Source organism: Hordeum vulgare, chromosome 1H, assembly GCF_904849725.1.
Source record: "Hordeum vulgare subsp. vulgare chromosome 1H, MorexV3_pseudomolecules_assembly, whole genome shotgun sequence".
Classification (NCBI taxonomy): domain Eukaryota; kingdom Viridiplantae; phylum Streptophyta; class Magnoliopsida; order Poales; family Poaceae; genus Hordeum; species Hordeum vulgare.
The window spans coordinates 36,683,872-36,828,050 of record NC_058518.1 but is presented as its reverse complement, the minus strand read 5'-3'; the positions used below and the strand labels follow the sequence as shown (position 1 = coordinate 36,828,050).

Genomic DNA, 144,179 nt, shown 5'->3' with positions numbered 1-144,179 from the left:
AACCCACACACATACACACATGCACACACTAGTGCATATGCTCTCATGCACACATACACACAAACACCCACATACACATGCATCAACTACACCACACACATACACCAAACATGTGCATATCCACAGTACTCACCACATACACCACAAGCTAAATTAAAAGGGGTTGAAACCCACTGGTTTTGATACACCCAAGATACTTGCTGCCCAAGAGATGCAAAGCATAGTGAAGCAACAATTCAAAACAGCAAAAAAAATAAAAGGGGGTGCACTGGGGTCGAACCTAGGACCTCTCTGGTGCATACAACACAGCACACCACACCACTGGGCTAGCCACATCCACTTCGACAAGGAAGGGGAAACATGCAGGCTAAGCTCTCCTGTCGAGCCACTGTATCATGAAAATAAAGAAATAAAAAGGAGCGCCTTCGGGGATTCGAACCCACGACCAACATGCGCCAAAACCACCTACACACCACTCTGATAGGCTGCGGAACTTAACAGAGGGTGGAAGTAACTCTTTTGAGTATCCCCTCCGATCCTTCTACAGATCGACGGCGACCGGAACAGGGGTAGGTTACCGACGTTGCTACGAGCAAAATTGAATGAAGGGAACTCGCTGGGAGGAAGAGGGATCATCAGGGGATCCATTCCCGTGCCAACCGCAGCAGGAGGAGGCCCGCTACGGCGGCGCACCAGAGCACCTCAACACGGCGGCGATGGCGACAGAAACGGCGACGCTGCGCGTCTGTGGAGACTCTACGAGAGGGAAGAGGAAGGAGGGGATGATCTGTTCACCCTGGCGTGCTCGGGGAAGGCTCGCTACGGCGTAGAGGAAGAAGAGGAAGCAGTCCCCGCGACGACCCGCATCTTGCTCCGGTGACGATGACGTGGAGGAGACACCAGGAAGGAGGAGCAGCCCCGCTAGCGTCGGAAATGGAACGGGGGAAGATCCCCCATCCTCGCGGACACCTCGGGCTTGACACAGACGGGCCGGCGACGAGGGGAGGAACGACGGGATCGTCGGCGGCGACCTCTCTGAACTCTCTGCTCTCTGGATCTTACCTTCAGAGGAAGAGGGAGAGAGATGGGAACGAGGGGTGGCAGCGGCGAGGAGAAACCCTAGACCCACTACCGAAGGGGAAGGCACTAAATAGGGCGGATGGGACGGCCTCGACGTCCGTGAGGGGGACGACGCATACACTCTCTCTCTCTCGGGACTGACGGAAAGCAGGCGAGGACGACAACGCCGTCAGGAAGAAGAGAGGGATGGGGGGTTTGGGCTTCTGCGCGAGGGGAAATGAAGATGGGCCAGAGGAAGAGAGGAAGCCCATCCAGTGGCGCCAAATAACGAGAGAAAAAACCCAAAGGGTTTTTCTATTAAAACAAAAACCACAGCACAATAAATCACCTAGGAAAATATAGGGCTCAAAAATAATAATAAAAGGAACCCTGGTCATAAGGGAATTATGACCCAATTAAATAAAATACAGAGATGATTTTTGGAGCAAATAAAATAATTACAAAACAGAATTAATTTAATCTGTTTTGTAAATAAATCCGCATCTAAGCAAAGTTTTGAAAACCCCTAGTCACATCTCCACATCCACAAGTAAAAGCACTAAATGATCTACATTTTTAAAACATGAATGGAGCAAGTAAAACATGAGCTCAAAAAGAATAAAGAAGAAGGGGCCTTTTGAAATCTAGTTTGGAAACTAACATAGTTGAAACCCAAGCTTGCAAACACCACATCATCACCGCATACCACATACACACATCACACCACACATATGGATCAACAACAACAACAACACAAGAAATGGCATGAATGCAATGAATGGTATGATGCAAGGGAGAAGACATGAAATGCCCACATGAAATGACAACTCTCATATAGCATGACCACATGGATCCAAACATGAAAGGTTTCTAAATATGGCAAGGTTACACTTGGGGCATTACACTAGCCCCCCCCCTCGTCTCCCCCTAAATTCGTCCCTGCGTATATCTTTACCTAATAATAAAGAGGCTATCGCTTCCGTCGGAAAACCCACCGAGGTGATTTTACAAAAAAAACCTTACTGTTTATGACATTAAACTCGTAGTATATATTAAATATTTTTTTAAATACTCATATCTTTTAAACCGTAACTCCAAATTTAACATATTATACATGGATTTTGATTAGAAAAATATGTAGAATTTAAATATGATATTATTTTATCTGTTAAACGTTTAATAAAAATACTATCTAGGGTGCAATCTTAATAAATAAGTCATTATTCGTCTTTCTTTCATACCGGTACTCATCCGGGTTGGGAATGAACACGTCGACAAAATCAGGATTAGAGATGAAACTGAAGGTCACTTGACTGATTCTTTGTATGTATTAAATCTACATGCAAGCCGTGTTAAAATAGAAGACCCGTGAAATTTTGAAATGCATTTTTGTAGGATAAGACCATCTTTATTTGTATCGTAACTATAAATTCTCAAATTATAGACATTTTTTATAAATTAAGAGCGTGTGCCGTGTGGTATTTCTTTCTCCCGTTGCAACGCATGGGCCCTTTTGCTAGTGTATAATAAGTTCTGCAAGACTGCAACACAAATAAAACATCACTTGTGTCCCAAAATATCAATAAAGGTGCCAACCTTACTAGCTTTGCTAGTTGTACAAGATACTAAAGGATAATGTAATAGGTAATATTTTTTATATTACAATATAAGAAGAAATAACTACTGAAAATGAAGGTACAAGTAGAAGTTGATGAAAGTGTTTTCTATTTTAGGAATAAATAACAACTGAAAATGAAAGTACAAGTAGAAGTTGTTGGAAGTGTTTTCTTATGCTAATATTTAAGGAATAAATAACAATGATACAATGACAACACACTATTACTAGGGCTAGGCAGGGGCGGAGACAGGGGGACGAGCAGGGTCCTGCCCCTCCCCCCCTCCAACAATCGACAAAACCTGAAGTATCTAGTGTATATTTCACTGATATGCGCAAGTGTGTATGTATTTGGCCCCTCTATCAGCGGCTATATCCAAATCCTAGATCCGCCACTGGCACTAGGTGCACTGAGAACAATTCTCTTGTTCCGTAATATAAGATCTTGTTACATCCAATATAGTATACATACTGAATGTTGTAAGATATTATATTATGGGACAGAGGGAGCAGTACTTTGTGTTTGGGTCACTCTTGAGCAGTATTATCATTGTATATCATTTTTAGAATATGCACTTTCTATGTTTTTAAATATAATTTTTTTAAAGTTTTTAATATGAACTACATATGGATATATATAGATATATTTAACCATGTTTGTTTTTGTATAGTCTTCATTGATATTTAACTTATAGTTAGAGACGGACTGAATATTGTCTTTGGTGGCCGAGCTCCATGGAGCTCGGCTTTGAAAAAAATTGAATTTCGTCAATTTTCATATTTCTATATTTCTAAAAATTCTAAAAAAACATACATATACATGAAGTCATAACACACGTGTATATAAATTTTCAGAGAAAAATAAGTTGAAATAAGGGTTGTGTAAAACAAGCAAAACCTAAGACTTTTTAACACATGCATGATACTATTTATCCTCTCAGACCATGAATTTATTTTGTTTTTGTATAGATCACATTTCAATAATTTTCCATCCTGTAATTTTACAAATATATACATAACATATTTATTTATTTACATGATTATTTTCGGATTTCTTAAAACCAGAAAATTTAAATTTTGGTTTGGTTCCAAATAAAAAGGTCTCCCAGGCCGAGAGCCAACCATCCGTTCTCGAGACGGAGATTAAGGATGACAATTTTAACCGTGGGTACGGATATTTGCGGGTATTCGACCCGTATGGGTAGGGTATGGGTACTTTTTTATACCCATGGGTAGTACCCATACCCTATCCGTGAAGTCGTGGGTAGGGCATGGATATCATTCTATACCCATGGGTATACCCGTACCCTACCCATTTATACTGACAGGTGGACCTGTGGAGTTTCACGTATGCAGCCCAACAGGAAATAGTAAGAAGCAGCCCACGAGGCCACATGATCTTCTCGTCTCCACACTCCACGCAATAGGTCATAGCTCGGTCAAAACATCTCCGTAATCCCCCCACCACCCAAATTTCCCCAATCTGCAATTACTCGGAAGTTGATGTGCTGGTTGATCGTGTCTACTATCTGCTGTAGCTGCATTTTGTGCTAGCTTTTGGCTGCTAGCTGTTGTTTGTGTTGGCTGATTGGTGCCATGGCACTAGTGGAAAACGGGCCTTTAGCCTGGACCCTTTAGTCCCGGCCTTTTTCTGGGTCGGGACTAAAGGCCCGGTCACGTCGCTCCAAATCGCAATGCCGCCCACGAGGCTTTGGTCCCGGCCCGTAAGGAGTCTCAAACCGGGACTAAAGGGCTACGCGGTGTGCAGTCCGCATGTGCGTCACCTTTAGTCCCGGTTTGTGTCTCAAACCGGGACTAAAGTCCTCTGCCTATATATAGCACAGCCCCCCTCTCCCCTCTTCCTTGCATTTTTCTTGGATGAAAGAGTGTGGGTGTGTGCTAGCTCTCCATTTTTTTTGATGCACTAGAGGTGTTTGTTGAAATGTGTGTTAGAGCGATGCCGCTTCAGTTCACCGAACACAACTACGATATGAGATGCCCGAGCCACGCTTAAACCTCTTCCTCTTTCACTACTAGGAAAAGGGCTATAGATGATATAGATACTAATGGCGCACCACACAAGCAGTGCGCCACTACTATATAGTAGTGGCGCACCATGTGAGGTGTGCCATTAGTGTGGTGGACAGTAATGGCGCACCACACACTCGGTGCGCCACTACTATATTATTTTTATTTTTATTTTTTTGCAAAACTACTAATGGCGCACCAGCAGCTGGTGCGCCATTAGTAAGCAGGGTTACTAATGGCGCATTTGTTAGTAGTGCGCCACTACTATAATTTTTTTTGGGTTTTTTTTGCAAACTACTAATGGCGCACCACAGCTAGTGCGCCATTAGTAACCAGTGTTACTAATGGCGCATCTGTTGGTGGTGCGCCACTACTATTTTTTTTTGCAGAAGTACTAATGGCGCACCAGAGGAGGTGCGCCATTAGTAACCAGGGTTACTAATGGCGCATATGTAGGTGGTGCGCCATTAGTAACCTGGGACCAGCTAGATATTTTGGACAGCCACCTACCACACTCACTTTCCCCACTTTCATTCTCTCCACCTCCTCCTCCAAGCTTGTCTCAGGTGCCTCCTCCTCCTCACCTCATTTGCATCATAGATTCACCCAAATTAAGTGGTTAAATTACCTTTTTTTGATAGGTAAGTAAGGGGAAAGCTTTTATGTTGTAGATCTACTTTTTTCTCCCTCCAACAACGTGCACATGCACTTTTTATGGCCTAGCTAGATCTACGTATGTTTGTTGTGTTGCATATGTTCGTGGTGTTGCATATATGTTTGTGTTTGCAGGTACCGGTATTTGAAATGCGATAGTTGCCAATATTTTCCCGGAATGTTGATTCATTTCCGTTTCGGCGAGAATTTGGCACTATGCATTCTTTTTTGTCCTATTTTTAGGCAAAGTCATGCCAATTTTTTTTTGGTTCTAAAATATCATTTTGCTCTACCCCGCAGGCGACCATGGTCCGCACGATGACCGAAGGCATCGTGAATAGGTTTTTGAGCTCCGCGAAGGCCGAGATGCTTCAAAAGAACGAGACGGAGATAAGATGTCCGTGTCGAAGATGCAAGCTGAAGAGCCTTATGGACCCGGATTCCGTAAAGGTGCGGGACCACCTGCTCTTGCGTGGTTTCATGGATGGCTATCGGTGGCAAGGTCATGAAGATGATTATGAAGTCGTCCATGGGGGCCGGGAAAGAAATGAGGAAGGGCATGAGCAAGACAACCGCGGTGAGGGCGGGCGAGAAGACGAAGAATATCCAGGACACAGTCATCATGTAGAAGATGCCGGACATGATGATGAGGAAGATGCCGGAGCAGACGAAGGGCATGATCATGAAGATGAAGATGCCGGAGCAGACGACGATGGATCATCGATGGCCTGGGTGCAGGACCCTCATATTCAAGAGCTGCTTCTCAAGCAGACGGATAACGCAAGAGCTGCCGCCCGAGAGAAAGCCAAGCTGGATCAACTGGAGATAGACGCGGTTACTCCATTGTATGAAGGATGCAGGCCCAAGGATACCCGCCTGAAAGTAAAGCTCATGGCTGTGGAGATGAAGGTAAAACACAAAATGACCGACGCATGCTTCGACGAGAACATGTCATTCTGGCACGAACGTCTTCCCAAGGGGAACAAGTGCCCGACCAGTTTCGAGGAGGCGAAGAAAATCGTGTGTCCTCTGGATTTACCGCACGTGAAATACCATGTGTGCATGAACAATTGCATCATTTATCGGGACGAGCACGCGGAGTCTACCATATGTCCGGTGTGCGGCGTCAGTCGATACAAGAAGAGGAAGAAAGCTCCTCGAAAAGTGGTGTGGTACTTTCCGATCACTCCTCGTCTGCAACAGTATTTCGCGGACCCTAAGGTAGCAAAGCTCCTGCGTTGGCACGCGGATAGGGAGGAGAAAAAGCGAGAAGATGACGGAAATGATCCGGAGATAAATAAAAAAGACAAGATGCTGAGTTACCCTAAGGATGCGAGCTAGTGGCAAGCGTTGAACTACGAATACCCAGAATTTGGCAGCCAGAGAAGCACACATAGCACCTGGCCTGTGTTTGTGTGGATGTACAACCTTCCCCCCTGGTTGTGCATGAAGAGGAAGTACATTCACATGAGTATGCTAATTGAAGGGCCGAAACAACCAGGGAACGACATCAATATATATCTGGGGCTGCTGAAAGAGGCGCTAGACACGCTGTGGAAAACGCCAGCCAATACGTGGGACGCCGCAGAGAAAGAATATTTCCCTATGAGAGCCGCACTGCTCACGACGGTGCACGACTATCTCGGTTACGGATATGTCGCGGGGCAGGTGGTACACGGATTTTTTGGATGCGTCAGGTGCATGGATGACACAATGTATCGCCAGCTAGATAGAGATCCCGGGTCTTCAAAAACCATGTTCATGGGACATCGAAGTTGGCTTCGCGATGATGACACATGGAGAAAATGCAAGGATCTGTTCGATGGTGAAACCGAACCCCGAAGACGCCCCCTTATGAGGAGCGGCGAGGAAATATACGAGCTATTGAAAAATTGGAAAGAGTGCCCACCGCCGGGAAAGGCGCCAGAGCCGGGAAAGAAGCGAAAGGCGCCAGAGCCGCTGCTGAAGGTATGGAAAACGAGGTCTGTTTTCTGGGACCTGCCGTACTGGAAGATCCTCCGTGTGCCTCACAGCCTTGATGTCATTCATATCACGAAGAACGTGTGCGAGAGTCTGCTTGGTACCCTGCTCAACATGCCAGAGAGGACCAAAGATGGACCGAAAGCAAGGGCAGACTTGAAATCAATGGGCATCAGGGAGGAGCTTCACTCTAATAATGATGATGATGAGGCGAAGCAGGACACGGAAAGTCGTCGCAAAGGCAAAAAGTCCAAGAAGATCGGAAATGACTTCCCTCCTGCGTGCTTCACTCTAAGTTAGGAGGAGATCGATCAATTTTTCACCTGCCTTGTAGGAGTAAAACTTCCTTACGGTTACGCGGGGAAGATAAGCGGATACCTAGACTCAACGAAGCAGAAGTTTAGCGGGATGAAGTCTCACGACTGTCACGTGATGATGACGCAGATACTTCCAGTTGCAATCCGTGGGATCATGGACGCGCACGTCCGTGAAACGCTATTTGGCCTATGCAACTTTTTTGACGTCATCTCTCGGAAGTCGGTTGGCGTGAGGCAACTCAGAAGGCTATAGGAAGAGATCGTGGTGATACTATGCAAGCTTGAGATGTACTTCCCGCCCGCATTCTTCGACGTTATGGTGCATCTGCTGGTCCATATCATGGAGGATATCATCCAACTCGGGCCGACGTTCCTGCACAGCATGATGCCGTTCGAAAGGATGAATGGTGTCATCAAAGGATACGTTCGCAACATGTCACGTCCAGAGGGAAGCATAGCTAGGGGCTTTCTGACCGAAGAGTGCATCTCCTACTGCACGAATTATCTAGGCATCGAGAACCCCGTTGGTCTGCCCGTCAACAGGCACCTCGGCAGGCTCGCAGGATGGGGTCACCGTGAGGGTCGCCGCGAAATGCATGTCGACTTCGAGGGTCGACTCGCCGACTTTGAAAGAGCAAACCTAGTCGCGCTACAACACATAGACGTGGTCGATCCTTGGGTCGTAGAGCACAAAACCTTTATTGAAAAGACGTACAATGACCGAGGCCAACAGAGGACGCACGGAGATATAATCAAACAGCACAACTCATGTTTCACGCGTTGGTTCAAGAAGAAGCTTCTGTCGTACCCTTTACATGAGGATTCTTCCGCGGAAGAACAACTCATATTCGCCTTGTCACAGGGCGCCGAGCACAACCTGATGACGTATGAGGCGTACGATACCAACGGCTACACATTCTACACCGAGGGAAAGGACATGAAGAGCGATGGTTATCAGAACTCCGGGGTAACGATGGAATCCTACACCGGTAACGACAAGGACAGATACTACGGAAGGATCGAGGAGATCTGTGAGCTGAGCTACGCTGGAGAGAAGGTCCCGATGTTCCATGTCAGATGGTGTTGGGGAACGTCGCATGGGAAACAAAAAATTTCCTACGCGCACGAAGACCTATCATGGTGATGTCCATCTACGCGAGGGGATTTCCGATCTACGTACCCTTGTAGATCGCATAGCAGAAGCGTTAGTGAACGCGGTTGATGTAGTGGAACGTCCTCACGTCCCTCGATCCGCCCCGCGAACCGTCCCGCGATCCGTCCCACGATCTGCTCCGATCTAGTGTCGAACGGACGACACCTCCGCGTTCAGCACACGTACAGCTCGACGATGATCTCGGCCTTCTTGATCCAGCAAGAGAGATGGAGAGGTAGATGAGTTCTCCGGCAGCGTGATGGTGCTCCGGAGGTTGGTGGTGATCTAATCACGGCAGGGATCCGCCTGACCTCCGCAGAAACGCGATCTAGAGGTAAAACCGTGGAGGTATGTGGTCGGGCTGCCTTGAAAAAGTTGTCTCAAATCAGCCTAATTGCTCCATATATATAGGAGGAGGGAGGGGAGGCTTGCCTTGAGGCTCAAGGAGCCCCAAGGGCTGCGCCACCAAGGGGAGGAGGAGTCCTCCTCCAATCCTAGTCCAACTAGGATTGGAAGGTGGAGTCCTTCTCTCTTTTCCCACCTTTCCTTTTTTTTCTTTCTCTTCTTTTGGTTTTTTTTCTTTCTCTTGCGCAAGACAGCCTTGGGCTGACCCCACCTACTTGGTGCGCCACCCCCAAGGTCCTTGGGCCCTCCCGGGTGGGTGGTCCCCCCTCCCGGTGAAGATCCGGAACCCATTCGTCATTCCCGGTACATTACCGGTAATGCCCAAAAACCTTCCGGTAACCAAATGAAGTCATCCTATATATCAATCTTTGTTTCCGGACCATTCTGGAAACCCTCGTGACGTCCGTGATCTCATCCGGGACTCCGAACAACATTCGGTAACCAACCATATAACTCAAATACGCATAAAACAACGTCGAACCTTAAGTGTGCAGACCCTGCGGGTTCGAGAACTATGTAGACATGACCCGAGTGACTCCTCGGTCAATATCCAATAGCGGGACCTGGATGCCCATATTGGATCCTACATATTCTACGAAGATCTTATCGTTTGAACCTCAGTGCCAAGGATTCATATAATCCCGTATGTCATTCCCTTTGTCCTTCGGTATGTTACTTGCCCGAGATTCGATCGTCAGTATCCGCATACCTATTTCAATCTCGTTTACCGGCAAGTCTCTTTACTCGTTCCGTAATACAAGATCCCGCAACTTACACTAAGTCACATTGCTTGCAAGGCTTGTGTGTGATGTTGTATTACCGAGTGGACCCCGAGATACCTCTCCGTCATACGGAGTGACAAATCCCAGTCTTGATCCATACTCACTAAACGAACACCTTCGGAGATACCCGTAGAGCATCTTTATAGTCACCCAGTTACGTTGCGACGTTTGATACACACAAACATTCCTCCGGTGTCAGTGAGTTATATGATCTCATGGTCATAGGAACGAATACTTGACACGCAGAAAACAGTAGCAACAAAATGACACGATCAACATGCTACGTCTATTAGTTTGGGTCTAGTCCATCACATGATTCTCCTAATGATGTCTTCCCGTTATCAAGTAACAACACTTGCCTATGGCCAGGAAACCTTGACCATCTTTGATCAACTAGCTAGTCAACTAGAGGCTTACTAGGGACAGTGTTTTGTCTATGTATCCACACAAGTATTGTGTTTCCAATCAATACAATTATAGCATGGATAATAAACGATTATCATGAACAAAGAAATATAATAATAACTAATTATTATTGCGTCTAGGGCATATTTCCAACAGTCTCCCACTTGCACTAGAGTCAATAATCTAGTTCACATCACCATGTGATTTCAACGAATCCAACACCCATATAGTTCTGGGGTCTGATCACGTCTTGCTCGTGAGAGAGGTTTTAGTCAACGGTTCTGAAACTTTCAGACCCGTGTGTTCTTTATAAATCTTTATGTCATCTTATAGATGTTGCTACTATGTGCTATTCGGAAATACTCCAAATATCTACTCTACTATACGAATCCGTTTCACTACTCATAGTTATTCGGATTAGTGTCAAAGCTTGCATCGACGTAACCCTTTACGACGAACTCTTTGACCACCTCCATAATCGAGAAAAATTCCTTAGTCCATCAGTTACTAAGGATAAATTTTGACCGCTGCTAGTGATTCAATCTTGGATCACTCTCTGTACCTCTCAACAGACTTTGAGTCAAGGCACACATCAGGTGCGGTACCCAGCATGGCATACTTCAGATTCTACGGCCAAGGCATAGAAGACGACCTTCGTCTATTCTCTTTATTATGTTGGGGTCGGGTTTCGAGTCTTACTCAAATTCACACCTCACAACGCAACCAAGAACTCCTTCTTTGCTGATCTATTTTGAACTCCTTCAAAAACTTGTCAAGGCATGGATCTTGTTGAAACTTCCATTAAGCGCTTTCGATCTATCTCCATAGATCTTTGATGCTCAATGTTCAAGTAGCGCAATCCAGGTACTCCTTTGAAAACTCCTTTCAAACAACCTTGTATGCTTTACACAAATTCTATATTACTTCTGATCCACAATATGTCAACCACATATACTTATCAGAAATTCTATAGTGCTCCCACTCACTTCTTTGGAAATACAAGTTTCTCATAAACCTTGTACAAACCGAAAATCTTTGATCATCGCATCAAAGTGTATATTCCAACTCCGAGATGCTTGCACCAGTCCATTGAAGGATCGCTGGAGCTTGCATACTTCTTAGTATCTTTAGGATCGACAAAACCTTCTGGTTGTATCACATACAATGTTTGCTCAAGGAAACCGTCGAGGAAACAATGTTTTGACATCCTATGTGCAATATTTCATAAATAATGCAACAACTACTAACATAATTCTAACAGACTTTTAGAATCGCTACGAGTGAGAAAGTCTCATCATAGTCAACTGTTTGATCTTGTCGGAACATCTTTGCAACAAGTCGAGCTTTTCTTAATAGTGACTTATCACCATCATCGTCTGTCTTCCTTTTAAAGATCCATCTTTACTCAACAGTCCTATGACCATCAAGTAGTTCTTCCAAAGTCTACACTTTGTTTTCATACATGGATCCTCTCTCGGATTTCATGGCATCCAGCCATTTGTCGGAATCCGGGCCCACCATTGCTTTCTCCATAACTCGTAGGTTCACTGTTGCTCAACAACATGACCTCCAAGACACGGTTACCGTACCACTCTGCAGTAGTACGTGACCTTGTCAACCTACGAGGCTTGCAGTAACTTGATCCGATGCTCGATGATCACCATCATCAGCTTTCACTTCAATTGGTATAGGCGCCACAGGAACAACTTCCTGCGCCCTGCTACACACTGGTTGAAGTGATGGTTCAATAACCTCATCAAGTTCTACCACCCTCCCACTCAATTCTTTCGAGAGAAACCTTTCCTCGAGAAAGGATCCGTTTTAGAAACAAACACTTTGCTTTCGGATCTGAGATAGGAGATGTACCCAACTGTTTTGGATATCCTATGAAGATGCATTTATCCGCTTTGGGTTTGAGCTTATTCGACTGAAACTTTTTCACACAAGTGTCGAAGCCCCAAACTTTCAAGAAACGACAGTTTAGATTTCTCTAAACCTCAGTCTATAATGTGTCATCTCAACGGAAATACGCGGTGCCCTATTTAAAGTGAATGTGGTTGTCTCTAATGCATAACCCATAAACGATAGTGGTAATTCGATAAGAGACGTCATAGCATGCACCATACCAAATAGTGCATGGCTATGACGTTCAGACACATCATCAGACTATGATGTTCCAGGTGGCATGAACTGCGAAACAATTTCCACATTGTCTTAACTGCGTACCAAAACTCGTAACTCAGATATTCATTTCTATGATCATATTGTAGACAGTTTATCCTCTTGTTACGACGAACTTCACTACTGAAACATAATTGAACCTTTCAATGTTTCAGACTTGTGATTCATTAAGTAAATACTCTTGTATCTTCTCAAATCGTCTTTGAAGTAAGAACATAATGATATCCACTGCGTTCCTCAGCACCCATTGGACTGCATACATCAAAATGTATCACTTCCAACAAGTTACTATCTTGTTTCATCTCAATGAAAACAAGGCCTTGCTCATGTGGTATGATTTGCATGTCACTAGTGATTCAAAATCAAGTGAGTATAAAGATCCATCAGCATGGGGCCTCTTCATGCAATTTACACCAACATGACTCAAGCGGCAGTGCCACAAGTAAGTGGTACTATCATCATTACCTCGTATCTTTTGGCACCAATATTATGAACATGTGTAACACTACGATCGAGATTCAATAAACCATTGAAGGTGATTTATTCAAGCAAAGGGTAACCATTATTCTCTTTAAATGAATAATCGTATTGCAATAAACACGATCCAATCATGTTCATGCTTAACGCAAGTACCAAATAACAATTATTTAGGTTTAACACCAATCCCGATGGTAGATGGAGTGTGCGACGTTTGATCATATCAACCTTGGAAACACTTCCAACACGTATCGTCACCTCGCCTTTAGCTAGTCTCCGTTTATGCCGTAGCTTTCATTTCGTGTTACTAATCACTTAGCAACCGAACCGGTATCCAATACCCTCGTGCTATTAGGAGTACTAGCAAAGTACACATCAACATCATGTATATCAAATATACTTCTTTCAACTTTTGCCAGCCTTCTTATCTACCAAGTATCTAGAGTTGCTCCACCTCAGTGACTGTTCCCCTCATTACAGAAGCACTTAGTCTCGGGTTTGGGTTTAATCTTGGGTCTCTTCATTAGTGCAGCAACTGTTTTGCCGTTTCACGAAGTATCCCTTCTAGCCCTTGCCTTTCTTGAAACTTAGTGGTTTTACTAACCATCAACTATTGATGCTCCTTCTTGATTTCTACTTTCGCAGTGTCAAACATCGCGAATCGCTCAAGGATCATTGTATCTATCCTTGATATGTTATAGTTCATCACGAAGCTCTCACAGCTTGGTGGCAGTGACTTTGGAGAACCATCACTATCTCATCTCGAAGATTAACTCCCACTTGATTCAAGCGATTGTCGTACTCAGACAATCTGAGCACACGCTCAACGATTGAGCTTTTATCCTTTACTTTGTGGACAAAGAATCTTGTCGGAGGTCTCGTACCTCTTAACAAGGGAACAAGCATGAAATCACAATTTCATCTCTTTAGAACATCACTTATGTTCCGTGACGTTTCAAAACATCTTCGGCGCCTTGCTTCTAAGCCATTAAGTATTTTGCACTGAACTATCGTGTAGTCATCAGAAACATGTATGTCGGATGTTCACATCATCCACAGACGATGCTCGAGGTGCAGCACACCGAGTGGTGCATTAAGGACATAAGCCTTCTGCGCAGCAACGAGGATAATCCTCTACAAAGTTTGCTACCATCAACTTTCAACTAAATTTTCTCTAGGAACATATAAAAACAGTAGAGCTATAGCGCAAGCTACATCATAATTCGCAAAGACCATTAGACTATGTTCATGACAATTAGTTCAATTAATCATATTACTTAAGAACTCCCACTCAAAAAGTACATCTCTCTAGTCATTTGAGTGGTACATGATCCAAATCCACTATCTCAAGTCCGATCATCACGTGAGTCGAGAATAGTTTCAGTGGTAAGCATCTCTATGCTAATCATATCAACTATACGATTCATGCTCGACCTTTCGGTCTCATGTGTTCCGAGGCCATGTCTGCACATGCTAGGCTCGTCAAGCTTAACCCGAGTGTTCCGCGTGTGCAACTGTTTTGCACCCGTTGTATGTGAACGTTGAGTCTATCACACCCGATCATCACGTGGTGTCTCGAAACGAAGAACTGTCGCAACGGTGCACAGTTGGGGAGAACACAATTTCGTCTTGAAATTTTAGTGAGAGATCACCTCATAATTCTACCGTCGTTCTAAGCAAGATAAGGTGCATAAAGGATTAACATCAGATGAAATTCATAAGTGACATGATATGGCCATCATCATGTGCTTCTTGATCTCCATCACCAAAGCTCCGGCACGATCTTCTTGTCACCGGCGTCACACCATGATCTCCATCAACGTGTCACCATCGGGGTTGTCGTGCTACTCATGCTATTACTACTAAAGCTACGTCCTAGCAATATAGTAAACGCATCTGCAAGCACAAATGTTAGTTTAAAGACAACCCTATGGCTCCTGCCGGTTGCCGTACCATCGACGTGCAAGTCGATATTAACTATTACAACATGATCATCTCATACATCCAATATATCACATCACATCGTTGGCCATATCACATCACCAGCATACCCTGCAAAAACAAGTTAGACGTCCTCTAATTGTTGTTGCATGTTACACGTGGTGACCATGGGTATCTAGTAGGATCGCATCTTACTTACGCAAACACCACAACGGAGATATATGAATTGCTATTTAACCTCATCCAAGGACCTCCTTGGTCAAATCTGATTCAACTAAAGTTGGAGAAACCGACACTTGCCAGTCATCTTTGAGCAAGGGAGTTACTCGTAGCGATGAAACCGGTCTCTCGTAAGCGTACGAGTAATGTTGGTCCAAGCCGCTTCAATCCAACAATACCGCGGAATCAAGAAAAGACTAAGGAGGGCAGCAAAACGCACATCACCGCCCACAAAAACTTTTGTGTTCTACTCACGAAGACATCTACGCATGAACCTAGCTCATGATGCCACTGTTGGGGAACATCGCATGGGAAACAAAAAAATTCCTACGCGCACAAACACCTATCATGGTGATGTCCATCTACGAGAGGGGATTTCCGATCTACGTACCCTTGTAGATCGCACAGCAGAAGCGTTAGTGAACGTGGTTGATGTAGTGGAACGTCCTCACGTCCCTCGATCTGCCCCGTGAACCGTCCCACGAACCGTCCCGCGATCCGTCCCACGATCCGCTCCGATCTAGTGCCGAACGAACGACACCTCCGCTTTCAGCACACGTACAACTCGACGATGATCTCGGCCTTCTTGATCCAGCAAGAGAGACGGAGAGGTAGATGAGTACCCCGGCAGCATGACGGCGCTCCAGAGGTTGGTGGTGATCTAATCTCGGCAGGGCTCCGCCTGAGCTCCGCAGAAACGCGATCTAGAGGTAAAACCGTGGAGGTATGTGGTCGGGCTGCCTTGAAAAAGTTGTCTCAAATCAACCCTAATTGCTCCATATATATAGGAGGAGGGAGGGGAGGCTTGCCTTGAGGCTCAAGGAGCCCCAAGGGCTGTGCCACCAAGGGGAGGAGGAGTCCTCCTCCAATCCTAGTCCAACTAGGATTGGAAAGTGGAGTCCTTCTCTCTTTTCCCACCTTTCCTTTTTTTTCTTTCTCTTATTTTTGTTTTTTTTCTTTCTCTTGCGCAAGACAGCCTTGGGCTGACCCCACCTACTTGGTGCACCACCCCCAAGGTCCTTGGGCCCTCTCGGGTGGGTGGTCCCCCCACCCGGTGAAGATCCGGAACCCATTCGTCATTCCCGGTACATTACCGGTAATGCCCGAAAACCTTCCGGTAACCAAATGAAGTCATCCTATATATCAATCTTCATTTCCAGACCATTCCGGAAACCCTCGTGACGTCCGTGATCTCATCCGGGACTCCGAACAACATTCGGTAACCAACCATATAACTCAAATACGCATAAAACAACGTCGAACCTTAAGTGTGCAGACCCTGCGGGTTCGAGAACTATGTAGACATGACCCGAGTGACTCCTCGGTCAATATCCAATAGCGGGACCTGGATGCCCATATTGGATCCTACATATTCTACGAAGATCTTATCGTTTGAACCTCGGTGCCAAGGATTCATATAATCCCGTATGTCATTCCCTTTGTCCTTCGGTATGTTACTTGCCCGAGATTCGATCGTCAGTATCCGCATACCTATTTCAATCTCGTTTACCGGCAAGTCTCTTTACTCGTTCCGTAATACAAGATCCCGCAACTTACACTAAGTCACATTGCTTGCAAGGCTTGTGTGTGATGTTGTATTCCGAGTGGACCCCGAGATACCTCTCCGTCATACGGATTGACAAATCCCAGTCTTGATCCATACTAACTCAACGAACACCTTCGGAGATACCTGTAGAGCATCTTTATAGTCACCCAGTTACGTTGCGACGTTTGATACACACAAAGCATTCCTCCGGTGTCAGTGAGTTATATGATCTCATGGTCATAGGAACAAATACTTGACACGAAGAAAACAGTAGCAACAAAATGACACGATCAACATGCTACGTCTATTAGTTTGGGTCTAGTCCATCACATGATTCTCCTAATGATGTGATCCCGTTATCAAGTAACAACACTTGCCTATGGCCAGGAAACCTTGACCATCTTTGATCAACGAGCTAGTCAACTAGAGGCTTACTAGGGACAGTGTTTTGTCTATGTATCCACACAAGTATTGTGTTTCCAATCAATACAATTATAGCATGGATAATAAACGATTATCATGAACAAAGAAATATAATAATAACTAATTATTATTGCCTCTAGGGCATATTTCCAACAGATGGGCCAAGAGCGTCATAAAAGAAGACCGGTATTTCACCACCATGGTTATACCCAAAGCCAAATCCAAGACCGCGGGCGCAAACGTCACCGCGAAAAATGAGCCATGGGTACTCGCTTCCCAAGTGGACCAATGCTTCTTCATTACCGACCCGCCAAAGCCCAGTCGTGTTGTCGTGAGGAGAGGCAAAAGGAAGTTCATCGGAATGGATGGAGTCGCCAATGAGCAATACTTCGACAAGTACGGCGACCCGAAGATGGAACATGACGATGATGACGAAGTACCAGCATACACCACAAGAAGAAGCAGGACCACCCTACCTAAAGGACGTCCGTTCAAGAGAAGAACTCCATTTACGAAAAATAAGGGCAAGAAGATTGTGAACAAATAGCTAGCTAAGATCGATTGTATTTAAATTGTAGCCTTCATTTCTCGATTGTATTTCGACATTTTCAAATTTGATGATATTTTTTCATATTCAATATGAAAAAATATTGAATATTCATGAGGACACTCGATCTCGATCCCCTCCATCTCGATCGCTATCATCCCTCGCAAGATCCCCCTCGCCGCCGAGCACCCCCCGCACCCTCCCCGCTCCACCGCCGCCGCCGTCGGCATACTTACCACTAGAACACCTATTCACAAGATTCAACTCCTATTCATAGGCATCTACTTGCAAACATCAAAAAAATATACTAGGCAGTGATGCACACCATGGTGTGATGCAAAAAAAATATACTTGCAAACATAAAAAAATCTACTTGCAAATATCAAAAAAAAATCATCCTCATGGTGTGATGCACACCACAACATCAACTTCTCAAACCAAGGTGCAACCAGCACAAGAAAACAATGCATAGAAAAAATAAAAGGAAAAAAATAAAAGGAGGGGGGAAGAGGATTCGAACCCTGTCCCCCTTGTACTCAATCCTGCATAAAACCACTAGGCTAAGAAGCATCTGCTCGACAGCAAAGTGCAAGAGGGCAAGGAATACTCTCTGATGGCTAGTGTGCCGAAGGAAAATAACCCCAAAAAGGGTGCTGAGGGGGGATCGAACCCGCCACCTCCTGCTAGCAGGCAAAACCCACGCACCACTGCGCCAGTCTTTCGGAGATTAACAATGTAGAGAAGGCGCACCTCATATACATGCGCCATTACTATATATAAAAAAAATTCTAATGGCGCACCGCTCGGGGTGCGCCATTCCTAAGCCGGCTGTCCTCGCGCGCCGATCTTCTCCATCTGCCCTTGCGCACCCTCGTCCCCGCCCACCCCTTCCCCCACCTTCGTCCACACAGAGAGCTCTGGCAGCGCTAGGGTTTGGCGGAGAGATCGCTCGCTGTCGGCCTCGGCTTCCGCGCCGGCCTGGCTCCCTTCCTTCGTCACCCCGGAGCCGGCCGCCCCTAATCCCCGCGGCCCCTCCTGCGGCTTCGCGCATGGCGAAGGCGAGCTCCGCAGCCGCCTCCCTACTCCACCTTCCCGCCGCGCGCTGGACCTGGTATACGCCATACGCATCCCCCTCCCCCTCCCCCTCCCTCCCATCGCCTCCTGCTTTTCTATGTGAGCTCGGTTAGGGGTTCTTGCCTGCTTAGCAACTGCGTCAGCGTCCAGAAAGCACTGATGATTTCTTCAGCGTGAGAGTGGACGGCAAAATTGCCGCTGTTGAAGGTACTTGCTTGCGAGACGGCATAAGTCTGGGCGGCCTGCTGCTAGTCCAAAAGGGGTGGCGTTCGGGGATATTTTTAGGCAGAAGCATCAGTGATCCAGCAGAGGAAGTTTTTATGTGTTTGTTGGATTTTGTTATAGCTTCAGACAGTGTGTTATTTGCGAGGGGCATGGCAGGCAGTGTAAGATTCTGGTTGTGCATGGAGGAATAAGAGGGTATCAAATGCCATGCTTTCAGCAGAGGGCACTGAAAATGTTGTTAGCAGCGATGGGAAATACTTGGAACAATAACTCCATTATATCAGCTGACAAGAGACACCCTTGCAAATTGCTATGCTTCTGCAATTATTGGAGCAAGTGGTATCAAATGCCATATGATTTCCAAGCTCCTGCAGAAAATGCTGAAAATCTTGTGTTTGGAGTTAGCAATGAGAGGAAATAATTGGAAGAATAACACCATTGTAGCAACTGACAAGAGTGCCATTGGAGGTTTATACAAAGTGTCATCATTCTGCTATTTCTAGTTGCTTGTGGTGGCCGAGGGAACTCTGCTGTCTGCTTCACAAACTTGGGGTCATTTTATAGTATGGAAATTTAGTACTATGATATTTTCTTTACATGTGCAGACATCAGAGTTATGTCATGTCTTGTTGTATTATCTTTTACATATGATCTCATATCCTTCCGATATATTACTTGAACTGAAGCCAAAGCTTCTTGCAGAACATCGTGGCATTCCTGCTGGTTATTCCGTTGATTTCACCACTGTACATATTAGCTGTCACCTGAGCAGATTTCTTAGGATTGATCACTTCCAGGGGGATGACTCGTCCTATTTGCATTGCTTTCTCCCCCCCTCCACCCTTTTTTCCACACTGATCTCTAGTATCAGTAGTTACTACCACTCCTGCAACCAATAGTTAATTACTTCCTCCGTCTGTAAAAATGTTGTTGTTATTTTCTTCCCCAGGATTAGCTAATGTTCTCGACGCGGATGAGCTCTACTGGATTTTTATGGTAACCAAAACATAAGTAATACTCTACAAAGTGTTACATAAAGTATCATCCCCAGTTTGCTTTATCTTCATATCGCTCTTTTAAACTACTAGCCAGTTAAGTATCAGACTGGCCATAGATCATTTTGCAGTCTCTGAAAGACTGGCACGATTTTCTAATGGTTGTCTATGTGAGCATATGCTTGAATGTTAAGCTGAAATATTGAATGCTTGTCGTGGACACTGGACTCATGTCCAGTTTTGTATTTTTGTTGTTGCTGTTAATGTCTAATGGCTTGATAACGGTGGCTTATTCTTTATGAAAAAAAAACTAAGAGATGCTTATGATAGATACTTTCAAGGTGGGATCCTCCCTTCCATTCAAAGTTTAGTTTACTTCGTAAGTAATGTTTAGTTTACTTCGTAAGCTTGCAACAACGTCTACATTGTAATCCGTAACTCTTAACTTAGTCTGTCCTGGTACTTATCAATTTTACATGCGTTGTCATACTTAACGCATGCCTAATTTTAACACTAAATCAACTTCATTAATTTTTAGGTACAGTACTCTGACGGAGTTACCTTCTTCAGAGTGCAGAGGAGCAAAATTGTTCTAATCAGCAGCAGCACAACACAGTCACTTGGATCAGCGGAAGAGGAGCATCAGCAGCACGGGCAGAGGAGCAGCAGCCGCTAGTTCTTCAGGTACAATGGGGGGACAACAGATATTGCTATCTGAAAAATGAGTTAGCTAGTCATCTAAGTTGACCTGATTTTGATTTCTGTATGTTATGGGGGGACAACAAATATTGCTATATGTTCTTTCTTGAGGGTACAAACTTGCTAAACTATTGATGATTTTTTGTTGGGTGACCTATTTTTGTCCATATGAAAGCAGAGGACCATATGGTCTGTGTCCTTTTCATCCATATGAAAGTAGAGGCACATTGTGGTGCTAGTTTGCTGGGTTTTGTTTCCGACCATCGTGTCGTGATGATTTTCAGGTACCCCGAGAGGCCCTTGAGTTTGCCGGAATGTCGATTAACTTCCGTTCTAGCAAATTTGAGTACTCCATATGTCCTATTTTCAGCAAAGTTCATGCTGAAATTCTCCGTGAATTTTAGCATGACTTTGCTAAAAATAGGACATATGGGGTACTTGCGACTAATGCATGGGCCGGGGTATCTTAGTACTTAATTAAGTAGGATCAACTGCCCCTTTATTCTTGCTGCATTAAACCATAGCCAAGTGATTAGGCCCAACTTAGAATTCTCCTTCCCTTTTCTTGATAGGGTATATTATTAGAAAATACCCATATATATCATTCAACCTAGGGTACCTCGGCATCGATAAACCCTAGGGTGCCTCGACCATGATCTTGTTCCTTGACAATAACCAACTTTTTGACCAAACTTTTTTCCTATTTAGAGCGAAACATGGCCCACAACGATGAGGCCGGCGGTTCGGGCAAGCCATTCTGGGAGCTATCCCAGGAGATGGAGGAAGAACCTCACCGCTATGAGGACGCCGCGGAAGACACCGATCCCGAGTACACAGCCCTAGTGGCGTCGGGGATGACACCACTGATGGTGCCGCCGAGGATGCCACCACTGATGATGGCAGCGCACGCACAGATGGCAGGCAATCGAAGAGGCAACGGAAGGACCGGCGCCCGAACGTGCTCAGCACCGTAAAGGAGGAATTTACTGAAGTGAACTCCGACGGGTATCGAACGGCGCCCAAAGAAATAGTCAAGGGGTACACGGTTCAGCTCGGGTGCATTCTCCGGAGCACTGTCTCGATCAACACCAAGAACCTAAGGCATAAGAACCGAGGGAATTTGCGCAACCTCCTCTTCACGAAGCTGCACGAACGATACAAGTTCCCCGGTGACGTCGCAAACACACGCCTCTCAAGGAATAAAGTGAACAGTGCCGCCCTCACGAAGATGAGCAAGGGCCTGTCTACTTGGAGAAGCGTGGTGAAGAGAATGATTGACAAAGGTGATAGTTATGAGAAGATCAAGGCGAAAAATCCTTCGATCAGCGAAGATGACTACAAGGAGTTCAAGATCAAGTGCGAGAGCAAGGCAACCGCGGAATCAAGTCAGCGGGGGAAAGAAATGCGGGAGTTGAACTTAGGGGTCCACCAACTCGGTCCCGGCGGTTACAGAGTGGCGGAACCTATATGGGACAAGGAGGACGCGGAGCGTGCCGAGCAAGGCCTACCACCCGGCTTCGAGAAATACACTGACAAGCAGACCAGGAACTATGTCAGGGCCCGGTACAAGGTGGACCCAGTAACAAAGGAGCTTACCACGGATGCGAAGACCAGGGCGCTTGAGCGTGTTCTGGTAAGGAATACACCCCACGTAATTAGCTCCATATGGTTGCATTCTAATTAATGAAGCCAAATTTCTAAATGGTTCATTCCTTCCGCAGGACACTGAAAGCAGTAGCGTGGGGTCGTCTGAGAGCTCCCATTGGGACACCAATTTAAATAGGGCGTTTAACATAATGAAAAACAAGGATAAGTCCAGTAAGCCGTCGTCAGCTGGCCGTGTGGCCGGCAAAGGCTTGTCCACGAAATGGTCGTCATACTATAACGCTGGTGGGCGAAAGGAGAGAAATGCCAACTTGGAAAGCCAGTCGCGCGAGGTTGAAGAACTCAAGGCAAAAGTGGCGCGGATTCCGGAGATGGTCCAAGAGCTAGTGCAACACCAAGTGGGAGGGGTGATCACCGCCATTGTGCCTACCTTGATTGAGGGGCTGCAGGCGTGGATTGCGGGCGGCCAACAGGGGCCGCCCCCGATTCCCAGCTTCACGGCCAGCAACTCGCACAACGCGCACGCGATGCCATTGGTGTCTCCGGCGCCGGCGCCATTGGTGTCTCTAGCGCCGGCCGGCACCTCGGCAGCAAGCGGCCCCTCCGTCACTTGCATGCCTGCCGTTGGCGGTGCCTCGACATTAGCCGAGCTCGACGCCATCACGGTAACTAAGACTCTCTCGGCCAATGACTTCATCTCCTTGCCTTTGACTGGGCATCCCCTGACGCCCTACATGTTTTCGCAGGGCGCCGGCGCCGACGTTCCATGCACTCTCCTGCACTTCATGGGCGGCGAGTTGATCGATGTCGCCAAGGGCAGAATCGTTCAACCGAGCAACCCCATGTTCCACGGTAAACCGATGCCACCCACCACGTATAGGGTTCAACTGGTTCGGGTGCTGCCAGGCTGCGACGACTTGTTATGTGATACCCCATGTCGACGTTCCAGAAGATTCCCCTTTCTTTCCGTTTTCGTCGTGTGGGTATTTTCATTTGTCGCATCATTCACATCATCTGCATTGCATCGGCGTCTCCGTTGCCGCCCGTTTTCAAAACTTGCATCCGTCAGTAGTTGCCAGTATCCGTCGTTGTCCGTTCTGAGCCCGACCGCAATCGTACGCGCCCGCGGCACCGTCGAAACCCTGTTTTAAAAGTGTGCGTAAAACTTTCTCTGATTGGGTTGAGATTTGATGTGCGGTGTTATTTTAATATAGGTAGGCCGCCTGTCAAGTTTCATCGCAATTAGAGTTCGTCTGGTACCCGAACGGTCGACCGTAGCGGCAACGTATTCGGGCTACCGTCGGACGGTTATATTGGTGTTTTAAATCACGTTGCCGCGCCGCCCGTTTTCCCTCTCATCCCTGCTGAGCCCCTCTACACAGTGCACCGACCATACGCGCAGCATAGTTCGAAAACCTCCCGGAACCCGAACCCGGCGGTCGTGACCGTTGGGTCCGGATCAACCCCGTTTTACCGCAAACCATCATCGGTTTGTCCGTTGGACCACCTAACCTAGTTTTTTTCGATCGTCCGGTTTAGATTAGAGGGTCTGAAAACACCCTAGACCTAAACCGATTTAGTATAGATAGACCTACATATCCCAAATCGGACCGAAACCCTAGGGATCCTCCCCTGTCCCATCCAGCGCCGCCACTTCCCACCTCAATTTCCCCATCTGGCCAACCCGCTGCGCCGCTTTCTCCTTGCTCCCGCCCGCGAGTCAGCCAGCTAGAGCTCCCTGCAACCTCCAAGAACCAGCACTCCAATTCGAGAGGAGCTCGATCACGAGCTCCTCCTGGAAGCCTGCAGCCGCCGCCGTTGACCGCCGGTCGACCCCATGCCAAGGCCATGCCTCGGTCTTCTCTTCTCGTCCTCTGGTTCTCTCCTCCTCCCTCTCTCTTTCTCTCATCTCTCCCTCCCTCTGTTTTGGGCTGACAGGAACGAGCGCATGGAGTCCAGCAGAACCAGAGCTTCGCCCGCGCTAGCCCGGGAGGTCTTCATCACGCCGGCGGCCAGATCCGGCATGATTCCGGCTCAGCACCCGTGCCCAGCGCTCCTCCCTCGTGACCCATCCTTCCCTCTCCTCTAATCCTTCTCCTCTCTGTTGTTTTCCCCCTGTCAGGACTGAACGAAGGCGCTGCAGCCCCGTCATGGATGCCTTCTCCGCCCTGCAGCTCGCCGTCTCGCGTCGTTCCCCAACGGATCCGGTAGGCCCTTGATAGATCAGCCCCTTCCCGGCCTTCGTCAGCCCCGCCGAACCCAAGCCCCACCGAATCGGCGCCATCATCCCTGGGAATTGCCATGGCCGCAAGTCTCTGTATCCTTGTGAGCGCTGGAACTGAATATTTAGCGTTTTTTTCCTAGATCCGTTCTGGTTCAATAGCATAATTAGTGTGGCCACTCTATTTGTCTAACAATAGCTCCGTAGCCCAGTGGTTGTCTTCGTATGGAACGATCCAAGGGCTCGTGGGATGGAATCCCAGCTTGGCCCCATTATTTGTTTCCCCTGTTGTTGTTTTTATTTTTATTTTGCTGCACTAGGATTTCGGAAAAAAAAACATTGATTTTCTAACACCCGTAGCTTTAAGACCGTGCTCCGGATCGAGACAAGTTATATATGAAACTTGACTAGAATTTCGCGTAGATTAACAATTTCCAACTCTCATGCATGATTAAAACCGTTAAGCTTGCTGGTTGCATCGTTTCGCGTGTCGTGCCGTGCTAATACCGTTCTACCCGTAACATTTGATCCGTACCTCCGTTGGAGATGATCTATATGTGTAAATCGAGTACGACGTGCAACTTGTCACGCCCAAGATGCGACCCTATCCTCAATTTGAGTCTAGTTATATATCGGAGAGTAGGATTCTTTTTTCTCCTCTTCTATGCTCTGGTGAGGAATCTTCACGTAATATTTTAATTCTACTCCTCTTCTCACTCAAAAAAAAATTAGGATCAGGCGGATATTTTTGGAATCTATATGATGCCGATGTGACGGAGTTCTGTCTTGATGCCTCCTGTCTGACTTGATTTTCTTCCGGGGAGTTGAGCTCCAGGGGATTCTTGAGCACATCGTTATCATTCAGATTTCTTAGTATCTCAGGACGAAGGATGTTCGTAATTGCTTCAATACTAGTAGTGGCGAGATAACCCCGATGTCCCCAGTACTGGTGCAGATTGTTCGGGAGTACTGCCATACTTTGTATCGTTGTGATCACGAGGGTCTGTTGTAGATGAAGGTCCGAGATTCTGGTCGTGTGTTGACGGATGGGATACAGGTGACGGGTTAGTATAGGAGTTGTGTGAGATTACTCCTTGTATCCGTGTACCAGATTGCATGACCAGATATTTCGGGAATTCTTAGGTGGGAATTCAAGTAGTTGCTTATAGGACAATCTTCCAACAAATACATGATGTTAGGTTGGGGTTCGACATCTAGTGGATCCGTTTGTTCACGGTCGACTTACAGCGGTACACGTTGTGTCTTAAAGAGTCCTTGTAGCTTGCTACGACTCGGGGACGCTTCGTATGTCGGGTGCACTGCCTTGCACTTGATGGCTATTGTAAAATCGAGCCCGTGCGATCCTGTCCACGAAAATATCGGACGAAATCTCTCTCATGAGTTTGTTCTGGCTTGTTTCATAAGCCTCATCCCTTGTTTTGCTGAATATTGTAATTCAAGTTGCTTCGATGTCAAGCGGTGACTTCAGATCTTTTTCTAAGCAGTGTTCTCATTTTCATATGAGAGTGCAAATTCTTTGCTCAATCAGTTGTCTTATTAGTTCTTGTCAACCGGAGTCGTCTTGTCAATTCTTTCCAACCGGTGTGCTTCTCCTCTAGCGAATTCTATCTTCTGTAATTTTGCAAGATCGTTCTCTCATTTTATTCCGGAGTTCATCTCATCTGTCCCAAGTCGTCTTTGTTTTTCCCCGCCCTCCCACCCTTTTCTTCAGTGATTGGATTTCATCCAAGCGCATTCATTTCATTGTGCTTCCGCTATCTTTTCTTCCGTGTCCTATCCGGTGATTCATTGTGAAGATTCTCAGGAGTCGAGTTCATCATTTCTTCATTTTGTTCTTTTTTGGTGAATTTAATTCAGATATCCTTGTTCATCATATATTTTTTAACCTTGTAATTCGTTCCTATGTTAGAAATTGTTATGAGCCTATCTTGCTATTCATTCCTCTTTTTCCTATCCGGAGTGCTGAAGATATCTCTGAGTTTCGAGTTTTCAATTCTTTTAATTATTTTGAGGTTCTCAACCTCATCTAGTTTTCATTTGTACCGGTGCAATATCTCTCGTCTAGTAATCTTTTCTAACGGTGGTTTCTTTGAGTGGGCCCATAACCCACAGGTTCCTTCCCAGGATCTTTCCTGGCTTTTTTTAATCTTTTCCCGGAGATCATTAATTCTTTTCAACTATGACGTAAGTAGGAATTTCATCAGTCATATTCTTTCTCCAAGTTCTATTTGAGTTAATTCTCATATTGGCTAAACCTTTCTTTCTTCTTTATTCTGGAGTGTCTCAGTAATTCTTGGTGTTGTTCTCGTCATCATTCTCACCTTGCTATTCGAATGAGTGTTTCTCTCAATCTTGGTTCATTCTCTTGGAAATTCATCATTTTAGCTTGGTGTCGTCATCTTATTTGCTCCAATCATGAGTGATCCCTTCTTGCTATCCGGTGCTTCTATGAGTTGTTTTTATTTCTTTATCCTCCGAAGGGCATCATTTCAGAAGATTCTTCGTTCTCAGCTTTCAGCTTTCATCCTCAATTCTTCTCCATTGTTGTCTCTTCGTCGTCTCTCATTTATCTCGTGCCTTGTTCAGGTTTTCTCTCAGGTGGCTTATGATCTCTTCATTCTCATGTATCTCCATTAATTCATCGTGTTTCCATTCAATTGTGAATTCTTACCGGTGCTTCCTTAATATTGCCTCAAGTGGTTCTTATCTCTCTGCCTCTTCAAGATTCATTTCTAGTAGAATAAGTGATATGCTAAATCTGTTGCTTGTCATCAATTTAACTTGATGAAGGATGAGCATAACATAATTCTTATTCTTGTTCATAGTAATCTGAATTCTTCTTCCGGAGTGGTTCATGATATCAATTCTTTTCTCAAGTGCTTATCTTTCTTTTCCGAAGTTCCAAGTTTATCAAGTATCTCTTTGTGAAGCTTCATCTAAATCTTGCTAAGGTCATAATCATATTCTTTTCTACCTTCATATCGTTGCGTCATTCATTTTGATACGGAGGCTCGTCATGCTGGTTCTTCAAGGATGTGATTCATTCTCAAGTGTTCTTCAAGATTCTTGTTGGAGAACCTCAAGTATTCTTTCTCTTCCATTTCTATGTGCAATTGTTCTCCTTTATCATTTGAGGTGGTATTATAGCATTCTTGTTAGTGTAGGAGCCTCGAAGAGTTTTTCTCTCAAGAATGAGATAATTAAACCCACCAATTCTATGATCACGAGATATTTTCAACCCATGATTTCCTCATTGAGCTATCTTGGTTTGGACTTTACCTAAAGCTTTTCCTATGGATTGTTGCTATCATGGTGCTTATCATTAACCCAAGTTCTCAATGTATCCTCTTGGTGTAAGATTTGTTCATATGTTGTTTCTCCCAATCAATCATTGTTTCTGTTAGTGGCTGGCTGTCACTTCATTAGTTTGAAAAGGTTTCCATGAGCCCACTACTGTCTTGTTCTTTTCGTTGTTGTTTCCAACAACTTCGTTCAATTCTCCTTACAAGGATGCTTGCCAAGTTCTTTGGAGTTAGTAGTTGTCATTCTTTTCTTCATTCTCTTCTTCCGTATGAGCTAGTTCCTATTCTTTTGTTCCGGAGGCATTGTGATGTTGCTCTTTTGGGTCAATCTTGTTGTTCTATCAAGATCATGGTGTTCCCTTGCTCTATTTAGTTGTTTGTTATGAATATTGTCTATTTCTTCCATCTTATCGAATTTTTTGTCCCATTTTTCCTACCGAAGTGCTGCCGAAATTTTCCGTGAATTCTTGCTTCTTTCTCATATCATTCCTCATCTCTTTGCTACCTTCAAGGTTCATTGGTGTCACTCGTTTGTCAAAGAAGCGACTAAGTTCTTACCTCCTGTTCTTTCTCATCCTCTCCCCCTTTCATTCTTGGATCTCGGGGCGAGATCCTCTTGTAGTGTAGGAGAGTTGTGATAGCCCGATGTCGACGTTCCAGAAGATTGCCCTTTCTTTCTGTTTTCGTCGTGTGGGTATTTTCATTTGTCGCATCATCATCGCATCAGTCACATCATCTGCATTGCATCGGCGTCTCCGTTGCCGTCTGTTTTCAAAACTTGCATCCGTTAGTAGTTGCCGGTATCCGTCGTTGTCCGTTCTGAGCCCGACCGCAATCGCACGCGCCCGCGGCACGATCGAAACCCTGTTTTAAAAGTGTGCGTAAAACTTTCTCTGATTGGGTTGAGATTTGACGTGCGGTGTTATTTTAATATAGGTAGGCCGCCTGTCAAGTTTCGTCGCAATCGGAGTCCGTCTGGTACCCGAACGGTCGACCGTAGCGGCACCGTATTCGGTCTACCGTCGGATGGTTATATTGGTGTTTTAAATCACGTTGCCGCGCCGCCCGTTTTCCCTCTCATCCCTGCTGAGCCCCTCTACACAGTGCACCGACCATACGCGCAGCCTAGTTCGAAAACCTCCCGGAACCCGAACCCGGCGGTCGTGACCGTTGGGTCCGGATCAACCCCGTTTTACCGCAAACCATCATCGGTTTGTCCATTGGACCACCTAACCTAGTTTTTTTCGATCGTCCGGTTTAGATTAGAGGGTCAGAAAAGACCCTAGACCTAAACCGATTTAGTATAGATAGACCTACATATCCCAAATCAGACCGAACCCTAGGGATCCTCCCCTGTCCCATCCAGCGCCGCCACTTCCCACCTCAATTTCCCCATCTGGCCAACCCGCTGCGCCGCTTTCTCCTTTCTCCCGCCCGCGAGTCAGCCAGCCAGAGCTCCCCTGCAACCTCCAAGAACCAGCACTCCAATTCGAGAGGAGCTCGATCCCGAGCTCCTCCTGGAAGCCTGCAGCCGCCGCCGTTGACTGCCGGTCGACCCCATGCCAAGGCCATGCCTCGGTCTTCTCTTCTCCTCCTCTGGTTCTCTCCTCCTCCCTCTCTCTTTCTCTCATCTCTCGCTCCCTCTGTTTTGGGCTGACAGGAACGAGCGCATGGAGTCCAGCAGAACCGGAGTTTGCCCATGCTAGCCCGGGAGGTCTTCATCACGCCGGCGGCCAGATCCGGCATGATTCCGGCTCAGCACCCGTGCCCAGCGCTCCTCCCTCGTGACCCATCCTTCCCTCTCCTCTAATCCTTCTCCTCTCTGTTGTTTTCCCCCTGTCAGGACTAAACGAAGGCGCTGCAGCCCCGTCATGGATGCCTTCTCCGCCCTGCAGCTCGTCGTCTTGCGTCGTTCCCCAACGGATCCGGTAGGCCCTTGATAGATCAGCCCCTTCCCGGCCTTCGTCAACCCCGTCGAACCCCAAGCCCCGCCGAATCGGCGCCATCATCCCTGGGAATTGCCATGGCCGCAGGTCTCCTGCATCCTTGTGAGCGCTGGAACTGAATATATAGCATTTTTTTGCTAGATCTGTTCTGGTTCAATAGCATAATTAGTGTGGCCACTCTATTTGTCTAACAATAGCTCCTTAGCCCAGTGGTTGTCTTCGTATGGAACGATCCAAGGGCTCTTGGGATCGAATCCCAGCTTGGCCCCATTATTTGTTTCCCCTGTTGTTGTTTTTATTTTTATTTTGCTGCACTAGGATTTCAGAAAAAAACATCGATTTTCTAACACCCGTAGCTTTAAGACCGTGCACCGGATCGAGACAAGTTATATATGAAACTTGACTAGAATTTCGCGTAGATTAACAATTTCCAACTCTCATGCATGATTAAAACCGTTAAGCTTGATGGTTGCATCGTTTCGCGTGTCGTGTCGTGCTAATACCGTTCTGCCCGTAACATTTGATCCGTACCTCCGTTGGAGATGATCTATATGTGTAAATCGAGTAGGACGACGTGTAGAATCACATGCTCCACTTTGTTTTGCTGTTTAACAAACTTAAAATGTGATTAGGACAAATCCCTGCAGGAGACCTGCGGCCATGGCAATTCCCAGGGATGGTGGCGCCGATTCGGCGGGGCTTGGGGTTCGGCGGGGCTGACAAAGGCCGGGAAGGGGCTGATGGCCTACCGGATCCGTTGGGGAACGACGCAAGACGACGAGCTGCAGGGCGGAGAAGGCATCCATGACGGGGCTGCAGCGCCTTCGTTCAGTCCTGACAGGGGGAAAACAACAGAGAGGAGAAGGATTAGAGGAGAGGGAAGGATGGGTCACGAGGGAGGAGCGCTGGGCACGGGTGCTGAGCCGGAATCATGCCGGATCTGGCCGCCGGCGTGATGAAGACCTCCCGGGCTAGCGCGGGCGAAGCTCCGGTTCTGCTGGACTCCATGCGCTCGTTCCTGTCAGCCCAAAACAGAGGGAGGGAGAGATGAGAGAAAGAGAGAGGGAGGAGGAGAGAACCAGAGGAGGAGAAGAGAAGACCGAGGCATGGCCTTGGCATGGGGTCGACCGGCGGTCAACGGGGGCGGCTGCAGGCTTCCAGGAGGAGCTCGGGATCGAGCTCCTCTCGAATTGGAGTGCTGGTTCTTGGAGGTTGCAGGGGAGCTCTGGCTGGCTGACTCGCGGGCGGGAGAAAGGAGAAAGCGGCGCAGCGGGTTGGCCAGATGGGGAAATTGAGGTGGGAAGTGGCGGCGCTGGATGGGACAGGGGAGGATCCCTAGGGTTCCGGTCTGATTTGGGATATGTAGGTCTATCTATACTAAATCGGTTTAGGTCTAGAGTCTTTTCAGACCCTCTAATCTAAACCGGACGATCGAAAAAAACTAGGTTAGGTGGTCCAATGGACAAACCGATGATGGTTTGCGGTAAAACGGGGTTGATTCGGACCCAACGGTCACGACCGCCGGGTTCGGATTCTGGGAGGTTTTCGAACTAGGCTGCGCATATGGTCGGTGCACTGTGTAGAGGGGCTCAGCAGGGATGAGAGGGAAAACGGGCGGCGCGGCAACGTGATTTAAAACACCAATATAACCGTCCGACGGTAGACCGAATACGGTGCCGCTACGGTCGACCGTTCGGGTACCAGACGGACTCCGATTGCGACGAAACTTGACAGGCGGCCTACCTATATTAAAATAACATCGCACGTCAAATCTCAACCCAATCAGAGAAAGTTTTACGCACACTTTTAAAACAGGGTTTCGACCGTGCCGCGGGCGCGTGCGATTGCGGTCGGGCTCAGAACGGACAACGACGGATACCGGCAACTACTAACGGATGCAAGTTTTGAAAACGGGCGGCAACGGAGACGCCGATGCAATGCAGATGATGTGACTGATGCGATGATGATGCGACAAATGAAAATACCCACACGACGAAAACGGAAAGAAAGGGGAATCTTCTGGAACATCGACATCGGGCTATCACATGTTACCTCCGTTCCACCCCGCTGGGGCCGACAAAGATGATGCGATGACCCTCAGCGCCTGCTTAAGCTTTCCCTTGCTTGGCCAAAGAGCCAGATTCGTTTGGGGGCGGGGGACACCACCCCACAGACAACACCGCCAGTCGTGCCGGCGCTAAGCCATGGCAAGACCGCCGCAACGCTACCGGACATGCATATGGCACATGATCCGGACATGCATATGGCACAGGTTCCGGACGACGACGATGACGACGATGGTACATTTAGCAAGGTCGATAAGTACTTTGCCGAACATGGGTACGGTGAGGAATTCTTGGGGCCTCCTTCTCAAGAACCCAACCCTGCAAAAGACGACCGCGATCTAGCTGGTACCGCGGAGAAACCCAATTGCAACAGGCGTTGTCTGGCGTTTAGTTTTGAGGAGACGCCTCCAGTTGCTGCCTTCACCGAGCCTCAGATGGCCGAGGTGCGAAATATTATCAGCCCCAACACACTCAAGAAGGTGGTCTCTGAGTAGATGAACTCGATCCCATTACATCAGCAGAAGAAGGGACGGAAAAGAAAGACTAACAAGGGTGTGAGCCAACCGGCACTGAGTACGATCCGTGCTCTGGACGGGCCACCTTCACCTAAGGATATCTCGAGGAGGGTGCATGTGGCGGGTAGGCCGATGCTACCGACTAATCTGCTCAATGCTGCAACCGGTGCTATGCGGAGTCTGCATGATAGTGTTCTTTGTTTGGAGAAGCGGCGTCTCTCCGAGAATAATGTGGCATACCCGGTTTTCGTGGCCAAGGTGCCAGAGGGCAAGGGCTTTGTCGATAGCGCCATCGGGGGTATGATCGTCCTGCGGTTTGCTGACATCTTCGCTATGTTTAACCTTCATCCGCTGCACTACACCTTCGTTCGGCTATTTTCGCTGAGTATGGAGATGCGAATCATTAGAGACAAGACCCCGGACCTAGTGATAGTCGACCCCTTCTATATGTGTGCCAAGATCTTGGGCAGCGCTGGGGAGCGGCAAGTCGCGAGTTCATACCTCGAAGGCGTCATTCTGGCAAACTCAGAAAAGGATAACTTCCTTGTGCCTTACTTTCCCTGGTAAGTTATCCCCTCATCGCCACGTAACATAGGATTTCTTAGATTTTGATCGTCCTTTTTTTCTAACATTCCGTGTTTTGTGCAGTGACACACGTTGCACACTCATCCTCTTAAGCCTGAAATATTCCACGGCCACGTATTTCGACTCGGACCATCAGTCAAAAAAAGACTACAGAAATATCAAGAAATTTCTTGATGAAGCTCTTCCCGGCTACGCCATATCTGGAGGCACCTTCAGCAGGACAAGTCTCAGGCACGTCAAGCATGTGTTCACCCACAATACGACGTTCACCTGCGTCAAGCAGCCGCCTGGCAGTCAGAAGGATGCCTACTACGCCCTCCATCACATGCGGGCGATCATACGGGACAGTAATCACCTTCGGCTACCAAATAATCTCAAAGATTGGGCCGCACTCTTGTCGGCAATCCAGGATGCGGACATCAGACAAGAATTCTTTCGCATCCAGTCGGAGTTTGCGGAAATCATCCATCAAGATGTCCTTCGTACCTCGGGGCAGTTCTACCTCAGATCTCCGCTGTCCAATAGTGAGATAGATATAATGCTACAAATGCAGGCTGACAACGACCGCAATTTCATGACCATCACGAAAGACGGCGGTTTCATCCACGTTCCCGTGAATCGCTACTAATTCATGTTGCAATATTAAACTTTAATGAACTGGTATGTCTCTTTGGTTTGGACAGTCGTTCAACTTATATATAATTGATGCTATTTATTAGTAGGACCATGAATCGTGTTGTTATAGTTGTAGTATTAAACTTTAATGAACTTGTATGTCTCTGTGAATTGCTACTAACGTTTTGTTTGGCTAGTGCATAGAGATGCCGTCGTATGTCGTGTACAAGGGTAAGGTTCCCGGAGTCTAGGACGACTGGGAGGAGTGTCGGAGACAGGTTCACCGATTCAGCGGTAACAGTTACAAAGGGTACACCACAAGGGCGGAGGCGGAAGTTAGATACGCGCGCTATCTAGCGGGGGAGAGGAGGGAGCGTTGGAGGAACCGGATGAAGAGCAGTTTCATTGCGATTATGCTCATCGTGATGACCGCAGCTCTCTTCTATGTGATGGTAGTTTAGATGGTCGATATATCGACTTGTAATGTGAAGACAAACTCCCTACTTGCGGTCTCGAGACTTGTAATGTTCTAACTTTGTTCGGTATTTTAAATTCGGAGACTAATATGATGAATTGTATTCGGAGACTAATCTTCTATTGTATTCGATAAATCTGTTGTTTATATGTTGTGCTATCTATATTCTGTGCAATAATATATTTTTTAATCTGTGCAAATATCAGAAAAAATAAAATAAATACCTAATATTCATACTAGTGGCGCATCACTCAGCACACTAGTGGCGCATCACTCAGCACACTAGTGCGCCATTAGTAAGCCAGAGCATATGGGTAAATATGGCCCTGAGAGGCATACTAATGGCGCACCATAAGCTATACTAATGGCGCGCCAGGATCTATACTAATGACGCACCAGGATCTATACTAATGGCGCACCGGGATCTATACTAATGGCGCACCAGGATCTATACTAATGGCGCACTACTTGGTGCGCCATTAGTATACCAGATACTAATGGCGCACCGTGAGCAATACTAATGGCGCACTACCTGCTGCGCCATTAGTATACCAGATACTAATGGCGCACTTGTGGTGCGCCATTAGTAAAAAAAATCTAATGGCCTGATGCTAGTGGCGCCCCTATAGTGCGCCATTAGTAGCAAAAATAGGTGCGCCATTAGCAAGCCTTTTCCTAGTAGTGTTTATTTCTACTTATTCTAAAAGGTTAGCAACTATATTTCCTCGTTTAGACCGTGCGGTACTAATTTTTAGGATCGTGATTGTATTTGATATACTGTCGTATAACGCAGATGAGCCATCCATGGATGTACAGTGATCGACGCACAACCGCTTACAGAGAAGGCGTGCATTCTTTTCGAGATGCAGCCGATGCGAACAAGCATGGTGGTGGCTATATGTTTTGTCCATGTGTTGAATGTCGGAATGAGAAGGATTACACTTCCTCAAGAGTCATTCAGAGCCACCTGCTTCGGTCCGGTTTTATGTCGGGCTATAATGTTTGGACCAAGCACGGAGAAAGAGGGGTTATGATGGAAGACGACGATGAAGAAGAAGAGAAGGATGATGACAACTACCGATGTATGTTCCCTGAGTATGCTGATACCGCAATGGAAGACAATGAAGAAGAAGATCAGGATGAAGAACGAGAACCAGATGAGCCCGCTGATGATCTTGGCCGGGTCATTTCTGATGCACGGCGAGGTTGCGACACAGAAAAGGAGAGCTTGCAGTTCGAGCAGATGTTACAGGACCACAACAAATTGTTGTACCCAACTTGTGAAGATGGCCAGAAGAAGCTGGGTAGCACACTGGAATTGCTGAAGTGGAAGGCAGAGACCGGTGTGACTGACTCGTCATTCGAAAAGTTGCTGGTACTGATGAAGAAGATGCTTCCAAGAAAGAACGAATTGCCCGCCAGCACGTACGAAGCAAAGAAGCTTGTCTGCCCTGTAGGATTAGACGTGCAGAAGATACATGCATGCCCTAATGACTGCATCCTCTACTGCGGTGAGAAGTACGAGAATATGGATAAATGCCCGGTATGCACTGCATTGCGGTATAAGATCAGAAAAGATGACCCTGTTGATATTGAGGGCGAGCCACCCAGGAAGAGGGTTCCTGCCAAGGTGATGTGGTATGCTCCCATAATACCACGGTTGAAACGTCTGTTCAGAAATAAAGATCATGCGAAGTTGTTGCGATGGCACATGGAAGATCGTATGAAAGACGATAAGTTGAGGCACACCGCTGATGGTCGGCAATGGAGAAAAATCGAGAGAGAGTTCCCGAGATTTGCAGCTGACTCAAGGAACTTATGGTTTAGGTCTGAGTACAGATGGCATGAATTATTTTGGGGAGCAGAGTTGCAATCACAGCACCTGGCCCGTTACTCTATGTATCTACAACCTTCCTCCTTGGTTGTGCATGAAGCGGAAGTTCATTATGATGCCAGTGCTTATCCAAGGTCCAAAGCAACCCGACAACGATATTGATGTGTACCTAAGGCCATTAGTTGATGAACTTTTACAGTTGTGGGCCAAACCAGGTGTACGTGTGTGGGACGAGCACAAATAAGAGGAATTTGACCTTCGAGCGTTGCTTTTCGTAACCATCAACGATTGGCCTGCTCTTAGTAACATTTCAGGACAGTCAAACAAGGGATACAATGCATGCACACACTGTTTGGATCAGACAGAAAGTATATATCTGGACAAATGTAGGAATAATGTGTACCCGTACAATCGTCGTTTTCTTCCGCCCAAGCAACCCTTAAAGAAAAAAGGCAAGCATTTCAATGGCAAGGCAGAACTCCGGGGGAAGCCTGTCATCCGTACTGGTGCTGGAGTATTTGATATGGTCAAAGATTTAAAAGTAATCTTTGGAAAGGGTCCTGGCAGCCAACCCGTTCCTAACGGCCCTGATAAGCGCGTACCCATGTGGAAGAAGAAATCTATATTTTGGGAGCTACCCTACTAGGAAGTCCATGAGGTCCGTGTCGGGACCCCAATCCTAAGCCATAGGAATCTAGCCTGTAACCCATCGCATCCCTTTGTGGTCTCACGCACGGTTAACTCCACGGCTGCAGCCTTACCTTAGCCGGGACCGTTTGCGTCTTTTGACTCACGTATGCGATAGTATTGCTAGCAATCCAATGTCAAAGAACCCGGATCGACATGTCTAGTCATAAACCAAAGTGGCAGTACCGCACAAGGACAGGCATACATGACCCAACAAAGCAGGTGTCGGTCACCGGCGAATGTAGACGAGTCATAGCAAGCAACAAGGACTCCATTACATCGCGTGACATTTCCCCAAAGGGGACAGACACAACAGCTAAGAAGGACACATGCCGGTCAACCAATGTGTCCGGAGCAGTAGCGAACTACCAAGGCTCGTTGGACCACAAAGGGGCATTTCCTTGTAAGGAGTGCTACTAAAGTTCACGACTAGGTAATCGAACCCCATACATATCAAGTACAACACACGTACGCATGGCATACCGATATGTATAGATACATCGATGGCATCACAACATAACCATAAACATACAAGCTTTATTTAAGAGGCTCGGAAGAGCCACACACATAATATTACACATTAAGGGTCTCACGACCCATAATAGCAGTCATACAATACAAGCCAGCGGAAGAGTTATAAACTGTCTGAGTACAGACAGGGCAACTAGTAGGCACGTGGCCTGACTATACTACAGAGCCGACGTAGGGCCAGATCATAGCTGGGACACCAGCTACTCGTCGTCGTCGATGTCTACGAAGAACCCTCCATTAGGGTCATTAGCAACCTCTGCAACATTTATTAAGCAAACATGAGTACGAAGGTACTCAGCAAGACTTTAGGAGATCTAACTACTCATGCAAGGTATCAAAGAGTATTGTGGGGTTTCATGCGGGAAGCCAGCATTTGACTCGTGGCTAGACAACTTGCATTTTTTTTAAAAATTGACAACTTGATTTCTCGCACACGAGTCCACTAACACCACAACAATACACTATCGTGGAATCATTCCGTCTCCATACGGAAATGCCGTCCACGACACTCACGCTTATCTTGACAATTTTATGAGTAGCCATTGAAGTTATCTATGAACAACATATGTCTCCAAGTAGTCCATATCCGCGGACGCGGCTATTCGAATAGATCATAACCCTGCAGGGGTGTACCTCGTCACACACGCTCTTGCCACTTATCGCCATGTGCCCGTCATGCACCTCGGCAACCTTCAAGCGGAAGCCCAGCGAGGGAGTCGGCCATGACCGTTAACAACACTAGTACCTAGTCCAGGTTTATCGCCTATCTGAGGGTAACCCGTACGGAAGTCCGGCCGAGGTTTCCGCCACGGCCTCAAACGATGTGCGCAGGGTTCCCAAGCCCACCATCCGGGTGCCACTTGGTACACCGTGCCACTGCCTACCGCATCACGGTCCACCTCTCAGGTCAGCACCATGCACGGCCTCCAGCATTACTATAAACACCAGAAACTACTTGCAACTCCTGGACCGAGTACTACGCGATTAATAGGCCGAGCGGGGTCATATTTCAGGGCCCAGCATGTGGTAGTATCTAGTCTTGGATTACATACACGGAACTCAGTTCCTAAGGACGGTTCCAATGAAACAACCCGCCATGTACTCCTACACAGCCTTTCACCGGTACCTTTACCAAATCAAGTTCAACACACAACCTTTGCTCACCGAACACATTCCACATTTCTGTTCATCTCCCAGATGACAGACCATACACAACTCTAAGCATAGCATGCATAGCAGGATAAGGCACATCATAGCTCAAGCAACTACCAGGTATGCTAGGTTGCAAGGTTCGGCTATTTACTGTGACAAGGTTAAGTCATGCAAAGGAAGTGGGTCCAACTATCGTGGCAAAAGCAGTTGAAGCATTTGATCCTAATGCAATAAATAGGTGCAGGAGCAAGAACATAGGAGTTATTGGGATGATCAAAAGGGTTGCTTGCCTTGTTGCTCAGAGGAGGAACGATATCCGTCAGACGGATATTCGGTGGAATCCGGGGGTGCGGAGCCTACCGAAATGGATGGCAACATTCAATAACAATCATATGCAATCAAAATGGTGCATGAGCATGGCATGAGAATGCAAGGTGATAAGTTATTATTTTCAGCATGTAATAGGTTTAGAGTTGATTTGAATCACATTCGAATAGCAATTCAAACGGGGTATTCTCGGATACCGGTTTAATTGATTCGACCTGATGCTCAGATCAACTTGATGTTAACATGCATGAAATGTCATGTTATGGTACTGATTTGTAATTAGGGCAGTGTGTGATCATTGCATTTATAATGAAATTTGGATATTTTTTGCAAATTCCATTTATAAAGTGATTAAAGAATTGAATTATTCCTTATTTCACAATTTAGGGTCCTGTAACTTTTTCAAACATAGTTGAAAATAGCATAATCAGAATCCTTGAATTTTTTTGATACTTTTCATATATAATTTATTTTCATTGGAGTTACAGATTAATTTCTATGATTTTTGCAATTTTTAGCAATTTCCTGAATTAGTTTTAAACTGGAAATTCTATTTATTGCATCAGGCTGACGTCAGCAGGTCAGCCGACCTGTTCAGGTCAAACCTGACAGGGGGGCCCCACTGGTCAGCCTCTCTGGGACTAATCCCGCGCTGACCAGCCCTAACTGAGGTTTGACTTGGCCTTGGGCCCACTTGTCAGCGAGTGATTAAGTCACTAATCGGCTGGGTTAGCTTGCCACGTCGACCTCCACCGGCGGCGAGGTCGTCCTCGCCGGCGGGGAGCCTCCGACGACCACCAGCACGGCGGAGGGGCTCGGAAACGGCGCACAGGGGGGCAAATGCTGCGTGGAGAGCACCAGAGGAATGACACGTCTCCCGCAGCTTCATTTCTGCGCCTAGCCGGGGCTGATCTGGCCGGAGATGACGCCGGCGACAAGCTTGGAGGCGGCCAAGGCTCGGGCATCATCGGGGTCTTTGAATCACAGGGATCTACGCTCGGTTCTTAGCTGCTACGGCATCTACGCGTCGTCCTGGAGATGTTGGTGCCCTCGGAAGGACGAGCTGGACATCGGAGGGCTACCGGCGACGAGCGGCAACGGCGGTCCTCGTCGGGCTCCGGTGAAACTAGGGCTAGAGGAGGGGATCGACGGGGAAAACTTAGGGGAAACGACCGCATGCTCACAGGGAGTGCAGAGCAGAGCTTAGACGGCTCGGGGAAGGCCTGGGGGCGACGAATCGACGGGAGAGGTCCGGTGGCCGGAGGAGGAAGACGACGGCGTTGCGGGCGTTGCAGGGCTCGAGGAGGCTTCGGCTTCTGCAGAGACAACCAGGGCGATGAGGCAGAGCTAATGGCGTGCTCTGGGAGGGGATCCTGTGGCCAGGGGCACGGGCAGCTCGAGCTCGAGCTCGGCTCTAATGGCGGCAGCAGGGAGAAGGAGGGGATCCGGGAGGAGGGGAAGAACCGAGGCGGGGAATGGATAGGGGAAGCTCTGGGGAGCTTATCCCCGTCGTCGCCAGCGCGAACCGGCGGCCAGGCAGGCACGCAGGTGCGTGGCCGTGCCGGAGGAGGCGGCGGCCACCTCCTGCTGCCTACTAGCGCGAGGGAGGGCACGAGCGGGGAGGTGGGCCGGGCCAGGCTTGGGCGACAGGTAAGTCTTTTTCCATTTCCTCTGTTTTTGTTTTTCTGTTTGGCTAATTATTGTATTGCTAATTAATTCAGCTCCAAAACAAAAAGTAAAAACTATTTTTGACCTCCTGAAATATTTGTTATAATATCCCCACTCATTTCCAAGGTTTTCAACATTTTTGGAAAATTATAGTTTCTGATTTCAATTTTTAAATTTGAAACCAGTAGCTTTTGCATTTATTTAAAATGCTTAAAGTGTCAAGAAAATAGTTTTCTCCAATGCTCATTTACTTTCATGATTTATCAGAAAGTTTGAACATTTCTTGAGGCCATTTTGGGTTCATTGATTTTGAACTAGTTGAAATTTCCTTTAATTGAAATGGTGGCTAGGGTTTTGAGTTTTTCCTTTGCCACTTTGTTGTTTTTGTTGAAACTTCTTAGATGCAAATGCAAAGAAGACATGAGCACAATGCTATCTTGCTTAAGGGTTAGGGATGTGACAACTCACCCCCACTCAAAAGAATCTCATCCTGAGATTTAGAAGTCGTCGGGAATAACGCAGGATACTCAAGTCGGAGACGATCCTCTCTTTCCCAAGTTGCCTCCTTTTCAGAATGATTTGACCATTGAACTTTAAGAAACTTGAGGTTTCGACGTCGAGTGGTACGCTCAGCTTGATCAAGAATACGCACGGGGTATTCTCGGTAAGAAAGGTTATCTTGTAGATCAAGCGTTTCGTGGTCCACTTCACGGATAGGATCCGAAAAGCAACGCCTGAGTTGCGAGACGTGGAAAACATCATGAACCTTGGAAAGATGCGGAGGAAGTTCCAACTGGTAGGCATCTTCTCCTCGTTTGGCAAGTATGTGAAAAGGACCAATGTAACGAGGAGCCAATTTGCCCTTGATACCGAATCGATGGGTACCCTTCAAAGGTGTAACCCGAAGGTAAGCCTTCTCGTCAACTTCAAAGGTCACAGCCTTATGATGACGATCATATTGGCTCTTTTGACGAGACTGGGCTGTTTTCAACTTTTCACGAATAATGCGAACCTGCTCTTCTGCATCGTGGATCATATCCGGGCCAAAGAGTTGCCTCTCTCTGGTTTCTGACCAATTTAGAGGGGTTCGACATCTTCGTCCATAGAGAACTTCAAAAGGGGCTTTGCCCAAGCTTGATTGATAACTATTGTTATAAGCGAATTCGGCGAATGGAAGGCACTTCTCCCAATTCATACCGAACGAAATAACACAAGCTCGGAGCATATCTTCTAGGATTTGATTCACTCTTTCTACTTGACCACTTGATTGAGGATGGAAAGCAGTGCTAAAAGATAGGTGAGTCCCCATGGCATTCTGAAAACTTTCCCAGAAGCGAGAAGTAAAGATACTCCCACGGTCCGAGTTAATTTCCAGGGGAACACCATGAAGAGACACTATTCGAGAGATATATAACTCTGCTAGCTGGCTAGCTGTTATACTCTCACGAACAGGAAGAAAATGAGCCACTTTGGAAAGACGGTCAATGACCACAAAGATAGCATTATTTCCTTTCTTGGTCTTGGGAAATCCGGTAATGAAATCCATGCTAACTTTATCCCATTTCCACTCAGGAATAGCTAAAGGTTGAAGGGTGCCAGCAGGCCTTTGATGTTCTGCCTTAACTCGGCGACAAACGTCGCAGTTAGCAACGAACTCAGCAATTTCTCTCTTCATCCTAGTCCACCAGAACCTCTGGCGTAGGTCCTGATACATCTTAGTACTACCGGGATGAATGGTGAGAGGGGAATCATGAGCCTCCTTAAGGATTAACTGCCTTAGATGTGGGTTCTTAGGAACCACTAAACGATTCTGGAAGAACACAACACCTTGATCATTCATGGAGAATTCTTTAGCGTTTCCGCTAAAAATATTCTCCTTGATCCGTGATATACCCTTGTCACGCTTTTGGCCAGCTATAATTTGATCCTTAAGAGTAGGCTTCGCCACCAGGGTGGAAACGAATCCTTGAGGAACAATATGAAGATTCAACTTCCGAAAGTCCTCATGGAGATGTGGTTGACCTTGTTGTAGCATCAAATTGTTACAATAAGATTTACGACTTAGTGCATCGGCCATAACATTGGCCTTCCCCGGGGTGTAAGTTATCCCTAAGTCGTAATCCGAGATCAACTCAACCCACCGTCTTTGCCTGAGATTCAAATCCGGCTGGGTGAAGATATATTTCAGACTTTGGTGATCAGTGAATATTTCGCAACGATTACCCAAAAGGTAATGTCGCCAGGTTTTTAGTGCATGGACCACAGCTGCAAGCTCAAGGTCATGTGTGGGATAATTATCCTCATGTGGACGCAACTGTCGAGATGCGTATGCGATCACATGACGATCTTGCATGAGAATGCAACCTAATCCTTGTCGCGAGGCGTCGCAATAGATAACAAAGTCCTTAGAAAAATCTGGTGGTAGCAACACAGGTGCGGAAGTCAGGCGTCTTTTCAGTTCCTGAAAACTATGCTCACACTGTGGTGTCCACTCGAACTTTTTATCCTTCTTGAGGAGTTCAGTTAGAGGCTTTGCAACCTTGGAGAAATTCTCGACGAAGCGGCGACAATAGCTCGCTAGACCAAGAAAACTCCTAACTTGCTTAACCGATTCAGGTTGAGTCCAATCAAGGACAGCTTGAACTCTCTCGGGATTGACAGCAATACCCTTACCAGAGATTACGTGGCCTAGATAGGTCACTTCTGGTAACCAGAATTCACATTTTGAAAATTTGGCATAAAGGCGATGCTCTCGAAGTTTCATCAATACCAGCCTTAGATGCTCGGCATGTTCTTGTTCATTCTTTGAGTAGATGAGAATATCATCGAGGTATACTACGACGAATTTATCCAAATACTCCATAAAGATTGAGTTCATCAGCCGAGAGAAGGTGGCTGGGGCATTGGTTAAACCGAAGGACATAACGGTGTACTCATATTGGCCATAACGAGTAACAAAAGCCGTTTTTGGAATGTCCCCGTTCTTAATCTTGATTTGATGGTATCCCAACCTCAAATCCATTTTGGAGAAGACTGAGGATCCAGCGAACTGATCGTACAGATCGTTGATCCTGGGAAGCGGATACTTGTTCTTTATGGTGACCAGGTTAACTGGTCGGTAATCTACAACCATCCGATCCGTTCCGTCTTTCTTCTTGACGAAGAGGATGGTACAAGCCCAAGGAGAAGAGCTAGGACGAACGAAACCCTTGTTCAAGGCCTCATCTAACTGCTTCTTAAGTTCGGCTAGCTCCAGGGGTGCCATCTTATAAGATCTTCTGACTATTGGAACAGTTCCCGGAACAAGATCTATCACAAACTCTACATCTTTGTCAGGTGGAATTCCTGGCAGTTCCTCTGGAAAAACATCCGGGAAGTCACGGACTACCGAAATGTCTTCAAGTTCCGGAAGAGGGTTGGCATTTAGGGAATAGAGTTGGCATTTGGCAGCTCGAGTAGAGACATTTACTATCTCACCCGAGGAATGGGTAAGCTGGACATTTCTAGAGTGAGTATCAATCTTGGCATAGTGAGCTGACATCCAGTCCACGCCCAAGATGATATTAATATCCGAAGATTTCAATGCTATCAATGAGGCTAGAAAAACTAGCCTGTCTACTAGAATTTCATTGTCATAGGTTATCCTAGAGGTTTGCCATTTACTACCACGGGTTTGGACAACCAATGGGATTGGCATATCACAAAATGACATGTTATGCAACTGTGCATAACTTTCTGAAATGAAGGAATGAGAAGACCCAGTGTCAAAGAGAACGGACGCTGGGTGATGATTAACAAGAAGCATACCCAGCATGACGTCGGGATCCTCTACAGCTTCTTCTGCTGACACATAGTTCACACGGCCACGTGTAGGAGTTGGCTTCACGTAATAAGCTTTGCCCGACTTGGCCTGCCCGACGGACTTTCCGGGTTGCTTGGCACCCACATTCTGAGGACACTCACGGGAATAATGCCCTGGTTCTCCACACTTATAGCATATCACCTGGTTGGCACGTGGTGCAGCATTGCTAGCTGGACCACCATAAGCTTTTGCTGGAGGGTTGGCCTGATTCGTCTGAGGCGCCACGTAGGATGGCCTCGGAGTGTATCTTGGTGGTAGAGAACTGTTTGGAACCCACAGCCTGCATTTTGGAAACGCGGAACCAGAAGACGAGCCAAAGTCACGGGAGTGCTTCCTTGTGGCTTCGAAGTCAGAATGACCAGTCTCCGCACTGATCGCTTTGTTGACTAGGGCTTGAAAACTTGCACACTCATGGAGGCGCAGATCACGACGGAGCTCAGGGCTCAGACCCTTACGGAATCTTGCTTGCTTCTTGGCGTCAGTAGACACCTCCTCTGTTGCATAGCGGGCGAGGTTACCGAACTCGCGGCTATAGGCATCCACAGACAACTTGCCCTGAGTGAAGGCACAGAACTCCTCTCTCTTTCTGTCCATCAGGCCCTCTGGAATATGGTGCAGACGAAAAGCTGCACTGAAGTCTGCCCATGTGGCCACTGGTTCAGCGGGACGCATAGCTTCAAAATTCTCGCACCACAGATTGGCGGGTCCCTCCAGGAAATACGCCGCAAAGGTCACCTTGTCGGCCTCAGACACATTTGCAGAGCGAATCTTGCGTGAGATGCTGCACAACCAGTCATCAGCGTCGAGGGGATCGACGGAATGATGAAACCTTGGAGGATTAAGCTTCACAAAGTCATTGAGGGACACTGCAACATTCCTAGGCTGTCGAGCCGTATTCTGCTCAATACGCTCTAGCAGTCGGTTGGTCTCCCTTTTGTTTCTTTCTGCCTCAAGCATCACTTCTACCAGATAAGGTGGGTGAGGCGGGCCTTCCTGGGACGCTTGACTACCCTCACCTTGCTCATGAGCACGGGCACGGTTCAACCTGGTGAACACCATCCTGACAAACAAACTCATAGCTTAGACCAATATCATATCAATACTAGCTATGGATTAAGAATGTACTGAACACACGGAATGCGGAAATGAATATCCGAACAACATGGTAACAAGCAACTGCTATATATACACCATGGTTCATACACACCCTTACATAGCTCAGTACAACCTTAACCGTAGAGCAACTGCTGAAATTGTGAAACTACTCATCAGAGGCGTACAAGCTTCCTATACATTATTTATCTAGGCCTCCGGTATTCGTTTCACATTACTACCATACTTCACAAGTCACGCAGGACTGTGAACGTACGGCTACTACCATACTATCCTTCCGCTCACAGCTCAGGCATCCGCATAGAACATCTCATAGAGATTACCTCCATGACCTGGAAGTTCAACCTGCGGATCAGGAAACACTCTAGCCTGAGATCCCTGGGATCCATAAGGACACGGATGTGGCCTTGGTCCCCTGACTGGTGGTAAGAGGGGTCCCCGAAGAGGTGTAACTCCTCCTATAGCTGGCCAGTCAACGTGGGCCGGAAGATGGTTCCTAACAGGGTTCAACATCTCCATCTCTCCATACCCTGTCTGGACTACCGGTGCCAGCTGCGTCAAAACTGTCCACAGACGGGCACGGGTAGCATAAAGCTCCGTGCGGAGAGCACGAGCATCCTTGTCTCTGTTCTCTAGCATCTCAACAGTGGACTGCAGAAGTGGATCCTCCATAGAAGAATCAAAATAGACTCCACTGAGGTATCCCTCTTCACCAGACTGAGAGCCCGGAACATAGCAGAACTCTGAATTCTGCAGCAGTGCATGTCTCGCTCTCATAATAGTCAGCATTGAATAGGCAGCATCTTGTACTGCCATGTCAACAGTGACTCCCAACCCATAGGACCAATGGATTGGCTTCTCCGCTCCAGGGTAGTCTGGAAATACCCTAACAGTGCAGATGTACTGGCTCTGGTTGAAGTCTCGGTACTATTCCTCTACCGTGTACTCGGGGTACCAGCGGTAACCGCACACCGACATCACCCTGACCAGCATGGTCGTATGACCCGGTACATCAATGCACCTGGTCAAACGTACCACCTGACGAGAAGGACGGCCAGGCATCTGTAAATAGAGAGTAATGCAAAAGCATTAGAGCTCCAAATGAAAAATTGGGCAGCATAACGGCTGTAAATGCTCAAAAACAAATTTGAGACAACCCAAAATGGAATAGCGTAACCACTCAACTATCAAGTTCAATTCTCTGGTCACCAAACTTACTTCCTGCTTCCTAGGAATAAAAGAAACCCAATATCTCTCGACCCGTAGTCCTATAAGCTACCGATCAGAAACACGAGCCTAGGAGAAGATGAGAAATCTAGTCCTTAATTCCCGCGGAAAAGACGAGGATGACCAGGATAGAATATCTTGAGAAGAGAACAAGAGTGTTACATTCCCTTCCACAAACAATTCCCTTATATATAACTAAGGCAATTCTAGACTCAACTTCGACCAGTTTGGCTTAGTAATCCTACAGTCAGTCAGGCTCTGATACCAACGCTGTCGGGACCCCGATCCTAAGCCATAGGAATCTAGCCTGTAACCCATCGCATCCCTTTGTGGTCTCACGCACGGTTAACTCCACGGCTGCAGCCTTACCTTAGCCGGGACCGTTTGCGTCTTTTGACTCACGTATGCGATAGTATCGCTAGCAATCCAATGTCAAAGAACCCGGATCGACATGTCTAGTCATAAACCAAAGTGGCAGTACCGCACAAGGACAGGCATACATGACCCAACAAAGCAGGTGTCGGTCACCGGCGAATGTAGACGAGTCGTAGCAAGCTACGAGGACTCCATTACATCACGTGACATTTCCCCAAAGGGGACAGACACAGCAGCTAAGAAGGACACATGCCGGTCAACCAATGTGTCCGGAGCAGTAGCGAACTACCAAGGCTCGTTGGACCACAAAGGGGCATTTCCTTGTAAGGAGTGCTACTAAAGTTCATGACTAGGTAATCGAACCCCATACATTTCAAGTACGACACACGTACGCATGGCATACCGATATGTATAGATACATCGATGGCATCACAACATAACCATAAACATACAAGCTTTATTTAAGAGGCTCGGAAGAGCCACACACATAATATTACACATTAAGGGTCTCACGACCCATAATAGCAGTCATACAATACAAGCCAGCGGAAGAGTTATAAACTGTCTGAGTACAGACAGGGCAACTAGTAGGCACGTGGCCTGACTATACTACAGAGCCGACGTAGGGCCAGATCATAGCTGGGACACCAGCTACTCGTCGTCGTCGATGTCTACGAAGAACCCTCCATTAGGGTCATTAGCAACCTCTGCAACATTTATTAAGCAAACATGAGTACGAAGGTACTCAGCAAGACTTTAGGAGATCTAACTACTCATGCAAGGTATCAAAGAGTATTGTGGGGTTTCATGCGGGAAGCCAGCATTTGACTCGTGGCTAGACAACTTGCATTTTTTAAAAAATTTGACAACTTGATTTCTCGCACACGAGTCCACTAACACCACAACAATACACTATCGTGGAATCATTCCGTCTCCATACGGAAATGCCGTCCACGACACTCATGCTTATCTTGACAATTTTATGAGTAGCCATTGAAGTTATCTATGAACAACATATGTCTCCAAGTAGTCCATATCCGCGGACGCGGCTATTCGAATAGATCATAACCCTGCAGGGGTGTACCTCGTCACACACGCTCTTGCTACTTATCGCCATGTGCACGTCATGCACCTCGGCAACCTTCAAGCGGAAGCCCAGCGAGGGAGTCGGCCACGACCATTAACCACACTAGTACCTAGTCCAGGTTTATCGCCTATCTGAGGGTAACCCATACGGAAGTCCGGCCGAGGTTTCCGCCACGGCCTCAAACGATGTGCGCAGGGTTCCCAAGCCCACCATTCGGGTGCCACTTGGTACACCGTGCCACTGCCTACCGCATCACGGTCCACCTCTCAGGTCAGCACCATGCACGGCCTCCAGCATTACTATAAACACCAGAAACTACTTGCAACTCCTGGACCGAGTACTACGCGATTAATAGGCCGAGCGGGGTCATATTTCAGGGCCCAGCATGTGGTAGTATCTAGTCTTGGATTACATACACGGTACTCAGTTCCTAAGGACGGTTCCAATGAAACAACCCGCCATGTACTCCTACACAGCCTTTCACCGGTACCTTTACCAAATCAAGTTCAACACACAACCTTTGCTCACCGAACACATTCCACATTTCTGTTCATCTCCCAGATGACAGACCATACACAACTCTAAGCATAGCATGCATAGCAGGATAAGGCACATCATAGCTCAAGCAACTACCAGGTATGCTAGGTTGCAAGGTTCGGCTATTTACTGTGACAAGGTTAAGTCATGCAAAGGAAGTGGGTCCAACTATCGTGGCAAAAGCAGTTGAAGCATTTGATCCTAATGCAATAAATAGGTGCAGGAGCAAGAACATAGGAGTTATCGGGATGATCAAAAGGGTTGCTTGCCTTGTTGCTCAGAGGAGGAACGATATCCGTCAGACGGATATTCGGTGGAATCCGGGGGTGCGGACCCTACCGAAATGGATGGCAACATTCAATAACAATCATATGCAATCAAAATTATGCATGAGCATGGCATGAGAATGCAAGGTGATAAGTTATTATTTTCAGCATGTAATAGGTTTAGAGTTGATTTGAATCACATTCGAATAGCAATTCAAACGGGGTATTCTCGGATACCGGTTTAATTGATTCGACCTGATGCTCAGATCAACTTGATGTTAACATGCATGAAATGTCATGTTATGGTACTGATTTGTAATTAGGGCAGTGTGTGATCATTGCATTTATAATGAAATTTGGATATTTTTTGCAAATTCCATTTATAAAGTGATTAAAGAATTGAATTATTCCTTATTTCACAATTTAGGGTCCTGTAACTTTTTCAAACATAGTTGAAAATAGCATAATCAGAATCCTTGAATTTTTCTGATACTTTTTCATATATAATTTATTTTCATTGAAGTTACAAATTAATTTCTATGATTTTTGCAATTTTTAGCAATTTCCTGAATTAGTTTTAAACTGGAAATTCTATTTATTGCATCAGGCTGACGTCAGCAGGTCAGCCGACCTGTTCAGGTCAAACCTGACAGGGGGGCCCCACTGGTCAGCCTCTCTGGGACTAATCCCGCGCTGACCAGCCCTAACTGAGGTTTGACTTGGCCTTGGGCCCACTTGTCAGCGAGTGATTAAGTCACTAATCGGCTGGGTTAGCTTGCCACGTCGACCTCCACCGGCGGCGAGGTCGTCCTCGCCGGCGGGGAGCCTCCGACGACCACCAGCACGGCGGAGGGGCTCGGAAACGGCGCACAGGGGGCCAAATGCTGCGTGGAGAGCACCAGAGGAACGACACGTCTCCTGCAGCTTCATTTCTGCGCCTAGCCGGGGCTGATCTGGCCGGAGATGACGCCGGCGACGAGCTTGGCGGCGGCCAAGGCTCGGGCATCATCGGGGTCTTTGAATCATAGGGATCTACGCTCGGTTCTTAGCTGCTACGGCATCTACGCGTCGTCCTGGAGATGTTGGTGCCCTCGGAAGGAGGAGCTGGACATCGGAGGGCTACCGGCGACGACCGGCAGTGGCGGTCCTCGTCGGGCTCCGGTGAAACTAGGGCTAGAGGAGGGGATCGAAGGGGAAAACTTAGGGGAAACGACCGCATGCTCACAGGGAGTGCAGAGCAGAGCTTAGACAGCTCGGGGAAGGCCTGGGGGCGACGAATCGACAGGAGAGGTCCGGCGGCCGGAGGAGGAAGACGATGGCGTTGCGGGCGTTGCAGGGCTCGAGGAGGCTTCGGCTTCTGCAAAGACGACCAGGGCGATGAGGCGGAGCTAATGGCGTGCTCTGGGAGGGGATCCTATGGCCAGGGGCACGGGCAGCTCGAGCTCGAGCTCGGCTCTAATGGCGGCAGCAGGGAGAAGGAGGGGATCCGGGAGGAGGGGAAGAACCGAGGCGGGGAATGGATAGGGGAAGCTCTGGGGAGCTTATCCCCGTCGTCGCCAGCGCGAACCGGCGGCCAGGCAGGCACGCAGGTGCATGGCCGCGCCGGAGGAGGCGGCGGCCACCTCCTGCTGTCTACTGGCGCGAGGGAGGGGACGAGCGGGGAGATGGGCCGGGCCAGGCTTGGGCGACAGGTAAGCCTTTTTCCATTTCCTCTGTTTTTGTTTTTCTGTTTTGCTAATTATTGTATTGCTAATTAATTCAGCTCCAAAACAAAAAGTAAAAACTATTTTAGACCTCCTGAAATATTTGTTATAATATCCCCACTCATTTCCAAGGTTTTCAACATTTTTGGAAAATTATAGTTTCTGATTTCAATTTTTAAATTTGAAACCAGTAGCTTTTGCATTTATTTAAAATGCTTAAAGTGTCAAGAAAATAGTTTTCTCCAATGCTCATTTACTTTCATGATTTATCAGAAAGTTTGAACATTTCTTGAGGCCATTTTGGGTTCATTGATTTTGAACTAGTTGAAATTTCCTTTAATTGAAATGGTGGCTAGGGTTTTTAGTTTTTCCTTTGCCACTTTGTTGTTTTTGTTGAAACTTCTTAGATGCAAATGCAAAGAAGACATGAGCACAATGCTATCTTGCTTAAGGGTTAGGGATGTGACAGTCCGCTCGGCAATCGACGTGATGCACCTGACGAAGAATCTCTACGTGAATATTCTAGGCTTCCTGGGCTTGTATGGGAAGTCAAAAGATACACCGGAAGCACGGGAGGACCAGGAACATCATAAAGGAAGAGATGGCATGCATCCAGGGCAGTTTCAAGGGCGTGCCAGCTACGCTCTTACTAAGGAAGAGAAGGAAATCTTCTTTGAAGTCCTTTTCAGTATCAAGGTCATGACTGGCTTCTCGTCGAATATAAAGGGAATTGTAAATATGAAAGACAAAAAATTCCAAAACCTAAAGTCTCATGACTGCCACGTGCTTATGACGCAATTGCTTCCGGTTGCATTGAGGGGAATTCTACCGGAAAATGTTCGCCTGGCAATTGTGAAGGTATGTGCATTCCTCAATGCAATTTCTCAGAAGGTAATCGATCGAGAAAGTCTATCAGGGTTACAGATTGATGTGGTCCAATGTCTGGTCAGCTTTGAGTTGTTGTTCCCACCATCCTTCTTCAATATAATGACACACCTCCTAGTTCACCTAGTCGAAGAGATTAGAATTCTCGGTCCTGTGTTTCTACACAATATGTTCCCCTTCGGGAGGTTCATGGGAGTCTTAAAGAAATATGTTCGTAACCGTGCTAGGCCATAAGGAAGCATCTCCAAGGTCTATGGAACAGAGGAGGTCATTGAGTTTTGTGTGGACTTTCTTCCTGACCTTAAGCCGATTGGTGTTCCTGAATCTCGGTATGAGGGTAGGCTGACAGGAAAAGGCACACTAGGATTGCATCTAATTTTTGTCGTAGCCCTCTCAACTTTTTAACACATGCTATGTGGGTGAAATGATGATAGCTTGCCAATTTTCAACATTTTCAGAGTTCATTTGTAGTGCTTTTCAATTTCAGGGTCAACTAGCTCAAAAAAAAATAAGTAAATGCACGAAGAATACCAAATAACGTTAGAAATTGTTGAAATTTTGTGATGTGCCATTGAATGGTGCATTTTGAACACACAAAAATTATGGAGTTCAAATAAGTTCAAAAGAATGAAATCCCTTTGTAAGAGATGAGTTCTCGTTCGAAACCCTGATACTTCGAGAGAGATTGTCCGTTTTGTACACGAAGTGCATCCAGTTTTTGTCGTAGCCCTCTCAACTTTTTAACACATGCTATGTGGGTGAAATTATGATAGCATGCCAACTTTCAACATTTTCAGAGTTCATTTGTAGTGCTTTTCAATTTCAGGGTCAACTAGCTCAAAAAAAATAAGTAAATGCACGAAGAATACCAAATGAAGTCAGAAATTGTTGAAATTTTGTGATGTGCCTTTTAATGGTGCATTTTGAACACACAAAAAGTATGGAGTTCAAATAAGTTCAAAAAAATGAAATCCCTTTGTAAGAGATGAGTTCTCGTTCGAAACCCTGATACTTCGAGAGAGATTGTCCGTTTTGTACACGAAGTGCATCCAGTTTTTATCGTAGCCCTCTCAACTTTTTAACACATGCTATGTGGGTGAAATGATGATAGCAAGCCAACTTTCAACATTTTCAGAGTTCATTTGTAGTGCTTTTCAATTTCAGGGTCAACTAGCTCAAAAGAAATTAAGTAAATGCACGAAGAATAACAAATGAAGTCAGAAATTGTTGAAATTTTGTGATGTGCATTTTGAACACACAAAAAGTATGGAGTTCATTATCATAGTTTTGTCAAATTCTCAAATATGCAAAAACAATTTTAATAAACAAAAATTTTAATTGAAAAATACAAAATACTTAATAGTTCGGATAGCCAAAATAATTAATTTTGAAAATAGAAAATAGTTTTGAATTATTTATTCAATTTCAAACACTTTTCATTATCATAGTTTTGTCAAATTCTCAAATATGCAAAAAGAATTTTAATAAACATAGTTTTTAATTGAAAATAACAAAATAGTTAATAGTTTGGATAGTCAAAATAATTAAATTTGAAAATAGAAAATAGTTTTGAATTATTTATTCAATTTCAAACACTTCTCATTATCATAGTTTTGTCAAATTCTCAAATATGCAAAAAGAATTTTAATAAACATAGTTTTTAATTAAAAATAACAAAATAGTTAATAGTTTGGTTATTCAAAATAATTAATTTTGAAAACATAAAATAGTTTTGAATTATTTATTCAATTTCAAACACTTTTCATTATCATAGTTTTGTCAAATTCTCAAATATGCAAAAAGAATTTTAATAAACATAGTTTTTAATTGAAAATAACAAAATATTCAATAGTTTGGATAGTCAAAATAATTAATTTTGAAAATAGAAAATAGTTTTGAATTATTTATTCAATTTCAAACACTTTTCATTATCATAGTTTTGTCAAATTCTCAAATATGCAAAAAGAATTTTAATAAACATAGTTTTAATTGAAAATAACAAAATAGTTAATTTTGAAAATAGAAAAAAATTGAAACTATATGAGAATTTATAGAGAAAATTAAACCTGAATTCAAAGTGACTCCATAATTTCAAATATAGTTTCAATTTTTAAATTTACAGTCAGTTTAGGCCCATAAGCCTGCTTTAGAGAGGAGCTCGATGGAGATGCTGCGACGGGGCTTATAAACTAGTGTTAGTCCCCCTCGCTGGGCGAGGTGGGACTAAACTTATAGTGCAGCCAGCGGAGGGGCTTTAGTCCCGGGTGGAGCCACGACCCGGGACTAAAGCCCCTCGCCTGCCGCCTGCCGAGCACGGGCCTTTAGTCCCGGGTCGTGGCTCCACCCGGGACTAAAGGGTGTCTTTAGTCCCGGCTCGAGCCCCGACCCGGGACTAAAGGCCCCTGCTTCCCGCCTTTTGGTCTGCCGAAAAAGGGCCTTTGGTCCCGGGTCGTGGCTCCACCCGGGACTAAAGGGTGTCTTTAGTCCCGGTTCGAGCCCCGAACCGGGACCAAAGATCCTACTATATAAGCGGGAGTTGGAAATTTCCAACCCAAATTGTCATTTCTCTTCTTCCTCGGACTCTCTCCTGCCCGGCGCGGCACGAACTCGCGCGACGCCGCCAGGCTGCTCGCCGTCCTCCTCACCGCCGCCGGCCGTCCTCCTCGCCGCCGCCTGCCGTCCTCCTCGCCGCCGCCTGCCGTCCTCCTCGCCGTCGCCGTCGTCCTCCTCGCCGCCGCCGTCCTCCTCGCTGTCGTCAACGCCCTCCCCTCCCACTCCGGCCGGTAAGCCCCCCGCCCCCTCCTCCCCAACACTCCGGCCGGTAGAAGAAAAGAAGAAAAAGGAGAAGAAAAGAAGAAAAAGGAGAAGAAAAGAAGAAAAAGGAGAACAAAACAAGAAAAAGGAGAAGAAAAGAAGAAAAAGGAGAAGAAAAGAAGAAAAAGGGAAGAAAAGAAGAAAAAGGAGAAGAAAAGATATTTTTTTTGTCATTTAATTCCTATTGTTATTAGGTTTGTGCTAGATTATTAGGGTTAGTAATATTTAGAATTAGGTTAGGGTTACAAGAAGAAGAAAGATGAACAAAAATAAGAAAATAAGATTAGGAAAAAGGAAAATAAGAAGAGGAGGAGAAGAAAAGAAGAAAAAGGAGAATAAGAAGAGGAGGAGAGGAGAAGAAGAGGAAAAATAGAAGAAGAGGAGAAGTAGAAGAAGAGAAGTAGAAGAAGAGAAGTTGAAGAAGAAGCGGAGAAGAAAATAAGAAAGAAGAAGAAGAAGAAGAAGAAGAAGAAGACATTTCTACGCATATAGATGCTTACTTACTGTTTCTTAGATTATTGCTTAATTTTGCTATTGTATATGCTTAAGTGTTAATAGTTTATTTTACTATATATACAATTAGTTTATTTTTAGCAAGAAAATCAATAGAACTAGTTTATTTTTTTAGTTCATTTTATGATGCCTATCCCGCATCCTCGTCGTCGACTCGGCGGAGGACACCTGCTTGATCAGAGGGGTCATGTCCGGGACTGGGCTCCGCCCGGCTGGTATTGGGAGGTGCTACCTTCCGGGGGGCGTAGGTTGGTGAGGAGCCAGCCCGTTGTTGACCCGATCCTTGTTTGGTGGCGGTCGCGTGGGCCAGTGACGGTGCTGAGGCTTCCGGACACCGCGGAGGTGGTACGTCACCGTGTCAGCGAGGAGGATGAGCACGTCCGTCGCTACATGGTTGCGTTGGAGGGCAGGTTCGAGCATACCTATCAGGTTCTTCAGGGATCTCACTGGAGCTATGATCCTGTGATGGTTCCTTCTCTTTGGGTGTCCACCGCCCGCGACGATACCCGTCAGGCGCTACGGTTCTAGCTGTATCAGTGATGCTATATGTATGATAGTATTCGAGGAGTATTAGTGATAATATTCGACGATGTATGGACAAAAGAGATGATGTAGTTTTGCTTATAATTGAATGCATGCTAATTTAAATACTACTTTATTTTACGATTTGGTTTTGCTTATTGAATGCTCAAATTGGAAAAGTACTCCTACTTTGAATACTATGCAGAAATCTAGGAGTCCCGGGTGGAGTCACGACCCGGGACTAAAGTTGTTTTGGAACGGAGTTCCTGATAGAATAATTCTTTTTTGGTACAAAGTTCAACAAAGTCCTTTGACACTAGACAATGTGACATATAGAAGGGTAGATGAGATCAGGAAAAATAGGATCATTTTCTACACATCTAGAATGTCGCCATTTTGTTAAATCCTTAAAGGTTAAGAGAATCTGTTATACATATTTTAGAGTTTAGGTTCTAGCCAAGACCCGGGACTAAAGGTCCTCCTATATAAAACGACACTTCGAAGTTCCCAACCCCTCTTATATAGTTTGTTAGTTTATTAGTTAATCAAATGTCCGATTTTTGCAGAACTATGGATCCACATATCAGGAACCTCGAAGATGAAGAACTTCTCAAAGATATAATCAAAGACGGCCCCGACGTTGAACCAGCTGAATCTCCGTCGTCATATCTAAACCCCTCCGGATATGGAATGGAGGTCGACCGACACGAAGATGAAGCCGATGGGGCAGGAGATAGGTCCAATGACGGAGAAGGTGATAGCTCCACTGATGGAGAAGCCGGTGGAGAAATAATAAAGTCCGGCGAGGTATACATATGAAGTTCGACAATCACTTGTAATATGTGAAAAATATTGGAGATAGCTCTATATTGTATAAATATACATTCATTTGACGAATGTTTCTCCCTCTTAGGCCTCCACATCGAGTAAAGCTACGAAACGAGGCCCGACTAGAAAGTTGGATGCACGGACGCATTACACCTTTGAGGTGATATTGCCTACGGGCGAACCCAAGCTTCCTAAGAATGCTGCTGACACATTCAAGAAGCAATGCGGAGTTCTCGTTAGGGATCACGTCTCGATCAGCGTTCGGGAGTGGAACAAGCGCAAAGGGGCAGCCGATAGTGACTATGTCGCCGAAAGGTGCAAAGATAATCTTTGGAATGATCTCATGTCACATTTCAACCTGCCAGAATGTGAGAATGAAGACGCCGCAAAAAAACTGAGGGCCAAAGTCAAGCAGTGGACTCTAAAGAAGATGGTCGAACTGTTCCGTAGCTGGAAGAAGAAGCTATGGAAAAACTATCTGAAGACAAAGAAAGTGCCAGTATTCGAGGGGTATCTAGCCAAGCAGGCGAATCACTGGAAGGCATTTCAAGAGTACAAGGAGTCAGAAGATGCCCAGGCATTATCAGAAAAGAACAAGAAAAATGCCGACAAGAAGAAATATCACCACAAGCTGGGGCCAGGGGGCTATGAGACTGCCATCCCAAAGTGGGATAAGAAAGAGCACGATCTGCTAGCTAAAGGCATCATACCTGAACCACTCCATGATGAGTGGGAATTGAGAGCAAGAAATTGGTTCCTTGCGCATGGTGGTTCATACGACGAAGAAACAGGGGACCTCATCTGCAGTGACGGTCTTAGGATACCCAGGGAGAATTGGAAAAAGATAGTGAAAGAAATTAAGGAGGGAAAAAGACAGTTCACTGCAGATAGAGAGAAAGATTTGCTCACACTCGTCCTCGGCAATGACGAACATGGAGGACGAACGCGAGGCTTCGGTCCTTCTTACCCGTGGTGGCTTGGGTTTGCCAGAGACCAAGACACTTACAGAAGCCGAGCGAGAGCAAAGAAGCGACAGCAAGATGAGGAGAATGACAAGTTCAACCAGTTGCTTGCCAGGATTAACGAGCAACAGAAGCAGATTGATGAGCTTAGAGGAGTAGCGCGCCACGAAGATCCTGCACTCGATATTACCGGCGCCCCATCTAAGCGGAAAAGCAGCGTGGCTGAATCTGAGGCCCCGCCCGACGATGCACGAAGAATGATAGAGGGCGGTCCCGGCTACCCCGTGGATGGAATCAAGGAGTCAACATCATGTGAACTCCATTAGAAATTCAAGAACATATCCATGAAGGTGGCCGTCGGACAAGCTTTACCTTCTGGCCCTGATGCACGCTGGCATGGCCGTAAGATTCCAGCTGGCTTTGCTAAAGTCGGGGTGGATGAAATCATGGCAGGGTTTCATGATATGGAGCTCGACATAGCTGGACCCGAAGATGAGAGGACACTCGGAGAAGTACTGGATGGAGTCATCCGATGGGACAATAACTACATCAAGCTTCCAGGCTCGGCCCCAAGGACAACACCGCCTCCGAGTCGTCGCAGGTCACCTACACCTCCATCACCTCCAAGCCCTCCACATGACGACGGCCAGCACAACACGAGTCCATCTCGATCACCGCCGCCGGACTTGGGTCGTCCGTCTCCGCCGCCGCCCGCTCCGGATACTAAGCGGAAGCGTGCCGGCAAGAACGCTCCGCCGATGATTTCTAAGCGACAGAGCTCCCCAAAGCACAAACTGTCGCCCCTCCCAAAGGTACCTCATGCTAATCTTCCTATCAGACCTTATGATCGTATCGCCGAGGAAAACGCCAGGATAGCAAAGGAACGTCATGATGCGCAGATGAAAAAGAAGGAACCCGAGCCCCGCCCGGAATACACCGAGAAGAACATAGCATTTGCAAAATACTTCACGAACCTTCCATCACAGTATGACTTACACCATAAGCCTGATGACTATACACGCACATTGTAGAAGGAAGTGAAAAAGAGCAGATCACGTGCAAGTGCAAGTGGGAGCAAATCAAGTTCAACTACAAGCAAAAAAAGATCAGACGTTCCTCAGCTTGGACAACAGGCCAAACAGTCGATCCCACCCCTTAGGGTGTTACCCGAGAATGCCCCCCCCCCTCTGGTGCAGGGGCAAGATTTGGAATTAGCAAAGAAGTGGGCGGATGAATGGGGTATCCCGGTTGAAGACGTTCTGGCTTCCCAAGACGACAGGTTACCCAAGGCTGTGGTAGCCCCTAAGCCACAGTTTGTCATGGGAGCGCCTTTGGTCAGCAAAGATGATCTCCCAACAAATATGCATTACTTGCATACATGGTACTTAAGTGAATCAAAGAATGGGAGAACGATGATCGTGGTGAGTGTCCCACAGGAGTACAACGGCCGCCCCGAAGAAATCCATATCGACTTTGATGAACTCTTCCAGATGTACAATGCCGACGCCCTCGACAAATCGCTTATGAGTTGCTATTGTCTGTAAGTTTTTCAATTCGTTGTCTACATATAACTTGTTTAGTTATTTCAATTCATTGTCTACATATAACTTGTACTCTATTATGCAGAATGAAGATTCTGGATTGTAAAAATAGGAACATCCTAAATATTGGGTTTATTGATCCAGATAAAATACATATAGCGACGCTAACTGATAAACCCAAGGAGACGGAGGAAAACCTTGTAAGGTTTCTAACAGATCAAAATTTGTGTGACCACATACTGTTTCCATACAACTTCAGGTGAGGGTCTTTACTCTGTTGTGTCCATTCACTTATAAGTGTAATTGATAAGTTACTCTCTCTCTCACACACACACACACATATATATACATACATGTGCAGCTTCCATTGGATTCTGTTGGACATTCAAATTGATAAGGGAAGAGTTGATGCCTTCGACCCATTATCGAGACCCTTGGAACAGTTCCAAAGCCTGCAGGACATGCTCCAAGGGTAATTTCAATCATTTTTGCGCTCTATCGGTCTCTTTCGATGATTTTTTGATATATCAATTATGAAAAACTTAGCAAATCATTTTCCTTGTCGGGCAGGGTTTGGAAGCGGTTCAAGTGCGTGACTCCCGGTATCGAGCCTGAGAAGCTGACCTTTAGAGCGGCTCAGGTAAGTAGTAGTATGATATACTTCTATTTTCAATACATTTATGATGCTAGATTATTATTTTGATTATATATATTCTATTCTCGTAAAGTGCGACCAGCAGCCACGGGGGACGCATCTATGCGGATACTATGTTTGCGAGACCATTCGCACGTTTACCTCTGAGCACAAGGATCACAGATACGACGTAAGCAATGAACATTCACACCTCTATTTTTACCCGTCATTCTTTGTTATCATGATTGATATTCATATTCATCTCCTCTTCTTATATAGTACACGGCCATGAGGGAGAAGTCCCTACCAGAGCAAAGCGCGATTGCTGTTGCAGAGGAGCTTGCGACCTTTCTAAGAACGGAAGCTATAGATGACAAATGACGATTTAGTGTAGCTAGGGGCCATTACTGATGTTGGTCCATGTAATCGAATAGACGGGCTCTAGTCCCGATAATTCAGATCTTCATATAATTGTATATATATGCTCGCTTGTAAGATAAGTTAATCTTATATATATGCATAATTATTTCTATTTAGAATTATATGAAAACTAATTCCCGAACACCAAACGAGGCATCACGTTAATCTCCCGAACACCTAAACCTTAAAACCCTAAAACCCAAAAATAAACAAAATCTGCAGAAACTCTTTAGTCCCGGTCCATGTTAAGACCCGGGACTAAAGGGCCTGCCCCTGAGGGCGCTCCGAGGCGCCCACGTGGAGCACCTTTGGTCCCGGCTTGGAACAGGGCCGGGACTAAAGGTTAAGCCTTTAGTCCCGCCCCTTTAGTCCCGGTTGGTGAACCGGGACTAAAGCCCCTTACGGGCCGGGGCTATAGGCCCTCTCCCCACTAGTGTGGATGTTTATTATTTGTTACTTGTCGGATGTTATCTTTTCAAGTATGTGGTGAGCTTGCGAACCTATGTTATTTTTTCATGTGACTTGATCGAATGCTCTTGTTGACTTATGCACTATGAGTATGAGACTTATTTCTAAATTGTGATAATTATCATGTACTATTGAGTTGAGATAATGGATATTTTTGTTAAATGCGCTATCAATGAATGTATACTCGTGTACAATTTGATCTACCCGTTGGGTATCCAACGGGTATGGGTATCCGTCGGGTATGGATGTGGGTAGAGTTTTGTACCCGTGGATACGGGTATGGATAGAGTTTTCTACCCGCCGATTATACAGGTATGGGTATGGTATTGCTCTACCCGTCCCATACCTTACCCATTGCCATCCTTCTGGAGGAGGGAGTACTCTATACTGATCACATCACATGCAACCTGGTTGGAAAAAAAAAGAACATGGGCGAAGGCGGCTGCTGGCTGGATCAATGAAAACCCAGAGAATTAAAGAATGAAAATGGATTGTGGGCTTCCGTGTGACCAAGTACGGGTGGTTGACTCCGTGGCCAGTGGCCTACAAGTACTCGTCCAACTGAAACTAGCATTGCGCTGTCTCCCCGCCCCAGCACCCGGGCTTGTAGAATCGTCTCTTAGTCAAACTCGAGCTCTGCACGCCGTTGAATATGCCAGGAGGGGGAGGAGCCCTGGTGGTGGACGCCGCCGGCGCTGCGGCCTCCGGCTACAGCAGCGAGATCACGTTCACGGTGGTGATGAGCTGCCTCATGGCGGCCTCCGGCGGGCTCATTTTCGGCTACGACATCAGTATTACAGGTCAGCCAGCGCTGTGATAAACTCTCGTGGTGTTTTTAAGCTTGTCCTCTGTACTTCGTTAGTTCTTCCTCTTCTCGCTGAGACGCTTGGCAAGGAATATGACCATGATTAGAAACATCATAGTATATTATCTCATAGGTACTCCATCCGTTTCAAAAGTACTTCCTTCGTTTCTAAATATAGATCTTTCTAGAAATTCCACTATAAACTTCGTGATAAAATATCTTAAAAGTGTTATATTTAAAAACAAAGGGAGTAAGTGCCATGATTAGTTAAGTACTAATATGCTTTGTGAGAGCTAACTCCTGTAAATCCGGCCAAAAACGAATCATGGAAGATCTACTACTAGTTGTTTTCACTGAGATCCAGTCCAGGGTCGAGCTGACTTTTAATAGTATATAGTACTCTACTTGATTGTGAGGCCTACATAGTGTTGATTGTGAGTCATCCAGTCGAGGTTCTTCTTCTTCTTCTAGTACCGTACTTGATTGTGAGTCATACATCGTGTTGAATGGGCATGGGATATATGTCCTCACTGTCTCGTGGTTGTTTGGACCTTTCTTTTTTCTTTTCTTTTATCGAGGCTGTGGTTGTTTGGACCTTTCAAGTTGATGGAGGCGTGGCAAATGAAAGGCTTTTCATTTTAATTTATTTGTAGTAGAGAGAGAAGAACAGGACATCTTGTCCTGTTAAGTTACGCACTGAACTCACCCGCAAAAAAAAAAAATTACACACTGAACTGTTGGAAAGTATTCAGGTTTGATGTAGATGTGTGGACACTGATTGATGCAGATGGAGCTAGCGATTGAGTAATTTGAATGAAGATCAAGTCGCTAACAAGTTACACACTACTCACATCGAACTCATCTAGCCTAAAAGATCCAGGGGATCTATCAGTTTGGACCTTTCTTTTTTCTATTCTTTTATTTAAGGCTGTAGTCGTTTGGACCTTGAGAGTGGATTTTCAGCTCCCGGATGCCTAGGCACCCTCTATGAACAGTAAAATCAAAAGAAATTAAAAATAAAAAAGAAAATTAAAACTTTGCAGCATCAAAGATGATAAAATTTTGTAGGTGTTCACAAGTTTTCATGCCAAAAAACTATTCGAGGAGCTCTACACACGGAAAATATTTCAATGCTTGAAGTTTTGAGCACTTTTAGCGATGTAATCTAAAACTTGTTTGTACATCTTTCTCTACATGATATTTTGACATGAAAATTTGTAGGAACCTAAAAACTTTTATCATCGTTGATGCTGCAAAGTTTCAGATTTTTTTAATTTCGTATTTTGATTTTTTTTTTATTTTACTGTTCATAGAGGGTGCCTAGGCAACCGGGAGCTATCACACCTTTCTTTTGGACCTTTCAAGTTTATGGAGGCATGGCAAATGAAAGGCTTTTCATTTTAATTTATTTGTAGTAGAGAGAGAAGAACACGACATCTTGTATTGTTAAGTTACGCACTGAACTCGCCCGCAAAAAAAGAAATACACACTGAACTGTTGGAAAGTATATATTCATGTTCGATGCAGATGTGTGGACACTGATTGATGCAGATGGAGCTAGCAATTGAGTAATTTGAATGATGATCAAGTCGCTAACAAGTTACTCACGTGGTAAAAATAAATTTCAGGCGGGTTGACGCAGATGACGTCGTTCCTGGAGGCCTTCTTCCCGGAGATCATCGAGAAGATAAACAACACGCAGCAGGACGCCTACTGCATCTTCGACAGCCAGGTGCTCACCACCTTCGTCTCCTCGCTCTACCTCGCCGGCGTGTTCGCCTGCCTGGTCGCCGGCCACGTCACGAGGAAGGTGGGCAGGAGGAACTCCATGCTCATCGGCGCCTCCTTCTTCCTGGTCGGCGCCGTCCTCAACTGCGCGGCCGTCAACATCTACATGCTCGTCATCGGCCGCATCTTCCTCGGCTTCGCCGTTGGCTTCACCAACCAGGTGAGGCCGTCCGTCAGCAACTCTGATACTCCATTCATTCCATAATGTAGGATATATGAGTTTATTTTGAAGTCAAACCTCACAAACTTTGAATTGATCAATTTTTTTTTAAAAAAATACATCTACATATATCCTTAGTTTCATCATGAGATAACTTTGATATTTATATTTCTATATTTAGTATTATAGATAGATATAAATAGTTTTCCGTATAAATTTTATCAAAATTGCAACGTTTAAATTTGATCAATATTGGTTGTGAGATTCTTGCAGTCTGCACCCGTGTATTTGGCGGAGATCGCGCCGGCGCGGTGGCGCGGGGCGTTCACGAGCATCTTCCACTTCTTCCTCAACGTCGGGATGTTCGTGGCCGACCTGGTCAACTACCGCGCCAACACCATCCCGGGGTGGGGCTGGCGCCTCTCCCTCGGCGTCGGCATCATCCCGGCCGTCGTCATCCTCGTCGGCGCCGTCTTCATCCCGGACTCGCCCAACAGCCTGGTGCTTCGCGGGAAGGTCGAGGAGGCCCGCCACTCGCTACGCCGGATCCGCGGTCCAGCCGCCGACGTCGACATGGAGCTCAAGGACATCATGCGCGCCGCGGAGGAGGGCGGCCGGCACAAGTCCGGCGCGTTCCGCCGCATCATGTTGCGCGAGTACCGGCCCCACCTGGTCATGGCGATCGCCATCCCGCTCTTCTTCGAGCTGACGGGCATGATCGTGGTCACGCTCTTCGCGCCGCTCCTCTTCTACACCATCGGGTTCACGAGCCAGAAGGCCATCCTGGGGTCCATCATCACCGACGTGGTCAGCCTCGCGTCCATCTCCGTGGCCGCGTTCTCCGTCGACCGCTTCGGCCGCCGCTTCCTCTTCAAGCTGGGCGGCGGCGTCCTGCTCGCGTGCCTGGTGGGGATGACGTGGATCTTCGGCGCCGAGCTGGGCACCGACGGCGGGAAGGCGATGCCGAGGCCCTACGCGGTGGCCGTGGTGGCGCTGGCGTGCCTCTTCGTGGCCGGGTTTGGCGTCTCCTGGGGCCCGCTCAAGTGGATCATCCCCAGCGAGATCTTCCCGCTGGAGGTGAGGTCGGCGGGGCAGAGCATGAGCGAGTCCATCTCGCTCACGCTCACCTTCGTGCAGACGCAGTCCTTCCTTGCCATGCTCTGCAGCTTCAAGTACGGCTCCTTCGCCTACAACGCCGGTTGGGTCGTCGTCATGACGGCCTTCATCATAGCCTTCCTTCCGGAGACCAAGGGCGTGCCCATAGAGGCCATGGGCGCGGTCTGGGCACGCCATTGGTACTGGAAGCGCTTCGTCAAACCGGCACCAGCGCCGGAGCCGACACCAGACAAACAGACCGACGGGTCACTTGAAATGTAAGAAGCTCCGGCGTGGTTGTAGGGTTGACATGCCCCAAAAAAAATTGTACTTATCATAGTTTAGTGACAGTGTTGGTGTGATACAACACTTCGAAGATGTATATACAAGTGTTTTTACTATTTCATTTGTGCCTCATGGTCAAGTTTGAAAAGAAAATGTGCATGGTGAGTTTTTTTATCCCCTTTTGTTTTTTCTTTCTTTTTTGGACCAGTTGCACATTCTCATCCTATCCATTAGATTGATCATAGGTAGTGGATTAAAGGAAAGGCTTTACCAAAGTCTGTATCACATGCTGAACCGTTGGATCAAGTTGCTTTACATGCTAAACCGTTGGATCAAGTTGCTTTATGATTCGCGTCGACGCACATGAAGGTCTGAGTGTGCTTCTTTATCTTGTGTGTTAGCAGCCTATATATATGCACGGCAACCCATATTGTTCTTCGTATCCTTTCCTTGTCGTTGCGGGACATCCTAATTCCTGCATAGAGCGATGGATGCCGAGCAAATGTGTACGAGATGCTCGTTGCGTCTGCCAACCAAATGCACAATGACCCGCGAGGCTTTGGGCCGGCCTACTGTGGGTGCGGGGTTCTTTTTCCTTTCCATTGTTTTTTAATGAAAACCAAATAATGTTCAAGAAATTTTTGAACAATTCCAAGAATTCCAGAAAACTTCACAATTATATACATCAAATGTGATTTCTTTTTACAATTTTCATTTTTTTATGAGTTCAAAAACTGTGTGTAATTTTTTTTAAATGCTCACAGATTCAGAATTTGTTCAGGAATGTTAAGAAATGATTGTGAATTTTAAAAAAATGTCCACGAAATCAGAAACTATACATGAATTCAAATAAATGTTTGCAAATCCATAAAACGTTCATAATTTGAAAACATGTTGTGAATTTCAATTCAAATCCAAAAATCCAAAAAACAATCACGAATTTCAAAAGTATTTTTTGATTTCCAAAAACCTTCCTTCAATCAGAAAAAGATTGCTAATTCAAAATCAGTTCTTGGATTTCAGAAAATGATTGTGAATTCAATACTTCTTCACAAATTCCAAAAAAAAATAAATGAATTTCACTAAATCTTCAGAAGTTCAAAAATCAATCACGAGTTTCAAAAAATGGTTGCAAGTTTGGTAAATGTTTACAAAATTCAGAAATAATTTCCAATTCAGATTTATTAATGAATTTGAGTGTGAGTGTAAAATACTTCAAGAATTTTAAAAAATTTAGTATCTGATAAACCTGAATTTGCAAATTACACTTGATTTTCAAAAATCTCATGAATTTGTTTTTTTCACAATTTGAGAAAATTACAAATGAAAAACCGCTGATTTGAGGGAAATAGTAATAATAATAATAATAAAATGTAACTAAAAAAAAGCAGAGGAAATACAATCTCTCCCTAATCTCTCCCTAATAATAAAGCGTCGACTGCTTCTGTTGTCCGTCGTGGTATTTTTGCAAAAAAAAACCTCCTGTTTTTGGAGAATCAACCCGCAGTCCCTTCTTAAGTGGATCTGAGAAAACGCTTCATTGTTTCAAAAAGCCCCCTACATTTGTAAGAATTTCAATAAGCATCCTAGCTTATCCATTCCCTTCTCCACCGACGGGCAAGGAGGCGATGGAGCTCGGGGAGCCTCCGGGGGGCCTTCTCGCCGGGGAAACGAGGCCGAGAGGGCGGGCGGAGGCCGAAGCGGGCCGGCGCGGGAGGCCAGCGGGCAGTTCGGTCGGTCTAGGCTCGTGGCTGCGAGGGCCAGCGCCGAGCGGGACGGCGCCGCGGCGGCCGTCCAGGCGCGGTTAGGGAGGACTATCGAGGAGTGCGAGGCGGAAGTCGTCGCCGGGAAGTTCCCCGCCGCGCCGCCGACGACCAGGCCGCAGGCCCCCAGCGGCACCCCGGAGATCAGGCCCCTCGTACGTGACGACATTCCCCTCTTATCCCGGCACCTGACCAACGAGTTCCGGGTTTCACTCGCTGTGCTGAATTGTGCGTTTGTTTGATGTGTGTGCAGGACATGGCGAAGCGCCCTCGCCAGAACCGGAGGTCGCCGGCGCTCCGGGCAGCGTTCCAGGAGACCAGCATTACTCCCGTGAACCTCGTCCTCCCTGTGTTCATCCATGAAGGTTGGTAATTGGGATACTGGAACATGGTTGGTGCAACCGCGCAAGCATAACTGAGATTGGTGGGTTACAGTTTGGCTAACTGGTAGTATTTTTGGTACTGATGTGCAGGTGAAGAAGACACTTCCATTGGAGCTATGCCTGGGTGCTTCAGGCTTGGATGGAGGCACGGGCTTTTGGAAGAGGTACCCAACTTACTGCGACGATGCCTTGAATTATGATACATTAGGCGATTTTGTGGAGTAAGGACATTGCTGTCCCTATATTTTGCTTCAATAACACCATACCAGAAACAGTGCATGTGTATCCATATTACAATGATACTTAGTAATGCGCTGACCGAAGAAAACAATTCTGTTGAGCTGCTATTTTTCACAGGTTTACAAATCACGGGATGTTGGTGTTAACAGCTTTGTGCTATTCCCAAAGGTTCCTGATGGTTTAAAGGTCTTCCCAGAAACATAAATTCTTTTCGTCTAATTGAATTCCGTCGGCTTTATGGAATAACTATAGCCTTCTTTGTCCATCAGACTGAAACAGGAGATGAGGCATATAATGATAATGGTTTAGTGTCCCGAACAATCTGTCTGCTCAAGGATAAGTACCCTGACATTGTGAGTCACGCGTTTCATTTGATTAGTCATTGTTTCATTACATCATTTATGCTAAATGCTAACATGTTTGGTTCCCATCATACTACCATTTAGGTTATCTACACTGATGTTGCTTTGGATCCGTATTCTTCTGATGGTCATGATGGCATTGTGAGAGAAGATGGTCAGAATTTATTCCTTGCAGATTTGCTCCCAGAGTCCATTGCTTTAGTGATATCCTGAGAAGTTTATTCGGGATATGCCAAAAATCTAATCATATCAATGCAATGTTCATGGCTTAATACTGCTACTGCTCTACTGTCGTACCTATTAAAAAAGCTTCACTATTAAGTTTTATTCAGACCAGTAACTTAACCTGATTTAGAAGAATGGTGAGAAACTTAAACTGATAAGAATGTTGTACTGTCGCACATATTAAAAATGTTGTACTGTCGTACCTATTAAGTACCTATTAAAAAACTGATAAGTTTTTTGGATTATGTTGGATGATTTCTATTGGAGATGGCAGTTTTTACATTTTACATCGTATTTACACGCAGAAACGTCTTGCAGTTTCCCCTTAATCGAAATTAGATAGAAGATTCAATGTCGGCTAAACACGAACCTGATGCTACGTAGAATAATTTAATGTCAGACAAGAAAACTGAAAGCGTCAACCATGTTTTCCTCTGTTGTGTTTGCCAACCTGGGAATAAAATATTTATATTTACATACTGAAGTAGAGTACACAAAACTAAAAAGGGTCAGCTTCATCCTTATGTCCAGTTCAGCTCTGAAACTAGAAAAACAAGTTACATCAATCATTCTGAATGCTGAAAATCCTATCCAATTTCTTCATGAAATTAGTGTATTCTCTCCAAAGAAACATCATTTTACTCCTAATAATATGCATGCATGCATGTGAACAGTTTGTCTGTGGAAAAGTACCCTGGCAACCCGATGATGGGCCGCCGTGAAAGCGTGGACGGAAAGGTTAGTCCATGGCTCTCAGTTTCCCAAACTAGATTTCATATGTTTGCACTCAATGCTTCTCAGTTTCGTTACGGCGAATTAGTTTGCAATCTCTACCCTGTGTCAATTTCATATCAGGATGGCAAGTACACATGGGTGACTTACAAAGAAGTATACGACACTGTGATCAAGGTGGGGGCTTCAATCCGGAGCTGCAGCGTCAACAAGGTATGTGCGACCAGCGATCTCGGCATTTGATGCTTGTTCCGTGACCTTGCACACTCCTTTTCCTCTGAGTTAACACCGGAAAATTGGGAACGGTTCATGGTTCCTTCCGGTATTATTATGTGAGAACAAGGAAGGCAGAAGCCAGGCGGCGTCGCATGTCCGTGCGGAGACAACGACGCCCACTGGAGGATCTTGATCTGCCACCCAATCAAGCCAAGCATCAACCCAACCGCTACTCCTCCACATCTCCAGGTGGTGCTGCTCCACGATGTCGCTCCCTGTGTATGTTGTGGCCCGAGCCCTGTCCGCACTCGTTCCTCCGCCGCAGCGGGATGCAACCTCCTTGGAGCAGCGTGTGAGACGCACTGTCGGAGGAGGGGGGGTCTTTTATCTACAGCGAGGATGTGTAAACTGCCGCGGAACTGAAGCGCATTGAAAAGGTGTTCAACCGCCCTCGCTTTTTTCCCTCTCCCTCTCGTATATGTGCTGGAAAGATGTTGCAGCAGAAACTAAGGCATGCAATCTAAATTTTGTGCAGGGGTGGCCTAAGGGCACAACATACAAGCTTGATGTGGCTCGAAATTGGATCAGCGGTGGCCCAAGAGCCTGGTGCGTACGGTCTGGTAATAATGCTCAGGCAATGGTGGCTGAACAAAGCATCTCCTCATATCATCGTCCTCGTTTGTACTCTTTATCATCTTATACCTCTGATTACTATTTTGGGCCGCATGCGCAGGTATTTGTGGCACAAACAATAACATCGACCAGTAGGAGCAAGATGAAGCGACGACTAAGCTAGCTGCTAGGATATATCTCTCTCACACACACAGTCACACACACACACACACGTGCGCGCACGCACGCACGCACATACATGGGTTTGCCATGACCAGAGCACTTTCTTGATTCTAATTTCTAACAAGACATAGTTAAGTGCCTTCTTTCTGATGGCTTGCATAGAAAACGTCTTCTAAATGTTAAAGTTAAATGGGCTAGCAAACAATAATGATAATTGATTTGTTTTCATGTCCACCTTTTTGTACACAGCTTGGGAAAGAACGTGACTCATGGTACAAACTTGACATTGGTGCGGCCTTGAATGGCATGATTTTTATGAGTAGCCTCAGCCTGTTGTTCCCTATAGATCCACAATTCAAAAGATCACTGGGATATTGTTTCAGAAATACAATATCAATGTCCTGATGCATTTCAACTTTCGTTGTGTTCTAGGGACCAAGTGTTATTGATCTTGAGGTGTGTAACCTTTGTACCATCTCTGTTTCTAAATAGATGGTGTTTTTTTGTAGTTTGTGAAGAAATATTGCATGCAAGACACCAACAAAGAAGCATGTCGCTGCTGATCCTCGGAATCATAGCTTGATGTGCATCTGGAACTAGCAGCAGCTTGGAAATAGCAACTTGAAGGTTCAAACAAATGTACATAGTGAAATTTAGAGTTCCAGCAGTACATATGTGCATGAGTGTTGTTCACTTGGAACTTGCTGTGGTGGAGACGTTCGACAAAATAAATGTGCATAGGCCCCGGAACTTCATTAGGTAATTTATTTAGTAATTCGGCCCGTCAGTACACTTGTTTATACTGTATTTTTTGTTGGATCTTGGTACTTCTCAATAATTTTAAACTATTGTATTGTTTTGTTTCTTGCAAAGTTGTTTGAGGGGTATGTGCAAACAGTTGTTTGAGTGTTAATCTATTGTGATTTCTAAGCACATGTTTATTTGTTTTATTGGTACTCACATCGACCCTAAGAAGTCCATCTATGCACGCATGACCGATACAAATAGAACGAAGTAGGAATCATGTGCAAGACAGAGACACCATCAACCGGTTGTCCATCACGTCTATGACGTGAAATGTTGACGCCCATAGCCCAAGGCGGTGCTTTTCGGAGTAAACAACCTAGCAAGTGCATGAGTGACCAATCTGTACGTCATTTTGGCTAGAAGAATGTACCTTTTCCCTACTACAATTCCTTCTTCCATGCAACCACAATGTGCTTAGTGGCGTTAATTTCTTTGCCCGTTGCAACGCACGGGCATTTGTACTAGTAATAATAAAGAAAATACGGTTTCTGATCGTCCGTCATGGAAATTACACCTAAAGTTTGCATAAATTACCCACCATGCCACCGGTAAGTAATAAAAAACGTTTCACAAAGCAAAAAATCTTGAATTGGGCTGGCCCATGTAAAAACCTACTATATTACGCTCTGCATGCTGGGAGGATATCCAACACAACGTATGGGCCGGCCCATCCACAGACGCCTACTTTTACTTCCGTTTATTTATTTATTTTCAGTTCGGTTTTACTTTTTATTTTAAATAATTTAGAACTTCAAATAATCTTTAAATTTTAATAAACTGAAAACTGTAAATCAACATATTTAAAAAATTAAAATGTTTGTGACTTCAAAAACTGCTCGGAGTTTTGCAAAAAGTGCTCGCATATACAATAAAATGTTTGCAATTTTAGAAAAAATGTTTGTACAATAAGAAAAGTCCATGATCTCAAATACAGTTTCATATATTAATAATTATTAAAGGCATTTAACAAAATGCTTTCTAATTCGAATATGTTAATGCATTTAAAAAATGTCCTAAATTTTTTAAAATAGCTAATGCCTGTTTTGATAGTTTCATTTTTTTATTTAAAATTTTCCATTCCATTTTTGTTTATTTATAATTTAAATAATTTAGAATTACAAAAACTTTTGCATATTACATGATCTCAAATACTATTTCATGTATTAAGAATTATTAAAGGCATTTAACAAAATGCTTTCTAATTGAAAATATGTTAATGCATTTAAAAAATATCCTAAAATTTTAAAAATAGCTAATGCCTGTTTTGATAGTTTCGTTTTTTTATTTAAAATTTTATTTTCCATTTTTGTTTATTTATAATTTAAATAATTTAGAATTACAAAAACTTTTGCATATTAAATACTAGGAATTTTGAATTAAAATGCTGACGAATTTTTATTTTGAATTAAAAATAGGATTCAAAAAAGCGCCGGATTTTATATTTTGTTTGCAAATTCCAAAACAATGTCCATGAATTTAATAAATATATGACTGATTTATAAAAATGTTTGTTTATTCAGAAAACTTCATGCGTTTCAAAAAAGTTTGGGAATTTAAAATAAAATACTCCAACATAAAAAATTATGTTCGTCTTTTGTTGAATTGATCGCCAATTCAAAAGAAAATATTTAAACCCTTTCGAAATATAAAAAATATTCACGATTTTTAGTAAATGTTTGTGAATTGTAAAAAATGTTCTCGATTTTAAAATTATTCCCATATTTGTAAAATTGTTCACGAAAGATGTAATGTATGTAGTTAAACATTAATGCTTCTAAGTCTTTGTGACAATATACCTGTGTGAATTTTGAAGAATTAACTGTTGAATGGATCGGATTAGTATTGTATGTTTTCTAAAAAAATCTTGAAATTCAGAATAAATCTTTGAGTTACCAAGCAGTGTTGCGGGTTCGTCGACGGCCCCGACCTGAAGGTCAAGCTGCTGGCCGCCGCGGCCGGGCTGCAGCTGCTGGCCTCGTCAAATCTCCGCATCGTCCACATCCCCGCCGCCTCGATCTGGATCGAAGGAGGGCGAGCTCCCTGCTTACCTTGACCACGGGAGGACCGCGGGTTAGTTCGGATTAAATACAGGGGGTTTTCATAAAAAGTAAAAAACGGTTCGACCCGACTTACAGAAGGACTGCGAGTTAATTACCTGAAACGACAGGGACTTTTTTTACAAAAACGCCACGACAGACGACAGAAGCACTCTGTGCTTTATTATTAGGGAAGATCTAATATTTCGCCCGATGCAACGCATGGACATTTGTACTAACATACAACAGGCCTATTACCGCAGACAACGATGCGCGTTTGGTCGTTATCCTCGGAAGAGGGCTTTAATGGGCCAAATTATAGCGCGCTTTTCTTTCTCGTGATTTGGACTCCTTGGATTTTTACCGGGGCTGTATCTTTTACAGTCCTTTCTTTTCCACTTTTGTGTTTGCATGTACTTTAGGGTGGTGAATTCCTATGTCACTTCCCTTTCTTTTTTTTCCTAGTTCCCTTTTTCTTTTCTCATGTTTTCTTTTGGTTTTCTATTTTTCTATGTTTTTCTATTATTAGTTATTACTTTTGTTTTACCTTTCCTTTTTTCCTTTCACCTTTTTCTGGTTTTGCTTTTTGTTAGGTGAATATGTAAACACGTTTCAAGTATGATTTTATCAGTGAGGTTTGAGTTCATGGACTTGTCAAACCTCAGTTGACTAAGATTTAATAAAGATTCACTTGACGCGCCAAACCATCGGATCAAGTTGTTTTATGATCCGCGCGGGTACATGTGAAGGTTTGAGTGTGCTTCTCTATCTCGCGCGGGTACACGTGAAGGTTTATGTGCGACAACCCGTATTATTTTTCATATTCTTTTCTTGTCGCCGTGGGACATCCTAATTCCCGGATAGAGCAAATGAGGCTCAACAAATGTGTAAGGGATGCTCGCTCTGTCTGCCAACCCGTGCGGCTGGCCACTGCGGCGGGCGCAGCGTTCTTTTTTCTTGTTTTTTTCCTTTTTTTTTTTTTGCTTTTCTCTTTTTAGCGAAGACCAACGAATATTGACAAAAAATTTAAACTATTCGGGACTTCCAAAACACGTCATGATAATATAAATATTCATGAAATCTGAAAATTGCAATTTTTGTAATTTTTTGGTGAGTTCAAAATCTGTGTGCAAATATTAAAAAATGTTCATGGATTCAAAACATGTTCAGGAATTTAAAAATGATTGAAAATTTCAAAAAATGTCCACAAAATAAAAAACTGCTCATTAATTCAAAAATCTTTGCACATTCATAAAATGTTCAGGACTCGAAAACATGCCATGAATTCCAATTTTTCACAATGATTTCAGAAAGAATTTCCAAATTCAAAATATCTTTATTAAATCAGAAAAAGTTTGTGAATTCAAAAACTGTTCTCGGATATGACCTAGTGATCTGAAGTCAAAATATTGTTCACAAATTCCAAAACAATTAACGAATTTCACTAAATCTTCACAACTTAAAAAATCATTCATGAGTTTGAAAAAATGTTTGCGAGTTTGACAAATGTTCACAAAATTTAACAATAATTCTGAATTCAGAAATATTCATGAATTTACGCAAAACATGAGTATGAAATTGTTCATGAATGTTAAAAAATGAATATCTATAAAAACATGACTTTTAAAAAAAAATCTTGATTTTCAAAAATCTCATGAATTGGCTTGAAGGCATCTACAATGGGGACGCAAATTTTTTTTTAAACACGGTCCTTAATGCCCGATCCATTAAAAAAGTAGAAGAGAGTTGTCCGCTTAATTAACGGAAACCCGGGTGAAACCCGTTAAAACCCGCCCCCAACACGGCACCAACAACCCATGCCGACCCCAAGGCCGCGCACCAGGCGAGTCGCGGCTCCGTCACCTGAGCAATCCGCAGCCAACACACTACAACCAAAGCCGAAGCCATCGTTCCGGCATCCACGCCGACCCCGAGGCCGCGCACCACGCGAGCCGCGTGCCTCGCTGCCCAAGCAACCAAAGTCGGCACCCTACATCTATCTCTCGAGCCGCCGCTCCGATGTACACATGATGACCGCACACGCCGACCCCGATGCCGCGCACCGGCTAGCCGCCAGCTTCATCACCCGAGCAACCAAAACTGACACCACACAACGAAATTCGAAGCCGCCGCTCCGACATCCACACTGACCCCAAGCCATGCACCCGGCTGGCCAACGAAACAGCCACCCATGTGACCAATGCGACACCCCTTCATGCAGACGAGGTCTGGAACCACCGTTTCGACATCCACGTCGGCCCCGAGACTGCGCACGACTCGAGCCGATGGCAAATGCAAGCCAAGACCACTCCAAAACGAAGCCTCCAAGAAGGAATGTGACACCGGAGCGTCGCCATCGTCCGTTCCAGGAACCCGGAACAGGGGTTCCCCCCAGAGTGCAAGAGAAGATGTCTTGGGCCCTCAAATGAAGATGCCTTCAAGAAGGTGTGCGGCGCCCACAAGCGTCACTGTTGTCGGCTCCGGCCAAGGCCAGAGCAGGGCTTTCACCCCGAGCAACCAAAAGAAGTCTTGCCCTCGAATTGGCATGTAAGAGCCACCGCCCGCCTGAACCACCACCCACCACCACAACCCGGAGCCACAGATACCGATACCGCAGGAGGCAGAACCGACCACGTCTGGTCATATCCGACACCCCCCGGGCCGGCCCTGAGGGGGGGGGGGGCGGGGGGCGGCTGCCCCGGGCCCCCGACTCGACTGGGCCCCACCATGTACTTAGTTCAACGTGTTGCACGTAAAAAGCAAATCCCATTGCCTCGCTCAGGTTCACATGAAAATAAAGGCAGTCTCGGCCTCGCGTATGTAGGCATCGGCCCTAGAAAAAATAACAACGGAGAAGGTTGGACCGCTAGAGGCATTATGATGGCCGAAGAAAAGAATGATGGTTTGACCAGGACTGGAGGCACGACCGCACCAAGTACAAAAACAAAGCTGAAAAATCTTCTAGTATTTTCGCGATTTGGATCTAACGCGGCTGCGTTACCTAGGTAGCTGATGGATTCGTGTGATGCCTGATCGCCGCCATCTGCCGGCTTGCTGCCTGCAACTCCAGCCGGAGAGGCAGACATGCCCAATCGTCGATTCTTACGCAGCAACGTCAAGAAGCGACATGCCGATTTCAGTTAAGGTACGATTTTGCAAATCAGTACTTCTTCCAAAGTTCCAATCCATAATAAGTGCCCTGGTATTATCTGAGGAAGTAATGTTTTAGGGATATTTGATAGGTCTAGTAACTTTGTGGTCGTATCGAATTACCTGAATTTTTTTCCAGCACCATCATGCCAACTAGAAAAGTGCGGTTGATGGTGATAGGAGAAAACATATACTCCCTCTGTTCCTAAATATATGTCCTTTTAAAGGTTTCACTATTGGACTGCATACGGCTGTATATAGACATACTTCAGAGTGTAGACTCGTTTATTTTTCTGTATGTACTCCCATACTGAAATATGAAAAAAGACTTATATTTAAGAACGAAGAGAGTACATGAGTTGATAGATTTTGAGAAAGAATCCATCGATTAGTCTTATGAGAACAATCACCTCATCCACGATGAATTGGTGATAGTCTCTATGGAGGAACAAACTAATCAATCTAGAGTAGGAGAATCCTACATAAGTCTATGTTGACATCAACACAATTGATAATAATTTGAGTCACAATGATCTCATATTTGACTCATCTCCTACATAATGTAATATAGACGAGAAACTTGTTTTACTACGGATATTTATGAATCAAGAAATTAGGGTAATTTTAATAACAAACAAGATTTCATACATAATATGTGTATTGAATCACATTTCCATAGGGCCCCATGTTCTTGTTTCGCCCCGGCCCCCCGAATTCTCAGGACCGGCCCTGGACACCCCACACCATAGCCACAGTCAACCCACCGGCCAACACCAAGCGACCCTGGCATGACCGATGACCGACACACAGCTCAGCAGCCGCAGAATCCGATGCACCGAGCTCCAGCCATGGCGCTGCGCACACAACCACCACGACCGCCATCGCCGAAGAAGAGGTATGGGGCCACCGCCCCAGCGTCCGACCACCACACGCCCGCCAGATCTGTCCCGCAGTAGCAGCAACACACCCCGCGTCACCTCCAGTTGCCGTCTCCAGCATCAGCCACAGCCGCACCACCCCTTGGGGCGCACATCCCCGCCAGAGCACCATCTGGCCACGGTCGCAACTGCCATGCCCGCACGCGCCGGACGAGATCCGCCACAGAACCACCATCCCACGGCGCCAGGGTCGCCGTTGTAGGCCGTCCGTCACCTGTACACCACCAGATCCGGGCGCGGGGCCCCCAAATCCCCCGCCACCGCCGGAGGGGAGGAGCACAAGATATAACTGCATGTAGGCCCTTAGTGATTTTGGTGGATTGAAGACTTATAGATTAAGAGACTAATATGTTTGTGAGTGTCCACATGCTCTATAAGTCTCTGAGAAGTTTGAGTTATTCGAAGAATATCGACCCCTAAAAATGTATGTCTTTGGGTGAAGACTTTCGTCATTCCTTGAAGACTTTGATAGCGAAGAAATTGCTATTCCTCATGAAGACATTGAAGATGAGGAATTCGGTGTATCCCAAAGAAAATGATCTGAAGACAATGAAGCCTGAAGATTTACTCTTTATGTTTCACCTTTTTCTTTCTTGAGTCATAGGAACACCGAACTGTTAAAGGGAGTCGAGGTAATACTAAGGAAAGATTTCCTCATGATGCTCAACTCAAACCTACACATACCAAATCCTTCAAGTGAGGAACCTGAGAGACATGAGGACTTTCACAGTTGAAAGTTCTGCCCGTTGTCGCGCCGCGCGCCACATGTCCTCAATCCTATCCACACATCGGTCATATCATTGGGGGCAATTATGTCATATCATGTCGGGGTGCTCCTAGGCTATAAATAGTCGCCCCCTACAATCACTAGCTGGTTGGCTGCTCCGGGAGAAACTAACACTTGTCATTTAGAGCAACCCAATCCTCGAGGACTTTGAGCAAAAATCATCAAGTGAGGAAAAACTCCAAACACCCAAATCAAAATCCAAAACCCAAAGTGATTGAGCATCACTGAAGAGATTGTTCCTGTGTGGAACCGACGCTTGTTACCTTTGAGGACTGTGCATCCTCCAGACGGTTAGGCATCATGGTCTAGAGCATCCAGCAGTGAATTATGAATCATCGGGTGACCAAGTTTGTAAGGGTTTGAAAGTCTATCCTGAAGACTTACCACGAGTGTTGGGCGAGGACTGTGTGTCCTTAGTCCAAGGAGACTACGGTAGAGACTGTGTGGTTCTGGGACTGTGTGTCCTTTGGTTTGAATATCAAGCCGCTCCAAACCAGATGTACAACTGTCACAGCAGTTGGAACTGGGTCATCAAACCATTGTCTTCATCGAGCTATGGGTCCTATTTCTTCAACTCTTTCACTTCCTCAAATTGCATGTTGATGACTTTGATCTGTACTGTTTGAAGAATTTGAGTGAAGACTTTCTCTAAATTCCTCATCTTAAATTCTTCACCTGAGTTATTCATCACCTACTTATCCTGTTCATGTGACCTGTGCAATCTGAATACTTCAACTCACTCTGAGGACTTAGCTATAGTCGCTTTTGCATATCTATTTAACGCTATCTCCGCTGCACTCAGTTCATGGTTCAAGACTTTTTTCACTAGGAATTTTCTCAGTGATGAATTTATAAAAATCGCCTTTTCACCCTCCTTCTAGTTGATATAAAGCACTTTCACCAGCCCTCCGGCACAGAGCAGGCGGCGACCACGCACGGGTGCCGCACGAGCCAGCCACGGGACGCCTGCACCCTGAAGAAGAAGCCTCCTGCCGCTGCCGCCACCACACGTGCTTTGCCCGGTGACGGTGAGGGGGGAGACGATGGGTGAGGCGGTTGTAGGTGGTGGCTGGGTTGCCGCCGGTGTCGCTTGTGCGGAGCAACACGGGGGCTCTCGGTCGGGATGGATAACTCCTAAGCTGCAAAGGTGGACGCAGTAGATTTTAACTTTCTCTAGTAGCATTCTTATGGCTATACCATAGATCAGTCAGGATTTGATAGTTTCGCCTTCCTACTAGTGCAACTGGATCCTACGTACTATCGTCATGCCGAAAACCGGTCAATGGTGGAGTCAGCTGATGATATCGTAAAATCCTGGCATCCAATGCTTGCGTGGATCCCTAGTGGTTGTTTCTTCCATCTCTAGAGGTAGCTCGAGTGCGCATGTATGTTTGCGGATTTTGCCCCAAAAGCTAAGAGTGCTGATGCATGATCAATATTTTTTTGTCTTTGTTTTTTGCAACGAAATCTCACAGCTTTATTGATAAAAAGTGTTCGCTCGGCAATCAGCCAACAGGCTGGTCACCAGAAAACTAGGAGTTTCGGTAAGCCAACTCTCGGTAGCCCTGCTAGCGCAAGCACGCTTGGCACATAGATGAGCTGGACTGTTCGCTGCTCTTAATACATGCTGAATTACAAAAGAGGAAAACATAAGAGAAAGCTCTTCAATCTCAGAGAAGATAACAGCCACGACGGAACGTCCATCACGGCGATCATGCCAGAGATATAGAACCTCCAATCAATTTGTCCCCATCACCACTTCGGAAAAACCACGAAGACTTGCAGAAATTACTCCTTCGTGCAGGGCCAATGCTTCGGCAATGAGGGGATCAGTCACCCCGATTTGAGGCTTACCCCATGCACCCAACAAGGAGCATCTGGAGCGAGCCACACCACCAGCAGCGCTTTGTTGGCTTATGACATTGACCGCCGCATCGCTATTGATCTTAATCTGGTTACCTTCAGGTGGCTGCCACGCATATCCAGGCAATGTCACTGCTTGCTCATTTGGGATCTCCAACACAGCTAGAGATTCCCTGGTGAACTTGATTGATTGCACCAGATCAAACCTCTCACCCTCGTGCGTCCATTTGTTCCTCGAATTCCAAATGGACCGCATGATAGTAATGATTGTGGCTCGATCCTTCTGGGAGAAACTAGGAACAGAAAGAATGTCCTTTCGCCAAGAAACTGAATGGAGCGCTGGGATATGAACGTCCAACAGAGCTTGCGCCTCGACCCAGAAACGACGGGCATGAGAGCAGTGCATTAGCGCATGCTCCAAATCTTCCTCAACAAGTTGACATAATTTGCACAGACTTGTATCTCTGATATGTCGATATTTGAGTGTTGCTTCATCTGGTAGGATGCCTCGCATGACCCTCCACCAGAAAACGCGCACCTTGGGGACGACCTTGAGAGACCATAACATCTTCCACAAGTGATTTTGTTCCACTGAAGTACCTAAAACCTGCCCTTCCACGTGAGCTGAGTGCTCATTATGTGTCATTAGAGCTCGGTATGCTGATTTCACTGTGTAGTTGCCGGATTTCTCATGTGCCCAAGCCAAAAAAATCGCCCCCCTCCATGCCAAAGTGGGATATTCAGGACTGCCTCGGCGTCAGGTGCAACAAAGTTCTCCCTCACCTGATCAACCCTCCATGCTCCCGCCTCGATGTCAATCAGTTCACTAACAAAGGTAACGGTCACACCAGAAGGTTTAATTGTGGGAATCATTGTCTCCGTAGACGGGATCCATTTGTTAGTCCAGACATTAATATAAGTTCCATCTCCAATGCGATGGATGAGGCCCAGTTTCAAAACCTCCCTTCCCGCCACAATTGCACGCCAAGTGGCAGAGGCCGAATGTGGCACTGATGCCTGAGTAAAATCTGTGTCTGGGTAGTATCTCCCCTTCAACACTCTTGCGCATAAGGAATTGGGGTTGGTAAGCAAGCGCCATCCATGCTTACCCAAAAGGGCCAGATTGAAGCCATGGAAGTCTCAAAAACCCATCCCCCCTTTGCATTTTAGCGTCGCCAGTTCTTTCCACGATATCCAGTGGAGAGATCGTCTGTCAATGGAACTGCTCCACCAATACTTAGCCATACTGGAAGTTAGGCTTTTGCAAACTTTCTTGGTAAGCAAGAAACAACTCATGCTGAAGGTGGGAATAGCCTGAATCACCGATTTGAGGAGTGTTTCCCTGCCTGCACAAGCAAACAACCTTTCAGACCATCCCCTCATCTTGCTTCTCGATCGCTCCCCAATGTGATCAAAGGATCCACTAGTGATGCGCCCCACTGCAGTTGGGAGACCAAGATACCGTTCGCTAAAGGCTTCCACCGAAACCCCCATCACTTCTTTTATACACTGGCGCAATTCATAGGACGTATTTGGGCTGAAGTATATTGCGCTTTTTTCACGATTCACACACTGGCCCGAAGCTTCTCCATAAATCCGCAGAATTGAGTTAAGCCTTTCTGCACTCTGGGAGTTAGCGTTAATAAAAATTAAGCTATCATCTGCAAATAGTAGATGACTTACCTAGGGAGCACGAAAGCTTGCCCTGACTCCTCTGTCAATGTAGCCATAGTTCTTGAGCAGCGAGGAAAACCTTCGGCACATAAGATGAACAGAAAAGGCGACAAAGGATCCCCCTGCCGCAAGCCACGAGTTGGGGTGAAAAAAGGTTGTAGCTCCCCATTAATCCTCACAGAAAACCGAACTGAGGTAACACACTTCATTATCAAACGAACAAGTGAAGAGCTGAAACCCAGTCGAAGAAGAATTGCCTCCAAATAATGCCATTCTACACGATCGTACGCTTTCATCATATCCAACTTAAGTGCAGAGGAGTGATTATTTCCTTTCTTCCTTCTGCGAATAGCATGGACACACTCGAAGGCCACAAGCACATTATCAGTTAACAAATGACAAGGGACAGACGCACTCTGTTCCTCGCTAACAATCTCATCCATGCAAGTCCTGAGCCGGTTTGTGATCGCCTTGGAGGCCACCTTATAGAGAACCGAGCAAAGGGAAATAGGACAGAACTGGGAGATCTTTTGGGGGCGTCGTACCTTGGGTATAAGGGTGATTGATGTATCGTTTAGGCCCAAAGGTAGATCACCTCCATTCAAGAAGCCAAGCACAGCCGTAGTAACCGACCCACTCAGCAGATTCCAATGTTTCTGGAAAAAACCCGCAGTGAAACTATCTACACCCGGGGCTTTCGATGGCGCCATCTGAAACAGCGCTTCCCGAACCTCCTGTGCTTCGAAAGGTTTATCAAGATACACATTCATCGGAGTTGAAACCTTGACTGGAACATGTGTAAGGATCTCCCTCATGTCACTCCTACCTTGGGAGGAATATAGGTCTTGGTAGAATGACATAATCTCAGTTTGGTCGTCCTCACTAGTCGCACAGACGGAACCATCTGCCCTCACCAGGCCACTGATCTTATTCATACGTTGACGTTGTTTCGCCTGGGCTTGGAAATACCTGGTGTTGCGGTCACCCTCTTTCAACCATCTTACTCTGGAACGCTGTCGCATCCAAATTTCTTCCTGCTTCAGAGCCACTCTGAGTTTCGCTGCAGTTGCCTTTTCCTCATCGGATGGGCCACGCCCAACAGAGGACCGTCGCAGCTTATCAAGCTTGCATTGTAGCTGACGAACAGACCGTGCCAAACAGCCGAATTCTTTTGCTCCCCATGGCTCAAGTGTTCTCTGTAAGGCTCCCAGCGATTCCATGATCCCATGGAGATTATCAGACCGTTGTTGCTCTTGCCATGTTGACGTGACCAATTGCTCGTACTCCATATGAATTTGCCACACATTTTCATATCGAAACTATTTTGTTCCACGAACTCCCTGATTCCTCCCATGCTCACTAAGATCTGTAATAGTGATGCAATAGTCAGACTCCACGGCACTAACATAGCGCACCCGAATATTCTCGTACTGCTGACGAAAAGAATCGTTCACAAAAGCTCGATCCAACCGAGCTTTCACGTTGGAAGAACCCTGCTGTCCATTATCCCATGTGAAGGGAATCCCCGTCCATCCCAGATCTTGGAATGCAACCTCCTCAATGACCTCGCAGAACAATTGCATTTGACGTTCCGGACGACGTGTCCGACTAAAATGCTCGTCACCGTAGAGAGTCTCATTGTAGTCTCCCATGCTCAACCACGCTGTGTGTGGCATTGCAAACAAAGATCGCAGCAGGTTCCAACTGTGTCGTCTATTTTCCACTCTCGGTGCTCCATAAAACCCTGTGAACCTCCACTCTAATGAGTCTTGGTCACTTAATCCCACCATAGTGTCAATATGGTCGATACTAAAATTTCTCAAGTCTACGGTGACGTCTTTGGACCAGAAGAGGCCAACAGCTCCACTTAGTCCATTGCTATCCACCGCAAAACAACCCGCAAAACCTAGTTGGTAGCGTAGGTTCTCCACTCTTCGAGCCTTGATTTTGGTCTCCATTACAAACAGCAGGGCAGGAGCTTCCTGCTTGACAATACTGCAAAGCTCTCAAACTGCCTCGGGGTTCCCAAGCCCCCGACAGTTCCAGCTTATACACCTCATTGGGACTGGCAGGGCTGCACCGCAGCCTCTGCCGAGTTAGTTGGAGTTGGTTTTTTCTTCTTTGGTACTCTCTCTCCTTCCTTAACCGCATCATGATCCACCTCATTCTCATCCCCCATCATACCTTGATCACCTGTTGTTGCATCAACTGCGTCCGAACCATCAGTGATCAAGAGCTTTGATTCGGTAACACGACGATAGGCCTGCTTAGGTACCTCCTTCCTCTTATTACTCATGCGGTTTTTGACTCGAGAATTTACTTCAGCAGTACCACCTTTCGCGCTAGATCTTGAATTCTTGGACTCCCTCTGGTTACTAGTACCGGAGTAATGCTCCTTATTTGAGCTGTCACCAGACGTAGCCTTCTTCCAGTCATCACTAGCACGAAGTTTTGGCCCAAACCGTAGATCTCCATTAGCATCTCTAGGGCCCGAAGTAGAGCGGTAAAGATCTACATGACCAAGCCGGCCACAGGAGAAGTGGGGAACATGCTCATATTGTATGTCATACATGTCTACCTTCTTCCTTTTTGCTGAATCGATCAAACTCCACCGCCGGAGTGGTTTGCATACCTCAATTGAAACCCTTGCTCTCAGGAAGCCGCCCACATGATCAAATTGCACCACAGTCGTGTCCTTGTCAATCTGCTGAGCTATCAACTTTCCCCATGCATCATTGTGTAGATTGTACGGGAGATTGGGGACACGAGCCCATAAGCTGAGCCTGTCAAATTTAACTTCATCCGGCCGCATACAGTCGTCAAACTCTGCCAAGGCAACATCGTTCCTACTAACGTGCCATGGAGATCCCTCCCATATTCTATCTCTATCTCTCTGTGTCTCAAACTCAGCAACAAAGGTGTTTTCCCCCATAGATCGAAACTTCAGACCTCTAGGGTTTCCCCAAGCTGACTTAAGAGCCCCAGAGATTGTTTGGATGTGCAGAAGATTCCTGTGGAGAATCCTCCCCGCCAGGAGCCACTTAGTCGGCTTGTCATCTTCTCTGTCATCGATCACGAGTGGTGTTGCTTCCTCATCAGTAATCGCCATCTTCCCTAGCGCCTCCTCCAGCTTTGCTCTTTTCGCTCAAGGGGAACACGGACCGGAGTTGTGTTGCGCGCCGCCTGGATTGGTGTTCGAAGCCATCCTAGGGAAGCCCCAGGGCGCACCGCCGTCGAGGAACAGCGACTGCCGTCAAAGTCCGCCGAAACAATAATCGTCAGAGGGGTTTTAGGGTTACGTGGAAAACCAGCGTTAGAACAGGTACCGTCCCTGATGAAGTGACGAACTTCGGAAACCTTTTTTTGTCCTTTTGGTTGTTTGAGTTGAACCTCCGGATGTATAACCGTGTCTCTGTTGGAATTATGCCCTAGATGCAATGATAAATAAGTTATTATCATAATTCCTGTATCAAGATAATCGTTTATTATCCATGCTATAATTGTATTGAATGAAGACTTAGATACATGTGTGGATACATAGACAAAACACTGTCCCTAGCAAGCCTCTAGTTGGCTAGCCAGTTGATCAAGGATAGTCAGGGTCTTCTGACTATGTACAAGGTGTTGTTGCTTGATAACTCGATCACATCATTGGGAGAATCATGTGATGGACTAGACCCAAACTAATAGATGTAGCATGTTGATCGTGTCATTTTGTTGCTACTGTTTTCTGCGTGTCAAGTATTTATTCCTATGACCATGAGATCATATAACTCACTGACACCGGAGGAATGCTTTGTGTGTATCAAACATCACAACGTAACTGGGTGGCTATAAAGATGCTCTACAGGTATCTCCGAAGGTGTCCGTTGAGTTAGTATGGATCAAGAGTGGGATTTGTCACTCCGTGTGACGGAGAGGTATCTCGGGGCCCACTCGGTAATACAACATCACACACAAGCCTTGCAAGCAATGTGACTTAGTGTAAGTTGCGGGATCTTGTATTACGGAACGATTAAAGAGACTTGCCGGTAAACGAGATTGAAATAGGTATGCGGATACTGACGATCGAATCTCGGGCAAGTAACATACCGAAGGACAAAGGGAATGACATACGAGATTATATGCATCCTTGGCACTGAGGTTCAAACGGTAAGATCTTCGTAGAATATGTAGGATCCAATATGGGCATCCAGGTCCCGCTATTGGATATTGACCGAGGAGTCCCTCGGGTCATGTTTACATAGTTCTCGAACCCGCAGGGTCTGCACACTTAAGGTTCGACGTTGTTTTATGCGTATTTGAGCTATTTGGTTGGTTATCGAATGTTATTCGGAGTCCCGGATGAGATCACGGACGTCACGAGGGTTTCCGGAATGGTCCGAAAACGAAGATTGATATATAGGATGACCTCATTTGATTACCGGAAGGTTTTCGGAATTACCGGGAATGTACCGGGGATGACGAATGGGTTCCGGATGTTCACCGGGGGGCACCCCACCCCGGGGAAGCCCATAGGCCTTAGGGGTGCCGCACCAGCCCTTAGTGGGCTGGTGGGAAAGCCCAGAGAGGCCCCTGCGAAGGGAGATAGATAATCATAGGAAGTGGGAAGGAAGGGAAGGACTCCACCTTCCAATCCTAGTTGGACTAGGATTGGAGGAGGACTCCTCCTCCCCCCCCATCGGCCGAACCCCTTGGGGCTCCTTGAGCCCCAAGGCAAGGCCCCTCCCCTCCCCCCTATATATACGGAAGTTTTAGGGCTGATTTGAGACAACTTTTTCACGGCAGCCCGACCACATACCTCCACGGTTTTTCCTCTAGATCGTGTTTCTGCGGAGCTCGGGCGGAGCCCTGCTGAGATTAGATCACCACCAACCTCAGGAGCGCTGTCACGCTGCCGGACAACTCATCTACCTCTCCGTCTCTCTTGCTGGATCAAGAAGGCCGAGATTATCGTCGAGCTGTACGTGTGCTGAACGCGGATGTGTCGTCCGTTCGGCACTAGATCGGAGCAGATCGTGGGACGGATCGCGGGACGGTTCGTGGGACGGTTGGCGGGGTGGATCGAGGGACGTGAGGACATTCCACTAAATCAACCGCATTTATTAACGCTTCTCTTGTGCGATCTACAAGGGTACGTAGATCTAAAATTCCCCTCGTAGATGAACATCACCATGATAGGTTCGCGTGCGCGTAGGAAATTATTTGTTTCCCATGCAACGTTCCCCAGCACTGGCATCATGAGCTTGGTTGATGCGTAGATGTCTTCTCGAGTAGAACACAAAAGTTTTTGTGGGCGGTGATGTGCGATTTGCTGCCCTCCTTAGTATTTTCTTGATTCCGCGGTATTGTTGGATCGAAGCGGCTCGGACCGACATTACTCATACGCTTACGAGAGACTGGTTTCCTCGCTACGAGTAACTCCGTTGCTCAAAGATGACTGGCGAGTGTCGGTTTCTCCAACTTTAGTTGAATCAGATTTGACTGAGGAGGTCCTTGGATGAGGTTAAATAGCAATTCATATATCTTCGTTGTGGTGTTTGCGTAAGTAAGATGCGATCCTACTAGATACCCATGGTCACCACATAAAACATGCAACAACAATTAGAGGACGTCTAACTTGTTTTTGCAGGGTATGCTTGTGATGTGATATGGCCAACGATGTGATGTGATATACTGGATGTATGAGATGATCATGTTGTAATAGTTAATATCGATTTGCACGTCGATGGTACGGCAACCGGCAGGAGCCATAGGGTTGTCTTTAAACTAATGTTTGTGCTTGCAGATGCGTTTACTATATTGCTAGGGTGTAGCTTTAGTAGTAATAGCATGAGTAGCACGACAACCCCGATGTCGACACATTGATGGAGATCATGGTGTGGCGCCGGTGACAAAGAAGATCGTGTCAGTGCTTTGGTGATGGAGATCAAGAAGCACGTGATGATGGCCATATCATGTCACTTATGAATTGCATGTGATGTTAATCCTTTTATGCACCTTATTTTGCTTAGAACGACAGTAGCATTATGAGGTGATCTCTCACTAAAATTTCAAGACGAAATTGTGTTCTCCCCGACTGTGCACCGTTGCTACAGTTCGTCGTTTCGAGACACCACGTGATGATCGGGTGTGATAGACTCAACGTTCACATACAATGAGTGCAAAATAGTTGCACACGCGGAACACTCGGGTTAAGCTTGATGAGCCTAGCATGTGCAGACATGGCCTCGGAACACATGAGACTGAAAGGTCGATCATGAATCATATAGTTGATATGATTAGCATAGGGATGCTTACCACTGAAACTATCCTCAATTCACGTGATGATCGGACTTGAGCTAGTGGAATTGGATCATGAACCACTCAAATGACTAGAGAGATGTACTTTTTGAGTGGGAGTTTAGCAAGTAATTTGATTAAGTTAAACTCTAATTATCTTGAACATAGTCTAAGTCCACTTTGAATATATTTGTGTTGTAGATCATGGCTCACGGGACAGTCACCCTAAATTTTAATACGTTCCTAGAGAAAGCTAAATTGAAAGATGATGGAAGCAACTTTGTAGACTGGGCTCGTAATCTTAAGTTGATCCTACAAGCTGGGAAGAAGGATTATGTCCTTGATGCTGCGCTAGGAGATGAACCACCCGCTACGGCTGACCAAGATGTTAAGAACGCTTGGTTAACACGTAAGGAGGACTACTCACTAGTTCAATGTGAAGTCTTGTATGGCTTAGAACCGGGACTTCAACGTCGCTTTGAGCGTCACGGAGCATATGAGATGTTCCAGGAGTTGAAGTTTATCTTTCAGAAGAACACCCGGATCAAGAGGTATGAGACCTCCAATAAATTCTATGCTTGCAAGATGGAGGAGAATTCGTCTGTCAGTGAACACGTGCTCAAAATGTGTGGGTACTCAAACCGTCTAGCTGAGCTGGGAATTGAACTCCCGCAAGAGGCTATCACTGATATAATTCTTCAATAACTGCCCCAAGCTATAAGGGCTTTGTGTTGAACTACAACATGCAAGGGATGAACAAGTCACCCGGCGAGTTGTTCGCGATGCTGAAAGTCGCGAAGTCAGAACTCCGTAAAGAACATCAAGTGTTGATGGTGAATAAGACCACTAGTTTCAAGAGAAATGGCAAAAGAAAGAATGGTAATTCAAAGAAGAGCGGCAAACTTGTTGCCAATCAGACGAAGAAACCCAAAGCTGGACCTAAGCCTGAAATGGAGTGCTATTATTGCAAGGGTATGGGTCACTAGAAGCGCAACTGCCCCAAGTATCTGGCTGATAAGAAGGCGGCCAAAGAAAAAACAGGTATATTTGATATACATGTTATTGATGTGTACTTAACCAACTCTCGCAGTAGTGCCTGGGTATTCGATATCGGTTCTGTTGCTCATATTTGCAACTCGAAACAGGAAATGCGGAATAGGCGGAGGCTGGCGAAAGATGAAGTGACGATGCGCGTGGGAAATGGTTCCAAGGTTGATGCAATCGCCGTGAGCATAGTTTCACTTCAGTTACCATCAGGATTAGTTATGAACTTGAATAATTGTTATTTAGTGCATGCGTTAAGCATGAACATTATATCTGGATCTTGTTTATTGCGAGATGGTTACTTGTTTAAGTCAGAGAATAATGGTTGTTCTATTTCTATGAGTAATATCTTTTATGGTCATGCACCCAATGTGAGAGGATTGTTCATATTGAATCTTGATAGTGATAATACACATATACATAACATTGAGACCAAAAGAGTTAGAGTTAACAATGATAGCGCCATGTTTTTGTGGCACTACCGCTTAGGTCATATTGGTGTAAAGCGCATGAAGAAACTCCATACCGATGGACTTTTGGAGTCACTTGACTTTGATTCACTTGACACGTGCGAACCATGCCTCATGGGCAAGATGACTAAAACTTCGTTCTCCGGAACAATGGAGCGTGCAAGTGACTTGTTGGAAATCATACATACCGATGTGTGTGGTCCGATGAGCGTGGAGCCACGCGGCGGATATCATTATTTTCTCACCTTCACTGACGATTTGAGTAGATATGGTTATATCTACTTAATGAAGCACAAGTCTGAAACATTTGAAAAGTTCAAGCAATTTCAGAGTGAAGTTGAAAATCATCGTAACAAGAAGATCAAATTCCTACGGTCTGATCGTGCGGGTGAATATCTGGGTTTCGAGTTTGGTGCTCACTTAAGACAATGTGGAATTGTTTCACAGTTGACACCGCCTGGAACACCACAGCGTAATGGTGTGTCCGAACGTCGTAATCGTACATTATTAGAGATGGTGCGATCTATGATGTCTCTTACCGATCTGCCGTTAACGTTTTGGACTTTGGAAGTACTACCTGAGGGCCGCAAGGCTATTCAGAACAAATGGATCTTTAAGAAAAAGACTAACGCTCACGGTAATGTGACCGTTTATAAAGCTCAACTTGTGGCAAAGGGTTTTTCACAAGTTCAAGGAGTTGACTACGATGAGACGTTCTCACCCGTAGCGATGCTTAAGTCAGTCAGAATCATGTTAGCAATAGCTGCATTTTTCGATTATGAAATCTGGAAGATGGATGTCAAAATGGCGTTCCTTAATGGTTTCCTTAAGGAAGAGTTTTATATGATGCAACCCGAAGGTTTTGTCGATCCTAAAAATGCTACCAAAGTATGCAAGCTCCATCAATCCATTTATGGACTGGTGCAAGCATCTCGGAGTTGGAATAAACGCTTTGATGAGGTGATCAAAGCATTTGGGTTTATACAAGTGGTTGGAGAATCTTGTATGGAGCTCTGTGGTGTTTCTAATATTATATCTGGATGATATATTGCTGATTGGAAACAATGTGGAGTTTTTGGAGAGCATAAAGGATTACTTGAATAAAAGTTTCTCTATGAAGGACCTAGGAGAAGCTCCTTACATTCTAGGCATTAAGATCTATAGGGATAGATCAGAACGCCTGATAGGACTTTCACAAAGCACATACCTTGATACAGTTTTGAAGAGGTTCAAGATGGAACAATCCAAGAAGGGGTTCTTGCCAGTCTTACAAGGTACGAGATTGAGTAAGACTCAGTGCCCAGCAACTGATAAAGATAGAGAGCATATGAGCACCGTCCCCTACGCTTCAGCCATAGGTTCTATCATGTATGCAATGATGTGCACTAGACCGGACGTTAGCCTGGCCATAAGTATGGCAGGCAGGTTCCAGAGTAATCCAGGAGTGGATCACTGGACAACGGTCAAGAATATCCTGAAGTACCTGAAAAGGACTAAGGAGATGTTTCTCGTGTATGGAGGTGACGAAGAGCTCGCCTTAAAAGGTTACGTCGATGCAAGCTTTGACATAGATCCGGACGACTCTAAGTCGCAGACCGGATACGTATTTATTCTTAATGGGGGTGCGGTAAGCTGGTGCAGTTCCAAGCAAAACGTCGTAGCTGATTCTACATGTGAAGCGGAGTACATGGCTGCCTCGGAGGCGGCTAAGGAGGGTGTCTGGATGAAGCAGTTCATGACGGATCTTGGAGTGGTGCCAAGCACACTGAATCAAATAACCTTGTTCTGTGACAACACGGGTGCCATTGCCTTAGCAAAGGAACCACGGTTTCACAAGAAGACCAGACACATCAAACGACGCTTCAACCTCATCCGCGACTACGTCGAAGGGGAGGACATAAATATATGCAAAGTGCACACAAATCTGAATGTAGCAGACCCGCTGACTAAACCTCTACCACGGGCAAAGCATGATCAACACCAGAACTGTATGGGTGTTAGATTTATTACAATGTAATTCACATGGTGATGTGAGGGCTAGATTATTGACTCTAGTGTAAGTGGGAGACTGTTGGAATTATGCCCTAGAGGCAATGATAAATAAGTTATTGTTATAATTCCTGTATCAAGATAATCGTTTATTATCCATGCTATAATTGTATTGAATGAAGACTTAGATACATGTGTGGATACATAGACAAAACACTGTCCCTAGCAAGCCTCTAGTTGGCTAGCCAGTTGATCAAGGATAGTCAGGGTCTTATGACTATGTACAAGGTGCTCTTGCTTGATAAGTGGATCACATCATTGGGAGAATCATGTGATGGACTAGACCCAAACTAATAGACGTAGCATGTTGATCGTGTCATTTTGTTGCTATTGTTTTCTGCGTGTCAAGTATTTATTCCTATGACCATGAGATCATATAACTCACTAACACCGGAGGAATGCTTTGTGTGTATCAAACGTCACAACGTAACTGGGTGGCTATAAATATGCTCTACAGGTATCTCCGAAGGTGTCCGTTGAGTTAGTATGGATCAAGAGTGGGATTTGTCACTCCGTGTGACGGGGAGGTATCTCGGGGCCCACTCGGTAATGCAACATCACACACAAGCCTTGCAAGCAATGTGTCTTAGTGTAAGTTGCATGATCTTGTATTACGGAACGAGTAAAGAGATTTGCCGGTAAACGAGATTGAAATAGGTATGCGGATACTGACGATCAAATCTCAGGCAAGTAACATACCGAAGGACAAAGGGAATGAGATACGGGATTATATGAATCCTTGGCACTGAGGTTCAAATGACAAGATCTTCGTAGAATATGTAGGATCCAATATGGGCATCCAGGTCCCGCTATTGGATATTGACCGAGGAGTCCCTCGGGTCATGTCTACATAGTTCTCGAACCCGCAGGGTCTGCACACTTCAGGTTCGGCATTGTTTTATGCGTATTTGAGTTATATGGTTGGTTACCGAATGTTGTTCGGAGTCCCGGATGAGATCAAGGACGTCAGGAGGGTTTCTGGAATGGCCCGGAAACGAAGATTGATATATAGGATGACCTCATTTGATCACTCGAAGGTTTCTGGAATTACCGGGAATGTACCGGGAATGACGAATGGGTTCCGGATGTTCACCGGGGGGGGGGGGCACCCCACCCCGGGGAAGCCCATAGGCCTTAGGGGTGCCGCACCAGCCCTTAGTGGGCTGGTGGGCAAACCGAGAGAGGCCCCTGTGCAGGGAGATAGATAATCAAAGGAGAAAAAAGGTAAGTGGGAAGGAAGGGAAGGACTCCACCTTCCAATCCTAGTTGGACTAGGATTGGAGGAGGACTCCTCCTCCCCCCCATCGGCCGAACCCCTTGGGGCTCCTTGAGCCCCAAGGCAAGGCCACTCCCCTCCCCCCTATATATATCGAGGTTTTAGGGCTGATTTGAGACAACTTTTTCACGACAGCCCAACCATATACCTCCACGGTTTTTCCTCTAGATCGCGTTTCTGCGGAGATCGGGCGGAGCCCTGCTGAGATTAGATCACCACCAACCTCCGGAGCGCCGTCATGCTACTAGAGAACTCATCTACCTCTCTGTCTCTCTTGCTGGATCAAGAAGGCCGAGATCATCGCCGAACTGTACGTGTGTTGAACGCGGAGGTGTCGTCTGTTCGGCAATAGATCGGAGCGGATCGTGGGACAGATCACGGGACGGTTCGTGGGATGGTTCGCGGGGCGGATCGAGGGACGTGAGGACGTTCCACTACATCAACCGCGTTTATTAACGCTTATGCTATGCAATCTACAAGGGTACGTAGATCTGAAATCCCCCTCGTAGATGAACATCACCATGATCGGTTTGCGTGCACGTAGGAAATTTTTTGTTTCCCATGCGACGTTCCCCAACAGTGGCATCATGAGCTAGGTTGATGCGTAGATGTCTTCTCGAGTAGAACACAAAAGTTTTTGTGGGCGGTGATGTGCGATTTGCTGCCCTCCTTAGTCTTTTCTTGATTCCGCGGTATTGTTGGATCGAAGCGGCTGAGACCGACATTACTCGTACGCTTACGAGAGACTGGTTTCATCGCTACGAGTAACTCCGTTGCTCAAAGTTGACTGGTGAGTGTCGGTTTATCCAACTTTAGTTGAATCGGATTTGACCAAGGAGGTCCTTGGATGAGGTTAAATAGCAATTCGTATATCTCCGTTGTGGTGTTTGCGTAAGTAAGATGTGATCCTACTAGATACCCATGGTCACCACGTAAAACATGCAACAACAATTAGAGGACGTCTAACTTGTTTTTGCAGGGTATGCTTGTGATGTGATATGGCCAATTATGTGATGTGATATACTGGATGTATGAGATGATCATGTTGTAATAGTTAATATCGACTTGCACGTCGATGGTACGGCAACCGGCAGGAGCCATAGGGTTGTCTTTAAACTAACGTTTGTGCTTGCAAGTGCGTTTACTATATTGCTAGGATGTAGCTTTAGTTGTAATAGCATGAGTAGCACGACAACCCCGATGGCGACACGTTGATGAAGATCATGGTGTGGCGCCGGTGACAAAGAAGATCGTGTCGGTTCTTTGGTGATGGAGATCAAGAAGCACGTGATGATGGCCATATCATGTCACTTATGAATTGCATGTGGTGTTAATCCTTTTATGCGCCTTATTTTGCTTAGAACGACGGTAGCATTATGAGGTGATCTCTCACTAAAATTTCAAGACGAAATTGTGTTCTCCCCGACTGTGCACCGTTGCTACAGTTCGTCGTTTCGAGACACCACGTGATGATCGGGTGTGATAGACTCAACACTCACATACAACGGGTGCAAAATAGTTGCACACGCGGAACACTCGGGTTAAGCTTGACGAGCCTGGCATGTGCAGACATGGCCTCGGAACACATGAGACCGAAAGGTCGATCATGAATCATATAGTTGATATGATTAGCATAGGGATGCTTACCACTGAAACTATCCTCAATTCACGTGATGATCGGACTTGAGCTAGTGGAATTGGATCATGGACCACTCAAATGACTAGAGAGATGTACTTTTTGAGTGGGAGTTTAGCAAGTAATTTGATTAAGTTAAACTCTAATTATCTTGAACATAGTCTATGTCCACTTTGAATATATTTGTGTTGTAGATCATGGCTCACGCGATAGTCACCCTGAATTTTAATACGTTCCTAGAGAAAGCTAAATTGAAAGATGATGGAAGCAACTTTGTAGACTGGGCTCGTAATCTTAAGTTGATCCTACAAGCTGGGAAGAAGGATTATGTCCTTGTTGCTGCGCTAGGAGATGAACCACCCGCTACGGCTGACCAAGATGTTAAGAACGCTTGGTTAACACGTAAGGAGGACTACTCAGTAGTTCAATGTGCAGTGTTGTATGGCTTAGAACCGGGACTTCAACGTCGCTTTGAGCGTCATGGAGCATATGAGATGTTCCAGGAGTTGAATTTTATCTTTCAGAAGAACGCCCGAATCGAGAGGTATGAGACCTCCGATAAATTCTATGCTTGCAAGATGGAGGAGAATTCGTCTGTCAGTGAAGACGTGCTCAAAATGTCTGGGTACTCAAACCGTCTAGCTGAGCTGGGGATTGAACTCGCGCAAGAGGCTATTACTGACAGAATTCTTCAATCACTGCCGCCAAGCTATAAGGGCTTTGTGTTGAACTACAACATGCGAGGGATGAACAAGTCACCGGACGAGTTGTTCGCGATGCCGAAAGTCGCGGAGTCAGAACTCCGTAAAGAACATCAAGTGTTGATGGTGAATAAGACCACTAGTTTCAAGAGAAACGACAAAGGAAAGAAGGGTAATTCAAAGAAGAGCGGCAAACCTGTTGCCAATCCGGCGAAGAAACCCAAAGCTGAACCTAAGCCTGAAACGGAGTGCTATTATTGCAAGGGTATGGGTCACTGGAAGCGCAACTGCCCCAAGTATCTGGCTAATAATAAGGCGGCGAAAGAAAAATCTGGTATATTTGATATACATGTTATTGATGTGTACTTAGCCAGCTCTCGTAGTAGTGCCAGAGTATTCGATACCGGTTCTGTTGCTCATATTTGCAACTCGAAACAGGAACTGCGGAATCGGCGGAGGCTGGCGAAAGATGAAGTGACGATGCGCGTGGGAAATGGTTCCAAGGTTGATGCAATCACCGTCGGCACAGTTTCACTTCAGTTACCATCAGGATTAGTTATGAACTTGAATAATTGTTATTTAGTGCCGGCGTTAAGCATGAACATTATATCTGGATCTTGTTTATTGCGAGACGGTTACTCGTTTAAGTCAGAGAATAATGGTTGTTCTATTTCTATGAGTAATATCTTTTATGGTCATGCACCCAATGTGAGAGGATTGTTCATATTGAATCTTGATAGTGATAATACACATATACATAACATTGAGACCAAAAGAGTTAGAGTTAACAATGATAGCGCCATGTTTTTGTGGCACTGCCCCTTAGGTCATATTGGTGTAAAGCGCATGAAGAAACTCCATACCGGTGGACTTTTGGAGTCACTTGACTTTGATTCACTTGACACGTGCGAATCATGCCTCATGGGCAAGATGACTAAAACTCCGTTCTCCGGAACAATGGAGCGTGCAAGTGACTTGTTGGAAATCATACATACCGATGTGTGTGGTCCGATGAGCGTGGAGGCACGCGGCGGATATCGTTATTTTCTCACCTTCACTGACGATTTGAGTAGATATGGTTATATCTACTTAATGAAGCACAAGTCTGAAACATTTGAAAAGTTCAAGCAATTTTAGAGTGAAGTTGAAAATCATTGTAACAAGAAGATCAAATTCCTACGGTCTGATCGTGGGGGTGAATATCCGAGTTTCGAGTTTGGTGCTCACTTAAGACAATGTGGAATTGTTTCACAGTTGACACCGCCTGGAACACCACAGCGTAATGGTGTGTCTGAACGTCGTAATCGTACTTTATTAGAGATGGTGCGATCTATAATGTCTCTTACCGATTTGCCGTTATCGTTTTGGGGCTATGCATTAGAAACAACTGCATTCACTTTAAATAGGGCACCATCAAAATCCGTTGAGACAACACCATACGAAATGTGGTATGGCAAAAGACCAAAGTTGTCGTTTCTTAAAGTTTGGGGATGTGATGCTTATGTCAAAAAGCTTCAGCGTGAAAAGCTGGAACCCAAAGCGGAAAAGTGCATGTTCATAGGTTACCCGAAAGAGACAGTTGGGTACACCTTCTATCTCAAATCCGAGGGCAAAGTGTTTGTTGCTAAGAACAGAGCTTTTCTCGAGAAGGACTTTCTCTCGAGAGAATTGAGTGGGAGGAAGATAGAACTTGATGAGGTTGTCGAACCTCTCATCCCTGTGGATGGTGGCGCAGGGCAAGGGGAAACCCATGTCGTTGCGACACCGTTTGAGGAGGAAGTTAATGATGATGATCATGAAACTCTGGATCAAGTTCCTATCGAACCTCGCAGGTCGACGAGACCGCGTACTACTCGAGAGTGGTACGGTAATCCCGTCTTATCAATTATGTTGTTAGACAACAATGAGCCTGCAAATTATGAAGAAGCAATGGTGGGCCCGGATTCCAACAAATGGCTAGAGGCCATGAAGTCTGAGATAGGATCCATGTATGAAAACAAAGTGTGGACTTTGGAAGTACTACCTGAGGGCCGCAAGGCTATTCAGAACAAATGGATCTTTAAGAAAAAGACTAACGCTGACGGTAATGTGACCATTTATAAAGCTCGACTTGTGGCAAAGGGTTTTTCACAAGTTCAAGGAGTTAACTACGATGAGACGTTCTCACCCGTAGCGATGCTTAAGTCAGTCAGAATCATGTTAGCAATAGTTGCATTTTTCGATTATGAAATCTGGCAGATGGATGTCAAAACGGCGGTCCTTAACGGTTTCCTTAAGGAAGAGTTTTATATGATGCAACCCGAAGGTTTTGTCGATCTTAAAAATGCTAACAAAGTATACAAGCTCCAGCGATCCATTTATGGACTGGTGCAAGCATCTCGGAGTTGGAATAAACGCTTTGATGAGGTGATCAAAGCATTTGGGTTTATACAAGTGGTTGGAGAATCTTGTATTTACAAGAAAGTGAGTGGGAGCTCTGTGGAGTTTCTAATATTATATGTGGATGACATATTGCTGATTGGAAACAACGTGGAGTTTTTGGAGAGCATAAAGGATTACTTGAATAAAAGTTTCTCTATGAAGGACCAAGGAGAAGCTGCTTACATTCTAGGCATTAAGATCTATAGGGATAGATCAAAACGTCTGATAGGACTTTCACAAAGCACATACCTTGATAAAGTTTTGAAGAGGTTCAAAATGGAACAGTCCAAGAAGGGGTTCTTGCCAGTCTTACAAGGTAGGAGATTGAGTAAGACTCAGTGCCCAGCAACTGATAAAGATAGAGAGCATATGAGCACCGTCCCCTATGCTTCAGCCATAGGTTCTATCTTGTATGCAATGTTGTGCACTAGACCGGACGTTAGCCTGGCCATAAGTATGGCAGGCAGGTTCCAGAGTAACCCAGGAGTGGATCACTGGACAGCGGTCAAGAATATCCTTAAGTACCTGAAAAGGACTAAGGAGATGTTTCTCGTGTATGGAGGTGACGAAGAGCTCTTTGTAAAAGGTTACATCGATGCAAGCTTTGACACAGATCCGGACGACTCTAAGTCGCAGACCGAATACGTATTTATTCTTAATGGGGGTGCGGTAAGCTGGTGCAGTTCCAAGCAAAGTGTCGTAGCTGATTCTACATGTGAAGCGGAGTACATGGCTGCCTCGGAGGCGGCTAAGGAGGGTGTCTGGATGAAGCAGTTCGTGACGGATCTTGGAGTGGTGCCAAGCGCACTGAATCCAATAACCTTGTTATGTGACAACACGGGTGCCATTGCCTTAGCAAAGGAACCACGGTTTCACAAGAAGACCAGACACATCAAACGACGCTTCAACCTCATCCGCGACTACGTCGAAGGGAAGGACGTAAATATATGCAAAGTGCACACGGATCTGAATGTAGTAGACCCGGTGACTAAACCTCTTCCACGGGCAAAGCATGATCAACACCAGAACTGTATGGGTGTTAGATTTATTACAATGTAATTCGCATGGTGATGTGAGGGCTAGATTATTGACTCTAGTGCAAGTGGGAGACTGTTGGAATTATGCCCTAGAGGGAATGATAAATAAGTTATTATCATAATTCCTGTATCAAGATAATCATTTATTATCCATGCTATAATTGTATTGAATGAAGACTTAGATACATGTGTGGATACATAGACAAAACACTGTCCCTAGCAAGCCTCTAGTTGGCTAGCCAGTTGATCAAGGATTGTCAGGGTCTTCTGACTATGTACAAGGTGTTGTTGCTTGATAACTCGATCACATCATTGGGAAAATCATGTGATGGACTAGACCCAAACTAATAGACGTAGCATGTTGATCGTGTCATTTTGTTGCTACTGTTTTCTGCGTGTCAAGTATTTATTCCTATGACCATGAGATCATATAACTCACTGACACCGGAGGAATGCTTTGTGTGTATCAAACGTCACAACGTAACTGGGTGGCTATAAAGATGCTCTACAGGTATCTTCGAAGGTATTCGTTGAGTTAGTATGGATCAAGAGTGGGATTTGTCACTCCGTGTGACGGAGAGGTATCTCGGGGCCCACTCGGTAATACAACATCACACACAAGCCTTGCAAGCAATGTGACTTAGTGTAAGTTGCGGGATCTTGTATTACGGAACGAGTAAAGAGACTTGCCGGTAAACGAGATTGAAATAGGTATGCGGATACCGACGATCGAATCTCGGGCAAGTAACATACCGAAGGACAAAGGGAATGACATACGGGATTATATGAATCCTTGGCACTGAGGTTCAAACGATAAGATCTTCGTAGAATATGTAGGATCCAATATGGGCATCCAGGTCCCGCTATTGGATATTGACCGAGGAGTCCCTCGGGTCATGTCTACATAGTTCTCGAACCCGCAGGGTCTGCACACTTAAGGTTCGACGTTGTTTTATGCGTATTTGAGTTATATGGTTGGTTACCGAATGTTATTCAGAGTCCCGGATGAGATCACGGACGTCACGAGGGTTTCCAAAATGGTCCGGAAACAAAGATTGATATATAGGATGACCTCATTTGATTACCGGAAGGTTTTTGGAATTACCGGGAATGTACCGGGGATGACGAATGGGTTCCGGATCTTCACCGGGGGGGGGGGGGCACCCCACCCCGGGGAAGCCCATAGGCCTTAGGGGTGTCGCACCAACCCTTAGTGGGCTGGTGGGCAAGCCCAGAGAGGCCCCTGCGCAGGGAGATAGATAGATAATCAAAGGAGAAAAAAAGGGAAGTGGGAAGGAAGGTAAGGACTCCACCTTCCAATCCTAGTTGGACTAGGATTGGAGGAGGACTCCTCCTCCCCCCCATCGGCCGAACCCCTTGGGGCTCTTTGAGCCCCAAGGCAAGGCCCCTCCCCTCCCCCCTATATATACGGAGGTTTTAGGGCTGATTTGAGACAACTTTTTCACGGCAGCCCGACCACATACCTCCACGGTTTTTCCTCTAGATCGCGTTTCTGCGGAGCTCGGGCGGAGCCCTGCTGAGATTAGATCACCACCAACCTGCGGAGCGCCGTCACGCTGCCGGAGAACTCATCTACCTCTCCGTCTCTCTTGCTGGATCATGAAGGCTGAGATCATCGCCGAACTATACGTGTGTTGAACGCGGAGGTGTCGTCCGTTCGGCACTAGATCGGAGCGGATCGCGGGACGGATCGCGGGACGGTTCGTGGGACGGTTCACGGGGCGGATCGAGGGACGTGAGGACGTTCCACTACATCAACCGCGCTTATTAACGCTTCTGCTGTGCGATCTACAAGGGCACGTAGATCTGAAATCACCCTCGTAGATGAACATCACCATGATAGGTTTGCGTGCGCGTAGGAAATTTTTTGTTTCCCATGCGACGTTCCCCAACAGTCCCTACATGTGTATCTTAAAAAACTGGGTGTATTTTTCTTCTTTTTCATTGTGGTGTATATTGTAACTACATGACCTCTTGTTGGAATGAGAGAGAGTAAAGTTGTGTGACCCCCCTGCCCCCCATGCAATTAGCTGGATCCTTGTTGCCATGGTTCAATCTCAAGTACATATGCAAGAGAGAATATTTCTTCAACATTTTGCTTAGGGTAGAGAGATAGTGTACTGGTGCTTGTGGTTCTGCCGGTGCACCAGCCGCAGTAGCACATTTTTAAATATTTCAGAAGTCTGAAAAAATCTAACACATTGGCATAACATTAATGTATATTTTCTTTAAATTTCGTATCAAAATTCAAAACATTGTCTGAGGTAGAAAAATGACAAATTTAACATCAATATGATAATGGATAAAATCTAAAGCCCAATTTATATTATGTACTAACCAGTGTTGAATTTATCATTTTTTATATCAAGCAATGTTTTGAATTTTGATTTTAATTTTTGTAAAAACATACACAATTTTTTTGTTTTTCTGAACATTTTAAAATATGCAAGAGAGTTTGGTTCACCAATAGCACCAGAATCATCGGTGCACAAGATACTACCTCGTTTAGGGTAGCATCTCTGTCCAAAGCCCACGGTATTAGTTAGAGCATCTACAGCCGGATGCCTCGAACAATCCCTCATACATCCGCGGACGTGTTCGGCCAGTGACATGACATGAGATAAAAAAAGTGATGAGATATGAGATAAAAAAAAGTGACTCAATCGGACCCTTTATATCATCCCTATATGTCCTGGCCGTCTACGAACCCTCATATCCATCTCAAATATCGGGAGGATATGAGGGGCTCGCGGACGCGCGCACCTGGTCAGTCCGCCACGTAGGACGCGATCCCACCTCGGACCGCCTTTTCCTTTTCTTTATTAATTTTCTCTCTCTCTTCCTCTTTACCAATCACGTGCAAAGTGACGAGATATATGAGGAAGAAAATGAGGAGTGTGGCTGCGTGGACGGACGAATAGAACGAGCGGACAGTTCGCGGGCATTGGGGGGTATATTTGCTATGTCCGGTTGTAGATGCTCTTACAACACATACCATGTGGTAAGAAACCTTTGAATGAAAATTCAGTTGTGATAATTTAGGTCCTTAAGAGCATCTACAACTAGACTGGACAAATCCACCCCCTATACGCCCGCGGACGTGCCCGGGCACGCACGGGATGCATCCGGACGACCCCTCATATTTCGCTCCGTGCATCGACATACCTCATATCCGCACTCTCAGATCCATACAAAACCATGCATGTCGATCATCCGATAAAAAATGTTCGACTTCAACAGTTGTAAACAAAAGCAAACAATAGCATAGGGTGACAGTCTCTGTCGCGGCAGTCGGGGACGGGGTGGAAGATATCACGGTGGCGGATCGGGACAGGTGGTGAAGATGGAGGAGCAAGGGTGCCGGACGACGAGGGGTCAGGAGCGGGAAATGTTGGCGGACGGCGAGAGGAGGAGGAAGGGTTTGAGGGATTTGATGCAATTTGAGGTAGGGTTCGGCTGTCGGGCCCGACGTGACCGGCGTGCCCGGGCTCCCTCATATCTGCCCCATATTTGGGCTGAAAATGGGGGTGTCGATCAACCCGAACGTTTGAGGCCGGTTTAAAAGGTTCGTGTGGATCGAATTTTTGTGACATGGCAATAATCGAGCGGCCTGCCCGAATGTTTGAGAAGGATTTAACGGGTAGATGCTCTAACTATACTATGAAAAACTACATAATCCTCAAAAAACACATTACTATGATCAATACCCAACAAAGCACTCTCGATGTGCTCAAGAAAACAGAAAAAAACATAGATACACGTATGGTAGAAACAACTGGCTCTACTGCTCTATTTTTCGAAAAAAGAGAAAAAAGCGCACGGTTGTTTTGGAAAAAAAATGGTGACCAGCTCACAATAACACGTGAGATTTCAGCATCATGAGCAGCTCTCCAGAAGGGTCTAGCCGGCCGTCTCATCCTCCTCCTCCTCGGTCTCCACGGTGCTGGACGACACAATTAGCGCCGACGCTTGCATGGATGGGGTGACGGGAGCCCTACACGTCGGGGGAGACATCTCGTCGACGACACCCGCATGTAGCTAAGCGGCCAACTACCTCTTAGCTGCCGGCGACGACGCAACTTATTAGGGCGATGTTCTTCGACTTGCAAGACAAAGCGGAGGTAGGGCCACCGACGGACTAGCTAGGCGGAATGCGTCTCCGTCGTGGCAGTCGGGGACGGGGTGGAAGACCTCACGGTGGTGGATCGGGACATGTGGTGAGGATGGAGAGAAAGGGTGCCGATCGACGAGGGGTCAGGAGCAAAAATGTTGGCGGACGACGGGAGGAGGAAGGTTTTGGGGGATTTGATGCAATTTAAGGTAGGGTCGGGCTATCGGGTCCGACGTGACGGGCGTGCCCGGGCTTCCTCATATATGCCCCATATTTAAGCTGGAAATGGGGGGTACCGATCAACCCGGACGTTTGAGGCCATTTGAGAGGCCCGTGTGGATCGATTTTTTGTGACATGACAGCGATCGAGCGACCTGCCCAAACGTTTGCGAAGGGTTTAACTGGTCCGGCTATAGATGCTCTAACTATACTATGAAAAACTACATAAACCCCAAAAAACACGTTACTATTATCAATTCCCAACAAAGCACTCTCGATTTGCTCTACTGCTCTATTTTTCGAAAAAGAATTGAGAAAAAAAGTGCACGGTTGTTTTGGAAAAAAATGGTGACCAGCTCACAATAACACGTGAGATTTCAGCATCCTGAACAGGCGGCAGACCCAGCCACTGACATAGCGGTCCCACAACAGATGGTCTAGCACACCTCTCCAGCAATCGCGTAGAAAATACTGTACTCCGTATTTCTCAAGCTTGAACGCTCCAGCTCATAATTTCACGTACGATAACAGCACACCAGATCGGCGGCAGACCCCAGCCGCTGACAGGACGGTCCCACACCGTGAGTTCACCGCACCTCTTTACCGAATCGCGTAACAATCATTCGTGAAACTAGGCCGCGGCGGCGCTCCGTCTCCGTTCCTTCCAGAACACGGTATATTTACCGAGGCGAGGCCGTTGCGTTTGCGCAGCGGAGACGGGCCTCACAACCAAACGCGGCGGCAAAGCCGAACCCCTCCCGCCCTCCCCCCGCCCCTCCCCTCCCCCCGCCAACTGCTCGGCGGAATGCTGCACTCGCCGCCGCCGCTGGAGGCGGCCGGGTCGCCCCTCGCGCACAACCGGTGCCTCCTCCGCGACCTCGGAGGCCATGGCGCGGTGCCGGCCGACCCCTCCACGCTCCACGGCGCCGACGCGGCCACCACCAGGTTCCTCCTCGAGAGGATCCTGCGGGAGAGCGGCGTCGCGCGCCGCCTCGTGACCTCCTCGCCTTCTCGGGGGACCTCCTTCGCGGACGCAGCGGACGCCGAGTCGGGGGAGCCCGAGGACGCGGCGGGGTCCTCCCCTGGCCTCGTTCCCGTCGACCGCACCTCCGCGGCTAGCGGCTCGGAGACTTCACCCGCCACCGCCGACCCCTCCCCTCTCTACGGCGCCGACGCGGCCACCACCAGGTTCCTCCTCGAGAGGATTCTGCGGGAGAGCCGTGTCGCGCGCCGCCTCGTGACCTCCTCGCCTTCTCGGGGGACCTCCTTCGCGGACGCAGCGGACGCCGATTCGGGGGAGCCCGAGGACGCGGCGGGGTCCTCCCCTGGCCTCGTTCCCGTCGACCGCACCTCCGCAGCTAGCGGCTCGGAGACTTCGCCCGCCACCGCCGACCCCTGCCCGCTCTACGGCGCCGACGCGGCCACCACCAGGTTCCTCCTCGAGAGGATCCTGCGGGAGAGCGGTGTCGCGCGCCGCCTCGTCGCTTCGTCCTCTCCCCCGGGGTCCTCTTCGGTGGACGCAGCGGACACCGAGTCGGGGGAGCTCGAGGATCCGACGGAGTCCACCCCTGGCCTCGTTCCAGTCTCAGGGACCCCGGATCGCGCCGACCACACCGCCGCAGCTAGCCGCTCGGTCTCTTCGCCCGCCACCGAGCTCCACGCCCCCCTCGAATCAACGGCGCGAGTTCCCGCCAGCCGCTTGTCCACTCTTCTAGGGCCGAATGGTCGCATCGTGATCGTCACCAATCGGCTCCCCGTCACGGCCAACCTCCTCGAAGACGGCCGGTGGCACTTGGTGAGCAGTTCGGGCGGTCTCGCCAGCGCTCTGCGAGGTAATCCCCCTGATCGAGAACCCTCGCGTATTTCTTTCTGGCGATGCGATATGCTGTGAGCTAGGTTGCCAGGATAAGAATATGGTGATATGTCCATTTTTCATAAACGCAAATCTGGTAGTATGTTCGTATATCTGCAGTTAGTATATAGATCAGTGATTATATGAAAATATGGCAGTTTAGGAATACTATTAAGGCGATAGAAACATGGAAAATGCACCATAAATACAATTCTAATTTTCTATAGCTGCTACAAGTTCAACTTGAAGCTATCGGTCACATGTGGGCATGATCTGACCCTCTTTTTGGATATCTTGAGCAAATGTGTATGAACTCTGTTGTAGCTTCCTCTGCATTCTTGTGTACAATACTAGCATCAGAGTCAATCATTTCCCCCATTTCCTGCATCTGCCTCTATAATGTCTCATGATTCCGCAAAGGCCTATCACCTAGATTATTTGCCAGCACATCCTAAAATAGTGTGAGGCACAGATAGCAGTAGACAATGAGAAGACCTATTTTAACAGGCAAGGACACGGCAAAATCTCAAACTCACCATGGGTAAGAAAATGTCGTTTAGATTTGCTGAGTGGAGCACCAGAGCACTGCTAGCTTTCTCTTCTCAAGTGTGCTGCTAGGTCAGGATGGAGGCGTGGGTGTGTGAGAATGATCCAAGGGTTGTCGTTTGTATGTGCTTTAGCATATCAGAGAGGTATGGGGGCTGTATCCCGCAGGTATCTGTTAACTTAATATTGTAGGAAATAGAAAATATTATGGGATACGTGTGTTTGTGTATCTGGACGTATCCAACCCCTGCACGCTAGTTTTATGCCCTATCTGAGTTTGTAGGCTGTGAGCCCCCATGATGTTTTTTTGACATTATATGATGTGATCCGAGCCCTCAATCAGAAGCAATTTTGTTTATTGACAATGTGATGTGCTGCGAGTCATAATTCGGAAGCAATGTTGTGAATTGTGATGTCACAGGTGTTAAAGACGTGGAACTGTTGTTTGTTGGCTGGCCTGGCATCAGCGTCCCCGAGGCCGACCGATCATCCATCACGGAAAAACTACTCACGGAGGTTGGTTAAATTCTCACAAATCCATCTAGTCTTTGCTGTTGTTGATGCATAAGTGGTGATTTGGTTGGGTTAATCAACATTGTTTTTGTTTTTTAAGAGGTGTGTGCCTGTGTTCCTGAATGAGGAGATGATGGACGAGTACTACAGCGGGTATTGCAATAACATTCTATGGCCGCTTTTCCATTACTTGGGGCTTCCACAGGGGTACAAGTTCAATAAGGCAAAAGACTTCGAGTCACAGCTTAAATCATATACTGAGGCAAACCAGATGTTTGCGGATACTGTGAGCGAAATCTGGAAGGAAGGAGATGTTATATGGTGCCATGACTACCATTTGATGTTACTTCCCCAGTTATTGAAGCAGTCCAACAGAAACATGAAGGTGGGCTGGTTCCTGCACACTCCGTTTCCCTCCTCTGAGGTTTACCAGGCATTGCCGAACCGTGAAGCGCTGTTGAAGGCTGTGCTTGAAGCTGACTTAGTGGGGTGAGCCATCTTTTCCCCTCCACTTCCTAGAATTTTTTGCTACTGAAATCCAGACATTAGCTAGGAAAGAGACATTATTTGGATCATAGCGATTTGGGTTTAAAGGATAGCAAGGGTGCATCCCAAGTACACAGCAACCCAAGTGAGCAAAGGGAACATGACCTGTGCTGTTTAGGTTCTGGAGAGCCACCTGTTACTTCCAAGCAGCTCAGCTTCCACATAAGTTCAGCCACGAGGAACTGCAGTCCCTACTCCTGCCTTCAAGGATGAGGTTGTCATTGTTTGCTCCTAGGGTGATGCAGGAAGGGAGATGGTGGCAACATGACGGTTGGGAACATTAATTGCGATGGGTTAGGGTGGGCTAGGAATAGGATACCATGTAGTCCTTAGGGGCAATTCTGCATGTCTCTCCACCAGGGAGAGCACCAGGGTTTGCACATAACCCAATCAAATTGCATGTCTTAATGTAACAGTTGACCAGTTGTTTACTATCATTAGGTGTGCATTGGTCCTCACAAAGTTATTTTCCCCTGTAGCTATATTGTCTCTCTTCTCTGTCCTCCAACCTCTCCCAGTGCTGCCAGCAGCTATTCTTAAAGTGTCTGTATGGAACGCCTGGTAACTCCTAGGCAAGCTAGGCGCTAGGCAGTGGCAAAACCCACAATTAATGCCTAGTACTTATTTGAACCTTGTCGTTTAATCCCAGTTGTAATTTATAGGAAGTATCAACTTTCTATAGCGCAGGGTTCCTTTCATGTGTACTCATGCTTCCTTTTTCAGGTTTCATACGTACGGGTATGCAAGGCACTTTGTGAGTGCTTGCACCAGCCTGCTGGGTCTTGAGGGTTGCCTTGGAGGCATTGAGTTTAAAGGAAGAATTGTCAAAGTGGATGCTGTACGTATGGAAACTTCAATTTTTTTTTGTTATTTTATCTTCTCTGAAACTTTCAAGATGATTTCCAATGTTGTTAATACAACATCACTATCTTGTTGTACATACTGACTTGTTCATCATGATATCTGAATCTTATCACCATTCAGAAGATTTGAAATTATTTGTTTATACATGCAAGAATTGATTCTGTTTAATACTCTATTTTAAAATGTCTAGTTTCCAATCGGGATAGACGCTCAGCATTTTAAAGAATCTTTGGATCGTGTCACAGTCAAAGATAAAATAGCCGAATTGAAATCCACTTTTGCTGGTCGAAAGGTATGAACATACTTCCTATAGTTCTAAGTTGTTTTTGAGGCTTTGTGTAACACAATTTATGGATAATACTTGTTGACATGTATTTATGTGCTAAAACAAAATGTCATACCACCAGATGTTTGTATCACCTCAATAGTTAGCTCTTTAATTTTGTTTGGCAATCATATATACATCTTGATTATCAACAATTTACGTTATTTCCATTCGTTGTTGTTTGCTAATGTGAAAGGTAATGCTTGGTGTTGACCGGTTAGACATGATTAAAGGACTTCTGCAAAAATTATTGGCCTTTGAGAAATTTCTTGAGGAGAACAAGGGTAGGGCATCCAAAGTGGTTCTTGTGCAAATCGCTGTGCCAACTAGAAGTGACGTACCTGAATGTAAGGTCCATTTCTTGGGTTGTTTATAATTGTGGAGGACCCCCTACACAAGTAACTTATGAGATTGAGATGCTGAATATTTACTTACTTGAATAAGTTTATAATTATTACCAGTGCAGTGTGATATTATGCTTTTAGAAATAGTGTACTACTTTGTAGTGCCAAGATAAAAATGCTTGATTAAGATTTAACGGTCTCAAATCTGAAGATAACAAGATCACATGCATAATAATTATATATTTTCAACCCATAGAAATATTTTTTGTTCTCTTATTTTTAGACCAATACTCTAATATCACATAAATAGTTGGATAATTTTTAATTTTGCGCCCACAAGCGGAGTGTTTGCACTGACTGACTATTGATTAGCAGAATTAGATCATTTTGGTATTTTACCAAGAAATAAAGATGATTTAACATTTAGGCATACGATGTTCATTATAGGCAGTTTTTAGTCATAAGATTTAACTTTTGATATCATGTACTAACCACTAGGGTATTCAAGAAATGGTTTCTGCTGAAAACACTCATGGTATCCAGCAGTTTATCAAAAATGTGACCAAATATTTGGAAATATTCTAGTGACAATGCTTCTCTTTCTAGACCACAGGACTAGCTGCACTTAGCATGATTTTTTTTCCATGTTTGTTAATGTTTTATTTACTCATATGAGCAGATCAAGAGCTGAAAAGTCAAGTGCATGAGATGGTTGGACGTGTAAACGGAAAATTTGGAACATTTGAAACCCTCCCTATTATGCATCTGGTTCGTTCCCTTCCCCTATGCACACAGATTTTATATCTGATTTATTAAGAACCAGCATTTACATTCCTTTTGTAATGGACTAGTACCCAGTAAATGTTTGTATTGAAATAAATCTTAATCGTCATAACTACAGTAAAGATGTTAATTTTGGGCATTTTGTGTTATTACAATTTACGACAGAAATGTAAGTGAACTTTTTCCTGACGTTGTTTATCTTACAGGATACAACCATTAAATTTGAGACACTGTGTGCTCTTTATGCAATCACTGGTACTATTTCTTGTAAATATGTCCTTTGCGTTTATCACTCATATCATTATGTTCTAGAACTATTGTAATTGTGAATATATTCTGTGTTGCTCAGATGTGGCTCTGATAACATCACTGAGAGATGGAATGAATCTTGTAAGCTATGAATATGTTGCCTGTCAAGAAGCAAATAAAGGTGTTCTGATACTGAGTGAGGTAAGCTGACCTGAACGATACTTGTACGTATCTCCTGGTGCTGATGTGGTCACTATACATTTGTATGTTGCATATTTCTCTTTTTCTTGAAATATGGGGTCAGTGTTACATGAATTGCTGTTATTCCTATTTTCAGTGTGCAGGGGCAGCGCAATCTCTTGGAGCTGGGGCTATTATAGTAAACCCATGGAATACTGCAGAAGTAGCACGCGCGATGAAACGTGCTTTGGATATGTTACCTGATGAAAGGGAGAAACGTCACAGGCATAATTATGAAATTGTGTCAGCTCACACTGCACAAGACTGGGCAGAAAACTATGTCTGGTAAGAAGCGCATGCTTTACAATCTGGTGTGGAGTTTGGAAGACTAGTATTCATCAGTTGATTGGATATATTTTTTGCCATACCCATATTATTCTTACTACCCTTGAGATTTTTACAGTTATAGTATTTCTTTTCCTGCAGGGCGCTCAATGCTGCAACTATTAAAGCTCCGCTAGGAACAGGAAAAAGTGTTGGACTCCCTATTAAAGAAGCAGCTAAACAATACGTGCAATCCAAAAGTCGTTTGCTCATATTGGTAAATATTGCAGCATTTCTCTTTATTTTCCCATTATAAATTTACTTGGTCGTTTCATTATTTGTTTGGAAATTTTTTTAATACTGACATTTTTTTAAAGGAACCTCTGAATACACACTGTTTAATGTTGTCGTGTATGTTGCACTCATCATCTTCTTTCAGCAATAATCAAAGGCTTACATAGTGCCTTATTTATTTAGAGTACACACATGTGTGCGTGCATGTATACGCGTATGTGTGCGTGTAACTTGGGGTTGCTATCGAGTATTCGAAGAAAACCAAGACATGGCGAGCCAACTGGTACATTTTTTGGTTGAAAGTTAAGCTTAAGCCTCATGTCTAGAAATTATTCAAAATAATAGCGGGTGACTCACTGCCTATTAGTCTTATGAGTTTTATATGCTGGTTCAGCTGGGCACCCTCATTTGCTTTCCTTTCAATAAGAAAACTTATAATATGTCAAATTAGATGCACGTAATCACAATGGCGTTTCCCTCAGGAAACAGAACTGTACAAAATGTGTAGTGATTTTTTGCTTGTGAATGAAGGAAGATGTATTGATCTTCCATGCCTTGAGCCATCTTGTGATGATTTCCTCAGATTATGATTTATGTTTGTTCTATCCTCAATAACTTTTGGTGCACTTTGTTATAACATTGTTTACATAGCGCCACTAACAATCGTGTTTCTATACAGGGCTTTAATGCGACATTGACTGAACAGGTCCAATCTTTTGAGAGAAGGGCTACTGACCAAAATGGGAACACGACACTCAAGTTGAACCCTGGGTTGAAGGGATCCCTGAAAACCCTTTGTGACAGTGAGGATACAACTGTTATTGTTGTCAGTGGTCATGGCAAAAGTGTTCTCGATGAGGTAACCTCTTAATGATTCTCATTTGCCTCTTACATTTTGTATCGTCAAATCTCTGGTTGAAAATGACAAACGCATTTCCTGCATGTAGAATTTCGGAGAATTTAAAATGTGGCTATCAGCAGAGAATGGGGTGTTTCTACGACAAACTGGTGAAGACTGGACCACCGGATCTGGGCCTCTGGAAATTACCCACCATGGCAGTGTAAAGGTGCATCTACTTGGTGAACTGTGTTCTGTTGTTGCAGTTTTGTGGTTACTCTTCTGACGCATGCTATTCTTTTCCAGAAAGTTTTTGAATACTTCACTAGAAGAACCCCAAAGTCTTACCGTGAACCGCGTGACAGATCATTTGTGTGGAACTATAAATATGCGGGTCAGTGTTTAATTTACATTCATGATTCCTGTATCAGCACAAACCAAAACGTCCATGTTCCTAATTTTCATACAAATGTTCCACAGAGGATCAGTTTGGAACAAATCAGGCGAAGGATATGCTACAGCACCTCGGGGCATATTCATTGTCAAACCAAAGGGCTGAGGTTATTCAAGGCAGCCGGTCAATTGAAGTGCGCCCTGTGGGAGTCACCAAGGTCAGTTCCCTTCTTGTTCTTTAATCGAAACACGCATGATTTAGTGGTTATTTGTTATGCAAGAAAAAGAAGGTACAAGGATGGAAGATAATGGTTATTAGCTGCGTTTTCTAAACTTGATACTTTCTTTTTGCATATAGAAGATCGAACATATTGCTTGTTGGCTATGTTGTATACACTGATCCATTTTTTGTGTCCAGGGTAATGCCATTAATAAAATTCTACAGGACTTAGATCGCAAGAAAATCATAACCACTCCAGTTGATTATGTCTTGTGCATTGGACACTTCCTTGCGAAGGTAATTGCTGAGTTTTCTCTACTGTGTTGTTTTTATGTAAATTTAGTTGAACAGAAAGAAACAGGACAAAAGATTAATATGAATAATTATGTTTGGAGTCAAAGGAGATTTTTTAATTTTGTAAGGCATGAAGCCTATCAAAAGCATCCAGCCACAACGATTAAAGTAGAAAACAGAAGGCAAGACACAATTTATTTGAAACAAAGAAGACAAAGGTTCAACTTAGTAATAGATCGGTTCTCCATTTTCTAATTTGAAACAAAGAAGACAAAGGTTCAACTTAGTAATAGATCGGTTCTCCATTTTCTATTCTATATTTCTAAGTTCAGATTTTGCAGACCAACAAAAAAATTCTAATTTTCAAGTTCACAATAAGAATCATAATCATACCCAAAGGTCCAGTGTTGCAATCTAAATTCAGCGAGACACCTATTGTGGATGCATCACAGTTAGAAAATGAAATTAGTAGAAGAGAAATCAACTTCCAACAATATGGTGATATTGCAATATGTATTCAGATTTCTGATTTCATTTGTTTGCCACGCAATCTAAATGTATAACCAACAATTCAGGATTTATGCATTATCATATGAAGTTTGGAATAGTGTATCCTAGGAATCCAGTGGAAGCCATTTGTCTCCTATTCACTCTTGTGCTACGAGTCATGTGATTTGGTCGGTAGCTATGCTGAAACTCAATGTTGAACGATATTACACCATTTTTCAGGATGAAGACATCTATACCTTATTCGACCACATTGTTCAAACTGAATCGGGAGGAAAGACAGAGGGGTGGCAAGAAGATTGCATGAGCATCGAGTTTGACCTCAAGCCTGAGAAATACTTCCCATGTACTGTTGGGAGGGAACGATCTCTAGCACAGTACAAGGTTGAGGGAACAAGCGATGTCGCCTGCTTACTGCACGAGCTTGCGTCTGCTGACACAGTAGATCATGATATGATTCGGGAGCTATGAGCGACTAGTGACTTGGCCTTTTGTCATTCTCTGACTCCGAAGGGTACAGATACTAAAAAAAAAGGGTTCTTCGCGTTGGTACATATACTATAAGGAATTCTAGGCTAAGCAAAACAAAAGAAGTGGTACAGATACTACAAGAAATTGATATTTTTAGATCTAAGAATGCAAAAAGAGGTTTGAGAATTCTTCACTTTGGTGACTGATCTGCAACTGCAGAAGTTTTGATCGATGCGTGTATAGAACATGATGCTGTAAAACTGAGACATGATGGCACCAAAGTATGATTCTTTTGTGGATTTTATTCAATTGAAATTCTTCTTTCATTCATTCTTTCTTTCTTTGTGCTTGGTTAGCTGTTCACTTGTGTTATTGTGCTCCTATTTTCCTTGGAAATGCAGTGAAAAGCACGAATGTGTACTGTTTGGTACTGCATTTCTTTATGCATCTTTGCAGCAATATTGAGCACCATGCAAGAAAATATGGCAACATAGGCTCGTTCTTCTGTCCTTGGTTTCTGGTTTTTCAAGTCATCGCCGTTGATTATGGCATTGGGGTTTGTTTTGCAAATTGAACAGGCAAACATTTAATGTGTTCTACTCGTTTTGATCCATGTCATGCTGCTGTTTCATTCATTGTTTGTCTTATGTCTATATGTAACGATGTCAGAAATATTTTTTGTGAGGTTTGTTCTGGACGTATCAGGCATGTGTTTGTGCTAGAGAAATGTGAATTTGGAGAAGACTATTTCTTCCCGAGAGCATCTGGTTTATTCACGCATCGACTCATCTGTTGTACCTTGTGATCATAAGATAACTAACGGTGAGCAAAGAATATTTTTTGAATTAATATTATATGCGAGTGTCTTTGAAGCGCACTCCAACCTAAGACCGATTCGGTGTGAGCGACATTTCCCCTCCTCCTTTGGCTGCCAACAGTCCACACCGACGATGTCATGGACTCCGCCTTGGTACCATGTCCCATTCCCTTGGTTTGGAGGTAGAACATGTGACGACATGTTGCTCATCCGCCTTGGTCCCATGTCCCATTCCCTTGGTTTGGAGGTGGAACATGTGACTTCAGTGACATGTTGCTCCTCCTGTGTACTACTCCCTCGACCCAACGATACCCCGCCATCGCCTAGGCCAACATCTCATCCACCCTACTATCATGCAACTCCCAAATCTCACATTCCATAACCACACTCCCCACAAACACATGCAATATCCATGTTGTAAGAGCACAATTTATCCTAAGCAGTTTTGGTGGTTGATGACGTGATGCCCCTCGCAGACTAATCGTGTGTATTGAACTTTCAAAGAATTATCAGGTGGTACGAGACGGTTATATTTCCCTTAGTGATTGAAAGAGAAGACGATGCTTAGCTATCGATTTAATGTTAGTGGACTTGAGTCATAGGTAATCCCGTACTATCAAGAGGGGATCCACGTTTGAAAGGTTGGGTGGAACAAACTCTCTCACTCTTGCACCCCATCCGTTTAAACCAGAAGCTGCCTAAGCGGAAGTACTGCTCTGGGGAACGGTAGTACCGCTCTAGCGTTACTACCCCCCTCCAGGGCCGGTCTCTCTTCCGCTTATGGTTTTCTTCTAGTATCCTCAGGGGCTTTTTATTTTTTGAGCGGAAGTACCACCTAGGGGGAGCGGTAGTACCGCTCCAGCGGTACTGCCGCCCTCCCCCTACCGCTCCCACTTCCGCTTAATTAATTCTTTTGGTATCGGTGTTCCCCTTCAACAAAACTAAGCGGAAGTGCCGCTTGGAGCAGGGCGGTAGTACCGCTCTGGCGGAACACCGCCCCTCTGGCTATGTTCTATCGCCTGTGGCGGCTGGTACTTCCGTGCAAGCGGAAGTACCACCCACCTGCACGGTACTACCGCTTAGCTGAGTCTTTGGGCAAAATAACGGCCAGATCCCCCCACTATATATAGGAGTCATCTTCCCTGAGGCGACCTTACCTTTTTCTGCTCGAAGCACCATTGCTACCCCAAGCTCAAACTTGCCTGATCTCTCTCCCTAGCCATCAATCCTTGTTGATGCTCTACTATTTGGATGAGAAGGCCTTGATCCACACTTCCACCAAGAGAAAAGTCGTTCCCCCATTAATCCCTCGCGGATCTTGTTACTCTTGGGTGTTTGAGCACCCTAGACGGAAGAGGTCACCTCAAAGCCATATTCCATTGCGGTGAAGCTCCGGGTCTTGTTGGGAGCCTTCAATTCAGTTGTGAAGATTGCCCCAACCTTGTTCGTAAATGTTCGATCGTCGCCTTCAAGGGCACCAATAGTGGAATCACGACATCTCGCATTGTGTGAGGGCGTGAGGAGAATACGGTGGCGTTAGTGGCATCTTGGGGACCATTGTGCCTCCACACCGCTCCAACGGAGACGTACTTCGCCTTAAAGGGAAGGAATTTCGGAAACACATCATCGTCTTCATCGATTCCAATTGTGGTTACTTCTTATCTTTACTTGTATTTGTTATTTACTTGTTATTCATGTTGCTAGCATCATATAGGTTGCTCACTTAGTTGCATCAGTACTAAGAGAAAGGCTAGTAGTACCACTTGTTTTACCAATAACAGTAGCGCTGGTGACAGCACTACTGCTAAGGCGTTACAGCTAAGGCGCTACAGCTAAGTTTTAGCATTAGCGCTGGAAAACCAACGCTACTCGTAAGTAAGGTAGCAGTAGCGCTGGTAGACAAAAAGCGCTGCTGCTAAACCAGCGCTACTGCTAATATTCCTACCAGCGCTACTGTTAATATTCCCGCTTTCAAGAATTTAATTCCCCTCTACGTATTTGTACCCCCTCTACGTATTTGTGCATGTTTTATATAGTAATTTCATCATATCATAATAAACATACATTAATCTTATCATATCATACACATAAAGTAGTATCGTCATATATACCATCATCATCATCCATCACAAATATCACCACATCTCGAAAATAGCGATACACAAGTCATGTCTTGAATAAATGCAACTGCATGGTCATGGCACATCCACAGGTTCCATCATATCTATCTAAACCATGATGTAGAAGAGAAGAGCGATCACCATGAGCAAGAGTGCGACTATGTAGTACTTCTTGCGGCACCGGTTTCGCTCCCTCTCTTGCTGTAGCATCCACCTCAAGTAACTCTTTTCCGTTTAGGCTCTATTGTTGAACCCTCTGTGGCTAGCATCCGGGTACATGTCCACCTCGGCTTGAGCGTCTGACCAGTGGTCGTACACTCCTAGAACCCTCCCAATGAATACGATGTAGCAGTCCTTCGCCATCTCAGATCTATGTACCTGCATCATAAGTTGATGAATTCAACGATAATATGCAACATAATGTAGTTGAGAAACACAAAGATGCATAGTTAGCAAAATACAAGCAACCTATAGTAAACATAAATAATGAAGTTCCTCATACACAAACTAATTAACTAGAGCGATGTACGCTAGTTCATAGAAAGACAGTAGTACTAATTATAAACACACATTGTCATGGTACGTCACTCCTCCATGTCGGCGCTCCAATCTTCATAGTCAGGGATGAAGGACCCAAGCTTCTTGAAAGGATTCAGATCCAGACGCTGAGCGAGTAGCAGTTCTCGGACATTCTCCCGCCTCATTCGCCCATGGAAGAACATCCCTGTTTGTTCGACGACCTCCTTCATGATCACTTGGGCAAGTTCACACTGTATGTGATAAAACTCAGCTCGGATTCAATGATCCGGTGTCCTTCCTATACTTGTGGCCCAATTGACAATCTCGGCATCACCGAAAGTAGCTGACATGCGAAGTCGTTGTTTATCCCTTCTATACTCGATCATGTGATGCATGAGGTAGAATCCATTAGCCTTACTATCATTCGGTTGCTGGATGCCGCAGAAGTCGGTCTTATGGCCGAAAGCGGGCTCTTTATTCCTGTATTCCTGTACTTTTTCACCTGGATATATTCACAAGTGAGGTTGAAGGTTAAAGTGACACTATCGAGAACACTCTTTATGTGCGTTTAATCCTTTTTCTTGATGTTCTTCGTCGAGTCCAACTACAGAGCGTGGGAGTATTGTGGTACAGACAAATGAGGACGCCCCCCGGCTGCGCAAAATAAGTACACCTCAAATTAGCCTCCATGCTTGCAAAGGAATGATCAAAACTTACGAAAGGATATCCACAGTTGACTTACGTGGGATGATAAGGCAGGAGAATCGTTTCTTTGTCCTTATTAGCGACCATGAACTCGCTGATGTACTTGCTCACATAGTCACGGTGCTCTTTGCAGACTGCCAAGAAGCTCTAGTGCATATAGTATCGGTCCGCGACACAAATTATTCTATGTTCTCACGCCTGATGATGTAGTTGAGATACAACGCATAAAGACGGATGAACTGAAAATCCAGCTTGGTCATGTGGAACATGTCGTATATATAGTCAAATCGTAGGATGAACTTATCCACGGGCCATCTATCGACGTATGACATCACACCCGGAACTTGAGCCAAGTAAAGCGGGTATCCTGGTTTTTCCGTGCTGAGGATTCTTTTCTCTATGGACAACACATCATCATGAAGTCTCCTTAGATCATTGTTCAGTATGTTCTCTAGCGCTTTCTAAGGTAGGATCGGGTGGACGGCGACATGGAAACGCTCCACACCTACGACAGGTATTTTGTCTACCTCCTGGGCTTCAGAGGCCCCCGGCGACATGGAAACGCTCCGTAGCTCTGGCGCCTTTAGAGCCTTTCCTGTCGGGTCTCCTCCTTTGCTTCTTGGCGGGTGGTGGTAGTGAGCCCACCATACCTTACCTAACCACCACCCCCAGTGTCGCCGGGCTAATTAGTGGACGACCCCCGCGTTGTTCTTACTGGGTAGAGGTGGCATCTGGAGGCGTCTCCTGCGAGGATAGCATGAAGAGATACTTTTTGCAATCAGCCCTAGGACGTCTCGACTCCGACAAATCAGGCACATCAAGTCATCTCCATGCTCATAGCCTGAGTCATTGTCCAGAGCATCGTCATAGGAGGTATTGATATACTGGTTAGGGTCATCATCCTCCTCCTCCATGACATCATCATCATTTGCTTCTTCGACGGGGGCGATGATATCTCGCACTAATGGAGGCTCTCCCTCGCCGCGTCGTTTGCTATCACCAGCCACGACAGGTGTAGGCAATTGAGTAGGTGGGTTGGTGTTCATACCTTGTTGAGAAGTTGTACTTGGTGTGCTACCGGGCGTCTCGACACGAAGAAGAGTCTTCGGCCAAGGCAAGAACCAACTCTTGGATGCGCCAATCCGTTTAGGGCTCTCATCGTCATCCACTGATACCGGAAGAGGAAAATCCTTGAAGCCCGCTTTGACACTGGCCACGCAAACTTTGAAGACGCCATGGGGCATCTATCGATTGCGGAGCATGCGGTCCTTCGGCTTCACGATCGTTGTATTTTCCACGTCTACCTTCTGGCCGTTGATGTCGTATAGTAGGGTGCATGGAGTTTCGTCGGCTTGCGAAGACATGTCTACGACGTCAGGCATCTGAAACGGAAGACTATAGATATGCTGGTTTAGAGTGTATGACGCGTAATTACCACGATGGTGTCGAGCTCATCCAAATATGAAGCCCCGCCGAGCATGCCAGAGACGGAGGACGGGCTACAAGGAACAAGAGCGACACCTGGTACAAGAGCATGTCCGGTTGCGTGAGCAGGTGCTAGTGGTGCGATGTTCACCGAATTTCCCCCGACAAAGTTGGTAAGGGGAAAGTCCTCTCGCCATTTTTCTGGATTCTTCTTCGTCCAATCCCAAACTGCCGAAACCAAGCTGCTAAAGGAAGCTGCCAAAGCTGCATTGACCCTTTCTTCGACTAAATTGACCAACTCTTCTTTGGTCTCAGCTTTGCTCTTATCGACCGCAAGCGCGACCTTCTCGTTGATGGTCAGTTGAGTAAGCATCCCTCTCTGCCTTTTTTTCCTCCGGCTTCTGCGTAACGCCCAAGATGCTATCCTATCCTCAATTTGGCACGAAGGCCTCGTTAGGGATAGGCGCGCATCTCGCCGTTTCGCAAGAATGGATACCGTTACAAGTACATGTACTGAAAAGATGAGATATATGGAATTGTCTTACACTCGCCACAAGCTACATTAGAGTCACATCAGTACAATACATAAACATCATGAAGAAGAGCAGGGTCCGACTACGGACGAAAACAAACGAGAAAAGAAAACGACGTCCATCCTTGCTATCCCAGGCTGCCGGCCTGGAACCCATCCTAGATGGATGATGAAGAAGAAGAAGCAACTCCAAATGAACAATCAACGCACTCGCGTCAAGCAACCTTTACCTGTACCTGCAACTGGTGTTGTAGCAATCTGTGAGCCACCGTGGACTCAGCATTTCCAAAGGTATCAAGTTTAGCAAAGCTTAATAGGTGAGGTATGGTTAAGTGGTGAGGCTGCAGCAAGCGACTAAGCATTATATGATGTGGCTAACTTACGAGTACAAGAAATAAGAGGGGGATGATCTACGCATAGCAGACGTGAACTACTGTTCATCGAATGAATGATCCTGAACACCTACTTACGTCAAACATAACCCTACCGTGTCCTCGATCGGAGAAGGAACTCACGAAAGAGATAGTCACGGTTACACACTCAGTTGGCAAGTTTTAATTAAGTTAACTTCAAGTTATCTAGAACCAGTGTTAAACAAAGTTTCCACGTTTCCACATAACCGTGGGCACGACTTTCCGAAAGATTTAACCTTGCAGGGGTGCTCTAACTAATCCATCACAAATTACCACAAGCCGCATAGAAATCCTCGATCACGAAACTCGCGATCTCGTCGGACTCCTTAGTGGAATACCTCAACTTTGAGATTACCCAAAGCATCACCGGAATCCCGATGCACAAGATATCTCGTAAAAGGTAAAACTAATCCAGTAAGGCCGCCCGACGTGTCAACGATCCCGATAGGAGCCGCGTATCTCGTTCTCGGGACACGACGGATAAGCTACGCGTACGGTGGCCTGATAGAAATCTACCAAGTTGCCCTAGGTTGGCCCCGCATAGTGCTCTATTTTGGACCAGCACCATCAACACTGTCCCTCCCTGTATTATGTAGAATTACTCCTTGGGTTCATGACACCCTATGCTTTCAGTATTAACAAAATTATTATGTTGGGCAAATGTAGTACCAATGTTGGGCCTTGCCACACCAGCTTTAATCTAAAACGAATTATCAAGGGGGTCCCCATAACAACCCCGATCGTGTTAGGAGCGCTCAATTATGGAACATAACACCGGTAGCCGAAACTAAGGGGACAAAGGTGGAACAAAACACCAGGCTAGAAAGGCCAAGCCTTCCACCTTTTACCAAGTATATAGGTGCATTAATTTAAATAGCATTTAATAGGGTGATATAACAAGGAACCCATGTTATCACATGGAAGCAACTGCACCTGCAACTAGCAACGCTAACACATGGTTAAGCAAGCGGTAACATAGCCAATTAGTGGTTTGCTAGGTGATGAACATGTTGAAGGTTTTCATGGCAATGTTAAGAGGCTGATATTTAATAGGTGGTAGGCAACGAGACATAACGACAGAAACGATAATACTAGCATGGCAATGATAGTAATGGTATCTGGGGAAATGGTCATCTTGCCTGAGATCCCGCTGAGAAGAAGAACGACTCCGTGAAGCAGACGAACCAATGTAGTTGAACGGGTCTTCACAATCCGACATGCCTGCGGAAATCTATCGAGACGAAACAAACCGGAAACAAGAATCAACACACGATATACAGCACACGATGCACAACACATATGATGCATGAACGGTTTTAAATATGCAAGGCATGGCATGGCAATTCACAACAATCAAACACTACACATTAAGTGAAGTTCGATATGCAACAAGTTGCATATTGACGAAACTCCACATACGAATTATTTAGTTCTATCCCGATTAGGTACAAGACAATATTAAATGTTGGTTAAACATGGCAAGAGGTGAAGCGTAACTAAGCTATCTGTCTAGGCATTTTAAATGAGGCTAGAAATGACATATATCGTCTCCGAGATGACCCCATACAACCAACAAGATAATATGAAACTACACGAGATTCTAAGCAAGTTTCATATAGGACACGATCAAAACGGAGCAACGGTTCAACAACTACGAGCAAAACAAGAAATCACTACAATCTGCCAAAAACATCCACATAGTATTTTCTACACCCACAACTACGAGCTACACAAATCCAATATGCACAACCAAGGCATGAGGCGGTAGAGGGCAAGAAGCACTACAACATACAACTAATAACACCTAGCATGTAAGCATGGATCACTAGGAGAGCAACTCACAAAATGGTTGCTCACACGCAGTTTCAGACTTAGAAATATTTCAGCAACTCCAAATAAGCACTATTTCCTAGCATGTTGAGCGCAAGCAAACCACACCTAAACATGGATTTCTATTGCAACCAGAATTACCAGGGGCTAGTCTACACATCCAAGAACATATCTCTAGTTCAAATCTAATTCATATCATGCACGGAATAAATCCCACAAAATAAACAAAAGGGCAACATGGCAAAATATCACGCGCACTAACTTGCTCAAAAGCTAAAACTAAATGCACAGTTAAATTCTATGGATTTTTCTACCCCGAAAACATATATAACATGTGTGTTGCAAAACAAAAATAAAGCCACATGAATATGCGAGAATATGTCCTAAACATGATATAACAAACTAGCGACGGAATCCTACATGCTAAAATACAAACAACTACTCTAAAATACATGGAAAAAGGTTTCTAAAAACATGAGTATATAAACTACGGAGTATGAGAAATCCGGACACGCACGATAATAACTACGGAACAACTCCCTATTGGGACATCACGCAAAACTAGGCATTCGGCAAGTTAAATCACTTCAAACATGCATGCAAGTTGCAAATTATTAATCTACGCGGAAAACTAATAAAGTTTCATATACAATACGTCACGATCCGATACACGGTTAAAATTCCACGGACATTTTAATAGCTCGCATAAACCTGAAATATAAGATTAAATCCTAAAACCTAAAAAAAAACAATATCGGGCCGAATCCGAAATCTAGGTCAAAACGGGCATTGAGCGTAACATATTAAGTTGCGCCCAGGGCGCGGGATAGGGCGGCAGGCTGTCACATCCCTGACACCTTAAGCAAGTTAGTCTTGTGCTCATGTCTTCTTGCATTGCATCTAAGAAATTCTCAACAAGAACAAAGAAAGTAGTGAAGGAAAAACTCAAACCCTAGCCACTTCTTTAAATAAAGGAAATCTCAAACCTAGTTAAAATCAATGAACCCAAAATGGCCTCAAGAAAAGTTCAAACTTTCTGATAAATCATGAAAGTAAATAAGCAATGAAGAAAACCACTTTCTTGACACTTTAAGCATTTTAAATAAATGCAAAAAGCTACTGGTTTCAAGTTTTAAATTTGAAATCAGAAACTTTAAACTTTCAAAAATGTTGAAAACTTTAGGAATGGTTGGAAATATTCCAACAAATATTCTAGGGTGCTTAACATAGTTCTTACAATTTATTTGGGAGCTGAAATAAATAGTAAGTTATTGAAATAGTCAAAACAGAAAACAAATCAGAAAAAATGGAAAACCCTTACCTGTCGCCTAGCCGGCCCAGCCCATCTCCTCCGGTTGTCTCCCACCTCGCGAGTAGGAGCAGGAGGTGGCCACCGCGTACTCCGGCGCGGCCACGCACCTGTGCGCCTGCCTGGCCGCCGCCTCGCGCTGGCAAGCCCGGGGATAAGCTCCACGAGCCCGTGGCTATCCATTCCCAGCGCCAGTTCCCCCTCCTCTCGGATCTCTCCTCCCTCCTTCTGCCGCCATTGGAGCCCGAGCAGAGCTCGAGCTCGTCGTCGATCTAGCCGACCCTTCCCCCTCCTGAGCCACGCAGTAGGTCCGCCGCTTCCCCCTGAAGCTCCCTAGCCACGAGCCCGACGCCCAGATGCAGTGAAACGACGAGCAACAGTCGTCTTCTTCCTCGGGCCACCGAAGATCATCGCCGGCGTTCTCCCTCTCCAGGCCGTCCCCGAGCAAACTAGCGCCACCACTACACTCCCCGTGAGCATGCGGTCATTTCCCCTAAGATCTCCCCGTCGATCCCCTCCTCTAGGGCTAGCTCCACCGGAGCCCAACAAGATCCGCCGCTGCAGCTCGTCGCCGGTAGCCCTCCGGTGATCAGCTCGTCCTTCCGAGGGCACCAGCAGCTTCAGGCCGTCGCGTAGATGCTGTAGGAGCTAAGAACCGTGCGTAGTTCCCTCTGTATCAAAGACCCCGATGACGCCCGAACCTTGGCCGCCGCCAAGCTCCTCGCCGGCGTCATCTCCGGCCAGATCAGCCCCGGCTAACTACAGAAATGGAACCGCGGGAGAAGTGCCGTTCTTCTGGTGCTCTCCGCGCAGCGTTTGGCCCTCTGTGCGCCGATTCCGAGCCCCCCCCCGACGTTCTGGTGCTCGCCGGAGGCTCCCCGCCGGCGAGGACGACCTCGCCGCCGGTGGATCTCAGCTGGCCTGAGCCACTCATGTGTGGGGCCAGCCTCTGGATAGTTTAGAGATAATAAAAATAATTCAGATAAATTAATAAGACACTGACATGTGGGTCCAGTAAGATTAATCAGCTAATTAAGTTTAATTATAATCTAAAACTGACCAGAGACACTGACCGGTGGGTCCCACTGGTCAGGTTTGACTTTCAACGGCCAGATGGACCTGCTGATGTCATGCTGATGCAGTAAAAGTATTTTCCAGTATAGAAATAATTCCAGAAATGTTTAAAACTTCAAAAATTCATAGAAATTAATCTGTAACTCCAATGAAAATAATTTATATATGAAAAAGTATCAGAAAAGTTCAAGGAATCTGAATATGTCAATTTCAAACATGTTTGAAAAAGTTACAGAACCTAAACATGTAGATTAATGAATAAGTCAATTCTTATAAATACTTTATAAATGGAATATGGAAAATATTTAAGTTTCACTATGATTGACATGATCACACACTGTTCTAGTTACAAACCAACAACTTAACATGTCATCCCATGCATGTTAACATCAAGTTGATCTGAGCATCAGGTCGAATCAATTAAAACGGTATCCGAGAATACCTCGTCCGAAGTGTTATTTGAATGTGATTCAAATCAACTTCAAACCTAATACACGTTGATTATAATAGTATATCACCTTGCATTCTCATGCCATGCTCATGCATCATCTTGATTGCATATGCTTGTTATTGATTGTTGTCATTCATTTCGGTAGGCTCCGCTCCCCCGGATTCCACCGAATATCCGTTTGACGGATATTGTCCCTCCTCTGAGCAACAAGACAAGCAACCATTTTGATCATCCCGATAAATCCCATGTTCTTGCTCCTGCACTTACTTATTGCATTAGGATCAAATGTTTCAACTGCTTTTGCCATGTTAGTTGAACCCACTTCCTTTGCATGACCTATCCTTGTCACAGTAAATAGCCGAACCTTGCAACCTAGCATACCTGGTAGTTGCTTGAGCCATGATGTGTCTTATCCTGCTATGCATGCTATACTTAGAGTTGTGTATGGTGTGTCATCTGGGAGATGAACAGAATTGTGAGAATGTGTTCGGTAAGCAAAGCAAGTATCAGAAAACCAACGCTACTCGTAAGTAAGGTAGAAGTAGCGCTGGTAGACAAAAAGCGCTGCTGCTAAACCAGCGCTACTGCTAATATTCCTACCAGCGCTACTGTTAATATTCCCGCTTTCAAGAATTTAATTCCCCTCTACGTATTTGTACCCCCTCTACGTATTTGTGCATGTTTTATATAGTAATTTCATCATATCATAATAAACATACATTAATCTTATCATATCATACACATAAAGTAGTATCGTCATATATACCATCATCATCATCCATCACAAATATCACCACATGTCGAAAATAGCGATACACAAGTCATGTCTTGAATAAATGCAACTGCATGGTCATGGCACATCCACAGGTCCCATCATATCTATCTAAACCATGATGTAGAAGAGAAGAGCGATCACCATGAGCAAGAGTGCGACTATGTAGTACTTCTTGCGGCACCGGTTTCGCTCCCTCTCTTGCTGTAGCATCCACCTCAAGTAACTCTTTTCCGTTTAGGCTCTATTGTTGAACCCTCTGTGGCTAGCATCCGGGTACATGTCCACCTCGGCTTGAGCGTCTGACCAGTGGTCGTACACTCCTAGAACCCTCCCAATGAATACGATGTAGCAGTCCTTCGCCATCTCAGATCTATGTACCTGCATCATAAGTTGATGAATTCAACGATAATATGCAACATAATGTAGTTGAGAAACACAAAGATGCATAGTTAGCAAAATACAAGCAACCTATAGTAAACATAAATAATGAAGTTCCTCATACACAAACTAATTAACTAGAGCGATGTACGCTAGTTCATAGAAAGACAGTAGTACTAATTATAAACACACATTGTCATGGTACGTCACTCCTCCATGTCGGCGCTCCAATCTTCATAGTCAGGGATGAAGGACCCAAGCTTCTTGAAAGGATTCAGATGCAGACACTGAGCGAGTAGCAGTTCTCGGACATTCTCCCGCCTCATTCGCCCATGGAAGAACATCCCTGTTTGTTCGACGACCTCCTTCATGATCACTTGGGCAAGTTCACACTGTATGTGATAAAACTCAGCTCGGATTCAATGATCCGGTGTCCTTCCTATACTTGTGGCCCAATTGACAATCTCGGCATCACCGAAAGTAGCTGACATGCGAAGTCGTTGTTTATCCCTTCTATACTCGATCATGTGATGCATGAGGTAGAATCCATTAGCCTTACTATCATTCGGTTGCTGGATGCCGCAGAAGTCGGTCTTATGGCCGAAAGCGGGCTCTTTATTCCTGTATTCCTGTACTTTTTCACCTGGATATATTCACAAGTGAGGTTGAAGGTTAAAGTGACACTATCGAGAACACTCTTTATGTGCGTTTAATCCTTTTTCTTGATGTTCTTCGTCGAGTCCAACTACAGAGCGTGGGAGTATTGTGGTACAGACAAATGAGGACGCCCCCCGGCTGCGCAAAATAAGTACACCTCAAATTAGCCTCCATGCTTGCAAAGGAATGATCAAAACTTACGAAAGGATATCCACAGTTGACTTACGTGGGATGATAAGGCAGGAGAATCGTTTCTTTGTCCTTATTAGCGACCATGAACTCGCTGATGTACTTGCTCACATAGTCACGGTGCTCTTTGCAGACTGCCAAGAAGCTCTAGTGCATATAGTATCGGTCCGCGACACAAATTATTCTATGTTCTCACGCCTGATGATGTAGTTGAGATACAACGCATAAAGACGGATGAACTGAAAATCCAGCTTGGTCATGTGGAACATGTCGTATATATAGTCAAATCGTAGGATGAACTTATCCACGGGCCATCTATCGACGTATGACATCACACCCGGAACTTGAGCCAAGTAAAGCGGGTATCCTGGTTTTTCCGTGCTGAGGATTCTTTTCTCTATGGACAACACATCATCATGAAGTCTCCTTAGATCATTGTTCAGTATGTTCTCTAGCGCTTTCTAAGGTAGGATCGGGTGGACGGCGACATGGAAACGCTCCACACCTACGACAGGTATTTTGTCTACCTCCTGGGCTTCAGAGGCCCCCGGCGACATGGAAACGCTCCGTAGCTCTGGCGCCTTTAGAGCCTTTCCTGTCGGGTCTCCTCCTTTGCTTCTTGGCGGGTGGTGGTAGTGAGCCCACCATACCTTACCTAACCACCACCCCCAGTGTCGCCGGGCTAATTAGTGGACGACCCCCGCGTTGTTCTTACTGGGTAGAGGTGGCATCTGGAGGCGTCTCCTGCGAGGATAGCATGAAGAGATACTTTTTGCAATCAGCCGTAGGACGTCTCGACTCCGACAAATCAGGCACATCAAGTCATTTCCATGCTCATAGCCTGAGTCATAGTCCAGAGCATCGTCATAGGAGGTATTGATATACTGGTTAGGGTCATCATCCTCCTCCTCCATGACATCATCACCATTTGCTTCTTCGACGGGGGCGATGATATCTCGCACTAATGGAGGCTCTCCCTCGCCGCGTCGTTTGCTATCACCAGCCACGACAGGTGTAGGCAATTGAGTAGGTGGGTTGGTGTTCATACCTTGTTGAGAAGTTGTACTTGGTGTGCTACCGGGCGTCTGGACACGAAGAAGAGTCTTCGGCCAAGGCAAGAACCAACTCTTGGATGCGCCAATCCGTTTAGGGCTCTCATCGTCATCTACTGATACCGGAAGAGGAAAATCCTTGAAGCCCGCTTTGACACTGGCCACGCAAACTTTGAAGACGCCATGGGGCATCTATCGATTGTGGAGCATGCGGTCCTTCGGCTTCACGATCGTTGCATTTTCCACGTCTACCTTCTGGCCGTTGATGTCGTATAGTAGGGTGCATGGAGTTTTGTCGGCTTGCGAAGACATGTCTACGATGTCAGGCATCTGAAAGGCAACTGAAATGGAAGACTATAGATATGCTGGTTTAGAGTGTATGACGCGTAATTACCGCGATGGTGTCGAGCTCAGCCAAAGACGAAGCCCCGCCGAGCATGCTAGAGACGGAGGACGGGCTACAAGGAACATGAGCGACACCTGGTACAAGAGCATGTCCGGTTGCGTGAGCAGGTGCTAGTGGTGCGATGTTCACCGAATTTCCCCCGACAAAGTTGGTAAGGGGAAAGTCCTCTCGCCCTTTTTCTGGATTCTTCTTCGTCCAATCCCAAACTGCCGAAACCAAGCTGCTAAAGGAACCTGCCAAAGCTGCATTGACCCTTTCTTCGACTAAATTGACCAACTCTTCTTTGGTCTCAGCTTTGCTCTTATCGACCGCAAGCGCGACCTTCTCGTTGATGGTCAGTTGAGTAAGCATCCCTCTCTGCCTTTTTTCCTCCGGCTTCTGTGTAACGCCAAAGATGCTATCCTATCCTCAATTTGGCACGAAGGCCTCGTTAGGGATAGGCGCGCATCTCGCCGTTTCGCAAGAATGGATATCGTTACAAGTACATGTACTGAAAAGATGAGATATATGGAATTGTCTTACACTCGCCACAAGCTACATTAGAGTCACATCAGTACAATACATAAACATCATGAAGAAGAGCAGGGTCCGACTACGGACGAAAACAAACGAGAAAAGAAAACGACGTCCATCCTTGCTATCCCAGGCTGCCGGCCTGGAACCCATCCTAGATGGATAATGAAGAAGAAGAAGCAACTCCAAATGAACAATCAACGCGTTCGCGTCAAGTAACCTTTACCTGTACCTGCAACTGGTGTTGTAGTAATCTGTGAGCCACCGTGGACTCAGCATTTCCAAAGGTATCAAGTTTAGCAAAGCTTAATAGGTGAGGTATGGTTAAGTGGTGAGGCTGCAGCAAGCGACTAAGCATTATATGATGTGGCTAACTTACGAGTACAAGAAATAAGAGGGGGATGATCTACGCATAGCGGACGTGAACTACTGTTCATCGAATGAATGATCCTGAACACCTACTTACGTCAAACATAACCCTACCGTGTCCTCGATCAGAGAAGGAACTCACGAAAAAGACAGTCACGGTTACACACTCAGTTGGCAAGTTTTAATTAAGTTAACTTCAAGTTATCTAGAACCAGTGTTAAACAAAGTTTACACGTTGCCACATAACCGCGAGCACGACTTTCCGAAAGATTTAACCTTGCAGGGGTGCTCTAACTAACCCATCACAAATTACCACAAGCCGCATAGAAATCCTCGATCACGAAACTCGCGATCTCGTCGGACTCCTTAGTGGAATACCTCAACTTTGAGATTACCCAAAGCATCACCGGAATCCCGATGCACAAGATATCTCGTAAAAGGTAAAACTAATCCAGTAAGGCCGCCCGACGTGTCAACGATCCCGATAGGAGCCGCGTATCTCGTTCTCGGGACACGACGGATAAGCTACGCGTACGGTGGCCTGATAGAAATCTATCAAGTTGCCCTAGATTGGCCCCGCATAGTGCTCTATTTTGGACCAGCACCGTCAACACTGGCCCTCCCTGTATTATGTAGAATTACTCCTTGGGTTCATGACACCCTATGCTTTCAGTATTAACAAAATTATTATGTTGGGCAAATGTAGTACCAATGTTGGGCCTTGCCACACCAGCTTTAATCTAAAACGAATTATCAAGGGGGTCCCCATAACAACCCCGATCGTGTTAGGAGCGCTCAATTATGGAACATAACACCGGTAGCCGAAACTAAGGGGACAAAGGTGGAACAAAACACCAGGCTAGAAAGGCCAAGCCTTCCACCTTTTACCAAGTATATAGGTGCATTAATTTAAATAGCATTTAATAGGGTGATATAACAAGGAACCCATGTTATCACATGGAAGCAACTGCACCTGCAACTAGCAACGCTAACACATGGTTAAGCAAGCAGTAACATAGCCAATTAGTGGTTTACTAGGTGATGAACATGTTGAAGGTTTTCATGGCAATGTTAAGAGGCTGATATTTAATAGGTGGTAGGCAACGAGACATAACGACAGAAACGATAATACTAGCATGGCAATGATAGTAATGGTATCTGGGGAAATGGTCATCTTGCCTGAGATCCCGCTGAGAAGAAGAACGACTCCGTGAAGCAGACGAACCAATGTAGTTGAACGGGTCTTCACAATCCGACATGCTTGCGGAAATCTATCGAGACGAAGCAAACCGAAAACAAGAATCAACACACGATATACACCATACGATGCACAACACATATGATGCATGAACGGTTTTAAATATGCAAGGCATGGAATGGCAATTCACAACAATCAAACACTACACATTAAGTGAAGTTCGATATGCAACAAGTTGCATATTGACGAAACTCCACATACGAATTATTTAGTTCTATCCCGATTAGGTACAAGACAATATTAAATGTTGGTTAAACATGGCAAGAGGTGAAGCGTAACTAAGCTATCTGTCTAGGCATTTTAAATGAGGCTAGAAATGACATATATCGTCTCCGAGATGACCCCATATGTTAATTTATAATTTTATCCAGATCTGTCCTAATCACTTTTAATATTTGTTAAACAGCAAAATAAATAGGTTCACGTGATTCTACACGTCTTTACAAACAATTTACACATGGAGAACATCTCCAACGGAGCTACGGTTCAAAAGATACGAACAACGCAAGATATGATGGCATGAATGCAATATGGGTGCAACGAAAGTCACAAGCATTTCAAAACATACAACCAACAAGATAATATGAAACTACACGAGATTCTAAGCAAGTTTCATATAGGACACGATCAAAACGGAGCAACGGTTCAACAACTACGAGCAAAACAAGAAATCACTACAATCTGCCAAAAACATCCACATAGCATTTTCTACGCCCACAACTACGAGGTACACAAATCCAATATGCACAACCAAGGCATGAGGCGGTATAGGGCAAGAAGCACTACAACATACAACTAATAACACCTAGCATGTAAGCATGGATCACTAGGAGAGGAACTCACAAAATGGTTGCTCACACGCAGTTTCAGACTTAGAAATATTTCAGCAACTCCAAATAATCACTATTTCCTAGCATGTTGAGCGCAAGCAAACCACACAAAAACATGGATTTCTATTGCAACCAGAATTACCAGGGTCTAGTCTACACATCCAAGAACATATCTCTAGTTCAAATCTAATTCATATCATGCACGGAATAAATCCCACAAAATAAACAAAAGGGCAACATGGCAAAATATCACGCGCACTAACTTGCTCAAAAGCTAAAACTAAATGTACAGTTAAATTCTATGGATTTTTCTACCCCCAAAACATATATAACATGTGTGTTGCAAAACAAAAATAACGCCACACGAATATGCGAGAATATGTCCTAAACATGATATAACAAACTAGCGACGGAATCCTACATGCTAAAATACAAACAACTACTCTAAAATACATGGAAAAAGGTTTCTAAAAACATGAGTATATAAACTACGGAGTATGAGCAATCCGGACACGCACGATAATAACTACGGAACAATTCCCTATTGGGACATCACGCAAAACTAGGCATTCGGCAAGTTAAATCACTTCAAACATGCATGCAAGTTGCAAATTATTAATCTACGCGGAAAACTAATAAAGTTTCATATACAATACGTCACGATCCGATACACGGTTAAAATTCCACGGACATTTGAATATCTAGCATAAACCTGAAATATAAGATTAAATCCTAAAACCTAAAAAAAACAATATCGGGCCGAATCCGAAATCTAGGTCAAAACGGGCATTGAGCGTAACATATTAAGTTGCGCCCAGGGCGCGGGATAGGGAGGCAGGCTGTCACATCCCTGACACCTTAAGCAAGTTAGTCTTGTGCTCATGTCTTCTTGCATTGCATCTAAGAAATTCTCAACAAGAACAAAGAAAGTGGTGAAGGAAAAACTCAAACCCTAGCCACTTCTTTAAATAAAGGAAATCTCAAACCTAGTTGAAATCAATGAACCCAAAATGGCCTCAAGAAAAGTTCAAACTTTGTGATAAATCATGAAAGTAAATGAGCAATGAAGAAAACCATTTTCTTGACACTTTAAGCATTTTAAATAAATGCAAAAAGCTACTGGTTTCAAGTTTTAAATTTGAAATCAGAAACTTTAAACTTTCAAAAATGTTGAAAACTTTAGGAATGGTTGGAAATATTCCAACAAATATTCTAGGGTGCTTAACATAGTTCTTACAATTTATTTGGGAGCTGAAATAAATAGTAAGTTATTGAAATAGTCAAAACAGAAAACAAATCAGAAAAAATGGAAAACCCTTACGTGTCGCCTAGCCGGCCCAGCCCATCTCTTCCGGTCGTCTCCCACCTCGCGAGTAGGAGCAGGAGGTGGCCGCCGCGTACTCCGGCGCGGCCACGCACCTGTGCGCCTGCCTGGCCGCCGCCTCGCGCTGGCAAGCCCGGGGATAAGCTCCCCGAGCCCGTGGCTATCCATTCCCAGCGCCAGTTCCCCCTCCTCTCGGATCTCTCGTTCCTCCTTCTGCCGCCATTGGATCCCGAGCAGAGCTCGAGCTCGCCGTCGATCTAGTCGACCCTTCCCCCTCCTGAGCCACGCAGTAGGTCCGCCGCTTCCCCCTGAAGCTCCCTAGCCACGAGCCCGACGCCCAGATGTAGTGAAACGACGAGCAACAGTCGTCTTCTTCCTCGGGCCACCGAAGATCGTCGCCGGCGTTCTCCCTCTCCAGGCCGTCCCCGAGCAAACTAGCGCCACCACTACACTCCCCGTGAGCATGCGGTCATTTCCCCTAAGATCTCCCCGTCGATCCCCTCGTCTAGGGCTAGTTCCACCGGAGCCCGACAAGATCCGCCGCTGCAGCTCGTCGCCGGTAGCCCTCCGGTGATCAGCTCGTCCTTCCGAGGGCACCAGCAGCTTCAGGCCGTCGCGTAGATGCTGTAGGAGCTAAGAACCGTGCGTAGTTCCCTCTGTATCAAAGACCCCGATGACGCCCGAACCTTGGCCGCCGCCAAGCTCCTCGCCGGCGTCATCTCCGGCCAGATCAGCCCCGGCTAAGTGCAGAAATGGAACCGCGGGAGAAGTGCCGTTCTTCTGGTGCTCTCCGTGCAGCGTTTGGCCCTCTGTGCGACGATTCCGAGCCCCCCCGACGTTCTGGTGCTCGTCGGAGGCTCCCCGCCGGCGAGGACGACCTCGCCGCCGGTGGATCTCAGCTGGCCTAAGCCACTGACGTGTGGGGCCTGCCTCTGGATAGTTTAGAGATAATAAAAATAATTCAGATAAATTAATAAGACACTGACATGTGGGTCCAGTAAGATTAATCAGCTAATTAAGTTTAATTATAATCTAAAACTGACCAGAGACACTGACCGGTGGGTCCCACTGGACAGGTTTGACTTTCAACGGCCAGATGGACCTGCTGATGTCATGCTGATGCAGTAAAAGTATTTTCCAGTATAGAAATAATTCCAGAAATGTTTAAAACTTCAAAAATTCATAGAAATTAATCTGTAACTCCAATGAAAATAATTTATATATGAAAAAGTATCAGAAAAATTCAAGGAATCTGAATATGTCAATTTCAAACATGTTTGAAAGAGTTACATAACCCAAACATGTAGATTAATGAATAAGTCAATTCTTATAAATACTTTATAAATGGAATATGGAAAATATTTAAGTTTCACTATGATTGACATGATCACACACTGTTCTAGTTGCAAACCAGCAACTTAACATGTCATCCCATGCATGTTAACATCAAGTTGATCTGAGCATCAGGTCGAATCAATTAAAACGGTATCTGAGAATACCTCGTCCGAAGTGTTATTTGAATGTGATTCAAATCAACTTCAAACCTAATACACGTTGATTATAATAGTATATCACCTTGCATTCTCATGCCATGCTCATGCATCATCTTGATTGCATATGCTTGTTATTGATTGTTGTCATTCATTTCGGTAGGCTCCGCTCCCCCGGATTCCACCGAATATCCGTTTGACGGATATTGTCCCTCCTCTGAGCAACAAGGCAAGCAACCATTTTGATCATCCCGATAAATCCCATGTTCTTGCTCCTGCACTTACTTATTGCATTAGGATCAAATGTTTCAACTGCTTTTGCCACGTTAGTTGAACCCACTTCCTTTGCATGACCTATCCTTGTCACAGTAAATAGCCGAACCTTGCAACCTAGCATACCTGGTAGTTGCTTGAGCCATGATGTGTCTTATCCTCCTATGCATGCTATGCTTAGAGTTGTGTATGGTGTGTCATCTGGGAGATGAACAGAATTGTGAGAATGTGTTCGGTAAGCAAAGCAACTATCAGAAAACCAACGCTACTCGTAAGTAAGGTAGAAGTAGCGCTGGTAGACAAAAAGCGCTGCTGCTAAACCAGCGCTACTGCTAATATTCCTACCAGCGCTACTGTTAATATTCCCGCTTTCAAGAATTTAATTCCCCTCTACGTATTTGTACCCCCTCTACGTATTTGTGCATGTTTTATATAGTAATTTCATCATATCATAATAAACATACATTAATCTTATCATATCATACACATAAAGTAGTATCGTCATATATACCATCATCATCATCCATCACAAATATCACCACATCTCGAAAATAGCGATACACAAGTCATGTCTCGAATAAATGCAACTGCATGGTCATGGCACATCCACAAGTTTCATCATATCTATCTAAACCATGATGTAGAAGAGAAGAGCGATCACCATGAGCAAGAGTGCGACTATGTAGTACTTCTTGCGGCACCGGTTTCGCTCCCTCTCTTGCTGTAGCATCCACCTCAAGTAACTCTTTTCCGTTTAGGCTCTATTGTTGAACCCTCTGTGGCTAGCATCCGGGTACATGTCCACCTCGGCTTGAGCGTCTGACCAGTGGTCGTACACTCCTAGAACCCTCCCAATGAATACGATGTAGCAGTCCTTCGCCATCTCAGATCTATGTACCTGCATCAAAAGTTGATGAATTCAACGATAATATGCAACATAATGTAGTTGAGAAACACAAAGATGCATAGTTAGCAAAATACAAGCAACCTATAGTAAACATAAATAACGAAGTTCCTCATACACAAACTAATTAACTAGAGCGATGTACGCTAGTTCATAGAAAGACAGTAGTACTAATTATAAACACACATTGTCATGGTACGTCACTCCTCCATGTCGGCACTCCAATCTTCATAGTCAGGGATGAAGGACCCAAGCTTCTTGAAAGGATTCAGATGCAGACGCTGAGCGAGTAGCAGTTCTCAGACATTCTCCCGCCTCATTCGCCCATGGAAGAACATCCCTGTTTGTTCGACGACCTCCTTCATGATCACTTGGGCAAGTTCACACTGTATGTGATAAAACTCAGCTCGGATTCAATGATCCGGTGTCCTTCCTATACTTGTGGCCCAATTGACAATCTCGGCATCACCGAAAGTAGCTGACATGCGAAGTCGTTGTTTATCCCTTCTATACTCGATCATGTGATGCATGAGGTAGAATCCATTAGCCTTACTATCATTCGGTTGCTGGATGCCGCAGAAGTCGGTCTTATGGCCGAAAGCGGGCTCTTTATTCCTGTATTCCTGTACTTTTTCACCTGGATATATTCACCAGTGAGGTTGAAGGTTAAAATGACACTATCGAGAACACTCTTTATGTGCGTTTAATCCTTTTTCTTGATGTTCTTCGTCGAGTCCAACTACAGAGCGTGGGAGTATTGTGGTACAGACAAATGAGGACGCCCCCCGGCTGCGCAAAATAAGTACACCTCAAATTAGCCTCCATGCTTGCAAAGGAATGATCAAAACTTACGAAAGGATATCCACGGTTGACTTACGTGGGATGATAAGGCAGGAGAATCGTTTCTTTGTCCTTATTAGCGACCATGAACTCGCTGATGTACTTGCTCACATAGTCACGGTGCTCTTTGCAGACTGCCAAGAAGCTCTAGTGCATATAGTATCGGTCCGCGACACAAATTATTCTATGTTCTCACGCCTGATGATGTAGTTGAGATACAACGCATAAAGACGGATGAACTGAAAATCCAGCTTGGTCATGTGGAACATGTCGTATATATAGTCAAATCGTAGGATGAACTTATCCATGGGCCATCTATCGACGTATGACATCACACCCGGAACTTGAGCCAAGTAAAGCGGGTATCCTGGTTTTTCCGTGCTGAGGATTCTTTTCTCTATGGACAACACATCATCATGAAGTCTCCTTAGATCATTGTTCAGTATGTTCTCTAGCGCTTTCTAAGGTAGGATCGGGTGGACGGCAACATGGAAACGCTCCACACCTACGACAGGTATTTTGTCTACCTCCTGGGGCTTCAGAGGCCCCCGGCGACATGGAAACGCTCCGTAGCTCTGGCGCCTTTAGAGCCTTTCCTGTCGGGTCTCCTCCTTTGCTTCTTGGCGGGTGGTGGTAGTGAGCCCACCATACCTTACCTAACCACCACCCCCAGTGTCGCCGGGCTAATTAGTGGACGACCCCCGCGTTGTTCTTACTGGGTAGAGGTGGCATCTGGAGGCGTCTCCTGCGAGGATAGCATGAAGAGATACTTTTTGCAATCAGCCGTAGGACGTCTCGACTCCGACAAATCAGGCACATCAAGTCATTTCCATGCTCATAGCCTGAGTCATAGTCCAGAGCATCGTCATAGGAGGTATTGATATACTGGTTAGGGTCATCATCCTCCTCCTCCATGACATCATCATCATTTGCTTCTTCGACGGGGGCGATGATATCTCGCACTAATGGAGGCTCTCCCTTGCCGCGTCGTTTGCTATCACCAGCCACGACAGGTGTAGGCAATTGAGTAGGTGGGTTGGTGTTCATACCTTGTTGAGAAGTTGTACTTGGTGTGCTACCGGGTGTCTCGACACGAAGAAGAGTCTTCGGCCAAGGCAAGAACCAACTCTTGGATGCGCCAATCCGTTTAGGGCTCTCATCGTCATCTACTGATACCGGAAGAGGAAAATCCTTGAAGCTCGCTTTGACACTGGCCACGCAAACTTTGAAGACGCCATGGGGCATCTATCGATTGTGGAGCATGCGGTCCTTCGGCTTCACGATCGTTGCATTTTCCACATCTACCTTCTGGCCGTTGATGTCGTATAGTAGGGTGCACGGAGTTTCGTCGGCTTGCGAAGACATGTCTACGACGTCAGGCATCTGAAAGGCAACTGAAACGGAAGACTATAGATATGCTGGTTTAGAGTGTATGACGCGTAATTACCGCGATGGTGTCGAGCTCAGCCAAAGACGAAGCCCCGCCGAGCATGCCAGAGACGGAGGACGGGCTACAAGGAACAAGAGCGACACCTGGTACAAGAGCATGTCCGGTTGCGTGAGCAGGTGCTAGTGGTGCGATGTTCACCGAATTTCCCCTGACAAAGTTGGTAAGGGGAAAGTCCTCTCGCCCTTTTTCTGGATTCTTCTTCGTCCAATCCCAAACTGCCGAAACCAAGCTGCTAAAGGAAGCTGCCAAAGCTGCATTGACCCTTTCTTCGACTAAATTGACCAACTCTTCTTTGGTCTCAGCTTTGCTCTTATCGACCGCAAGCGCGACCTTCTCGTTGATGGTCAGTTGAGTAAGCATCCCTCTCTGCCTTTTTTTCCTCCGCCTTCTGCGTAACGCCCAAGATGCTATCCTATCCTCAATTTGGCACGAAGGCCTCGTTAGGGATAGGCGCGCATCTCGCCGTTTCGCAAGAATGGATACCGTTACAAGTACATGTACTGAAAAGATGAGATATATGGAATTGTCTTACACTCGCCACAAGCTACATTAGAGTCACATCAGTACAATACATAAACATCATGAAGAAGAGCAGGGTTCGACTACGGACGAAAACAAACGAGAAAAGAAAACGACGTCCATCCTTGCTATCCCAGGCTGCCGGCCTGGAACCCATCCTAGATGGATGATGAAGAAGAAGAAGCAACTCCAAATGAACAATCAACGCACTCGCGTCAAGCAACCTTTACCTGTACCTGCAACTGGTGTTGTAGTAATCTGTGAGCCACCGTGGACTCAGCATTTCCAAAGGTATCAAGTTTAGCAAAGCTTAATAGGTGAGGTATGGTTAAGTGGTGAGGCTGCAGCAAGCGACTAAGCATTATATGATGTGGCTAACTTACGAGTACAAGAAATAAGAGGGGGATGATCTACGCATAGCGGACATGAACTACTGTTCATCGAATGAATGATCCTGAACACCTACTTACGTCAAACATAACCCTACCGTGTCCTCGATCGGAGAAGGAACTCACGAAAGAGACAATCACGGTTACACACTCAGTTGGCAAGTTTTAATAAAGTTAACTTCAAGTTATCTAGAACCAGTGTTAAACAAAGTTTCCACGTTGCCACATAACCGCGGGCACGACTTTCCGAAAGATTTAACCTTGCAGGGGTGCTCTAACTTATCCATCACAAATTACCACAAGCCGCATAGAAATCCTCGATCACGAAACTCGCGATCTCGTCGGACTCCTTAGTGGAATACCTCAACTTTGAGATTACCCAAAGCATCACCGGAATCCCGATGCACAAGATATCTCGTAAAAGGTAAAACTAATCCAGTAAGGCCGCCCGACGTGTCAACGATCCCGATAGGAGCCGCGTATCTCGTTCTCGGGACACGACGGATAAGCTACGCGTACGGTGGCCTGATAGAAATCTACCAAGTTGCCCTAGGTTGGCCCCGCATAGTGCTCTATTTTGGACCAGCACCATCAACACTGTCCCTCCCTGTATTATGTAGAATTACTCCTTGGGTTCATGACACCCTATGCTTTCAGTATTAACAAAATTATTATGTTGGGCAAATGTAGTACCAATGTTGGGCCTTGCCACACCAGCTTTAATCTAAAACGAATTATCAAGGGGGTCCCCATAACAACCCCGATCGTGTTAGGAGCGCTCAATTATGGAACATAACACCGGTAGCCGAAACTAAGGGGACAAAGGTGGAACAAAACACCAGGCTAGAAAGGCCAAGCCTTCCACCTTTTACCAAGTATATAGGTGCATTAATTTAAATAGCATTTAATAGGGTGATATAACAAGGAACCCATGTTATCACATGGAAGCAACTGCACCTGCAACTAGCAACGCTAACACATGGTTAAGCAAGCGGTAACATAGCCAATTAGTGGTTTGCTAGGTGATGAACATGTTGAAGGTTTTCATGGCAATGTTAAGAGGCTGATATTTAATAGGTGGTAGGCAACGAGACATAACGACAGAAACGATAATACTAGCATGGCAATGATAGTAATGGTATCTGGGGAAATGGTCATCTTGCCTGAGATCCCGCTGAGAAGAAGAACGACTCCGTGAAGCAGACGAACCAATGTAGTTGAACGGGTCTTCACAATCCGACATGCCTGCGGAAATCTATCGAGACGAAGCAAACCGGAAACAAGAATCAACACACGATATACAGCACACGATGCACAACACATATGATGCATGAACGGTTTTAAATATGCAAGGCATGGCATGGCAATTCACAACAATCAAACACTACACATTAAGTGAAGTTCGATATGCAACAAGTTGCATATTGACGAAACTCCACATACGAATTATTTAGTTCTATCCCGATTAGGTACAAGACAATATTAAATGTTGGTTAAACATGGCAAGAGGTGAAGCGTAACTAAGCTATCTGTCTAGGCATTTTAAATGAGGCTAGAAATGACATATATCGTCTCCGAGATGACCCCATACAACCAACAAGATAATATGAAACTACACGAGATTCTAAGCAAGTTTCATATAGGACACGATCAAAACGGAGCAACGGTTCAACAACTACGAGCAAAACAAGAAATCACTACAATCTGCCAAAAACATCCACATAGCATTTTCTACACCCACAACTACGAGCTACACAAATCCAATATGCACAACCAAGGCATGAGGCGGTAGAGGGCAAGAAGCACTACAACATACAACTAATAACACCTAGCATGTAAGCATGGATCACTAGGAGAGCAACTCACAAAATGGTTGCTCACACGCAGTTTCAGACTTAGAAATATTTCAGCAACTCCAAATAAGCACTATTTCCTAGCATGTTGAGCGCAAGCAAACCACACCTAAACATGGATTTCTATTGCAACCAGAATTACCAGGGGCTAGTCTACACATCCAAGAACATATCTCTAGTTCAAATCTAATTCATATCATGCACGGAATAAATCCCACAAAATAAACAAAAGGGCAACATGGCAAAATATCACGCGCACTAACTTGCTCAAAAGCTAAAACTAAATGCACAGTTAAATTCTATGGATTTTTCTACCCCGAAAACATATATAACATGTGTGTTGCAAAACAAAAATAACGCCACATGAATATGCGAGAATATGTCCTAAACATGATATAACAAACTAGCGACGGAATCCTACATGCTAAAATACAAACAACTACTCTAAAATACATGGAAAAAGGTTTCTAAAAACATGAGTATATAAACTACGGAGTATGAGCAATCCGGACACGCACGATAATAACTACGGAACAACTCCCTATTGGGACATCACGCAAAACTAGGCATTCGGCAAGTTAAATCACTTCAAACATGCATGCAAGTTGCAAATTATTAATCTACGCGGAAAACTAATAAAGTTTCATATACAATACGTCACGATCCGATACACGGTTAAAATTCCACGGACATTTTAATAGCTCGCATAAACCTGAAATATAAGATTAAATCCTAAAACCGAAAAAACAATATCGGGCCGAATCCGAAATCTAGGTCAAAATGGGCATTGAGCGTAAAATATTAAGTTGCGCCCAGGGCGCGGGATAGGGAGGCAGGCTGTCACATCCCTGACACCTTAAGCAAGTTAGTCTTATGCTCATGTCTTCTTGCATTGCATCTAAGAAATTCTCAACAAGAACAAAGAAAGTGGTGAAGGAAAAACTCAAACCCTAGCCACTTCTTTAAATAAAGGAAATCTCAAACCTAGTTAAAATCAATGAACCCAAAATGGCCTCAAGAAAAGTTCAAACTTTCTGATAAATCATGAAAGTAAATGAGCATTGAAGAAAACCATTTTATTGACACATTAAGCATTTTAAATAAATGCAAAAAGCTACTGGTTTCAAGTTTTAAATTTGAAATCAGAAACTTTAAACTTTCAAAAATGTTGAAAACTTTAGGAATGGTTGGAAATATTCCAACAAATATTCTAGGGTGCTTAACATAGTTCTTACAATTTATTTGGGAGCTGAAATAAATAGTAAGTTATTGAAATAGTCAAAACAAAAAACAAATCAGAAAAAATGGAAAACCCTTACCTGTCGCCTAGCCGGCCCAGCCCATCTCCTCCGGTCGTCTCCCACCTCGCGTGTAGGAGCAGGAGGTGGCCGCCGCGTACTCCGGCGCGGCGACGCACCTGTGCGCCTGCCTGGCCGCCGCCTCGCGCTGGCAAGCCCGGGGATAAGCTCCCCGAGCCCGTGGCTATCCATTCCCAGCGCCAGTTCCCCCCTCCTCTCGGATCTCTCCTCCCTCCTTCTGCCGCCATTGGAGCCCGAGCAGAGCTCGAGCTCGTCGTCGATCTAGCCGACCCTTCCCCCTCCTGAGCCACGCAGTAGGTCCGTCGCTTCCCCCTGAACCTCCCTAGCCACGAGCCCGACGCCCAGATGCAGTGAAACGACGAGCAACAGTCGTCTTTTTCCTCGGGCGACCGAAGATCTTCGCCGGCGTTCTCCCTCTCTAGGCCGTCCCCGAGCAAACTAGCGCCACCACTACACTCCCCGTGAGCATGTGGTCATTTCCCCTAAGATCTCCCCGTCGATCCCCTCCTCTAGGGCTAGTTCCACCGGAGCCCGACAAGATCCGCCGCTGTAGCTCGTCGCCGGTAGCCCTCCGGTGATAAGCTCGTCCTTCCGAGGGCACCAGCAGCTTCAGGCCGTCGCGTAGATGCTATAGGAGCTAAGAACCGTGCGTAGTTCCCTCTGTATCAAAGACCCCTATGACGCCCGAACCTTGGCCGCCGCCAAGCTCCTCGCCGGCGTCATCTCCGGCCAGATCAGCCCCGGCTAAGTGCAGAAATGGAACCGCGGGAGAAGTGCCGTTCTTCTGGTGCTCTCCGCGCAGCGTTTGGCCCTCTGTGCGCCGATTCCGAGCCCCCCCGACGTTCTGGTGCTCGCCGGAGGCTCCCCGCCGGCGAGGACGACCTTGCCGCCGGTGGATCTCAGCTGGCCTAAGCAACTGACGTGTGGGGCCAGCCTCTGGATAGTTTAGAGATAATAAAAATAATTCAGATAAATTAATAAGACACTGACATGTGGGTCCAGTAAGATTAATCAGCTAATTAAGTTTAATTATAATCTAAAACTGACCAGAGACACTGACCGGTGGGTCCCACTGGTCAGGTTTGACTTTCAACGGCCAGATGGACCTGCTGATGTCATGCTGATGCAGTAAAAGTATTTTCCAGTATAGAAATAATTCCAGAAATGTTTAAAACTTCAAAAATTCATAGAAATTAATCTGTAACTCCAATGAAAATAATTTATATATGAAAAAGTATCAAAAAATTTAAGGAATCTGAATATGTCAATTTCAAACATGTTTGAAAAAGTTACAGAACCAAAACATGTAGATTAATGAATAAGTCAATTCTTATAAATACTTTATAAATGGAATATGGAAAATATTTAAGTTTCACTATGATTGACATGATCACACACTGTTCTAGTTGCAAACCAGCAACTTAACATGTCATCCCATGCATGTTAACATCAAGTTGATCTGAGCATCAGGTCGAATCAATTAAAACGGTATCCGAGAATACCTCGTCCGAAGTGTTATTTGAATGTGATTCAAATCAACTTCAAACCTAATACACGTTGATTATAATAATATATCACCTTGCATTCTCATGCCATGCTCATGCATCATCTTGATTGCATATGCTTGTTATTGATTGTTGTCATTCATTTCGGTAGGCTCCGCTCCCCCGGATTCCACCGAATATCCGTTTGATGGATATTGTCCCTCCTGTGAGCAACAAGGCAAGCAACCATTTTGATCATCCCGATAAATCCCATGTTCTTGCTCCTGCACTTACTTATTGCATTAGGATCAAATGTTTGAACTGCTTTTGCCACGTTAGTTGAACCCACTTCCTTTGCATGACCTATCCTTGTCACAGTAAATAGCCGAACCTTGCAACCTAGCATACCTGGTAGTTGCTTGAGCCATGATGTGTCTTATCCTGCTATGCATGCTATGCTTAGAGTTGTGTATGGTGTGTCATCTGGGAGATGAACAGAATTGTGAGAATGTGTTCGGTAAGGAAAGATTGTGTGTTGAACCTGATTTGGTAAAGGTACCGGTGAAAGGCTCTGTAGGAGTACATGGCGGGTTGTTTCATTGGAACCATCCTTAGGAACTGAGTTCCGTGTATGTAATCCAAGACTAGATACTACCACATGCTGGGCCCTGAAATATGACCCCGCTTGGCTTATTAATCGCTTAGTACTCGGTCCAGGAGTTGCAAGTAGTTTCTGGTGTTTATAGTTATGCTGGAGGCCGTGCATGGTGCTGACCTGAGAGGTGGGCCGTGATGCGGTAGGCAGTGGCACGGTGTACCAAGTGACACCCGGATGGTGGGCTTGGGAACCCTGCGCACATCGTTTGAGGCCGTGGCAGAAACCTCGGCCGGACTTCCGTACGGGTTACTCTCAGATAGGCGATAAACCTGGACTAGGTACTAGTGTGGTTAACGGTCGTGGCCGACTCCCTCGCTAGGCTTCCGCTTGAAGGTTGCCGAGGTGCATGACGTGCACATGGCGATAAGTGGCGAGAGCGTGTGTGATGAAGTACACCCCTGCAGGGTTATGATCTATTCGAATAGCCGCGTCCGCGGACATGGACTACTTGGAGACATATGTTGTTCATAGATAACTTCAATGGCTACTCATAAAATTGTCAAGATAATAGTGAGTGTCGTGGACGGCAATTCCGTATGGAGACGGAATAATTCCACGATAGTGTATTGTTGTGGTGTTAGTGGACTCGTGTGCGAGAAATCAAGTTGTCAAAATTATTTCAAAATGCAAGTTGTCTAGCCACGAGTCAAATGCTGGCTTTCCGCATGAAACACCACAATACCTTATTGATACTTTGCATGAGTAGATAGTTATCCTAAAGTCTTGCTGAGTACCTTCGTACTCATGTTTTCTTAATAAATGTTGTAGAGGTTGCTAATGACCCTAATGGAGGGTTCTTCGTAGACATCGACGACGACGAGTAGCTGGTGTCCCAGCTACGATCTGGCCCTACGTTGGGTCTGTAGTATAGTCAGGCCATGTGCCTTCTAGTTGCACCTGTCTGTACTCAGACAGTTTTAAACTCTTCCGCTGGCTTGTAACTGAATGACTGTTATTATGGGTCGTGAGACCCTTAATGTGTAATATTATGTGTGTGGCTCTTCCCAACCTCTTAAATAAAGTTTGTATGTTTATGGTTATGTTGTGATGCCATCGATGTATCTATACATATCGGTATGCCATGCGTACGTGTGTCGTACTTGATATGTATGGGGTTTGATTACCTAGTGGTGAACTTTAGTAGCACTTCTTACAAGGAAATGCCCCTTTGTGATCCAACGAGCCTTGGTAGTTCGCTACTACTCCGGACACATTGGTTGACCGGCATGTGTCCTTCTTAGCTGCTGTGTCTGTCCCCTTTGGGGAAATGTCACGCGATGTAATGGAGTCCTTGTAGCTTGCTACGACTCGTCTACACTCGCTGGTGACCGACACCTGCTTTGTTGGGTCATGTATGCCTGTCCTTGTGCGGTACTGCCACTTTGGTTTGTGACTAGACTTGTCGATCCGGGTTCTTTGACATTGGAATGCTAGCGACACTATTGCATACATGAGTCAAAAGACGCAAACGGTCCCGGCTAAGGTAAGGCTGCTGCCGTGGAGTTAACCGTGCGTGAGACCGCAAAGAGATGCGATGTGTTACAAGCTGGATTCCTATGACTTAGGATCGGGGTCCCGACAACGTTGGTATCAGAGCCTGACTGACTGTAGGATTACTAAGCCAAACTGGTCGAAGTTGAGTCTAGAATTGCTTTAGTTATATATAAGAGAATTGTTTGTGGAAGGGAACGTAAGACTCTTGTTCTCTTCTCAAGTTATTCCATTCTGGTCATCCTCGTCTTTTCTACGGGAATTAAGGACTAGGTTACTCATCTTCTTCTAGGCTCGTGTTTCTGAGCGGTAGATTATAGGACTACGGGTCAAGAGATATTTGGGTTTCTTTCATTCCTAGGAAAAAGGAAGTAAGTTTGATGATCAGAGAGTTGAACTTGATAGTTGAGTGGTTACGCTATTCCATTTTGGGTTGTCTCAAAATTTGTTTTTGAGCATTTATAGCCGTTATGCTGCCCAATTTTGCATTCAGAGCTCTAATGCTTTTGCATTACTCTCTATTTACAGATGCGTGGCCGTCCTTCTTGTCAGGTGGTACGTCTGACCAGGTGCATTGATGTGCCGGGTCATACGGCCATGCTGGTCAGGGTGATGTCGGTGTGCGGTTACCGCTGGTACCCCGAGTACACAGTGGAGGAACAGTACCGAGACTTCAACCAGAGCCAGTACATCTGCACTGTTAGGGTATTTCCAGACTACCCTGGAGCTGAGAAGCCAATCCATTGGTCCTATGGGTTGGGGGTCACTGTTGACATGGCAGTACAAGATGCTGCCTATTCAATGCTGACCATTATGAGAGCGAGACATGCACTGCTGCAGAATTCAGAATTCTGCTATGTTCCAGCCTCTCAGCCTGGTGAAGAGGGATACCTCAGTGGAGTCTATTTTGATTCTTCTATGGAGGATCCACTACTGCAGTCCACTGTTGAGATGCTAGAGAACAGAGACAGGGATGCTCGTGCTCTCCGCATGGAGCTTTATGCTACCCGTGCCCGTCTGTGGACGGCTTTGACGCAGCTGGCACCGGTAGTCCAGACAGGGTACGGAGATATGGAGATGCTGAACCCTGTTAGGACCCATCTTCCGGCCCACGTTGACTGACCAGCTATAGGAGGAGTCACACCTCTTCGTGGACCCCTCTTACCACCAGTCAGGGGACCAAGGCCACATCCGTGTCCTTATGGATCCCAGGGATCTCAGGCTAGAGTGTTTCCTGATTCGCAGGTTGAGCTTCCAGGTCATGGAGGTAATCTCTATGAGATGTTCTATGCGGATGCCTGAGCTGTGAGCGGAAGGATAGTATGGTAGTAGCCGTACGTTCACAGTCCTGCGTGACTTGTGAAGTATGCCGGTGATGTGAAATGAATTCCGGAGGCCTAGATAAATAATGTATAGGAAGCTTGTAAGCCTCCGATGAGTAGTTTCATAATTTCAGTAGTTTGCTCTTCGGATAAGGTTGTACTGAACTATGTAAGGGTGTGTATGAACCATGGTGTATATATAGCAGTTGCTTGCTTCCATGCTGTTCGGATATTCATTTCCGCATTCCGTTTGTTCAGTACATTCTTAATCCATAGCTAGTATTGATATGATATT

At 45.6% G+C, this 144,179-nt stretch overlaps 2 protein-coding genes across 2 annotated transcripts; both read left to right on the top strand.

Annotated features, from left to right (window-relative positions):
• The first annotated feature begins 60,607 nt into the window (after window positions 1-60,607).
• Window positions 60,608-64,330, top strand: LOC123407915 (sugar transport protein MST1-like). The gene is made up of 3 exons (XM_045101191.1): window positions 60,608-60,832; window positions 62,466-62,785; window positions 63,059-64,330. Exons 1-3 carry the CDS (start codon window positions 60,685-60,687, stop codon window positions 64,160-64,162), a joined length of 1,572 nt encoding a protein of 523 aa, XP_044957126.1. The 5' UTR covers window positions 60,608-60,684; the 3' UTR covers window positions 64,163-64,330.
• Window positions 64,331-102,121: 37,791 nt separating this feature from the next.
• LOC123407826 (alpha,alpha-trehalose-phosphate synthase [UDP-forming] 1-like) lies at window positions 102,122-111,276 on the top strand. The gene is made up of 17 exons (XM_045101084.1): window positions 102,122-103,235; window positions 104,223-104,317; window positions 104,415-104,803; window positions 105,584-105,698; window positions 105,915-106,016; window positions 106,246-106,396; window positions 107,073-107,161; window positions 107,383-107,431; window positions 107,526-107,626; window positions 107,763-107,950; window positions 108,092-108,206; window positions 108,903-109,082; window positions 109,171-109,290; window positions 109,368-109,455; window positions 109,542-109,672; window positions 109,873-109,971; window positions 110,698-111,276. Exons 1-17 carry the CDS (start codon window positions 102,209-102,211, stop codon window positions 110,944-110,946), a joined length of 3,288 nt encoding a protein of 1,095 aa, XP_044957019.1. The 5' UTR covers window positions 102,122-102,208; the 3' UTR covers window positions 110,947-111,276.
• The last annotated feature ends 32,903 nt before the right edge of the window (window positions 111,277-144,179 follow it).

Excerpts from the sequence above, each read along its gene's own strand:
- LOC123407915 (XM_045101191.1), top strand. The coding sequence starts at position 60,685 with ATGCCAGGAGGGGGAGGAGCCCTGGTGGTGGACGCCGCCGGCGCTGCG. Across the intron at positions 60,833-62,465 it reads CTACGACATCAGTATTACAG|GCGGGTTGACGCAGATGACG; the intron begins GTCAGCCAGCGC and ends AATAAATTTCAG. Across the intron at positions 62,786-63,058 it reads CCGTTGGCTTCACCAACCAG|TCTGCACCCGTGTATTTGGC; the intron begins GTGAGGCCGTCC and ends AGATTCTTGCAG.
- LOC123407826 (XM_045101084.1), top strand. The coding sequence starts at position 102,209 with ATGCTGCACTCGCCGCCGCCGCTGGAGGCGGCCGGGTCGCCCCTCGCG. Across the intron at positions 103,236-104,222 it reads TCTCGCCAGCGCTCTGCGAG|GTGTTAAAGACGTGGAACTG; the intron begins GTAATCCCCCTG and ends GTGATGTCACAG. Across the intron at positions 109,456-109,541 it reads GTGGAACTATAAATATGCGG|AGGATCAGTTTGGAACAAAT; the intron begins GTCAGTGTTTAA and ends AATGTTCCACAG.